General features: G+C 40.0%; 4 protein-coding genes across 9 annotated transcripts; 3 read left to right on the top strand and 1 right to left on the bottom strand.

Moving 5' to 3' along the window:
- Positions 1-5,843: 5,843 nt before the first annotated feature.
- VIRMA (vir like m6A methyltransferase associated) lies at positions 5,844-32,943 on the top strand. Of its 2 annotated transcripts, XM_059863770.1 has the most exons (25): positions 5,844-5,974; positions 8,609-8,724; positions 8,970-9,056; positions 9,445-9,493; positions 9,977-10,145; positions 11,056-11,178; positions 11,956-12,258; positions 13,141-14,293; positions 15,328-15,819; positions 16,539-16,693; positions 18,558-18,640; positions 19,085-19,178; positions 19,314-19,858; positions 20,446-20,681; positions 21,413-21,665; positions 23,152-23,369; positions 24,703-24,835; positions 25,395-25,547; positions 27,218-27,378; positions 27,626-27,722; positions 28,675-28,841; positions 28,986-29,317; positions 29,397-29,477; positions 30,200-30,343; positions 30,800-32,943. In XM_059863770.1, exons 1-25 carry the CDS (start codon positions 5,912-5,914, stop codon positions 30,955-30,957), a joined length of 5,565 nt encoding a protein of 1,854 aa, XP_059719753.1. In that variant the 5' UTR covers positions 5,844-5,911; the 3' UTR covers positions 30,958-32,943. The 2 variants fall into 2 exon arrangements, with proteins under 2 accessions (XP_059719753.1, XP_059719761.1); XM_059863778.1 differs by lacking the exon at positions 29,397-29,477.
- A 1,130-nt stretch (positions 32,944-34,073) lies between these two features.
- LOC132336402 (RING finger protein 151-like) lies at positions 34,074-52,992 on the bottom strand. Of its 5 annotated transcripts, XM_059863861.1 has the most exons (9): positions 52,858-52,974; positions 51,396-51,470; positions 48,605-48,717; positions 48,101-48,177; positions 47,426-47,649; positions 46,063-46,202; positions 44,104-44,266; positions 42,613-42,733; positions 34,074-41,649 (listed from the first exon to the last, which is right to left on the bottom strand). In XM_059863861.1, the coding sequence occupies exons 5-9, from the start codon at positions 47,629-47,631 to the stop codon at positions 41,416-41,418; spliced, it is 864 nt and encodes a 287-aa protein (XP_059719844.1). In that variant the 5' UTR covers positions 47,632-47,649; positions 48,101-48,177; positions 48,605-48,717; positions 51,396-51,470; positions 52,858-52,974; the 3' UTR covers positions 34,074-41,415. The 5 variants fall into 5 exon arrangements, with proteins under 5 accessions (XP_059719844.1, XP_059719845.1, XP_059719837.1 ...); XM_059863862.1 differs by lacking the exon at positions 51,396-51,470 and having other exon boundaries at positions 52,858-52,992; XM_059863854.1 differs by lacking the exon at positions 48,101-48,177 and having other exon boundaries at positions 52,858-52,973.
- A 51-nt stretch (positions 52,993-53,043) lies between these two features.
- On the top strand, positions 53,044-116,665 carry RAD54B (RAD54 homolog B). Its single transcript, XM_059863790.1, has 15 exons — positions 53,044-53,160; positions 56,121-56,274; positions 56,950-57,121; positions 92,542-92,742; positions 95,939-96,226; positions 98,611-98,773; positions 99,458-99,683; positions 105,678-105,885; positions 106,405-106,544; positions 107,001-107,291; positions 108,695-108,870; positions 111,006-111,267; positions 112,590-112,656; positions 112,955-113,155; positions 115,833-116,665. The coding sequence occupies exons 2-15, from the start codon at positions 56,137-56,139 to the stop codon at positions 116,057-116,059; spliced, it is 2,760 nt and encodes a 919-aa protein (XP_059719773.1). The 5' UTR covers positions 53,044-53,160; positions 56,121-56,136; the 3' UTR covers positions 116,060-116,665.
- On the top strand, positions 70,538-77,320 carry FSBP (fibrinogen silencer binding protein). Its single transcript, XM_059863844.1, has 2 exons — positions 70,538-71,514; positions 75,810-77,320. Exons 1-2 carry the CDS (start codon positions 71,144-71,146, stop codon positions 76,333-76,335), a joined length of 897 nt encoding a protein of 298 aa, XP_059719827.1. The 5' UTR covers positions 70,538-71,143; the 3' UTR covers positions 76,336-77,320.
- Positions 116,666-132,632: the final 15,967 nt, after the last annotated feature.

The following is a 132,632-nucleotide window of genomic DNA, read 5'->3' as shown; positions in this document are numbered from 1 at the left end:
GACTTTGGCCCTTTTGACAGTCGCTCTTGTTTTATGGTGGAATCTCTATTTTAAATTCTCCTTTTTAAATGCACAATTCTCCAACAGAAATTTTTTTCATGACAAATCACAGAACGCAGAGTAAACAACACTAACTTTCTGCAGAGAAATCCTGTAATATACTTAATTCTTTAGGATCTCAGTTGTTCACTTCCAACTTCATTGAGATGCTGCTTCTTGAAATTTTTACTGAGATCATAGACTCATGTAATATACTGAGTTAGAGGGTGATGCCTCTAACTGAGGGTGATGTTTGGGTTTTGCCTTTTTTTCTTTTATACATTCTCTGTGTTCTTCACATATATATTTGTAACTCTGTCACCTATGCAATTACTAGCTAGTTTTCCCAGTACTTTTCCATGGCCTTTTCCTAGGCAGAAAGACAAAACAAATTTCAGAGCTCTAAGCCCCAGGGGGTACAAGGCTCCAGCGGTTCTGGTTCTTGGTTCTTCCTGGGAACCAAGGCCGAGAACGACTCTTCGAGATACATTCTCATGGACAAAGTGCAACTAGTGCTGAAGGGGGGGGCTCCAGAGAAGGGGCTTGTCCTGGGGGGGAATTGCATCATCACTTGTCCTTCTAATTAGTGTTTTTTATCAATTTTGCTAATTTCCTAAAACCTATAGAAATGTACTCAACCCTGGAGGGGGTAGGTTTTTGTGGATGTTTTCAATAACTGCCCCTGAAGGCCTTCATTAAAGATCCTCTTTTATATTACTTCCTTACTAAAATTATCTTGAGTTTCATTTGCAGGTTGGGAAATAGGCAACAAGGGGACCCATCAGGATCATCGAGTACAACTCCTGGCCCTGTGCAGGACACCCCAAGAATCACACCATGTGCCTGAGAGCATTGTCCAAATGCTTCTTGAACTAATGAAGGCTTGGTACTGTGACCACTTCCCTGTGCCAGTGCCCAGCAACCCTCTGGGTGAAAAACCTTTTCTTGATATCTAACATAGACCTCTCCTGACTCAACTTCATGCTGTTTCCTCAAGTTCTTGTTACTGGTCACAAGAATGAAGAGATGTGTACTTGCTCCTTGTGAGGATGTTGAGGACAGTCTTGAGGTCCCGCCTCAGTCTCCTCCTTTCTTCTCAGCTGCTCCTAATAAAGTTCCCCCAAACTAGTCTGATGGCCCTCCTTTGGACACTCTCTAAGAGGTTTATAGCTTTCTTATATTGTGGTGATCAAAATGTCACACAATACTTGGGGTGAGACTGCCCCAGCTCAGAGCAGAGCAGGATAATCCCCTCCCTTGGCCTTCTGGTGATGCTGTGCCTGATGCCCCCCAGACAGGGTTGTCCCTCCTGGCTGCCAGGGCACTGCTGACTCATATTCAACTTTCCACTGATCAGGACCCCCGGGTCCCTTTCTGTGGCACTGCTCGCCAGCCTCTCATTCCCCAGGCTGTCCATACATCCAGGATTGCCCCATCCCAGGTGCAGAATCTGGCACTAACCTTTGTGAAACTTCATACAGTTGGTGATTGCCCACCTCTCTTAATTTGTCAAGATCCCTCTGCAGGGCCTCTTTGCTCTTAAAGGAGTTGACAGCTCCTCACAATTTGGTGTTGTCGGCAAATTTACTTAGTATGTCTTTGAGTCCCACATCCAAGTCTTTAATGAAGACATTGAAAATAACCGGGCCAAGGATGGAGCCTTGTGGAACCCCACTAGTGACAGGTAGCCTGCCTGATGTCACCCCATTCACTATAACTCTTTGTACCTGACTTGTGAGCCTGCTGCTCACCCATCGTGTCAGCTGGTTGTTCAGCTGTGTGCTGGACATTTCAATGAAGGTGTGCCTTGTGTGTTTCTTCATCACTATTCCTTATACTGCTGCAGGTTCACACCTTGCACCACCTTTTATTAGCACAAACACATTTGTTTGTCAGGAAGGGAGCGGATGTGTTTCACCACTGCTGGGGATCCTGTCAGCCACTGACTTGTCCCCGTAGTGCCTGGCGTCCTCTTCCTGCCCTGCTGTGGTTTGGTGCAGCCTGGTTCTCCTTGTGGGGGCTGCTACCAAATTCCAGCATGACTCATGATGGCTGGAGTGATTTTCACTCTCTCTGGTCCAAGATTTCAAAATTGACATTCACTGGTGGCAGAGACTGCAATTTAAGGGCTTAAAATGTCAAATTAATCCCTCCAGTTTTTAAAAGAGGTAGCTGAAGTTTTTCATGTGAATCCACTATCAGGAAACAACTAAGATAATTGTAGCCTATTTGTCTGATGTTTAGAGCACCTGGTTTTCTTTGTGCTTTTATCTTCTGACTTTTGATGCATGGAGCAAAACATTTGTGAAGTGAAGGTCTGGGGTGTTTGTCCTCAGTAGTGGCTGCAGGTGATCTGTACTCAGCATCTGAGGAGTGAAGTTGGTCCTCACACAGGGAGTTTGCTTTGTGATCTCTGCTTAGCCTGGAGCAGAAGGATTCAATGGCATAGGATTTCTTTGTGCAGTTTCCCTTTCAGGTCTTCATTTACTGCAACTTCTTAGAAAAACATTTATACTTTAGTACAAAAATCCAGAACATTTCTGAAATTACTTCACAGTGGAGCATACCAGACAGAGAGTTCTGGCTTGGCTGGCTGCTTGTCTTTCAGTGAAACTAAATCATCTTTCCTAGACAGTTTCTTTCTCAGTGCCAGCTTGGCTTTTGAGATGCAGCCCTTGTCTTTGTGAGAATGATTTTTGCATGGGCACCTGTTCCTTTACTAGTGATTTGGTGTGTTCTGGCTTATGCACTTTTTTTCCTTCTCTCTTCTCCCTTGTTTCACCCTATGTCTCTGTCCATCTAGGAGTATGAGACCCCAAATTATTGCTACAGCAGGCTGCATTATGTACAGCAACCCCTTTCAAAAGTGAATCTGTACCCTGAAAGTATTTTTAATTCCCATTATGTATTTTGGATTACCGGCTAACCCTTGATTCATTTATTCATTTGTTAATGAAGCTGCTTGTCACTAATTGCCACTGTAGAGCCATTACCTTTTATTTTTCTCTTTCTTGACTAATACATTCCCTAAAACACCTGTTTTCCAGTCACAATTCCCATTCTACCCTCTTTCTTGCATGCTTGCAGCATCTGGTCTAACAACATGCACCAGTTGGTCAGGTTCCTGTATTGTGTTGACTAGGCTCTTGGCATTTGTGTACTCCCATTCCAGTTGCTTGTCCCAGGCCATTCTGTTGTCCTGGGACTGGTTAAGCATAGTCTTTGCATGAAATGTCACCTTCCAGATGACATGGGCATTGTTATCTGCAGGAAGGTACTGGGGTGCTTTGAAGCAAGGCAATCTCTCAGGGCTCCTCCCAGCACACTGTTGTACTCATCACGTCTCTGGCAATCCTTTTGTTTCCTGCCTGCTGTCTGTCTGCCCAGCCCTTTTGCCAGTCTCAATGTAACCGTTTTTCTGTCATTTTTGTATTAGTTCTGGTGATTTCCCAGCACGTGTCCTTTTGTTCCACTTACTGTAACAGGACAGTTCTGAAACAAATCACACCCTTCTTCTTGCCAAGGAGCTCACACCCCCTGCCCCCAACACTGCAAGAGACTCATGTGTCCTCTTATTTATTTCCTCAATTTTTCTGAAGCTTCCTTCTTTCACCCATTGATCCCCTTCCTAACAAACAAACAACCTGTGACTTTGCACTTCTCAATATGTCCAGATTTCTTCTGCCAGTTCTGCATCTCCCACCCTGCTCTATTCCTCTACAGGAGAGTCTTCACCCCAATACCACCTGCAACTGTTATCTTTTCCTGCACAGACCTTTGGCCTCTGACAAGCATCCCACCTGTATCACTTTTTCCCAGTTTCCTTCCAGAATATCAACTTACAACTGAAATTGGAGAATCAGCTCTGTCATTCTTTTTTGAATATGTTAATGTTTGCCACCATTTTTAAAAATGTCTCTAAGATAACTGCTGTTCCTAACCAAATTCTGTTGTCTCTGCTTTCATCAGTGGAGAAAATACCCTCCCAAAATACCCAAATTGCTTGTTTGATATCATGCAACTGTGTGACATTCAAGCACTGCTGTTCTTGCAGCAAGGAAATGCCTGACCTGTAAGCCCAGCCATGAGCTGAAGTAAATGACACTGCATTCAGAGCCATCTAAACGGAATCCTGCAAAGCTGATTCTGTTCACATCCAGAGCTGCAGCTGTTCCCAGCAGCGAGGGAGTCACTGCAGATAAAAACGCAGGGCTGGAATTCCCCTGCCAGTTACCACAGACTCTCACTGGCTGACCTGGTTGCAGTACTGTTGCAGGCTATCCCAGCCCAGAAAAGTCATCTGACAGGGACTGCGCACCTCTGGCACAATGGCACACACGGTGATGCCCACGTTTGGAGTAGTTGCAAAGCTACTGCCCCACAGAAGTCTCCAAAGAGCCCCTAAACGTGATCAAAACAAGCTATGCTAAGTGTCAAAAGGCATTGTGCTACTTTAGTAAAATACATATAAAGGGGTTTTTCTTCTTTTCTGCATAAAAATATTGTATTTTACTTCAGGAGTTTAGATCTGGTAATTCATCAGGACGAGAGAGGGATCCATACTGGAGCAAAAATAACAGCAGGGAAATCTCTGCCAGCATGGTGAAGGATGCCCATTATTTTTCAAATTGTGAAATATTTCTTTAAAGGGATTTGTACTTTAACTAAGTCTGTTCGAATAGCATGAGGCACAACCATGTTTTCAGTGAACTGAGAAGAAATTCTAGCTGATAAGTATCCCTGCACTGCCACTAAACACCTCTTCAGATGTGCCAGAACAACTCATTGGGGAATTGCATGCTGTGGCCAGCTCCCCAACACGTGCTGTGGGGATGGGAACTTCTGAACTAGTTTCACCGCCACAAATGGATATATTGAACCACAGCCTTGTTTAAAGTGATGCAACATTTTTATGTGGAGTACAACCTAGAGGACTGCTGCTCGTGGTGTAAATGAAAGTTTGGAGTGCTGAGAGAGCAGCAAGCTCAGCTACTGGAACAAAAAAGGGGCTTGTGAAGTCCTGATACACACATAAACCTGTGTATTTCATAAGCAGCTGTTTCAGACACAAGAAGCAGATAGCAAGGGATAATTATCACCGTTAAGGAAAGTGCAGGTATTTGGCCGAGGCTTCTATTTAGAGATGTAACACATCTTTTTACAGTTTCCTCCAAAGGATGCAGCTTTGCTGTCAGGCGTGGAGCTCGTACAGAAAACTTGTGTAACCAGCACCGCTTGCGTAAGATTAATTCCACATCATTCTCCTGGCCACGGGCTGGCTTTGGCTTTGTGGTGTCCCCAGTGCTTGTCCAACTTGATTGCTGTTGCAGAAGAGCAATGGATGCTAAACGGGTACATCTGGCGCTGCGGAAAGGTTGAAAGGAATTGTGCCTCACGAACTTGAGAGAAGCGACAAGTTCTTCACCTGAAAAGAGTTTGCTTTAAGCATGGGAAAAGCTGCAAAGGAAATTTCTCAGGCGGGGCTGAAATTAACCAGCACCGAGCTTGTGACACCGAGCGGAGGCAAAGGCTCGGTGCGGACTGCGGAGACGCCCAGCGGGCACTGGGGTCAGTGGAGAGCGGGGGCACCGCCCCGCTGTTCTCAACCCCAACTGCGGCCCGAGTTTTAGCAGGTGAATGGTTAGACTCGACGATCTCAGAGGTTTTTTCCGGCCTAATTCATTCTATGACTCTGTAAGTGCTCAAGCAACCCGGGCTCTCTCCCCTGACTGCGCTAGGGGCGGTGGAACCCGCCCTGCCCCCGCCCTCCGCCCGCCCTGCCCCCGCCCTCCGCCCGCCCTCAGTCCCGCCCCGCGCGGCCCGGAAGCGTTCGCGCGCGCGCCGGAAGCGCGTCCCCCGCGGCCCGGCCAAGATGGCGGCGGATGCCGCCACCGAGCTGCTGTTCCTGGACACGTTCAAGCACCAGAGCGTGGAGGTAAAACGGGTTTCGAGTCCGCCTCTCTTCTCACCTCTCTTCCCCTCCTCTCTCTTCTCCTGAGCTGCTGCCGGCGTCCCCTTGCTCGCGCCGGGACCTCCCGGGAGTGCGGAACCCCCGCTGGGGCGGGCCCCGGCGGCGGTCGGGCAGGAGCAGCCCCCGGGCTGGTGCCTTTGAGGGGGGGCTGCCGCCTCCTTCCCGCCTCGGCTGACGCGAAGCCTTGCTGGAGCCGCTGTCCTGGCAGCCCGAGGTGCTGATGGCAGGGGGTGGAGGGTGGTGGGAAAGCAACGGGGATTCGGAGGTGGCGGGGAGTAGAGGCGAGCGGAGAACAAAGAAGATAAGCGTGCTTCGAGGAGGCGATATAATGGAAGAAGTTGACTTCTGAAATGGCCATTCTCTGCTGCTTGTGAGACTCCCGATGCTCTTGTGTAGCTGATGATGAGGAGGGATATTTGTGTGTTTGTGAGGTATTCCCTTAGATTTATTCACTTTACACAAAATGAGTGTGTCAGGCTCTTTTGGCAGTGGTAGATCGTGCAGATATTGCACTTTGAGGGTGTTGGGATCCTGAGCATCTTTGAAACTGCTGGTCTTGCAGCAGATTTGTCTGGGGCTGAGCTCGATGTGCTGTTCAGGGAGGAGGAATGGGACTGTTAGGGGAAAAGTGATTGTGTACTGTAACATGACAAAGACGTTTCGAATTCATGCAGTAACTGGACTGCATTTATGGATAGGCACTAGGGAAAGAAAATGGAGTATTTTGAGTTCATGCTGCAATGAAATGCAATTGAAAAGTGATTCAGGAGTCTTCTAGCTGTTCAGATTAGCTAGGCCCAAATGTGTTTTTGATTCCACTATTAAAACAATGTTAGGTGGGGAGTGCTACCCAGCGCTGTTCCCCTGGCTAGAAACAGTAGCCACTTTTACTCCTCTCCAGGACCCTGTGTTTTCTTGTTGGACAGTTTTAATATTTTAAAATAATATTCTGTCACTTCCATTCTTACCAGTGGCATTGTCCAAACCTGAACCTTAGGTATTTTATGTGTTTCTTGAAAGCCTTCTTTATGTTACACTAATTCTTCCTCTTTGTGGATTATGAGTGCTGCACTGGAACTTAGAGTTCTTGAAAAGTATTGCTGTGATTTGGAATAAAATTATTTATTTGGCTTGGCTATGCAGGTTGACTGCTGTTGAGTAGTTCAGATGTAGGGTCTTTTTTTGATGTTTTCTAGAAGTGGGTTGAATTCACTTGTTGTTTTGGTGGTGTTGATGCATAGGTGTCAAGACATAATCCAGCATCATTTAAACAGAATTTGTCTTTATTTGGGTGGTGCTCCTGGGGATGAAGCTCCCCAGAGCCGCTCTTCCTCCAGAAATCTGAGTCTGCTGCATGACTCAGATGTTTTTTAGAGGCACAGATGAGCTCCCACAGCCCTCACTCCAAACAGGCTGCACTCGGCCTGTTCCTGTTCGTTCATCTGTGCTCCCTGTCCTAGCAGGATTCCTTGGTTCCACCATCCAGCTTCTAACACATCAGCCCACAGGCCAAGCTGTTGTATTGTGTGCTAAAAAATGTCTGCGTCAATTTTTTAGAAGACAGTAACACATGCCCAAAACCATATCTAAAAACTGTTTTTAAAACTCCACTTGGTCTGTTTCACTGCTTACTAGCTTTCTAAAAATTTTAGTACTTGCTTTCTGCTGGTTTCATTTGCTGATTGTAGTGAAAGACATAAATTTTGACTGCAAATCAACTTGTTTTTTTGTTTTTCATTTTTTAGTTGTGTTAATAGACAGATCAGTGGCTTGGGGTTTTTTTTTTCCAATCAATCTGCTAATTCAGCTTGCTAACTGGAAGTGTGATTCTGAGCTTCTCTTAAGAAAATCTTTATATGTTTACAGTTGAACATGAAGTTGTATATGTGTACTGTTTTATGAGCATATATACAATAAAAAATGATGGATAAATGTAATACGATCTAATGCAGTGAATTTAGTGAGAGAAGACGTCCAGCATTAATTATTTAATAGCTGCTACTTGGAAAGTCGCTGTAAGTTTGATAACTTTCTAGTTTGCTCAAACATCTTTTTGGAGAGTGGAAGAATTCTTTATACTTGCTGTTTCTGTGTGTTAAACAGAAATGATATTTGCTAAAGGTTTTCAGGTGTTGCAAAATTGGAAAAATAAACATAATATGGAAATTTTGTACAGATTTTTGTACTTACTTTTGTAAGTCAGATTACAAAAGTAATCTGAATTACAGTATTGTTACAATATTCAGTATTATCTTTGAAATATGAAATTTGCTAATGTTTAGAATTACATCGTGCATACTTCCTGTCTGGAAAAAACAACCTGTAACTGTTTAAAAGATCCTTGCAAATAGAGGTAGTAAATTAAGTAAATAAACTAGTAACACTTTCTATGAAAAAATAGTGTCAAATATATGAAAAGTGCCAAGATTATATTAAAAACTCTATTTTTCTGTGTAACGGTGTTTATCAGTGTTTAGTATTTTACAAAATTGAATTTTATTATAAAGATTGCAACATGTTCTGTTAGTGGAGAATACAAGTACATTAATTTGTTTGTGTTTTACGTTTCCTAGACTTTGCTTCTTCTTTGTTTTGTAGCAAAGTACCAATATTGATGTGGTTCGTTTTCCATGCGTGGTTTACATAAATGAAGTCCGAGTCATTCCTCCAGGAGTGAGAGCTCACACAAGTTTGCCTGACAACAGGGCTTATGGGTAAGTGAAAGATACCAGGTAACAGATTCAGGAAAACCTCCCTCTTATTTTTTTGTTGAGCTTTCATATCTCAATAGACCTTCCTACAGAAAAATGTAAAATGTATTTATGTGTTTGCTGAACTTGTAAGTGTGTTGGGGCGTTCCTTAAACAGTATAATTTTGTGGGTTTTTTACTCCTTGGTAGTCCTGCTTACTCTGATAAGGAACTCATCTAATTTAATTTTACTTTTATTCTGTTCCTAGAGAGACATCCCCCCATTCATTTCAACTGGACTTGTTTTTCAACAATGTCAGCAAACCAAGCGCTCCTGTTTTTGATCGGCTGGGAAGGTAAGTTCCTTCAAGATTCGTGTGTGGCTTCATTATCTACCTTTTCTTCCTGAAAATTTTTATAGTGCAGAGAATGTGCAATAGAAAATCCTGTATCTCCCATGACTTTCCATGTTTGGTTTGGATTTTGCTAGTTTGTATTCTTATCCTTTTCCTCCAGTCTGTATGGAAGGACATAGTTTTATGCTTAAAGAAAGAAAAATTTCTGTCGTTTTTAAATTTACAGAGCCCATATATATTAATGCAAAGAATTCTGTAGAAAGAAGTGATTTTTCTTTCTTGTATGTATTTGTTCAGTGTTTTATTGTTGGCTTTTTTGATTAGTTTTGCTGTGTTTTACTTCTGCTTTATATTAATGAAAAATGACTTTGTATCTTTCATTTAACAGCCTTGAATATGATGAGAACACTTCAATTATTTTCAGGCCCAATGCAAAGGTAATGCAGAGTGATTTAAACCTCTTCTTTCCCTTCATATCTGTCATTTAGGTGTAAATATGGTTTCATGTGGTACGTTAGCACTGTGTAAAGTGTTTTTTGTTTCAAACCTTATCCTAAAACCTGTCTGTAGTTGAGATACTCTTTAGAGTCACCTTGTGGTTTTTCATATTGTCATTTGTTTGTTAGTTGGGTTTTTTTTCATTAATAAGCTGTAGTAGATTAGGGATCTATTTAGTCAGTGTGTGTACTGCAAGGAGTGTAATGCTTTTAGAGGAAGATTATTTGTTGCAATAATTGATATGTTTAATGTGTTCTCAGTTTTCAAAATGTGGAATAAAGAGGTATTTTAATGTTGGATTCTTCTTTTGGCTTTTTTGCTGATACAGTGATGCTAGAGTAACTGTTTTGGAGTTGCCTTTAAGTGCTTTTTACTTTTCTTTTTTTTTTAATTTTTGTAAAATTTTTTTTTTAAACCAACAGGTCAACACGGATGGATTGGTTCTTAGAGGGTGGTACAACTGTCTGACTTTGGCAATATATGGCTCAGTTGACAGGGTAATAACTCATGAGAGAGAGTCACCTCCTCCACCACCCCCTCCGCCTCCACCTCCTCAACAACAGCCTGGATTGAAAAGGAATCCAAAACATGGTGAGTCTTGGGAGAAGACAGAGTTTTTGTCCTTACAAATCAGTGTTACACTATCCCATCTGTAAAACAAATCCCCAGTTCTTCCACATTTTAGGTTACAGTGGCTTTAATTTTTCTTTATTGTGTCTTTAGTTTCGTATTTTCTTCTAGGTTTATATTGAATGGTTTTAAGTAGGGTCTCATCCAGTGCTTTTATGGGAGTGGTGTATTTGATGTGTTGCTAGTTACTTTGGATGGTAAAAATGCAGTTTAACTTGTGTGAACTCATTACAATGTAGCTGATTGGAATATTAAAAAAACTGATTAGAATAGAATTAAAGCCATAAGAAAATTTCACAGTCGTAGTTAACTTTGCTCATCTGACTTGTGTAAAGTACGTTACAGAGGAGTGCTCTGCACTGGTTTTAGAACAGCCATAAATAGAATCCGTGGCCAAGTTTTTGCTTCAATTTTGATTTTAGATTTAAAATTAGAACTATTGTTCAAAGTATGGCTGGAAGGCTGCAAAATTTGAATACTACATGCAGTAAAAGACAGTTGTTAACTGTAAAAACCAGTCGAGTAAAATGTGAACTTTTTTTTAAAGCAATTCAGATATCATTGATAGTGTTACAGTATGAGTAGTGTCAAAACCAAAATTGGCAATTACTCATTAAGTTTTAAACAAGTATTACATAAAAAATCAGTAGTGTTAATAAGTCTGTTTGTTGATGTAGTTATTGTTTACATCAAAAATTACTTCATCAAAAGTGACTTTAGAAAGTTGCCTCATGTAACGCAGAATACAGATAAAATAAAAGCTGCGCAATGGTTGTTCCCCAGTCAAAAGTAACACTGAAACCCCAAAATTTTCTGCTTTTATTCCTGTGGTTTCATTAAATGCAAGTTTTTATTTTCCCAATAAATATAGTTGATGGAGAGAAAGAAGACCAATTCAATGGCAGTCCTCCAAGACCACAGCCCAGGGGTCCAAGGACACCTCCAGGCCCTCCTCCTCCTGATGATGATGAGGATGAACCTATGCCAGTGTCAGGTAGAATGAGAAGAGACTGTGTTTTATTTGCTGCACGTCACTGCTTAGAGGAGGCAGAATTCTGTGTTTCTGCCCAGTGTGAAGTTTCTTATCTGCTGTTACTACTGCTGGACAGATTCAGTTTTAGAAAAGGGATTTGGAGAAAAGCAAGTTTTGGGTTTGTTCATTTGCATGATTTTTAAAAATACGAGATTGGGATTATTGGCTGTTAACTAATACACTGTTGAACATGTTGCACATGTTTTATGTAAGTTTTCTGTTGACTCTGGTATCCATTGTTCCTCTGCATTATTCTGCAGCATCTGCCAAGTTACCCAGTCTCTGTGTAGGTTAGAAGTGCCAAGAGCTCTGCATATTCAGAGTCTTGCTGAATTAAGTGATTGTGTTCGGTTTAATCACGAAAAGATTTTTAAAATGCTTTTTTTGCATCGCTAGTATCTTGATGCAGAAACCTAAAACATGTATACTGCCATTAAAAACAATAAAATATTTCTATAAATACCTTAGCAAAAAAAAAAAAAAAAAAAAGAGCTGAGGAGAATCTCTTTTTATTGTATGCAGGGGGATATGTGGTGACAAAGGATGTGTAAAAAGCCAAGGTAGTTAATGGGCTGGAAGACAGACACAGAGAGGTGAATGAACCCTTTATAATCAAGAAGGAATGGTCAGGCCAACTGTATGGGGCTACATGGGATCTACTCATAGGGCCAGTCCTGTTTAATATCTTTGGATTTCGGAAAAGTGCTCTTATTGCTGAAACTTTGTATCTGTTTTTAGTGGTTGGGGAAAAAGAAGATGATGTGGACCATAGGGAGGATTACTTTGAGCCGATTTCTCCTGATCGAACGTCCATTCATCAAGAAAGCCAGTATTCGGATGATGGAGAAGTAGAGGAAGATCAACCAGAAGAAGGGGAAGATGATGATGATGTGGATGTTGAGGAGGAGGAGGATGAGGATGATGATGACGATGATGATGATGATGGTCATACAGTAGAGAGTATTGCTGATGAGGAAGAAGAGGAGGAGGAGGAAGATGATGAAGATGAAGAAGAGGGCGAAGAGGAGGAAGAAGGTGATGGTAAGTTGTAGAGTTTAGAAAAAAAATAGAGGTTTATGAAATCTTGATGGCAGTACCTTCATGATGAGTATGTGCAAGGGAACTGAATTTTTTTCCCTTGGTGTCCTGGTTTAGGGCAAATTTGGGAGAAAACCTCCAAAGGGGGCCCTTCCAGAAAGCAAACCCACATGGCCCCTCCCATCAGCTGGTTTGGGAAGGATTCCTCAGAGAGAAATGGCAAGAACCTGATTATTTAACAGGCAAAGCACCCCCGCCCCCCAGCGTCACCCTAGGACACTTGGGTTTTGCAACATTGCCTTATTTGTGGTCCTGACATCTCTCAAGAGCAGTATCTTGCTGTCAAATATTTATTCCTTTATAGTAAGACTTTCTATAAATAGAGGAAAATAGATACAGTTGTATAGGTGAGAATGAATATTCAATCTTGTTTTGTTTAAAAAATGTAGGAAAGTGGTGAAAGATTATTCCTTAAATAAAAAACAAGTGAAGTTGTTTATATAACATATTTAGTTGTCATCTTCTTGTGTTATTTAAAGATCCCACCCATGTCTGTGCAAAAAATAGAAGACTAGAAGTTGTTTTAGAGGTGCAATCACAGGAAAAAAATTGGACAATATAGTTGTAGTAATGTGTATTCTAGTTAAACTTCTTGCTTTATACATTCTTTTAAATGACTCCATTATTACATAAAAAAACCCTGTCAGGTGGGTCTTTCACTCATATCTTGACAGTGAAGGCTTTTTGTATGTTAGTGTGTGGTTTTTCTCTAGCTACTAATATTTGTGTAAAATGAATCACTACTTTGTATTTGGAAGATATTCTCTGCAGTTATGAACTGGTTTATTCATAACTGATTTGGTAACTTAATCTTTCTCTTTTTAGGAGATGATGGCTATGAGCAGATTTCAAGTGATGAAGATGTAATTGCTGATCTAGAACGTGAAACATTTAAGTATCCAAGCTTTGATATTGAATATACTCCTGAGGATCTGGCATCTGTGCCTCCTGTGACATATGAACCTTTTGAAAAGGAGCTTGGACCGCTTTTATACTTCAGCTGCCCTTACAAGACTGTATTTGAAAATGAAGTTGCTAAAATAAAGGACCAAGACACAGAAAAAGAAAATTCAGGGGCAGTGGAAGGCTCAGTTAAATTAACTGAACTGTTGGAATTATATCAAGAGGAAAGGGGTGCAAAGTGGGTCACGGCATTAGAAGAAATTCCAAGTTTAATAGTTAAAGAATTGAGCTACTTGCTGGTGAAAGACACAAAGCAAGACTATATTACCCAGCTAGTAGACTGGACCCTGCAAGCTTTAAACCTTCAGGTGGCTCTCAAACAGCCCATTGCTTTGAATGTTCGACAGCTCAAAGCTGGGACAAAATTGGTGTCTTCATTAGCAGAATGTGGGACTCAAGGAATAACGGCACTCTTGCAGGCAGGAGTTATTAATGTGTTGTTTGAACTGTTGTTTGCAGATCACGTATCATCGTCCCTTAAACTTAATGCTTTTAAAGCTTTGGATAGTGTCATTAGTATGACAGAGGGAATGGAATTGTTTCTAAGAGGTGGCACAGATGTACATGAAAAAAGTGGTTATCAGAAACTCCTGGAACTCATACTGTTAGATCAGACTGTGCGAGTTGTTACAGCTGGTTCTGCAATTCTCCAGAAATGTCACTTCTACGAGATTCTGTCAGACATTAAAAAGGTGGTGGATCAGTTAGCAGAGAACACTCCTCCTCTTCCTAATCACACAGAGCCAGAACAGGACCAGGACTTGGCAGGACTTGAAAGAACCAACCAAGAATATGAAAATGATGTGGAGGCTCCTATGGATATGGATCATCTTTTGGAATCTTCTAATATAAGTGAAGGAGAGATGGAAAAACTTGTTAGTCTTCTTGAAGAGATCTTCCATTTGATGGAAACTGCTCCTCATACGATGATTCAGCCCCCTGTGAAATCTTTCCCTACCATGGCACGCATTACAGGCCCTCCAGAAAGGGATGATCCTTACCCTGTCCTGTTTAGGTACAGCAGTTGTAAATTCAATTTCTAGAGTGCGTTCCCTCTAGCTTGATAGAAATATATTTCAGAGGTGACTTTGAGATATTTCACTTAATTCTTTTATGGAAGATTTTAGATTGTGGATATGAAGTCTGAGAGAGATTGATAAATTAATGTGCCTGTTATTTTGTTGGCTTTTGATCAACCTAGAATGCACCTAGCCAGAAGTTAACATCCTTATGACTCCTTACGAAACTCCTTATTGCTGGTAATGTGCTCACCCTTCAGTTGCATTCATAGATGCTTACTGGTTATGCTAAGTGCTGTCCAGTTTGAAAGTGGTTATAAATCTAGAGTGTTTCATTTGTCATCTTGGAACACAACTATGTGTATGGGTAAAATAGGTCTGGAATTCCTCAGTCTGGATATTGAGGTGGCAAGATGCAAACTGGCCTCAGATTGATGAGGAGGTTGTGCAGTTGTGTCACTGTGCTCACTTTCACTGTACAGGCAGAGGAGCTGAGGCCTGCCTGCCTTCAGCCAGTTAAAACATCTCATGGGTTCTTACTCTGTTAGCAAGTTTCTGTCTAGAAGGTGTTTCTCTAAATGCTGACAAATTTCTTTGGTAGCAGTGGTGTAGGTCATGGCTGAATATAGGCATCTACATGCAAAGAGTCTTCAAAAATTGCCTGCTAGATATGCTGTAATGATTGATTTTCTAGCACATTTAAAACATTGAATCTGACATTGAGGATTATTCAGATGCAGCAAATTTAATAAAATGTAGTGGCCTGTTTTGTGTGTAGATATGGTTGAGGTTTTTTTATTGTTTGGGTTTTTTTATGGTGATCAGAATTTTAGGACTTATTTCTTGTAAATATTATAGCAATTACATTTTGTAAGGTTTAAATTATGTACTACTTCATAATTAGTTACTTCTTGTAGTCCACGGGGCAATAAGTACTGAAGCTAGGAGGTACATAGTTTTATATAAAGTGTTAACAAATTTTGTAGCATTGCTGATTATTTTCCTGATTTGGGTTTGGTTTTTTTTTCAGATATCTTCATAGTCACCATTTCTTGGAATGCATTACTTTGCTACTGTCTCTTCCAGTGACAGGTGCACATCCAGGTGTGCTTCAGGCTATCCGAGATATATTGCGTTTCCTGGCACAGTCACAGAAGGGTCTACTTTTCTTTATCTCTGAGCACGAAGCAACAAACTTGTTGGTTAGAGCACTTTGTCAGTTTTCTGACCCAGATCAAGAGGAAGGTCTGCAGTCAGATGGTGCCAATGAGGATACTTTTGCCCTCTGGCTCCTCCATTCAACACAGACGTTACAGTGCATTTCGGAATTGTTCTGCCACTTCCAGCGGTGCACAGCCAGTGAGGAGACTGACCACTCAGATCTGCTGGGAACACTTCACAACCTTTACTTGATCACCTTTAACCCTGTAGGAAGATCTGCTGTGGCTCATGTATTCAGTCTGGAAAAAAATCTCCAAAGTCTTATTACTTTAATGGAGTACTATTCCAAAGAAGCGTTAGGGTAATGTATGCATTTATTTATTTCCTTTAATTTTTTAATTTTAAAAGTATCTATCTTTTATGAGTAATTCCATTAATCTAAAATTTCCTTTAGATCCTGATGTTTTTATTTAAAGCCAAAACAACTTTTAAGTAGAAGCATGTAATACAAAATCAGGCCTGTCATTTTGTAATCAGGTACTTAATACCCCAAATCTGTGTAGGTCATCAACAAAGTTGTTGTGAAAACATCAGTAAGTAGGCAGTTTTTATTTAAGCATAAAATGTTGCCTGTGAAACATGTAGAAAGTTTGACTCGGTACGGAGAGTACTGCCTGGTACTCTGGGGTGGGAATCTCTCAATTCTTCAAGTTCTTGTAGATGTTAAATACAGTCATTGTTTTCTCTGGACAGGCAGTTGTACTACTTTAGGTAGCAGTGATTTTAAAATGATTTGTGAAACAGATAGAGTTACATAAAAATATTTGCATGCCAGTTGCCTGGATGTCATGGTTTGTTGATGCTGAAATGAATATGAATGTGTATAATGTGGCAGAAAGTGTTCTCTTGGCAAAAAACATAGGAGGAAATTGTTTGGGTTTCTTTCATTGATAATTATGTGGGGCAATCCTTGTTGAAGGTTAAAGTTCCGTAGATAGATTTTTAGGGGTCAAATAATGAAAATCTAACAGATATCCAGTTGTGTTAGCTGTGATCTAAAGAAAAGCCTTGTTGTTTCAGGGACTCAAAGTCTAAGAAGTCAGTGGCTTATAATTATGCCTGCATCCTTGTTTTGCTGGTGGTACAATCTTCCAGTGATGTCCAAATGCTGGAACAGCATTCAGCACCTCTGCTGAAGCTTTGTAAAGCAGATGAAAATAACACCAAGTTGCAAGGTACAGTTTATGTAATTATTAATGAATTGTTTGAATGTATAGAAGCAATCTTTTTTATGTGAATAATTGGTGCTTTACAGTTGTCTGGCTTGGATAATGAAATTACTTTTCCAGTTGCATCTGATTAGTTGAGTCACTGAGATAATGCACAATTTTTTTTCTGTTAATGGGAGTTAAATAGGAAATACTTTTTATTAGTTAAATTTTTTTCAAGTAAAATAGCTGCCATGAATTCTGGATAATTACAGGAAGTTTGAAATTATTCAAACTGTGTTGATAATAGGAGAGCAAATTTCTGTAGAAGTGGACTAACTAGCCATTGTTTACTATTGCTATAGTAAAAACCCACCCCCAGTGGGATGAGGAGGAGAATCAGGGAAAAACAAGTAAAACTCCTGAGTTGAGATAAGAAGTTAATCGGAAAAAAGTAGCATATAATAATACTAATAGTACTAATGTTAACAACGGTAATAATTGTAATAAAAAGGAGACAAGAGATAAAACCCAAAGAAACAAATAATGCACAGTGCAATTGCCCACCTGCTGACCAATGCCTAGCCCCTCCCCAAGCAGTGATCATCCCCTTCCAGGAAACTCTCCCAATTGTCATACTGAACATGACATCCCATGGTATGGAATATCCTTTTGGACAGTTGGGTCTGTTCTCCTGGCTGTGCTCCCTCCCAGCTTCTTGTGCAGCTCCTCATTCACAGAGCATGAGACACTGGAAGTCCTTTACTTAGGGTAAGCAGTGACTTAGGGTTAGCAACAACCAAAACATCAGTGTGCTATCAGTGTTATTCTCATGCTGAATCCAAAACACAGCATTGAACAGCAGCTAGGAGGAAAACAAGCTCTATGCCATCTGGAACCAGGACAGTGATGTAGTGTGACAGAATCTTTACTACTAAATAATCCTGGGACTGTTCTAAGGCTCTTAGGCCAGCTGACATGGAATAGTCCATGTTACCCTGTTACTACATCTTTTGATGTCCAAAATGTGTCTTGGTGTCTTCCTAGCTTGTGTTGACTTACAGATCAGGCCTGGGACACTCAGAAAAATCCTGCTGGAGACTATTCTGACACCTGAACATTGAGACTCTGATGTCCAAAGTTGTGCTCTGCACCGGTTAACCAACTCATGTAGACAGTAATTTCTTCCAAAACTTAAATGCACTGAATGAAATCAGAATTCCTCAAAGTTTTAGTTTAAATCTTTCCTCTGTCATGCTCTTATTTTTGCTCCTTGCCTGATCATCAGACTGCTTTATGAGAAGCAGGCTAGCTTATTAAACCAAATAATTAAATCAGTCTGAGTCATCAATTCATATACACTTGATCTTCATGTTTTTATAAATATTTTCAGGAGCAATGGTTTTTAAATCTCTTATCCAGGAACCTGGGACTTTCAGGTTATTCTAGGCTAAGAGGGAGACTGATAATCTGTATGGACTTTTAGCATGAGTGAGTGCAGGGCACAGATTGGCTCTATTTGAGCACTTAATGGAAGTTTTGTACTTAGTTTGTAATAACCTATGCTGTACATTAAGGGGAATGTGTTCTCGTTCTTTTCTTTAGCTGACAGTGCCTCTTAGTGTCTTTTGTAAAAAAATATTTGATTACAGGTAATGCAGATAATGAGATGAAAATTGCCTTCAGATTGACTTCAGATTTTGTCAGTGTGCATAATATAGATTGCCTGAAGTTCTATTTTTGTTAATCCTTTTCGGCTGGCTACAGCTGCACTGTGTGCCCCACAGATTTTGCACTTGGCTTTAGTGTCTATTGTGTAAATTAAGTACATTTTGATTGGAAAAGGTTTTATGATCATAAATTCACTGACTTAAGTATTTTTTTTCCCCAGAGCTCAGCAAGTGGCTTGAACCTTTGAAAAATCTTAGATTTGAAATAAATTGTATTCCAAATCTTATTGAATATATCAAACAGGTCAGTAAAATATAGGTAGATGCTATCTTTTATTTATGTTCTATAAGCTTAGACCTTTTGTAGTCTGATATTTTATCTTAGATATATACTAACATATTTAAAAATGCATACTGTTATCCAAAAGAGATGTTTCTATTAAAGCTTATGATCTAGGCTGGGTCTTGCATTGTTATATTTATTGAAACAAAATCTGAGGTAAATATACGATGCAAAGATCTAATTATTTAAATATTTTAGCTTCCTGTAAATCACAATGCAAATGTTGATGCTCTTTTTTTTGTTTCTGCCTTATTTATGACTGCTTACCAAAAGGTGAAATAATTAAACTTTTGTGACATACTTACAGTAACTAAATACAGAATTTGAATACTAAGCAAGCAGTACACTTGTGAAGTCCTTCCTTGTAATACAGGCTCATTCCTTTTTTTTCTTTTCTCCTGAAAGAATATTGACAGTTTGATGACTCCAGATGGGGTTGGTCTTCCCACTGCACTTCGTGTTCTGTGTCATATTGCATGTCCACCGCCTATGGTAGAAGGTATGGCTGATGTATTTGTACAGGTTAAAGCACAAATCTTAGTTTTTGAGTCTTCTACTTAAACCTGGCTGAAGTGTAACTGTGATTGCCCAGAAGAAATTAGAAATACAGAAATGTTATTTCTTTTCTGTACAGGTCAACAGAAGGACCTTAAATGGAATCTTGCAGTTATTCAGCTCTTCTCTTCCGAGGGAATGGACACCTTCATCCGGGTGTTACAGAAGCTGAACAGCATCCTTATTCAGCCTTGGCGACTCCATGTCAACATGGGCACCACGCTGCACAGAGTCACTACTATTTCCATGGCCCGCTGTACACTGACTCTGCTTAAAACAATGCTGACAGAGCTCCTGAGGGGAGGATCCTTTGAATTCAAGGACATGCGTGTTCCTGCAGCACTTGTTTCTTTACACATGCTCCTCTGCTCTATTCCTCTCTCAGGCCGCTTAGATAGCGATGAGCAAAAAATCCAGAATGACATTGTTGATGTCTTATTGACTTTTACACAAGGTGTTAATGAAAAACTTACCATTTCTGAGGAAACTTTGGCGAACAATACTTGGTCTTTAATGCTGAAGGAAGTTCTCTCATCAATTTTAAGAATTCCTGAAGGCTTTTTCTCTGGACTTATACTGCTTTCAGAGTTGTTGCCTCTTCCACTGCCCATGCAGACTACTCAGGTATAACTGAGATGTATTTATTTTTTAAAGCATTTTTAGTATTTATATATAACGCTTTGACCGTTTTTCTAGTAATTGAAGGAACAGGTATGTGAAAGGATGAATTAAAGTTGTATTAAAGCATTTGGGCTCATATAGATTCTTTGTAGATAAGTCTTTTTCAGCAGAAACAAAATTGGTATTATTTGGAGCATTTTTCTTCAGCTAGCAGTCATATGTTGTTTTTTTGTCCCTTGTGAGATTATCTAGACTCCTGTTCTGTTACTTAAGTGACTGTCTCCGAACCTTTTAATTTAACTCTGAATGCTGAACTTGGTATATTAAGGCTCTTCTTTCTTTTGTCATGGATCTTGAGTTTGTGATCTTTATTAAGTAAGCATCAAAGGTGTGTGGCAATCCATGCTCCTAATTTGAAATACCTAATTTGCTGGCTCATGCACTGTCATTTGGTGACAATGAAAATGGCATTCCATATTTTTAATGAGGACAGTAGTCGTACTTTTGTCTTTGCTTGTACTTTGTGATAGAATTAATGTTTTATCATAAAAACTGACAGGAAGAACCCTGCTGCCCTTCTGTTCCTGCAGGTAATTGAAGCCCATGATATTGCAGTGGCCCTTAACACCAGGAAGCTGTGGAGTATGCACCTCCATGTGCAGGCCAAGCTGATCCAGGAGATCGTTCGCTCTTTCTCGGGCTCGTCCTGCCAGCCCATTCAGCACATGTTGAGGCGGATTTGTGTTCAGCTGTGTGACTTGGCTTCACCTACTGCTCTTCTCATCATGAGGACAGTATTGGATCTAATAGTAGAAGACCTGCAAAGGTATTTTTGTTTTCTTTTGCAAAGATTTTGTTGATGAACTGTTAAGTTCACCTTGCTTCTGCACAGTAGATTTAGCAAGAGGAAAGTACGTTTGGAAATATGCTTCATTGTGGGCTGAACAAATTCTCATTCCAGTGCTATATGCTGTGTCCTGATAATGCTTAAGGTTGCCAGAGAACAGCTCATGCCTCTAGGTTTTGATGTAGACAGTTTCATGTTGCATGTTTATGGTAAGTATTTTAAGAAGATTTTCTTCAGGTTTGCTTTGCAAAGCCTCATCTCGCCTATAAAGTGCTTCTAAGGACCTGTGTGACGGAAATAAGAACAGTAGGCCAGTAAAGTTTGCTGTGCTGGGATTACATATGTGTATAGATGTTTGTAAACTAGTGTAAGTTGAATGATAAAGGTTCAGAGGGTTTTGAAACTGAGTGCTCTTTCTTTGAAACATAATTATCCACTTAGATACTGTTTACATAACAGCTTATTTCTCTTATACATTTAGATGCCCTACAGTGTATTAAATGCACAGTAGATTAATTAATGATGTGACCAGAAGTTCTTTAGTGAAAATTGAGCAGTTTTCAAAAAGTAAATGGAACTGTAAGTTTAAGTACGCAAACTAGGTGGGTTTTTTTTCTAAAATGCAGAATTATATGACTCCTGGGATGGTTTTTATAGTTTCTTAGATCACTTTAAACCAGCTTTTTCACAGTGCACTGATACCATTTCAGCAACACAGAAGATAAAGAGAAACACTACACTGGACAGACCACTCGACTGCTTGCTTTATTGGATGCCCTGGCTTCACACAAAGCTTGTAAATTGGCTATTTTGCATCTTATCAATGGAACTGCTAAAGGAGATGAAAAGTATGGAGAGGTTTTCCAGGAGCTCTTGGCTTTGATGCGATCAGCTGGGGACAATGTGACTCATCAACAGTGTTCTGAATATGTAACTTCCCTTTTACAGTCCCTCTGTGATCAGGTATTTGCTATATTTAATGCATAATATGTGTTGATTATTGTAGGAGACAGATTAAATGAGGTTGTTTCTAAAGTACCTTTCTTTCCAAAATGAAAAAAACAGTAACATTGTTGAAACACAAAAAGTATGTGTTGTTGGCTAATTTGGCAGATGTGCTGCCTTCTTGTTCTTGAATGTAAATATTTTCCATTTTATGGCATGTCTTTTGCTTTTTGTGCACTTTCTGGCAGCTCATTAGAGACCAGAAACTGAATGGCAGAAAGATTTCCTGTCCCATCAGCTGAGAGAGGGATACCTTTTCTCCATGTGGGCCACTGACAAAACTTGACTTGTCACTGTTCACTTCTTAGCTAGTTAAATAAATATGTATCTCTTAGTGATCTAACTGAAACCTCTTGATAATGTATTCCAAATATAAAGATATGTATGCTATGCTGGTACTGTAAAACTCCTCCATTAAAAAAAGCAGAAGTTGCTAGAACAAGGTAAGAAATGCTAGTTGAAAGTTGATTTGTAGACTGGCCCTGTAGTTTCTCGTTAATATGTGCACAGATTGGCATGCCATCATTTGTCTCACTAGTGCATGTATTTATTTGATCTAGTGCTTACTCAGTTACACAGAAGACATTTGGATGTTGTTGGTCAGTAGAGATAATCAGCCATTTGCATACAAACAAGATCTCTCTGTCTTTCTCCTTGGGAAAATCAATCTTGTTTTATTTTATGTAAAATATGGAAGTGACAGAAGGTCCAAAACTTTATAGGTGGTGTCTGCAGCCTCTTAGTTTTCACAGAACCTTAGAATCAAAGCATCTCTCAAATTGAAGGGGGCCCAAAAGGATCATCAAGTCTAACTCCCTGCTCTTCACAGGAATATCTAAAACTAAACCATGACTAAGTGTCATCCAGATGCTCTCTGAACTCTGACAGACTTGGTGCCTAATCACTTCCCTGAGGACCCTGTTCCAGTGACTGACCAACCTCTCGTGAAGAACCTTTTCCTGATGTCCAACTTGAATGTCCCTTGATGCAGCTTCACTCCATTTCCCTGTGTCCTGTCGCTGCTCACCAGAGGGAGGAGAGCACCTGCCCCTCTGCTGCTCCCCTTAAGGCATTTGTAGATTGCTGTGAGGTCACCCCTCAGCCTTCTCTTCTCCAGGCTGAACCAGCTAAGGAACTTCAGTCTCTTTGACCAGTGTTTTGAGATTGAGGGACATATTGACACCTAATTTTAACTCTGCTGCCATATTTCAGAATTGGAAGCTCTTATGTTTTAGAAATAATGGTTTGTAGCCCTTAACAGCACTGAACAAAAAAGATACTCTAGATTAGTATTTTCCTGGTCAGTAATAACTGAAATACTGGAATAAGATGATAAAGGGAGAGGGAAAGAACCCAGTGCTTCTGTCTTCATGTATGGTTTATATTTACTGCAGGCATACAGAATTCATTTTTACTAAATGTATAATAATAATAATTCTTTTAGGATATTGCACTTATTTTACCAAGTTCATCAGAAGGCTCTGTGTCTGAATTAGAGCAGCTTTCCAACTCCTTACCAAGCAAAGAGCTGATGCCCTTAATTTGTGACTCTCTGATGGAAACATTAACAAATTCTGAGAGCAGTTACAGTTGTCTGCTGACATGCATCCGAACAATGATGTTCCTTACAGAGCATGACTATGGCTTCTACCACTTGAAGAGGTATGGTATTTTATGATATCACTGACAGCTTAAAATTGTTTAAAAACTGTAGCGTAAAATAATTTTTTACATGCTTAGTAGAAAATGTTGAAGATAAGGCATTGTTTCTCTTTGGGGCTTCAGTGTTTTACTCAGTATTTTGGTCTTCCTTCACACTCTGAATAATTTCTGCAGTATGCATACAGAAGCACATAGTTTCAAGAAGGAGACAAAGCATTGGAAACAGGTTTGTACACTCTGTTTCCCCACTCCAAGGCTGGAGGATTAGAATGGGATGTAGTGCTCTTGTTCTTCCCCTTTTGAGACACTCAAAGAGCTCTCATCTGGCACACTGGAGAACTGTCTGTACTTCCTCTATTTTTAGGGGATTCAGTTTGCACTTCTCCGAGTGTTCTGACCTCCAGACAATTAAGGCTTTAGGAATGAGTTGTTTTTTTCCAAACTATTTTTGTTCACTCACTTTGAACAGAATATATACATGTATTGGGCAACATGTTGTTTTGGCTCTCGATTCTTTGTCCTATATTTGGACCTGTTTCTGTTTGCTGAAGTTGAAGTGCAGAGGCAAAAAGGTGAGATTTGCAGGGAGAAAAAGGAGCGTTGTCAATATAAGGTGGTTCAAAACATTTTATAAGTCATGGATGCCAGAAGCCATATAACCACCAATGAAAAATTAGCAAGTTACAGATGCTGTTCTTGCACCTTAGAGATGCTGGATCCCGTGTGTCCAGCTGTCAGCTTCAGTGCTCAGCCTTGCTATTTCTGTTCATGCTGCATTTACAGTTTGTTTTCTGCAGTTAGGCATCAGGGGATGGAGAGGAATTGTAGCTGCAAGCATGATCCTGCTTCATACATAAGGTCCTTGTGCAAGCACATATTTCTGTACTTCAGTCCCTTTTCTGCCAAAGATGAAATTGTAATTTCTTGAATGTTTTGGAGGTAGTATATATAGCTCTATAGTGTATGTATATATATATATATATATATATAGAGTAGTGTGTATATATATATATATACACACTACCTAATATAGGTAGTATATATAGCTATATATACTATAATATATAGCTATATACTACTATAAAATAGTAGTAGTATTTCAGAGATAGATATATATATATCTGAAATATCTGCAGACAGTACTGGTGAAAACAGGAGTCTAGTATGGAGAAAATAATGAAGCTCCAGCTTTGTAATCAAGGCTGAACTTGATAATTGTAAAATCTGCCAGGTTTATTTTGCATATATGCCATTTTCTTCTAACCAGTTTTGGTGGAATGGTCACAGTGTATGTACTAATAAAGTATTTTCTCCCTTTGTGTTTTGAAAACAGCTCTCTAAGAAAACACAGCAATGCTCTGTACACTGTATTAAAGCGAGTAATAACTAGTTTCAGCAAAGACACGGGTGAACTGGCCTCTTCATTTTTGGATTTTATGCGACAGATTCTAAACTCTGATACTCTGGTAAGCGAATATGTGTTGAATGCTTAAACTCAGCTGCATTTCTCTGAAATCTGCAGTGTGAGACATGCTCAGTAACAATTATTTCAGAAAGCAGTTGATTCTGCAGATTGCTGGGTGAGGCTTTTCCATCAGTAATGTTAGTGCCATCTTTAGTTTTTAATGAAATCTGTGAAAGCTGGGCAAGGATGTATGTTTAGTAACTAAGAGGGGTTTTCAGTAGGAAAAAAGGCGTGGTTCATGCTGATTTCCTAAGTGAGTAGTATGCTGTAGTGTCCCACTTTTAGATTCACAGCATCCTGTTAAAGAGCTGCTGTACTGAGAATTATAAAATCTGTGATAGAGACCTCATCTAGTACAGGAAAGGGTTGCATTCATCTTGATGCAGTATATAAACTTGCTTGTTGAAGTGTACTTAAAATAATTTACATCATATGTTTTTAAATCAAGAGAACTCATTTTGCTAGATTTGCTCTAATGTGTGTTTGAATTCAAAGAGGTTTGCAGTCCAGAAGTATTGAACATTTATGAATACTTACTCCCCAACTGTCAAATATTTTAGGGATGTTGTGGAGATGATGGAAGCCTTATGGAAACAGATGGATCCCATTCAGGCAGAACGCTGGGTCTTACCACTGCAGAGTTAAAACATCTACTACAGAACAAAGAAGACACCCCAGAAAGCCTCCTTCTTGATCTGGAGAAACATGTTATGGTAAAAGAATTTAAATAATGAAGTTGATGCTGCAGTTTTCTGTTAGCCCAGGCGGTTAATGGTGTCATGGAAGGCAGCACATGCCTACAAGCAAAGAGGGTGTAGGATAGTGATGAAGGAGATTGTTAAGGTAATAAACAGCAGGAACCCCAGCTTAGCTGTGGCTTGATGTAACTGGTAAGTGGAATTAATATTGGGGGCTGGATATTGTTGGATGTTTTCATCAGAGGCCTGAACAATGGATACCTTTTCAGTGAATTTGTGGATGCCAGTAGGATGTGGGGCGGTGACTAATCTGACAGACAGCAAAGCCTCAATCCAGAGAGATCTCAATAAATGCTTTAGGATTGATTTAGCAGAAAGTTTATGTGGTTCATTAGGAAAAATGCAAAGGTCTGCAGTGAAAGCAGGATAATCCCATGCCTTGTTGCAGGCTGGGCTGGCAAGGGCCAGGTGGTTATGTTGGTTGATAGGTTAAATATGGGCTGACAGCGAACAGTCACAAGGAGCAGGTGAGTGAGTGTGTTCTCAGCCATCCTGGAAGGAGCATGGTCAGCACATCCAGGGGCCTTGTCGTCTCCCACGACAGGATGCTACTGAGCTCTCATGTGAGTGTTGTGTTCACTTGTGACCACCTTTGCCCTCTCACCATTTCTAGAGAGACCTGGGGAAACTGGAGAGGGTTCTACAGAGGTGGTTAGGGACCTAGAGAACATGTGCTAGAGAGAGAGGAGGAAGAAGCTGGGCTTGTTTAGCCTGGTGAAGAGGACTCAGGAGCAATTTCAGAGTTTGCCACAGCTGTTTGGGAAGATAGTAACAAAGAGGGTGGAATCAAACTTCTCTTGGTAATTCCAGATGATTAATCAAGGGGCAATGTCCCTGGATTGTGGCTTCAGAGGTTCAAGTTGACATTAGGAAAAAAAAAAAAATTACTCACTGAGAGAGAAGTGAGAGTGAAGCACTGAACAGGTCAGTGGGGCTGTGGGCTCTCTGTCACTGGAACTTTTTTTTAGACATGACTGGATAAAGTTATGGCTGACCTGACCTGGCTTTGATGATAGTCCTGCTTCCAGCAGGGATGGTGGGGAATGGACTAGAGGACATGTAGAATTCAATGCATCCAGCCTTTCTATGATTATAATTGCAAACTTAACTCTGGTATTCAAATTTGATTCTGTGTAACTGGTGGCAGCCATGCAGTAGATGGCTAATTTAAGAGTCCATGAAACAGCTACTCCATAGCCTATTGATCACAAATGCCTTTGAAGTGCTTTATTCCCTCCTGTCCCTTCCCTGGCTGCCTGCATCTATTAGCTAAGAGATTAAAAGCCACAATTGTTCTGAATGAGGAACAGCAGACACAGGACACTGGAATGCTTTAATAGAAAGCTTCTTAAATAAAACCTGGGCAGTGTCTTCCTTGGGACTATTCTAAAGGATATTGCATCAGTTGGGAATGGAACCTGGAATGTTCATGTGGTGTCATGGTATGTTTAATACCACACCTAGGGGCTTTCTGCTGTTGTTTGTGTACTCAGGTGTCTTACTTACACTGTTTGTGGCTGGGTAGACTGTTGTATAGTACCTCCCCCTTTTTTTAATAAATAAGAAAAGCATTATTCCATCTCTGCAGAGAGGAAAAAATTTTGACTTGTTCTGTGTTGACATAGGATCGTTCTAAGGAAGATGATGGCCTTGAATCCTTACTGGACAACATTGTTGGAGTAAGGCAGATGTTGGAATCAGCAGGTGATTCTTGTCCACTGAGTGACCAAGATGTTGAGCCTACTCTTTCTGCACCAGACTCTCTTCAGAATTTGTTTAACAACAGGTAAAATGGTTGAGTGTGTCAGCAGTAATTTATTTGTGAAAATTGAGTATTTTATGCATACATAAATTAAGTATATTAAAAGCAGGGTCTAAAGAGCACTGTTGTCACTACTACCCATGAGTCCCAATGTATTGAATGTCATGTGAGTATCAAGGGTAGGGCAGCAATGTTCACCCCAGGTGCTTTGTACACTTGCAGTTGCTTGTGGTTCATAACCAAACAGGCCTTTGGCCTTGTTTTGTTGTAGGACTACATACGTGTTGGCAGATGTGATGGATGACCAGCTGAAGTCCATGTGGTTCTCACCCTTTCAGGCTGAAGAAATAGACACTGACCTGGATATGGTAAAAGGATTCATTAATGTATTTAAAATGGATTTAAAAATGAGAATTAATCTGAACTAGTAGCATCAGAAATTCATTTGGCCAAAGGGTTTGTTTTCCAGAACTCACCTTTCTAACTTGACCCAGATAGAGAGGTTGGCATTTGTTAAATGGGTTATCAAATGCCTTCAGATTGACTTGGAAGCTGCTACAAAATTGGGATCTTTTGCAGTACCCTAGGGGAGCAGTTGCTGTGTCAGTCCCAAACTGCTTTTGCGTTGCTCTTGAGGCTTTTCATCAGTTTGTATTAAAGGTAGAAAAGAATGTGATTTAGTTTCTTCTCCTTGCTTGTCTTCTGTCATTGCAGTGGTATCCACAAGAGCCTGATAGCTTCACTTTTTTTAAAATTTAAATATTTGCTCTGAGGTGACAGAAGGGGGAAACATGGCAGTAGTAAATGAAACTACCTGCACAAAAGCTTTTCACAGTTTTTGAAACTTTTGTAATCTAAACTTTAATGCTAATAATGAAAAATACAGTAGCATTCCTGGTTTTTTAGAACTAAGAAATTGGCAGTGTCTTATTTTCTTGTGTGAGAAATAATCAGTTTCTGTTGACTTCATTGCCTTAATCGTTTTTAGTTTTACTTTTTTAATTTACATGCAAAGATAGTTATGTTTTAATTTCTTTAGCAAAACCAAAACTGTATAAAAGTGACATTAATAAATTTGTAGAGCTGTATCTTAAGCAAGAGAATTGTCCAACTGTGTGTCATTTAGTGACAAGATGGGTGTTCATATTTGAGAGCTATGCCCTTCACTCCTTTCGCATTCAGATCTGTCAAGATAATTATTTTGCTGCAGCTCTGCTGCATTTTTTGTTACTGCTGCCCTTTTTTTTTTTTTTTTTTTTTTTTTTTTTTTTTTTTGGAGGTGCTAGTAATGACTGTTTTGATTAAACTCTCTTTTTGAAGGTAAAAGTTGACTTAATTGAACTGTCAGAGAAGGGTTGCAGTGACTTTGACTTGCAAGCTGAATTGGAGAGGTCATTTTTGTCAGAACCATCATCTCCTGGACGCACAAAAACCACAAAAGGGTTCAAGCTTGGCAAGCACAAGCATGAGACCTTCATAACTTCAAGGTAAGTTAACAGTGTTTTCAGCATTGATTTGTATGTTGTCAAAACGTCAGATACCTTTCAAATTGCATCTCCAGTATGGAGAATGCCTGACCATCAGTAGTACAGTGTTACATTAGCTAACTAAATCATGGTTTGTCATGACAGTGGGAAATCTGAGTACATAGAGCCTGCAAAGAGAGCTCATGTTGTGCCACCACCCAGAGGGAGAGGAAGGGGAGGATTTGGACAAGGAATTCGACCACACGATATCTTCCGTCAGAGGAAGCAGAACACAAGCAGGCCACCCTCCATGCATGTGGATGATTTTGTTGCTGCAGAGAGCAAAGAAGTGGTTGCTCCAGATGGGATACCACCAGCCAAAAGGCCACCAAAAGTCTCACAGAAAATTTCTTCGCGTGGTGGGTTCTCAGGGAACCGTGGAGGACGAGGAGCTTTTCACAGTCAGAACAGGTTCTTTACACCACCTGCTTCAAAAGGTATGCTGGTTCCTGTATCAGAACTAGAGTAGATGCATGCTAAAATTGCTTCAGTAATACTAACCCACTTTCCTAGCAGTTCATCATCCCCGGTGTGAGATCTTCCCGAAGCAGTGTTGTTACAATGAGTTGTTTAGCACCAGGAAAGATTCTCTTGAAGGTGAGAACCTCCAAAGCTGTACAATTGAAACAAGGCTGTGAATTCCTATGCTGCCTTTCTGCCTCTCTTTTACAAAAGGAGTCAGCTGTTTCAGCAACTCTTGGAGTGCTTCCCTGTCTTTTGTGACATGTAGTAACTAAAACCAAGCACCACAGTACATCTCTGGGTTTAAATGAGGCTTTGGAGTAAAAGGATGGAAGATCCTGACAAGAATATGATGCAATTTTTAGTGAATCTGGAGATTGTAACCTACAGAGTGTTAAATTTCTTTCATACATAGACAAGATTGCATTCTTTTTCCTTCCATCCCATAATTAGGGCAAGTCCTTGCAAAGTAGAAACAGAAAATACTTCTATTCATAAAGTTATAAATACTAGGATTTATTTCACCACAAAATCTGGAAGAATAAGAATCTGATCTTGATACGCTAGATAATGTGAATTCTTTTTAACTTGAGTCCTTGCCTGATGAACAGATCTGTTCCCCTGATTCTGTGCAGAATAGAGTAACTCGTAAGTAAACTTGAAGTAACTGGAAGAGTAACTTGAAGTAAACTTCAAGTTGGAATACTGCAGGTATGTTGATACAGAGTATCTTTATCTATTTGAATTGTATAAATATTATGTTACCACCCTGAGTATTGTGAAGATTGAAATGGAAAAAAAACCCAAACCCAGTGATGTTTGCTTAACAGTGTGTTGGTTTTTCTCTCCCTATCTAGGAAATTACAGTCGTCGTGAAGGTGCTCGAGGCTCAAGTTGGAGTGCACAGAGTACACCCAGGGGAACCTACAATGACAGTAGAGGTGGTCAAAGCAATTTTAACAGGGGTCCACTGCCACCACTGAGACCATTAAGTTCAGCAGGTACATGGTATTCATATGGGCATCGAACTATAGAGAATTCCTTGAATTTCATTTTTGCTTTACAAATGAAACCATGCAAGGATGCTGCAGACACCTTGAAATTCAGCAAATGTTTTAAGCATATATGAACAGTTGTCAGTGAGACCGTGTCAAATACGTGCTTTCGTACGAGCTGCCCTGTAACCCATAAAACTTGCTGAATTGAACACTTGATCGCAGAATCTTAATTTTGCACTCAGACTTTTGTCATTCAATTGTCTTCGTACCTCCGTGGTAATCATAGCGCAATTAAAGCAGCAATGCTTGCCTAAAAGAAAAGTGAAAATTAAAAGGAGGAAACAGACGCTGTTTGTATCTCATCCTGGTTTTGTTTCTTACGCTTTCGCAGCAGCTACTCCGCCTAGGGCTTTTTTTTTTTTTTTTTTTCCAACTGAGTATACTTTTCTTTGCTTTAAGGCTACCGACCGAGTCCTCGCGATCGTGCTTCCAGAGGCCGTGGAGGAATTGGACCGTCTTGGACAAGTGCTAATAGTAGTAGCAGTGGTGGCTCAAGAGGGAAATTTGTTAGTGGAGGCAGTGGAAGAGGTCGTCATGTACGTTCCTTCACACGATAAAATAAGACCCAATGGTGGAACAGCTCAACCTTGTGGACTTCTGTGAAGATGACAAAGAAAGCAGCGTCACTAACGGACCAATTCAGAGCTTCTGGTATCTGGAGGACACCAAGAGAATATTTTTGTCTGAAGAAAAAGCTTTTGTTTGATACAAGAATTGAAATTTCAATAAAATTCAAGACTTTTTGTGTACAATTGTAAATTTTTTGTTCCTTTTGAAAGAATGTTTCAATTTTTTTTGTGGATTTCAGTAGACAATACTCAGTAAAGCACCTCCTTGAGTTAAGACTTGAAGGACTTCTTAAATATTCATTGTGCCAAAAGAAAGGTGCAAGTGTTTTGTGTGTGACTTATTACTGCAAGAAAATTAAAAAATATGTATGTAATGAAATTTTGGGGTTTTTTTTCTCTCAGGTTTAGAGCCATTAGCCCTCTTTTCTTTTGTTATTTTGTTAGCCAGTCTGAGTTATTAATGAATGAGGTGTGTCTGCCAGCAGGTGAAGTAGCCAATGATAGAAGAATAACTGAAAATAATCTGTTAAAGTCTACAAATGTAAATGTAATTTATGTAGGTTTTGTTGTACATCTTGGGAAATGAGATTAGAAACTTTTAAGTCCCACACCAGGTAAAATTTGAATAAAATCTGTTACTTACTTCAGGGAGAGTAAGTCAACATTGCATCACTTACTTTACAACTCCAGCTTATGCATTAGGAGCACAGGAGTTATTTCATTGGAAAGCAGTATATACTTTCAGTTAAAAAGCAAATACTCATACCCTTAGAGTACCTGGAGTTAATTTGTTCCCTCTCTCTCCTCTGCCTAACATAGTGGAGGAGAGGCCAGAGACACAGGTGTATAACCTGAGCCAACATGTAGTCAGGTAGTGATATTAAACCTGGTTTATAAAGAACTGGAGTTTTGTTCCTGTGATTAGACTGAGATACAGTGCAAAGAGAAAAAGGAGGAGTAGGAATTCATAAAGAAATACCACTACTTTATTAAATTCTGAATTTATTTTCATATTGAAATCAGTGAAGTCAGGTTTTATGTGTTTGCATTCCTTTGGGCTCCATGGGTTTCACAGAATTAACAGATTTTCAGTAGCCATTGCATTTTTGGACAGGGTGGCCTAAAGGCCACATGCAATATTTGTAAATGAGCTCCACTGTAAGACTTAGTTTGATTTTCACTTATACTTACTTGCTCTGTTGACATTACAGAAGTGCTATAGAGGGGTCTTACTCTGTTTAAATACTGCCCACACCATAATTGAAGTGTTTCTAAAGTATGGTAATATGTTAAACTGAAATTTTTTTACCTTTGTATTACCTGACTAAATGAAGTAAGTTTTTCATTTGATACACAGAAGGCCCCTATTAGCTGTATTTTTCCTGTGTGGAGACTCTGAGACTGTTCCACTGCCTGGGAGGTGATTGAAAAACCAATGAAAGTGGGAAACGCCCATGAATTGACTGGGTGCACCTATGGGGAACAGTATCCGTTCTTGAAGGGTTTAACCTTATTTAAAATAACATGAACAGATTTGGACTGGAAGCCAAACAATTTTCTGAATGGTAAAATAAGAAGGAGATGTAATTTTACTTATAATGACTAAAATGGGTGGAGCTTTCACAGGCATTACTGTTATTAATGCTATTTTTTTAAGGAGCACTGCATAAATATTTTTAAAGCTGACTCACTCCTTTATACCATGTGTTTAAGGTGGTTTTATTTTTTTAGAAATTTTACTGTTTTCAAAACTACAAGGGATATAAATAATTTGGTTTCTGTCAGGGAAATTTGAAATGAAAAGTCTCAAGCATGGAATAAATATGTAAATATCCAGTACTGGTTCTTCAGAGTTTAAAATATACAGCATGTCACATTAGTAATTTTCAAACTAGGAGGAAATAAAGGGTTGGTTACATTGGTGTATGAAAGCTGTGTAAATTTAAACTTGAAAAATGAAGTGTGTGTACATAATGGTTTTGTTGTTTTTTTTTTTTTTTTTACTAATGAATTAAGTTCTGTGACCCTTCAATACAAAGTGATTCCTTTCATGGATAAATTCAGCATGAAATAATGCTGTTTAAAACTCAGGTGTTACTTGGTTTACTTTTTAAAATGGGATTGCTACCATGAGTAAATAACACTTCAAAGAAGTGTTCAATTTTGCTTTTGATACTCTGGCTAAAAAAAGACATTTTCAAGTTCTGTTTCCTGACTGGAACACCAGGAAGTGGATAAATTCAGAGACTCCTGTGCTGACTTGATGAGCAGAACAGTGGGAGGAGGGTGAGTGAGGCAGAAGAGATCTCCAATGCAGCACGGACAGACGAAGGCACAGTTTGTGTGTGGCATAAGGGTGAGACAAGTTGTGTGCATTTGTTTTTGCTTCTGAAATCTTTAGCTGCTGTGCACTCTGTAATGTGGCTGAGGGCCAGGTGCGCATGGAGAGGTGTAGGGGATAAACAGGTTATCAGCTCAGATCCTGGCCTGGCCTCTGGTTGTGCCATGTTGGCTTTCAGCTTTTTCTTCTGCTAACTCCTCCAGCAAGTAGGAGAATGTGTCTGGTTGGTGAAGGCAGAGGGCTGCATGCTGCAAATTCCTGCTTGAGTGCCCCATGTCCAGATTGCTCATGTTTAAGCAATTACAACAGTTCTGTTGTTTTGCTCTTCCATGTCGCCACCAGGGTATTTGTAGTGGCCATAAAAAAAAATTGCATTAGGGGTAAGATTCCTGCAGTTGATTGGCAGAGAATTTTTCCCTTCTTGCCCCTTCATTGTCCTGTTGTCTGTGCAGGACTGGAGCGTTGTACTCCAGGAATTCTCTAATTTTTGCCAGTACTTTGCCTTCCATGCTCATCCCATTCAGAAACTCCCATCTGCAAGGTGGGAGGGAAATCTGGAGAAGGGACAGCTTGAACACCTGCTTTGTTTATTGCTTCCTGTAGGAGGGAAAATGCAGCCTTGCCCACTCCAGGGCACCAAACCTGTGAGTGCATTGCCTTTATGACTTCTGTGCTCTGCAGGCCAGTGTACTTAAATGTTGCTATTCCATCTAATAAAGAGGATACTCAAACTTCTGTACAGAATGAAGTGAACCAAAGTGTGTTAATTATAGTGTAGACCCTTTATTAGTTCAACTTTTATACAAAGTGTACTTCAAAGTGATACAAAGTGTTACCATTTCTTGTACACACTAGAGATTAGGATCTGTTAAGGGCTGGTTTATCCTTGTGCATATAAAGGTAGAAAATAGACTGGCAGCGACCCATAATGCTGGAAGACAGTTCAGTGTTTACTCAGTTAATAGAAAGTTGCATAGAATTGTAGGTCTTTATAAAGGCATCTTCTGCGTGGTAAAATCTCCCTGACCTACCGTACTCCGTCTGACAACAGTACGGGAGAAAGGCAAGGCTAGTACTGCTCCTGTCAATACTACCCAGCTTCTAAGGAAAGTGGCTGTAGAGAAGCACCATGCCAGAAACATCCAAGAGGACAGCACATGGAAAATTTCATTTGCAAGGCTACCAATTTCTATAAATTGTAGGAACTGTTTGTAACCAGGGACTATTAAAACGTTACTTCATACAAACACCTAAGAACAGTTCAGATAAAACCACTTTTGGCCAGTCAAAATACATCACTATAGCAGGTATTTTGCTTGACTGTGCAATTCCCTTCCCTTCTATGCTACCCAGAAACTCCTGTATATGCAAGTTCTACATACCTTACTTAACCACTTGCTCTGAGTTTTGTTTCTGAATCTCCCAGGCTTGGTACTGTGACACTGTGTATCCACCTAACTGTGGATAAAGACTTAATCTCCATTTAATTCTAATGCCATGTTAACTCCCTGCCACACACTGGCAGCTCACAGTGGTGAGCTGGCCGGTGGCACAAGCTGGTGAGGCCACATCTCTGCTTTTGGGCTGAAGAACAGTCACACCACACTTGTTCTCTCTCTTGGCTCTCCCTTTTCCAGCTGCAAAGAGAAAGAAGCAGCAATTCAAAATACAACAATTTGCACAGTTACTGGTACACTTGGAGCAGCAGTTCCACTTGTGAGGAAATGGAACTGATTGAAGTGTGATTTAATATGAGAATAGTAATACCAGTAATTCCATGCTGGAATCCTCCTGTAATGCAGTTTCAGCAGTGTCTCATATAATGCTAAAGTATGATCTTGACTAGGGAAGTATCCTTTTCAAGTTAATGTCTTTAACTTAAGTATAGTACAATATTTGGAATCTTAGTTTTTGTGAACAGGATTAATAGACTATTGGAAAGACAGAAAAAAAAAAATCCCTTGCTGCTGCCAACTGCTAAGAGCTGCATAATACATGAGACTGGAAAAGCAAGAAGTAGATGAAGCATTAACATAACGGGCTATTTAATGTCAGTCTAGTCAATTGTAAAACAGGTCAAATGATGATGATACTTCAGCAATGCCACCCTGTGAAGGGTTCATTAGCAGAGGAAAATCTGAAGTGCAGAACAGTTACCAAGCCAGAGGAACGGCATTAAAGCTTGAAGTCACCAGAGGGACCTGATGCCATTAGCTACCGTGCGTGTATTTAAAACATCTCTGAAAGTGCTTCTTTGCTGCTAAAGGAAACCCAAACTGACAGCCCATGCCAGCAGCTGCTGGACCCAACACACTGCCACATTTCCACACTGGAAGTTGAGACTGTCAGAGCTTGTCGGTGAAGCAGAAAGTCCTTCCTTGCCACCTAGGACATGTTTTCTCACAGTTTCATGTCCATCACTTAGGAAAATGACAACAGGCCAAATGCTAGGTAAACATTAAATAAACCCTATTTCCCATACTAGGAGGAATTTAGTCAGAAATGTGTGGGTGAAGTTTCTAAAGCAAACAAATGCAGAGATCCCATTATGGGGAATGCACAGAGCAAATAGCTTGCTTTCTTCTGTGGTCAGAACAGAAAAGATTGGGTTACTGCCCTCTGACTCAGGAAAGATGATCCAGCTCATCAAGTTCTAATGGATTCTGAAGTAATTTTTGTCTTTACATTAGGCAAAGTAGATAAAGTCACATCACAACCACACAGTTACAGTACACAAAAAAGCACTAACTGAATCTAATAGCACAAAATCTGGTGCTGCTAAAAAGCTTGAAAATTAGCGTGAATGCTGCAATAATGTCACGCAGAGCACAGACACTCACTGCTTGCTTGCTCAGAACACGAGAATAACAGCATTCTTACTTTCTACCTATTGCTTTAATACAAAAATTGATGTAAGTGAATTGACCCCTGAATGTTTAGTGTGAATGAAGGTCTTCCCAAATTACAGCTACTGGTTTACTGCTTTAGATTATTAAATATGGCTGCTTAAGAGATGTGCTATGGCATGAATTGGTGAGATTGCTAGTGCCCCAAATACTCTCAATTACTTTACAGAAGAGCTAATTGTGTCAGTTTTTAAATACACAAGACCAGTTTTTAAAGACGTAAGACCTGAATACGTGCACACCTGCCTCAGTGGTACTAACGAAAGAGCAAGTTAGAAGGATTTATTAATGCCCAAAATTCACAAGCTCTGACCACAAATCTTCATAATGTAGACTATGTGCTAAAGAAGATTGCTGCCTCTCTCTTTGGTTATGCTATTAGCTATAAAAGCATTGCTCTGAGCACAGGAAGGCATGCACAGTAATGCAGTTGCTTTCTAAATGATAAAATTAACATATTTGGGTTGTTGAACCTGCACATATTATCCTGACCCTCCAAAACTGATTTAATACATTCAGTAAACAGAAGGCCAGGTATCTCTATAGTTAGTCCACTGGTGAGCTGAGAATATGGCTTAGTTATACCACTGAAAGCAACATGAACAGGCTGCGTAAAAAGTTTGGAGAAAGTCTGAACAGATTTCTCATGCAGTGCTTATAGATAAATGCATCCTTGATTTGTGGGTCTGTTAAAAAATCCTACTGCAAACTTTGAATCATAGAATCATCAAGGGTGGAAGAGACCAAGTTCAACTGCCAACCCAGAACTAGTCCCGAAACCCTAAACCACTAAACCATTGCTCAGCCCCAGATCCTGACAACTCTTCAACACCTCCAGGGATGGTGACTCCACCAGCTCCCTGAGCATCCTATTCCAACACTTGACCACCCTAACAGTGAATTTTTTTTTCTAACATCTCATCTGAATCTCCCCTCTCTGAGCTTAAGGCCATTTCCTCTTATCCTCTCACTGCAGACACAGTAGTAGAGACCAGCCCCCACCTGGCTACACCCTCCTTTCAGGGAGTTGTAGAGAGTGAAGAGGTCCCCCCTGAGCCTCCTCTTCTCTAGACTAACAAACCCACCTCTTTCAGCTGGTCCTCACAAGACAAGCTTTCTAGACCTTACATGAGCTTTGTTGCCCTTTGCTGGACATGCTTCAGCATTTCAATTCCCTTTTTAAAGTGAAGGGCCAAAACTGGACACAGCACTTGAGGTGTGGCCTCACCAGTGCCAAATGCACAGGGACAATCACTGCCACACTACTTCTGATACAGGCCAGGTTGCCATTGGCCTTCTTAGCCAACTGGGCACATGTTGGCTCATATTAAGCTGGCTGTCAACCAGCACACCCAATTCCCTTTCTGCTGAGCAGTTCTCGAGCCACTCTGCCCTCAGCCTGTAGCACTGCATGGGGTTGCTGCAACCCAAGAGCAGGACCCAGCACTTTGTCTTACTGAACCTCATGCACTCGTCCTTGGCACATTGATCGAGTTTGTCCAGGTCCGTCTGCAGAGCCTTCCTACCCTTAGGCAGATCAACACTCCCATCTGACCTAGTGGTGTCTGCACCCATCTCCACATCCAAATCATTAATAATAGTGTTAAAACAGGACTGGCCCAAATACTGAGCCCTAGGGAACACCACTAGTGACCAGCTGCCAACTAGACTTCGCTCTATTCCCCACCACTCTCTGGGCCTGACAACCAGCCAACTTTTTAGCCATTGGAGAGTCCACCCATCCAAGTCTGAAGCAGCCAGTTTTTCTAGGAGGATGCTGTGGAAGATGGTGTGAAACGCTTTACTGAAGTCTAGATAAACAACATCCACAGCCTTTCCCTCATCTTCTCAGCAGGCCACTTAGTCATACAAGATCAGATCAGTCAAGCAGGACCTGCCTTTCTTCAATCTTTGTTTTCTGGGCTTGATCCCTTGGTTGTCCCGCATGTGCCATGTAATGTCACTCAGGATGATCTCTTCCAGAACCTTGCTCAGAGCTGAGGTCAGGCTGACAGGCCAGTAGTTCCCCAGATTATCCCTCCAACCATTCTTTTAGATGGGTGTTGTATCTGCTGATCTCCAGTCACCTGGAATTTCTCCAGTTAAGCAGGACTGCTGACAGATGATTGAAAGTGTTTTGGCAAACTCACATAATCACTAGGTTGGAAGAGACCTTCAAGATCATCAAGTCCAAATCATGCCCTAACTCCTCAACTAAACCATGGCACCGAGTGCCACATCCAGTCTTTTCTTAAACACATCCAGGGATGGTGACTCCACCACCTCCCAGAGCCAGCCATTCCACTACTTTATCAGTCTTTCCATGAAAAATTTCTTCCTAATATCCAAGCTATATTTCTCTTGATGCAGCTTGAGACTGTGTCTTCTGGTTCTGTCAGTTGCTGCCTGGTGAAAGAGACCAACCTGCACCTGACTACAGCCACCTTTCAGGAAGTTGTAGAGAGTGATAAGGTCATCTCTGAGTCTCCTTTTCTCCAGGCTGAACAACCCCAGCTCCCTCAGTTGTTCCTCAGAGCCCCCACCCGCAACCTTGCTGCTTCCTCTGGATGCACTCAAGCATCTCAACATCTTTCCCAGACTGAGGGGCCAGAATGGGACACAGCACTGACCTCACCGGGGCCACTGAGTACTTTTGCCAGTTCCCTCATTGCTCTGGGGTGGATCCATCAGGGCCCATTGCCCTATGAGTGTCTAACTGGCACAGCAGGTCATTAACCATCTCGTCCTGGACTACGGGGGCTTCACTCATCTGTCCATCAATAACTTCCATCTCATGGAGCTGGGTTTCCTGAGGACAAGTGATCTCAATATTGAAGACTGAGGCAAAGAAGGCATTAAGTACCTCTTCCTTTTCCTCAACCCCTGTCACTACACCACCCTCTGGATTCAACTAATGGTGGAGACACTCCTTGACCCTCCTTTTGCTGTCAACATACTTAAACAGTTTTTTTATTGTCTTTAACTGTAGTGGCCAAAGCAAATTCTAGCTGGGCTTTGTCCCTTTTAATCTTCTTCCTACATGACCTTGTGACATCCTTACAGTCCTCCCAAATTACCTGACCCTCCTTCCAGAGATGATATATTCTCTTTCCCCATTATGTTCCAGCTTAAGTTCTCTGTTTAACCACACTGGTCTTTTTCCTGTACAACTTGTCTTTCCACACATAGGGACAGTCTGTTCCCAAATATTCAACAATTCCTTTTTAAAGCTCATCCTGCCTTCCTGGACTCCTTTGCCCTTTAGAACTGACTTCCAAGGGACTTGGTCAATCAATGTCCTAAACAGATCAAGGTCTGCTCACCAAAGTCCAAGGTGAGCAGACCTCGTGGTGCCCCTCCTTACTTCACCCAGTATAGAAAAGCCTGACAGTTTGGGGTCACTCTGCCCAAGATGGCCACTGACCATCTCAGCACCCACCAGTTTTTCTTTGCTCACAAGCAACACGACCCCCCCCCCTCCTCTGTTAGTCTCATTTACCAGTTGTGTTAGTTAGAAAGCTGTCTTCCACACATTCCAGGAACCCCCTAGGCTGCTTCCTCTCTGCTGTATTTCCAGCAGACATCTGGCAAGTTGAAGTCATCCATGAGCATAAAGGCTGGTGGCTGTGACGCCTTGCCAGCTGCTTGAAGAACACCTCATCAGCCTGTTCCTGGCTTGGTGGTTTCTAAGGGACTCCCACCATGACATCTGCCCTGCTGAGCTTCCCTGTGATCCTTACCCAGAGGCACTCAACCATGTCATCTTCATCATCAATTTCAATACAATCAAAACACTCCCTATTGTACACTGCTACCCAACCACCTCTCCTGCTTTGTCTGTCTCTTCTAAAGAGCTTATATCCAGCCATTGCAGCACTCCCATGATGACAGTCATCCCACCACATTTCTGTGATGGTGACAACATCAAAACCTTCCTGCTGAACAATGGCTTCCAGCTCCTCCTGCTTGCTGCCCCCACTGTGTGTTGGTGTAGATGCACTTTAGCAGGGCCAATGGTTTTGCCACCCTAGGTTCATCTCCAGTGATCCTCCACTTTCTGAGGTGCACTTGACTGGTACATTTGCCTCGGGGAGGCAGAGAATGGCTCTATCAATCAATCTCTTCCTCAGATGCTCTAACGTCCCTTAACCCTTCCACCACCGCTTTGAGCTGTACTGCTAAGCAGAGCAGATCACTGAGCTACTCACACTCATGTTCTGTTACCCTCTGATGACAGTGCCAGGCTCTGGCACTCCCTGAAGCCTGCCTGAGCACTAACACAGATGTCTGAAGCCCAAGTGACTGTGCAAATATTCATCTCTTGTGCATATCAAGTAGCCTTTAACTTGCCACAAGAAATTTAAGGATACTCTAGGTTTTTATATATACTTCAAAGACATTGAGTACCAAATGACTGGTCTTATGCTTAAAGAACCTGTAGAAATACCTGATAGTTTCACATATAAAAGCTTCAAATTTTTAAGTAAGAAGTAGATCCATTCCCACAAACTCAAAGTTATTCACACATCTGTTTAAAGGGTTTTAGATTATTCTACTACCTTGGGCTTTAGTATTAGTCTCTTAAGTGTGTTATCAGCCTTGGAAATGAGAAGAAGCTCTAAAGCAACAGTCAACCTCACCCAAAGCTGTTACATAGCAGAAGAATTACAGTTTAAAGTGCTTGCTTTCCACCTCTGAAATAAGACCTTCTATTGACTACAAACAAAATCTTATTAATTTCTATTACTGACTTACTAATTCTACTATTCACTTTTCCCCAAATTAAGTACATCCCAAATGGTCACATTTGCTTTTTTGTTTCAAACAGAGATACTGAAATGTTTTTTTCTTCCTGGTCCATAATAGTCTGTAACTTTGACTTTAAAAGGCTGTAGCTTTCAGTCTTGAAAGATTCCTGTAAGTGATGCTGTAAAGAGAGAACAAATCAAGTCTCCTTTCCCTTTTTATAAAAACATTAGCTAAAAACATGTCTTCCAATTACTGGTTTTAATGACCTGAATTCCCTCAGGAAAAAAAATTTCTCTTTGTTTTTATGGCCCCAAAGGAAATAGAGCTGTAATTTAGACTTCAAAAAAACCCAAGTAAATCAGAAATGATATAAAGTTTACCAATGATTCAAGGAAAGTAGTTTGCCAGAAGCCAGTATTTGAAAAAAATGCTTTTTGAGCAGAGTACTCTTTAGATAACTGTAACTTCCCTAGGTTTTCTTTTTACACTCTCTATTCGTGTCAAAGGACGGAAATTTGACTTCCTGCTTCCCTCTGTAGTAGTTAATCTACAGTCCTTCTGCAGCCCCTTCAGCAGCTCTATTAACTCCCGTTTTTCCAGCTCTGCCTGCTCCAGCTCTTGGCGGTGCTGCCTCTCCGCAGCCATCAGAGACCGTACATCTGACATCATTCGTGACATCTGACTCTGAAATGCAAACACAAATTTACTGCAAGAAACAAACCCTCTTCTAATGATGGTGCAATGAAGTCAAACTGGCCACGCAAGTAGGGTGATGGAGTCTTCGGAATAAAACCCACCAAAAAAATTTTTTGATAGTGCAACAAATGTAAACAGTTTGAGACACAATCCAGCATTCATCTTGTGGGATGGTCTTGTTCTAAAGATTCTAATATGTTTTTCAAAAACATTTTGTTTTCATATTTTGTTTCTTACGAAGTATGATAAGAAACAGCCAATTTATCCACGTGCTGCTTTTATTTTCTATTTCAAAAATCCAAACAAAATACGGTTGTAGTTATGTTCAGATACATTCTTCAAGGATTTAACATCAAATCCAGTAAAAATAAAAATGTAAGCTATAAATTTTTAAAGACTTTATAAAGCTTTAAAAATCTATTGCTTTAAAAATAATTTTTCTGTGATATAATAAAAAGAGGATGAATAAAAGGCTAAGACAGCTTTGCTTGTTACTTGACGACGTATACTGTGAACCTTTCCAACCTTCTGATCACAGTGCAAATACCACTCTTGGCAGTAGGGCTCTGTGTCAGCTCAGGACTAAGCCACTTTGCATAGCAATTAAAAATGGAGCTGGATGCTTAGTTACATCCAGTTTGTGATGTATACTGTACATTTAGACACAGAAATCAGTTTCAGATTGATCTGTTGACAATGTTACACATGCACAGAACACGGGTGGAGTACCCAGGTGAGCTCCAGTGAACCTGAAGCAGATAACCACAGGAATACAGCATCCAGCCTGTTTCTCCACAGAGCTAACCTGGAAAAGCTTTCACAGTTTTGCTTCTCATACTTAATGTCATTTTCCTCTGTATGAGACTTTATTTATAAAATAAGAAACTGCTATTGGGAAAAGCAAAAACCTCGACTGTTAAAAGAGGGAAAAAAAAAAAGGACTGTATTTACCTTCAGTTCTTCAATTTCATTTTGCAGAATACTCTCTTTTTGGACCATATGCCTTCTCTGTGAATCTAACCTTGACTCCATCTCATGTTTTGCCTCCTCCACTCTGCAGATCATTTCTGACCTGAAAAGTTTATTTCTCCTTGTTAAGTCTTGTAAGCAGAGAAAAGAATGATCTTCAAAATCCAGAAAGCCTTCTTGCAGCCAAGAAGACACTGAACTGATTCCCATCAAGCTCTACAGGATGCCTCTGTAGAGGCATTATTTACTAATTTAAAAAGAAAAACAGCATAAAGAAGTGCATTGGGCCCAGGGGCATTAAAGTGCCCATGAGGAGCCTATAGAGGGGACAATCATATCATATTCCTCTAATAAAATATTCCAAGAGCTCAAGAAGGTGTATTTATGACTTTAAGTGATTTTCTGCTGTTTGCCTACACTATGTGCTTGCTGAGTGTTATGAAATAAGAGGCAGCCAAGATAAAAAGTCTGAATCCTATAGTAGTGCTAAACATGTAATGAAGTGAGACAGCCCGAATGTCTGGACATGGTGGGCACTTACAGACAAAGTTTAGTGGTGGGCCTGGCAGTGCTGGATTAACTGCTGGACTCAATGATCTTAAAGCTCTTTTTCAATCTAAATGATTCCATGGTTCTGTGTAATCTCGTTCACTCTTATGGTGGACACTAAATGACAGTATGCAGTAAACTGTTACAGCCTAGTCACTCACACAGCTCCACAGCCAAAACCAGATGGCACTGTATTAACCTTTTGAGTTCAGAAACCAGGGAGCAGAATCACTTGTGTCTCAATGCATTTAAGCCATATTTGAGCCTGACTTTACAGCAGTGTTCAAAAGCACAACACCTAGGAACTGAAAGATACAAATGGGAAGGAGCATGAGTGGGGGAAAAAACAAAGTACAACTGGAATATAATGAAAAGGGAAAGCTACAGAAACCTACGTAAGAGGAAAACAATGATGCTGGTAAGAAGATTAATATTCACCGATTGTTTATCTACCAGAACTTTAAAAAAATCAAAATTAGACCTTCAGTGGTTGAATCTACCTGTACCTGCCAAAATACCTACAGATTTTTATCTTCTCAATCTGTAAAAACATAAACTAAATACAATTATTAAATAATGTGGCTTCATCTGTATAACAGGCCAACGGAAAAATCAAATTGCCAGCTTCCATTTTCTTAGGTTTTTTGTCATTTTAAATAGTAAGCTTGCAATTCTGTTGAACTGCAAGCAATGGTATTTTAAGATTTATGGTAACTTGGAAAAAACTGCCCAACAACAAAAGAATCAAACTAGCAAGAATTTAAAGTCTGTCCTGACACATGATAAAATTCTGGCCCGTTAGCATCAAGTAATTAATGGTCCATTTAACATATATCAGAATCCAGAGCTAGTATTTCAAAGTGCTTCATGCAGTGACTTTCAACCCAGCCCAACCCAGACGCAAGAGAAAGAGAAGCTTTGTACCGAAGCAGCTCCAGCTCTGTCCTCAGCTCTGCCACACAGTTGTGCTGAGTGTCCTCGGCGCTGAGGATGGTGTAGCCACAGCCGTTGGGGCACTCCCGGCTCCGGTACTCGCACACCGCCAGGTGCCCGTCCAGGTTACGCCGCTCGATCTGCACGGTACAACCTGAGCAGGGGGAGCAAGGCAAGACAGCCATCCACAACAAAAGCATTTTGAGTCATTCCAAACAAAAACACTCAAGAAAGGAAGCTGAGAGAAGTGATTTCTTTAGGATATGAAATATGACAGTTACACGTACGTAGCTACTCATACAACTCTGTAAAGAGGTCTTACTAAGATACTTGTCCATTAACTGAAAATACTGAAAGGTTGGAAGGAGGTATTTTCTGTATTTTCCGTAAAGTCTTCTACTGCTGGTCTGGCATTAAATCAACTTCAGTAATGACAATCCTGATGCCACGCTAAGACTCTAGCAGCTTTCCTGTGCTACCATCATAGATTTCAAGGACTGGAATTTATAAAGAATACACATGTGTAAAAAAATATTATGCTATCAAACTTAGAGAAAAAGTCCAAAGATGTAGTAAAGAGTGATGTGGGTGAGATGGAAGGTAAACTTGTTTTCCAGACAATATGTTTGTCTTGTCCATAATGTACTAGACCATAATAATAAGTCAGAACATTTATTTATGAACATTTAATAACTCATACAAAGATAGAAATATTTCCACAGAAATTCTAGAATACAAACTTTGCAGATCTGTAGTGATTAAAAGCAAAATGTAAAGAATCAAAAATAAGTACTATATAAATTATTGCTATATTTAACACTCTAAACTTGAAGTTTGTAGTCTCAACTTATGAAGCCAAAGTTGGGAAGGTTGTAGTTTAATTGTTTAGACTCGCTTTGTTGAAGTACACACTTTCATTTAATTTGAATAGAATATCAATTTAAGGAAACTGAAACAATGGAGTATTGAAAGTTCCCAATAAACCAAACCAGAAAATGGCAAATGAGTTCTCTAGAAGAGCTTTACTAATAAGTGCAAAGATTTGTAATTGAGGTACTCAAAATACACTCCATGTATTTTTGGGAAAGAGTTGAAGCAATGTAAGAGCCTTCACACCCCAAACACCAGACACCCAATGGAGTGTAAAAACATCAATCTGTAAAACACTACTGTTTCTGTAGGAAGTAGAACAGGTGAATCAATCATCTGCAGAAGTCACTTCTGAGAAAAATTATAACTTCTAGCAGAGCAATTCTAGTACCTTAATAATCTCATAATTAACTACAATGGTAGACTCCCAACTATGCCCTTAGCATCATTAATTAGATTTTAACTTTATCGAGGAACAGACAACATTTCAAACGAATTCAACTGGGAAATTTTAACACTATGTTCCTTTTTAGAGGTATGTTTCTTTCTCAGGAGGTGTAGCCTTGCTTTAAATAAAAATGTCAACATGAACAATTCTAACTAGAATTTAGCTTAGAGTAATTCTTATTTCCAAGATACGTTCCTGTTAAAGCTATGTCACAGAGCTGACAGCTGCACATGCATCAGGCAACCAGGTGTTTTATAAATAAATTATGATCCCTAAATCTTTTGCAGGGGCTACTGCATTCATTCTAACATCAAAACAGGCAGTCAGAACTGTAAAAAAACCTCATAACTTGACAGAAAGCAAAACTAATGCACTACTACATTTTCATACATATGAAGTTCATCATATCCATTTTGGTTAGTTTTTGGATAAGAAACAGTTGCTAATCATCATGACAGCCATAAACTGGTACTATATTTTGTTCAAAAACACCACTGTAAAGAGCAGATCATTCCAAAGCTTTGAATTTCTCTTAGAAAATAATGGCCATTATTGCAGTTCTTTTATTGATGGGAAGATAACAAACTTGTTTGTTTAATATAAAGGATAAAACTTCTTTGAATGTTACTCACCAGCATTGGAGCAAGGTATCTGACTGTACTCACACTCCCTTTCATGCCTGTCTATAGACTCCAGAGAACAAACCATTTCACAGCCATACTCTCTGTTTCTGCAATGTAGCTGAAGACGGTTTAAATCATTTTTCATATATCTACATGCAAAGAAAAGAATTTGTCCTTAAATCTCGGAACACTATTGAAAAATTTTTACTTTCAACTTCTGGGAAAAGAAAGCAAGATTCAGGAAAAATTGTGAGTAACTAGCTGAATTTATTTATTTTTTAAAAAATTCAAGTGACCCTATCAGGAAAAAACAGTTTGAAAGAAACAATGTTAACGAAAAATTCAGTCTCCAAATTTAAATGTGCAAATAAAATCTTTATTTTTGAATAGTTTTTAATTGTGACCTTTCACTGGCTCAGCAGATATTATCAATAACAAACACCAGGGCTACTCATCTGCCATTTAAATTCTGTATTTCTAAATATGCCAGACTAAAGGACTAAAGTGAGTATAGACAAAACAATCTAAAAATTAAACTCTAGTGCTCTGTCTACACTACAGCTGACTTCTAGACAATAAAATCTCATGAATGAAAAATTACATTATGAGTACTAACAAAGTTAAATTTACTGTGGCTGGAGACTTTAAATACATAACTGTTAATCTGAGCAAGATTAGACAATGCAGCTGTTAAACAGTAAGCAGCATCTACTGTTGAAACTGTTTTGTTCTGACACTAGCAGGAATTACAGTTTAAAATAAAACAGTTTGTTTGGGAAAGACCAACAACAATCATGTGGTCCAACTGCCTGATCAGTTATAGAAGGCACTAGTGAGAACAGCCCGCTTTACACGACAAGGTGGTTCACAACAGATACTCCTATGTCTAAAGATCTTTTTTAAAAAGGATTTGAAGGTCAGAAATTTGGTTAATATCTCCAGGAATTTTTAATTACAAACTCCACTACAGCATCTAACTAAGACTGAAAAGAGATACAGAGTGTGTAGTGACTGTCATCAAGAGCTGCTTTGCTTGCTTTCTCTAAACTCAAGTATGGAAAAGTTTTGATGCTGTAAAGGACATTAAGAATAATATCCAGACAGGCATCTGGAATCAACATTCAAGATATAAAAAGGTGGAGAATAAACTAAGTGTCCTCTCAATTTTGAAATCCTAACACCATAACAGTTAGTTATAATAAATAGAAAATGCTAATGCTTTCATGTAAGTAAGTAGTTGCTGCTGTCTGCCACAGGCATACTGGATAAAGACAGCTTGAGCGACAGTATCGACAAGAGATGAAGCTGTGCAAGCAAAACTGAGAAATCCTAAATTCACGTAATTTCAACACACAGCAAGATTACTGGATACCTATAGAGAGGTCGTAGCAAAGACACATCAATCACTTGTCTGTCTTCAGGGCAGTTACTGTGATGAACAAGCCACCCATGGATACAGGCAGTGCAGAAAGCGTGTTCGCAAGGAGCCTGCAGTGGATCTTCCAACACGTCTCGGCAGATGGAGCACAACAGCCCTTCATTAACATAGCCCACGAAGCGCTCAATATCATAACCCATGCTCTCCACACCTTCAACCTGTTCAAAAACCCCAAGCACACAGAAATAAAGCAATCTTTGTGCTGAATCTGTATGGGTAGATCCACAAAGAAGCCTGAAAGCAATTCTACAAACATGGAGACCATAAAATGAATAAAGAAGTAAATGTGTGAGTGCAAACAAACATTTACACACTTCAGAGACTTTCAGATTTAAGTGGGAAATTGAGACTTGTACTCTGGATGTCAGAATCACAGTTTTCTATCAAGAAATTCTGAACTCTGAAAGCAAAGACTTTGGCACAGTGGAGCTGCACTTCTGAACACTGTTATTAAACATAATTGTAGCAGCCACTGTGAAACACACAGTTTCTATTTATGTGAATTTTACCTGAAGCAGAAACATCACACAAGTTCAAATGCAAATGTTTGCTTTCCATTTTAATACTTTGCATACAATGCCTAACAAACTTACAAAATGGTGTTCTTACCAACAATAGCTGTGGCACTTTCAGCTAGCAAATCCTGGATTGATGAACTGCACATCACTTAAGACGTTGCTTTCATACTGAAAAAAAATTCTCTAGTCACTGTAGACCTCCATTTCATGTGAACACATGGAATTTCCACACACTTAAAGACATACTTAATATTCAGGAAGTAAAAGAAGCCAAAACTGCAGCTAACCCTGAAATCATGAAGAGCTACTGTCTTTTCCTACATGATCTATTTTATAAAACTGAGAAGCTTTTGAATGGATTTGAAAGCTTTGTGAAGAAGAACTAATGGGCAATCTGCCTTCATCTAAATCCTGTCATGAAAAACCTTATGGAATTTGGCAAGACTCCACAGAACTTGCTTAAAAGAATAAGTTTTAGGCTCCACATTGCTCCTTGACATACAAAGTTACTTTTGTAAACCCACTGAGACTTGTAAAAGAGGTTTTCATTAGTTGTGAGGTTTTCTAAATAAAATAGAAAAGGAGGATATCTTACCTTTGTAGATTTTACTACATATATATGTAGTTTGCCCAAATACTTCAAAACAGTTTTCTGATCAGTAAGGCATGTAATGCTACCTTCAGTTTCTCTTCACTGCTTTATTATGCCTACGAGAAAAATTAGAAAGAGTAAGGCTCAGTAGTGTTTCCTAAGTTACTGATTCCTATGTCTAACAAGCCCGCCACTGAATAGATGCTGTCCTAACAGCCCATTAAAACCAAGTTTTACAAAGCAAGCCGCTGAAAACCTACAATTCAACACAGGAGAACTGACTAGATTAGGGTGAAAATAATCACCAGTCTCTGTTTCAATTACTACTGATGCAGATATTTATCACAAAACTGAACACCCTGCTGATGATCAATTTTGAAGCCAGTTTTTCTTGTAAGACTGAAGACAACAGAATTAGTATTACTGAAAAACAGCAACTGAAATCTGGTAAAATTATATTCCTCAAAAAGATGGAAGTTCCTTATTGACCTGTTCTAATCTAGTCATGGCAGGCAGTTCATTTTTAAAATAAAACTATTACAGTCAATTTGTTGTATTGGCAAATATCATTGCTGCATAGCATAACTAGAGTTGCTCACTTACAACATCATGAAAGATATCATTATCAAACCCCTTAAGTTATGCTAGAGGACTTAAACTGCATATATAGATTAGATAATATGAACTGTAAGCCTAACACTTTGATTTGATTTAGTGGATCCAAGAGGATTCTGCTTTTAGAAAACTTTCAAGGAGAGATAAGAGAGCAAAATTACTTTTACTGTCCTAGAGTTTCTGTTCTACTGGAATTGTGGATGCTGTGAGCTACATTTTACACAAATGCTGCTAGTCCCTGAGGACAAGTCTTCAAGACACTCTTCAGCATATTTTAGCAAGTTTGAAGACTAACAGAATGCAGGAAAGAGTATTTTTATCAAATGGGGAGCAAAAACTTTATTTGTGTTTTACAGAGAAATGAAGTGCAACAGCCACAACAATATATATATTATATACATATGCCTCTGTATATAAATATATTTGGATGTATAAAGCCCCAGCCAAACTGAAATTCAAATGAAGAGTGGATGGGAACTTTGAGGCAAAAAATGCAATCAAGTGGGATTCTTCAGGACATTTTGAAGACTTATGTTGGAGCAGCAAAACACAGTGCTGGAACCCTTGTGGCCATGGATCTGGGACCTATGACAACAGCTGTTACTGAAGTCACAGACTTCTTCCAGTAGAAGTTTCCTGACCTGAAGAATCAGAGATGTTTTACTTTCTTACCAACTTCAAGAGATGCACCTTAGTCAAGAGTTAAGCAGAGGGAGAGCATCTGATCAATGTCATGCACTTTAGCAGTACAGATCACTTTACCCAGTATCTTTAACACAAAATGAGAGAATTTTCAGCTTCTGCTTATCCCTAGAAACATCTCTCTTCTCCATTTGGCCTCAAAACGTATTTCCCCAATTTCACTAGAATTCACCAATTGTCACACTACTTTTTTTGATTGCACCTAGAAATTACATTATTTTGTTGAGAGATGTCAGTTGCTGAAGCAAATAACTTTTAAATAGAATAAGCCACATAGAATTATAATACTGTGTGATTTAGAATGCTGTTTACTTATATCTACTTGCTTAGCATGTGTAGCTTGAGTTGCTGGAAGTCTTAGGCTGAAAGCTGTAGACTTTTGCCTAGACATGCTTTTGGCTGGAACTGAGTTTATTTCCTTAGCAATTTTCCCAGTAGCTGCTACAGAGCTGTGCTTTGCCTTTAGAATGAGAAGAATGTTGCCAACACACCAATGTTTTAATTGTTGCTAAGTAATGTTTATCCTAAGTCTAGGACTTTATTTTAGTTTCCCATGCTCTACCAGGGAGCAGGTGCAAAAGTAGCACAAACCAGAAGATAAGAAGCTCATGGTCATCAGCAGAAGCTACAATTCAAGATAAGAACAGTTAATAGCTTGCCTGCATGGACATGGAGAAATAATCCAGTAAGCTGTTAGAAGACCCCAGACCAAAAATCACCACTGGACAACAAGGGCCACGTGAAGAGCATGTAGGGGAAGGTGCATAAATTGTAAGGGTATCATTGTGCAGAGAATTCTTTGTTTGGGAGAGAAAGTGCACAAACTATGACATGCTATTTGCTTCTTATTGTTTCATGTTTTATTTTTCCCTGCAGTTCTGCACAAGCAAGAATCTCCTCCAGACTTCAGAGGTATCAAGCAATTTTTCAACAGCTGTCATCCCACGATGTTTGCCAGGCAGATGCACATCCAAAACCAGCCTTGAGCTGTGGACATCACTGTTCTCAAAGAAAGACTTGGTGTGGATATGGTAACAGGGAGAATACAGGTGGGATGTAGTTCCCAACAACATCATCACATAGCTTGCTAAATGCCTGGCACTAATCAAAGTTATTCCATTGTGAGTCAGGACACTGAAAAGAAATTAGTGACCTTCATTTTTGCATCTGCAGTAGCTTCTGATTTTTAAAAAATGCTTCTTTTTCATGTGACAAAACAAAGCATAACTGTTTGAAAGTCTGGAGTGAACCATGACAGAACTACAGATGTGCATGGCTAAGATAGCATTTTCAGAAATGCTGCAGGAACAGAGTCTATGCAGGGCCCAGGGAGGAGGTGACACTGAGACATGACATTTCTTCAGCCTTTATTTTCACAAATTCTGCTATAAAGAAGCAATAATTTAGTGTGTTTTTTGCCACTCTGACACTGTAAGCCACTTCAAGCCACCATCAGTGCCCAAAGGGGCAGACTCACCCCTTCAACTGTGACTGTACAAGTGGTTTCTAAGGCACTTGATGCATCACTCTCAGTAACTGACCTGTTTTAAGACTGAATTGGGGAAAAAAAAATTAACTTTAGCAGTTTTCTTACGGTAGCCCAAGCCTATCTATCCACAAATTAATGTGCTCCCCAACTGCCTCCACCCCCTCCTTTGAATCGGTGAGAACATTAAATTTGTCCCTTTCCTGAACTGGTTCATGCAACTCACCATACATACCCTGATATGATTTGTTAGGCTAGAATTTCTTGTAGATGGTTCAGCAAAAGCTCTAGGGAGCATGTAAGCAGGGCGTGACCAGGGATAAGAAACTGCAGCCAGGCCAGAAAGGGAAGAAAGACAGACAGCAGCAGTCAAGGATGCTGAGGGGTGCTACTCCCTCAGCTCAGCTCCCCAGACTGGTACATCGGGGAGTTGGATGAACATTCATGTAAGAAAAAAGGAACAGAGGAGGGTAAGAGTACATGAACAGCAACACCACCTTACACTGATGCAAACAACTATTTTTTTTTCAAAAAAAAGCTTATATAAAAATTACAAGCCGATTTAAGGCCTCTACCAGGAACTACATAACTACTATAGCGATTCTGACAAAGAACATTTTTGTACAACATTTGCTGTCCTGCAAAACCTGCTCAGAACAGTGCCGTCCATGACCTGCCTGGCACAGACCAGAGTCCAGAGAAGGGCAATGGAGGATCTGGAGCACAAGTCCTATGAGGAGCAGCTGATGGATTTGGGGCTGTTTGGCCTGGAGAAAAAGAGGCTCAGAGGGGACCTTATCGGTCCACCTGAAAGGAGACTGTAGCCAGGTGAGGGCTGGTCTCTTCTCCCAGGCAGCCAGCGACAGTATGAGAGGCCACCGCCTCAGGCTGCGCCAGGGGTTGGGTTTCAGTTGGACAGGAGGAAGAATTTCTTCACAGAAAGGGTGATTAGCCATTGGAATGGGCTTTATGATCCCAGAGGTCTTTTCCAACCTAATTAATTCTGTGACCACTTTCGAGGCGGTGCAGGGCCGGGCTCTGCCAGCCCGAGCCAAGCCCAGGATCAGAGGAGCTCTCTCCCCTCGGAGCTGTGGGAGGGGGAATTTTGTACAGCTAACAGGGGAAAGGCCTCCGGATTCGGCCTGGGAAGGCGCTTCAAGGATGGACAAAGGTCCTGGTCACAGAGCTGGCCTGGAAACATCTAAAGAAGCGACCCGACACCAAGAAACAGCACCTGCGCTGCCTCGGGCAGCGACAAACACCCTTACAGCTGCAAACACCCTTCCCGCTCCCTTCCCCACACGCCGGCGATGCCGCCGCCTGCCCGGCGCAGGGCCCTGACAACAGCTGAGCACAAACACCGCGCAGCACCTCCCGCCCTGGGCCCAGCCCCGCCCGGGCCCCGCTCGCCCCCGGCCCGCTCGGGGCCGGGGCCGCAGCCCCGTTCACTCACCCCGCCCGCCGCCGCTCGCTGCCGCGCAGCCCAGGTTCCCTTTACGGCCGCTCTCGCTTGACGGCGGCGCGGCGGGCGGCCGCTCCGCCATGCTGTGTGTGGCACAGACCCCGCAGGCCGGCACTGCGCATGCGCAAGGCAGCGCCTTTCCAGGGTCCCGTCCCGCGGCACGGCCCCGGCGCACGCGCGCCTGGCGGGAAGGGAAGGCTGCGCAGGGCGCACGCGCGGTGCGGCCGGTGAGGCTGCCGGGAGAGCGCGGCGGGACAATTGAGCGCAGAGGCGGGACCGGTGCCGGGAGCGCAGGTACGGGAGCCACGGGCGGGGGGTCCGGTGGAAGCGACCCTGGGAAAGACCCTACAAATGATCTAGGTCCAGCCCCCCTGCCGTGGGCAGGAACATCTTTCACTGGATCAGGTTGCTCAGAGCTTCATTCAACCTGGCCTTTAGCGATGGGGCATCCACAGGTTCTCTGGGCAGCCTGTTCCAGCGCCTCACCATCCTCAGAGTGAAGAATTTTTACCTTACATGTGATGTAAACCCGCTCCCTCAGTTTGAAGCCATTCCCCCTTGTCCTTTCACTACATGCTCTTGTAAAAATTCCTTGCAGCTACTTCTGATCTGAAGCGATTTTTCAGTAATGTTGATGTTCAAGGCGAAGCACTTGATTGCTTGCAATTTAACTGAGTAAAAGCTGGTGCTGTGTCACGTCTCTGCAGTTGTCCACAGCCCTGTTCTGCCTCTGTATCAGTGCCGGCAGTGCCTCTTCAAACACTCCGGGAGCAGCTGTTCATTTTGGGCCGACATGGGCATTGTGGCTGCTTTCAGCAGAGCTCCGTGCACACCGTGTTGAGCTGGATGTGTAAAATCTTGAAACATTCTTTGTATGTATATTTAATTTTCAGTGCAGCTACTAATGTACTCTTAAGGACCAAAGTACTGAACCGAATTCAATGCCTGACAAGGCAGACGCAGCCATGAGACGGTTTGGCTGCGGTTTCGTGCTGCGCTGGGTTTGCTCAGGCATGGTTGCCAATAACAGCGAGGAGCAGTGCTTTTTGCATTGCTTGCAGCTATTTCCCTGCAGGCCAGACCTAACAGTAAGGCAGGTGCAAGGTGCTCTGGTGTATCGGTGCTGTCTCTGAGGAAAGGGCATATTTGCATATTCTTTCATTTAGTTGTAGTCTGGAGCTGTTCCTTGCCTTTCTACACTCACTCTGATCTTTTCTGAAAGGCCTGGCATCAGTGGTTTGCTGTACATCCCTGATGTTCTATTCCTATTGGGTAGTAGTATAAAGGGACAAAATGTAAACATTTTGGTTATTATTTTTTAATATATTTTTACAATATTTTATGAAAGCTTGTATTTTAAAATACAAAGATGTATTTCTGGATGCAATGTTTAATTTTAAAACCCACAAATCCATAAGGGTCTTTGTAGTTGCAAGTAGGTAATATGGTAACAGTGAAGGTACTGAGTTATCAAGGATGGTGTCTTCAAATGTCTTAGTAATTTTCAGATCTCCTAATGAGTTTGTTTTTATGGTTTTAGACCAAATGACAGTGCAGTGGCCAAGTAGATTTAGGAAGCAGAACAATTTAATCATGGATATGTGCAATTCATGAATTGTGCAGCTTCTCTGTCCCACGGAACCTCAAGTGCAGTGGGCAGGTTAGAGTAGCACTGCAGCCATGCCATGCACAGTCCTCATGCAGAGCCCTGGGGTGTCCTGTGTTGTCTTCCCTACACTGTGCAGTGTAGGGTTGGCTAGAGAGCTTGTTCAGATTCCCATGGCACCTGAAGCTGGTACTTGCAGTCTGCTCCCCCTGAAGGTTCTTGACCTTTGCAGTGTTCACAGTGGCTTTTCACGCTACAGATACTCCTGTTATAATAACCAAGCTGCTCCCTTATTACATTGGGTTAACTAAAACTAATTTGCTATCACTGTTGTCAGGCAAGCCAAACTTAAGTGAACTGCTGTAGACACAGGTTTCTTTCCTTGTATTTTTAATAACAGCCGCAGTGGAAGTGACAACAGTTGAGGCCCTTTTGCCCCTGAGATTTATGTCTAGTAACAGCATCATATATATGCTAATTGTGCAGATATGGGAAGAGAGCACTACTCCTGTTTCCAGTCTCTGCACATGTGCAAAGTGTTTTGGCAGTGCTCTGTCACTACTTCAGTGCAAACCTTGGGAAGAATGGTGGTTGTGCCCCAGGAAGCCACTGGAGTGCAGAGTAGCACCAAAAAAGGTCCAGAACCACAAAGCCTGTTGCAGCAGGATGCAAACATGCTTTTGAGATAGTGCAGAAGTTTGATTCTGCAATCTGTATTATGGTTTATTTTTAACCCAGTAGTTGGGGGAATAATTTAAAATAAATGTGTGTAAATGGGGAATTAAACCTGTAACTGTAGTGTAAGTTGTGCTTGACTTCGTCATTTCGGCTGCTGTGTCATTCTGTTGGAGTTTTCTTCTTTTGTTTCATTTCTGTCTACTGCTTTGAAGCATTAAGATTATAACTAGTTTTTCTATTGGTTGCAAAGTAAACTTTGTCATGTTAACATTGGCATATGTTTGGTTTTGCCTAAGGCTGCTGAGGGGAATAATGGTCTTTTATTTTGAGGGGAAAATCTATAATACATTCCTTCCACTGTTCAAGTGGACATAACATGGAGCAATAATATCCACTGTAATTCAGTGGTAATTTTCTGCTGAATGTTAATCTTATTATGGTGAACCTGAATAACCAATGTAATTGACTGTTTAATGCAAAATGCTGGTCCCAGGTATGAGACATACATTCAAGATTCATTGTGACTAATTCATTGTTCGTTGTGCACTAATAATGGGCTTTTGAAAATGATGTTTCCAGTGTACAGAATAGTAAGTTTTGCTTAAAATTGTCTTTCTTTTTATAAACAGGTGTAAGTTTGCTAAGTGACCCTATACTATGCATCTCCAGAGCATTTACTGCTATTGGGAAATGCATTAGTGGCTTTTTAAATGAAAATTTAAAGGTGTTCGGCTGCAGAATTTGCTGTAGTTGATCTTTCTTGGTACTTAAACAAAGCATTGCAGTGATACTACTTTTTATTAAATGTTATTATGCTTGTGAATTAATATTGTTATTTAAAGATCTTGTATGATCCTTTCTATTTTGAAATAGTTCTTTTGTTGTCATCTCTGGATGTATTTTTATATTTAAAGCCTATCCTGACTACAGTTGTCTTTATCTGCTTCCTTCCTTCCTGTCCACCCTGCAGAGCAGTACAGCTGAATATGAGGCGATCTGCAGCTCCAAGTCAAGTCCTAGGAAATGCTGGCAAAAAGCCAAGGTTTATACCACCAGGAAAATGTACTGCTGTTTGTCTCAAGAATGAAGCTAAAGAGATGGACGAAGAAATTAAGTTAAAGGAGGTAAACTGAACAGTGTACTAAAAGTATTTTGTACAGTATTGTGATTAAAAGATAACATCTGAGCTCACCACAAACAGTCTCTGCTTTAAAAATCTATTCAGAACAAATTTTGACAGTTTTGCTGTCAGTACCTTTCACCTTGCTTCTCAGGTTAGGCTTCTCTGACTGTGGAGTGGTTGCAGGATATATTTTTCAAATAAATAAAATTAATCAGTATTGAGTCCAAATGCAATTCTCAAGTGTAAATGAGGTGGGGATTGCATCTTGGCATGGGCTTTATTGGATTTTTTTTTTTTTTGTAAAAGCAGTCAAAAAGCCAGGATACTTGTTGTAAAGTCTCAGTATGCTGAGTTGCAGTTCTGCTGCAAAGGGATTCTCTCTGAAACCTTTAATATTGACACAGAAAAGCAGCACAAATTTTATTTATTTATCTACAGAAGATTTGTAATAAACTAGTGTTTATTACACTATTAGTTTGTATTTACACAAGTGTTTGCTATTGTGTGCACACATGTGTTGTTGTGATGCATATAGTTTTGCAGAGATGGACATATTTATATAACAATTTGATAATGGCAGTTAATATGTCTTTAAATCCCTTCTTGTTGCTCTTTTCTCTATTTCTCTTCACCTGCATGCAGGAAATGCTATTGTGAACTTATTTCTCTTTTGCAGATAGATGAGAAAGAGGGAGCTGCTTCATTGCTATCTAAAATAAATATCCAGAATCAAAATGAAAATTGTACACAGTCTGTGGAGTCAACTGGAAAAATAAAGACAAAAGCATCTTTCAGCATTGACAAGTGTAGCAAGGCAGAAAAGAAAACACTAAATGTGCCCAAAGCTGGTAGGATGCTCTTTCTTTTTTACTACTATTTTTTAGAATTTTAAAGCTTATGAATGATAGACTGCATATACTAAACTTTTGTGAAGTACTATTATAAGCATTGTGCAGTGGTGGCATTATTTGGTGTTATACTGGATAGAGTGAAAGAAACAAGTGTTAAACAAATTTTTTAATAAAACAGGAAGGAACCAAGGTGTTTTGGAAGCTAGTTGGTAGTGTTGCTATTCAGGTCTGTGTCTTCCAGAAAAGCCTTATAGTCAACTCATTCTAATCTACAGTTGGTGCAATACAAGAATTGTAATACCTTAAATAGTGGGGAAGTGTTGTAATTTGGAGACCTTGCTGACCTCCTGCAGAGAAAGCTAACCATTCTGAATGGATTCAGGTCTTTTTCAGAATTAATGAGGTTTTCTTTTCTTCAGTGTCTCCAGTGGGCACTTAAGGTTTAAGCCAACTTTAGCCACAGAGCACGCTTTGCTCATTTGTGGGTGTGCACTTCATCAGCTGTGCCCTGGTAATGAATGCCTCTGACAAACCAGGGTAGTAAGCACTGCAAAGACATTGAAGTGTCTGAGCTATAGCAAATGAAATTGGATGGACCTGAACAACATTGTGGGGTTGAATGTCTTCATTTCCCAGTCTTGGTGTGCCCTGACCACAGGGGCAGCACAGTTCTGTGTTGTGTGAATGCAAGTGTATGACCTCAGAAGCCAAGTACATCTTGAAAGCCTGGCACTTGAACTGGATTGCTAACAGTGATGGATGAAAATTGTTCCTTTTGGAGCCAGCTCAGGCATTTTAAACACCTGTCTTATAGTTATTTCACTGTTGTATCTTTGTAATTAATTACACTGATAATAATGGTTTAAGGTTCATTTAATTAATAATACTTAGTGTAGTGAGTGAAGTTTTAAAAGAGCATTTCAGGGCCCCTTATCACCTTGAATTACTGGAAGGCTTTAACAGTTTCATTTAAATCAAATTTGTTTATTATAAGTCCTCTTAAATCTTGAAGCCTCTTTGAAGCAAAAGTGACATAGCTGTGTGTCCCAAGGTCCAGCCAATAGTGAGGCTAATTCCCAGAAGGCAATTATTCCCAATAGGCACACATATGTCCTATATACACATACACATGACTGGTCACATAGGCCACCACAGATATGGAGCACAGCACTCAGGCAAGCATAAGCAATGCCCATGCACACATCCCTTCCCATTTCTGACGGCTAGGGGTGAAAGCCTGTTTGTGGAAAAACAAATGAATACACATGTATTTATATGTAAATACACATGCACACAGAGAATTTAGGTCGCTGTAGTAACTGACCTTATGCACTCAGTCTGTTCAGTATCTGGCTCCTTGATTTGTTGGACACTCCAGCTGTGGCACATCAGCCACAGAGGCCCACAGCTCCCAGTCCAGCTCCTGGTACCCGGACCTGCACTCCCACAGGTACAAGAACACTGTGGGGCTCCCACCAGTAACTTGTCTTAGCCACCTGGTCTACTTAGTGGTGAGCTCCTGGATTCAATGATCTCCCAGGTGCCTTGTGCCCAAGACATGCACATGTGAAAACATTTCTGGCTGGTAGCTGAACTTACCAGGAGCCAACCCTCAGGATGTCCTGGTTTCTTGAGTAACTTGCATGGACTTTTTGGTCCCTTCAATAGTCAAGTCTCAGACCCTCTGGTATCTCCAATATCTGGCCCAGACTCATGGCTGCTCCATTATTTGGCTTCCAAGCTTCTTATCCTACTTGCCAGCTAACAAATACCAACAGTCCATGTTGGTGTTGGTTAGCAATCTCACACAGTATATCCAGGCAGTGTACTTGGTCTCTGGACTCTCTACTAGCTGACATATCAGGTACCTGAGCTCTGTAACCTGTCCCAACTCCAGCTTTCACCTGGGAAAATATTTAGAAATGTAGTTTAGTAGGAAGATTGGACTTGGTCTGGCAATAGGATGTAGTGCATTGCTGAGGAAGCTTACTGACCTTCAGCTGTTTAAAAGTGGCTGCATTTTTCCTTTTATTGCTACATGCTTGTTCCTGCCTGAACCATCTTTGTCTGTCCCTTTCACATGTCTTTGTAGTTTTTGATTCTCTTTTTCTCCATCAAAACCCTTTCTAGCATCTGGAGATTGCACAAATTCCAGGCCCTGGTAGGCAGCAACCCCCTCCAATCTGTACTGTGCTTTGGAGAGCCTTTCCCATTGACTCTTCTTTTCTGGATTTCAGTCCCAGAAAATAGGAATGTGATGCCCTTGATAGGATGCTGCCACTGGCATGGTTTGTGACCCAGAGTGCATGCACTCTGTTTGGCAGAGCTAATGCGGGGAAATTCAGCTTCCTTGTATGTCTTTGTCTTATGGCTTTTGTGTTTATCTGCTGCATGCTGAAACTTCATTGATGCCTAGACTTCAAGAAAATTTTCAGTGTCTATGGGACATGTTGCTTCCCTATAGGTACATTTGCAAAAATTTATATCTGCTAGTTCTGCTTAGCAGTGCACTTAAAAGATAAATAATGGATTTAATTCCAAAATAATCTGGGAAATCAGCAGTCATTCCAGCAAAAAATGTTATGAAGTTGAAAAGATACTAAATGTCTTTTCTGTATCATGAATTCTGGGTGCAGGGGTCCTCTGTGATGACTTGAGAAAAATAACCAAAAAGTTGTGGAGTGAAACTGGGTGAGCTGCTTCTGTTGATGTGCTGTTGCCTTTCTGAACAAGGCATTTTGTGCCAAAATCCCTTCTATGCATGCAGAATGAGGCTAGCCCGGCAAGCCTTTGAAAAACTGTCATGAAATGTGCTATAAAACAAGGAAGTCTAATGTCAATGTTAGTTATTGCCTTCAGGTTCACTGGTGAGGAGAGCACTGTAGTGAGAAAACAAACCTGTATTGAGTCTTCCTTAAATCTTAAGTAATTTTTTAAAAACTTATATTTTCCAAGACAGTTTCTGCCCTTTATGTCACTTTAGTCTGCTATTCATTACAGCTAATGTAGTGATTACATTGATTATGTAAATCATAACCTTCTTTGTAGTGTGAAGTTAAATTGTTTTGTCAAAGCTGGCTTTGGTATGAGATTCAGAAGTAATGGAAACCAGTTGTAAAAGCTAGAGTCAGTTGGGGGTTTTTATTATTATCAATATTGTAATGGAATTATATTTGACTGTCAGTCTCTGGAGCCTCATACTTCTCTGTTAAAGGGGCATTAAAATAATTTTAAGATTGAAAAAGTCTGTGTGTATGCATTATTTTGGTCTCCATATCATTTAATGCAGATGACAAATAATTTGATAGTTATACATCACACCGAAAGCTGCTGTGTTTGGGTTTCCAGTGCAGCAGTGGAATGTGTAAATAAATACCCTAGGTTCCATTGAAATTCTTTTGAAACACCTGTGAACCATTGGACAACTGCACTGTTCATAGACCTAATCTTTCTGAAACCCAGCCCTGAAAATGCTGTGCATTCTTTCAAAAAAAAAAAACCAAAAAATCCCCCCCCCAAAAAAAAACACCCCAAAAAAAAAACCCAACAAAATTCAGTTATCTGACACATGGTGTCCGTTTTTTGGAGCAGACAAGTAAGGATTTTAGTAGATGGAATCAATCTTAAAATTATAGCATATCTGGCTTAAAAAATATTTGTTTTTCTAAGCATCTTTTAAAAAAAACCCTTTTCACTAAAATGTCATTAATGAAAGTGAAGTGCAAGGAACTCTGAAATTCTGTGAGATGAGGTATTTCCAGAGACATTTAGTAAGTTTGTAGCAACAGTTGAATGAAACCTATGTATGTGTTGTAATTTTAGGAGTGTTTGAACTGTTGGGCAGTTAATGACTTGTGATTATACGTTCTGAGTACTGGAAAATAATGTTACATGTTCCTTTGTAGGAAAATGAACTTTACTACTCCTTTAAGAATTGGTATTTGCTTCTTTTTAAGAGAAATGAACATGGCAATCTCTTTGGTATCTTTGTTTTGTATTCAGAATATAATACTTGTTCACACAATGGATCTTTGGGATTTATTTGACATTGTCATTAATACTTTTTTTCACATGCCTCCAAAAAATTCAGCTAAGTGTGTATGCTCTTTGAAAATGAAAATTACTTAAACATTCCTAAACTATTTACCAGTAACTGAAAACAAAACCATTAATGTGTTTGGAAGGATATTATTGTACCTCTCGAGTGCTTGGTTTCTACTTGTCCTCATGACATTCTGAGGTTCTATTAGCAATAACAAGAAAATACTAGTAATTTGCATTTGAAGAAACAATGGACAGGCAGATCCCTAAACTATGCTTAGTATCTCCTCAGTATTGCTAGTAAGCAGGATTGGCAAGAACTGAGCTTTTTACCCACGTTTGCCTTCCTTCAATTTAAGGATTTAACATATATTTATTTGTGTAAAGCAAACATAATTTAATTTATGTTCATTATCTGAGTTTACAGCTTACTTTCTGTTGGTACTTTTAACCTAGGAGAATGTTGCTGTGTTTTGCCCTTTGGGCTTACTATTTTGTGTGTGGAAATGAACATCTCTTTCACCTGAACACTAAGACACAGCATTCCAGTGGGACTGAGATTTCATTGTTTGAACCGGATGTAGGTGAACAGAAAGAATGGATAAAGAGTTTTGTTCTGTTACAGCTCACCACCTGTTTGGTTGGTTTTTGGTTAAAGAGTACCTTGTTTTTCATCCATCACTAACATCTGCTAATGCATCTTCCAAGAGGAACTTTGCCAGAAGTCATGGTCAGATACTATCTTTGAGCTAACAATGAGAACAAATCATAACTGTATTTCATAACAGGGTTAATGTGCTCACCCTATGTCTCTAAATAGATGTTTCTGAATGTCTTTTATGATAATATCAACTGTACTTATTATTTGCATACAGTTTTGAATATATTTTCTCTATCATCTCTAGAATGTTAATGTTTACTGACTACATTCATCTGTAAGGTTTGGATGCTTTGCATACTTAAGCTTCATTTTTCATAATGTGGTTCCTTCAGCTTTCTAGAACAGAGTTACAGGTCTGTCTGATATCTCTTATCACTTGATATCAATGAAGTCTTTTTAACCAATAAATGTGAATATTAAGAAAAAATCCACTATTCATTTATGACAGTAGCAATCAATTACCTGTCACTTTTAGTCAGAGGATTAAAAAATTTTATTTTCAGGACTTTCATATTGTCCCGTTTCAGTCTAACTGCCTACTTATTGTTTCTAGTAACAGAGCTAAAAACATGCACGCTGGCATCTCATAATGAAGCAGATTATTTCTAGAATTACTTTGATATCTGCAAAAGTGCAAGTATTACTTTAATTTCTGTTGATGCACTTCACAGATTAACTATAAAAGATATTTCAGTCAGTCTGCTTTAGTGGTGGAGCTGCATGTGTAGCTGCAGTTCTCTGTGTCCTTTAAATGTTTAATAAACAGCTGGTAAAGTAGTTAAATCTTTGGGTAAAAGATACTCCATAATTATCTGTAGCTCTTAATAATTACCAAGCGCATCTTAGAACAGCTAAGATGTGACTGGATGCCTGAATGTAAGTAATTTATCAGTGCATTGTTCACAAGTAATATTTTACAAGTCTATACATTTTGTTGTAATTTCTTATTCAAAATAGTATCAAGTTACTCTGATCTTTATGATTTAAAATGTTCTCCTTCTCCCTGCAATGTTCTAGAAGAAAAGTTTATAATAGTGAACAGACAAATTTATAGAAAAGTTTATTCTCAATTCAGGATAGTTTCTTTACTGTTTAGGTGCCATCTGTACCTGTTTGATCAGTCCATCTCAAGAGATGGAGACTGGTTAATAAAACTGGACGGGACGATGTAAATACATTGATAAATTGTCCATATCTGATTGGATGCTGGTTCCAGAAGTGTTCATTTATAGATCAGTCACAGTGGATCTTGTGTTTTGTGCTCTGTAGCTTTGGGATTCTTTGACATCTCCTCAAGAAAACACCTTTTACTTGGTGCTCTTCCTTGGGATGTGAAATGATGTCTTCTACTCTGCTGCTGTCTTAAGGCCTTCCCGAGTGTTTCCCCAGCTGATTGTGCACACTTGGTGTTCCCTGGGCTGTTGTCACATTCCTAACTGTGTTTATTCATCTTGAATTTGGGATTCCCCCCAGCTGAGTGCTGAGCTACACAGTGCTAGTAGAATTAGCCTCCAAGAGTGAGATGGAAAGAAGGAACTTTACAGCAGCTTCACCACCAAAGGCAACATCTCATATAACGTTCAGCAACTGCAAAACTGCTTTCTTGGATGGGGCAGCCGCCTGCAATGCTGCTGTAAAACAAATTCAGACTTGCATAATTCTAGTGGGATATTTCCACAGTTAATTTATAATTTGGTATGATCATATCTTGCTGTTATATGAATAACTAGGCTTTATGTAATTATAGATGATATAACCAGGATATTCACACATTGGAGAAAAGAGCAGTGAATTGGCAGAGAAATGTACTTTTAATTTGCCCCAGTTAAATGTGCTTTGCATTTGAGCTAATGAAGATAATGAAGGAGAGGGGAAGGAAACCAGAAATCAGAAAGGTATTACATGATCAGAAAATAAAGAAAACGAATTATATTGGATGTAAGATATTCAGTATTTTCCAAGGAAATTGGAGGGATTAAAATGAAAGATTCACAGTAGTAACTTGTCTCTTAAATGGAACTGTGGCTGCTTCTTTACAATCAGAAATATAAGTTTTCAGGTTCTTTTTGTTCTTGAAGAAAGCTGTGCTCCATGTAAAGATAATAGTCTTTCATGCATTTTTAAAAAAAGGTATTAAGTTATTGAAAGTAAAAATTTATAAACAAACAAGCAGAAAGACTTAAATACTCTTGCAGAAAGAGAGGTTTGCTTGGAAACTGCAGATCTAAAGCAAACATCACTTTCCAAGGGCTGGGAGGGGATATGTTGGGAAATGGACTTACTATCCCAATATATTTATTACAGTTTAGCTCCCTAGAGTTGTATGCAGGCACACAGCATACAGTCTGCAATATACAGAAAAAGAAATTATCCAATACTGTAACTTTAAAAATGAGGCACTTGAAAAATACCCTACATAGAGATTATCTTAAAGAATTCAGGTTTATCAGTAATAATTCTTTCTATTCCCTCATCCATTCTGAGGGGAGCTGTACACATCGTTTCTTCTTACTTTTTTGATTTTCAAAATATGCTACCAGGCTATACGAATGTAAGATGGGCGAAAAAGAGAAATGCATGGCTATTCACATTTTCTCACGTCTTTATTTTCCTTTCTCTCACCCTTTGTAAAGTTCTAGCTTGGAGTGTGGGGAGTTGGTGAGTGTGCATATTCCCAGCTCTCCTGTCTCCAATAGATACAAAGGGGGACTTAAGAGAAGATGAAGGAACACAGCTATCAGGTGGGGGGACAAGAAATGCCTTACTGAAGGGAACTGGGAGGGGTTTTTTTGAGCTGTCATGAGTATTATGACAGACTAGGCCTGAATGCCTTCAAAGCTGGTTGTCAAATCTTTCTGTGGCTGTGCTCATTGTTTGGATCCCCTTTGTTGCCGTGTCAGCCTAACTAGAGTTCAGTCCCAGCTTTTGGCTTTGGGCCTTAAGTTTTCCTTCAAACAGAAGCTTTGTCACAATATCCCTTTTCTTGAGCCAACAAGATAATGATAAGATGGTTATCTCACTGTCTTCAAAACATCCACTGAGCAAGATTAGAAGAATGGAGAAAGCTGTTTCTCTGTCAAGTGCAGGGAATAGTGCACAGGATTTTCAGGATAGTATGTAAAAGCATAATCTCAAAAATTTTAATCTCTCTCTGAACAAAACAGGAAACTTGCAGAAACTTGGCTTCTCTTACACTATTTCTGTTCCTAGGGGCTATCTTGCTAGTGAAGAAGAATTTAGGGAAAATATTCTGGGAAAATCATACTTTCAAACCTTTCTATATTTCTCAGCTGCTTTCAATTAGTCATCAAAAAGCTTGTTGTAAGAGAGGATCAGAGAAGGTATAAGCCTGTATTAGGAATGGATGCATTTCTTAATTTGTAAGTAATGGGGCTCTTAGCTTTTCTGTTTTTAAGGACACAACTTATAAAGTGAAGAGCTAATTAATGGAGCTGTACAGTCACATATTATTATAGAGTCCTGTAGCTTTAAGCCAAACTTAGTTTGAAGGATGGTTACTGGTCTGAATGTGTGGGTTTTGGAATGGCACACTCAGATGAAGATAAATTCTTTAAAATTTGGCATGGAGGGCATTTTAATTGTCTAATTCATATATTCCCCATTTTAGTGGGCTAAATGTTGAGAGAATGCCCTTATATCAGCAGAGGGGACAGAATTGTATTTATTTTTTATGCTTGGAATTTTAGCTGATAAGAGCTCTGAAGGAGGCTAGAACCCTTGTTCTTGCAGCAGTTTCAAGAACTGTTAGAGGTTGGAAGTTAATACATGCTAGATGCTGATCACAAAAATAGATGCAGGACAAAGAAAAGAGGTAAAGCTTTGCCTTATTTGTCTCACATCCTACACCGGACAGAAGTTTAGAAATAATTGTTCAGGAGAAAGGAAAGGAGTGGTCTGAGAGGTCCAGGTACATCAAAGATAAGAACAATAAAGTATAAAACTGATGGTGAAAGTGCTGATGAAGATGAGGAGAAAAAATCAAGTGACATGAGAAAGCCATTTGAAACACAAATGACCTAAAATTATTATTTCTAAAGGGTCTAGTGTGAATGTATTTAAGCACTGTAACTTCTAGGTAAAGTTATATTACAACTTTTGGTTCACAAATCTTTGTCATCTTCAACCCTCTCCTTTGTGATTAATGCCTGCAACCCTTACACTGCTCATGAAACAACACTGCTCATGAAACAACTGCCCCTGCGAGAAACCTTCTGAGTTTAAAGTTTTCTTATCCACCCTTTGCTCAGCAGGCTGTTAAAGACAAGCAGATCGAATGACTTGGCACTGTCTTGCTGTTGTGTCAGTAGAGAGGACTATATGATGACCTAATGGAAGTTTTGCAGCCCTTACTACCTATAGACACTCATCTTATGCAGCTGCCAAATTCATTTGCAAGGGTAAGCAACTGCCTTGATACTTGCCAAATGTTTCCACTTCCATAATAGCCTAGTATATTCAGTGATCTGTAACATACCCTATCCTAGCTGCTGAATCTTTCTACATTTTTTTTTGTAAGCACAGGGTTGCCAGGGTTCCATTTTAGCTTTGATTCAAATCTTGCTATCATCCTCTTCTTCTCGAGGATTTTCAGGCTCCTAGGTGATTGCACATGCTAACCCCAGGTTTCTGCAGAGCTGGTTTGCTTGCGTATTACTAAATAGGCACAGGAGTCCTTCAGACTTATCCTGGGGCTACCACTTTGTGGGCAGAACACATTCACAGGGCTTAACAATCTGGTGATTTGATATTTTTTGCACTAGAAGGTCCCAGCCTGAATCACTTAAACGGGTGTAATTCCTTTCAACATTCATGTTTGTTCTCTGTTCCAAATGGCATCTTTCAATACACATTATTTCTTAGGGCATCCTCAGTTTTCTCAAATGTCTTTTTCCATTTGTCTCATGTACCTTTGAGTGATTCCTTTTTTTAAGTCTGTCATGGAGAGATTCTTCCTCACTTCTGTGTGACAAAAGATCCTCCCTCTCCCTCCAAAATGCTCCCCTGATTTAAGACATTCTCCTTTTCAGGGTGCTCTGTCTTATAAAGTGTCTAAATTTGCATGGGCCACTTGATGGAGTTAGTGGCTGTGATACAAACCTATCACTTGTAAAATTTGTGGCCATTGAGCTCTTTCAGCAATCCATAGTGATTTGGCTACTTTAATTCCTGACTGTATTATAGCTGTTATTCATTCTTCTCTATAGTTCTGCAGGATGCTGTTTGTATCATTTTCTGGTATTAATTCTAGACTTTTTCACAGCAAAATCAGGAGGTATAGAAGGCAGTGAAGTGATGCAAGGGGTGCATATATGTTTATTTTCTTCAATGGTGAGCAGAATTTCTCTCCTGGTACCTGTGGTTTGCTGTTTCCTCAGTTGTGGTAATACACGTCTTTAGGAATATGGTTTGCAATTCACCCCACAATGATCCAAATAGAGTCTGAAGAAGCTTTTTCAATATATTTATTTCTGTGAGCTATTTGTCCTGTGGCATACTGGATTAGAGAACTGCTGGTGATTAAAACTAACCCAGCTCAGAAAAAAATTATTAATATGAATTGTCCAGGTTTGTGAGTGCTCATATCAGCACAGTTAAGGGGCAGGAACATGACACGGTTGGGGGGAGGCAGAAATGACTGTTTTGACAATGTACCACATCTATGCTGACTTAAACCAATTATTAAAATCACATTAAATTCTAATGCTTGCAAAATAAATAGATTATTCTGTAGCTAGATCATCTTGCTGAACTGGCTGTGCACTGTGTTGCATAAGTCCAAGTGTTGGTGGAAGGTGTAGGATGAAGGATGGATTGTGGCAACATCTTTGGTTTTTTTAATTGTCTTGGAGCTACACCTGCTGTTTTAGCTTGAAGATGTCTATATGTATCATTAATATCCAGGCTTTTCACATTCTGTGATTTCTCATCCAAGCACTGATATAACCTTAGGCGGATGAGCAGAACTATTTTAAAAAGGGAAAAAAAATAGGAAGGAAAAAAATCTTGGTTGGCAGCCAGCTTCATTTTTTACAAGGGTTATTTTACACTCATGCAGAACAATATGTAATTCAGGCATTTCATCGGGCTTTTGCTCAAAAGAAAACTTTATAGCAGTATTTTGCTATAATTACATTAGTGTGGAAACTTAGTTTCTCTAGCAACATTAAGCACTAAGGTAATAAAGTAATACAAGTTTAGATAAGTCTAATATTGGGAGTTGCTGTATCTGGTAGCCCATTATAGAGGAGACTGCTGCAGCTCCTCATGGCCAGGACCACAAGGATGTATCTTTAAGAGGCACATGTGCACACTATATGTGTATATACAGACAGAATCAAAACCTTCAGCACTCACGCACATACAAGCAGCTTCAATGGCCTCATCCTTTCCATTCGCAGGCTGACTGTGAGGAAAGCTTATTTGTGGCAAATGCTTATGTCTACAATATGGATCCTCCAGCAGGAGGCCTTAAATTCTTACTGTGGTCAGTTACTGGTGCCTGGATCCCCTGGTCTCCCAGCTGACAGACAAACACTCATTGGGTCTCTGGTAGCTGGTCTGACCTGGCCTCAGGTGTCCTGGTGTCCCTCCAGTAGCCAAATCTCAGACCTTCTGGTCTCTGCAGCATCTGGCCCAGACTCATGGTTGCTCGGCTCCCAAGCCTTCTGCATGGCTGGTCTGGCTTGGAGTTTGCCCGAGGTCACACACCGGCACAGGTATCCAGGCCGTGTGCCTGGGCTCCGGCCTCTGCCTTCTGGTGCCTCAGGCACCCTGGGTCCCTGCCACCCGTGGTGGTACAGCTCCAGCTGCTGGCATCTGTGTTTCTGTACATGGTCACACCCAATGGAAAACAGTTACAAATGTAGTTAGCAAGCCGACAGGACAATCTGCAGTGCTCAGGCCCAGGGCATGGCTGAACAACCATACTGGGCAGCCACCTGCTTACATACACCTGGCCCCTCCTCCCAGCATCCTTCTATGCTTGTTCTTTCCCAAACCACTTTCATGGTTCACTATCCCTTGTGTTGCCTTCAGTTCTTCCTCTAAACATCCTGTACTGCCTTCTGCAATCCCAAAATACTCTTTCTGGCATCTCACAATGGGTCCCATACCCAGTGGGGTAACCCATACCCACAGTGAGTCCCATACCCAGTAACCCCCTCCTTGTGTCTGTGAGGTGCTCTAGAGAGAGCCTCTCCTGTGGACTCTGGGTCTCTCTTGTCCCTGGGGCCTGGAAGCAGCTGGACTGAGGGCTTGGTTTCTTTAATTTGGTTTGTTAAGGTTCCTCTGCCCCACACTGTTCATCTGTGCTCTTTGTGTCTGTGGGGAGGAGCCTTTAATCACTGACTTATTTTTGTCTCTAAAAAGTCAAGAGTCTGGGTGGGCACTGCACAACTGCTCCAGCAGTGGAGGGTGCAGCGTAGGCTCACCTGTGACTCCTCAATGCTGATACTGCCAGACTCTGAACTACGTGAAGCACATCCAATTTTTGTTCAGTTACTGAAGAACAACTAAGAACATAAATTTAAAAAACCCAAAACTCTAATCACCAGCTTTATATTCTTAATATTAGTAAAGTGCAAAGTGAGGGGAAATAGGAAAGGATTAGGTGTTTATAAGTTATGGTTTCCATACAGTGCTTCTAACCGCAACAGTATTTTGTTTCTCAAATTTAAGTGTAATAGGCTTCAGACTATAAAATGCTTTATTTAATCTTGGCTTGAAAGCAATGCCAGTGAAGTGGACTGGTCACAATTTTGTTAGGTGGTACTGACAAGCCAAGTCTTAGAAATGGTTCCAAAAGTGCTTATTATTCTAAATGCTAATTGATTTTTAGCAGTTAAAAGTCTTCCTTTGTTTAGTGCAAATTTCTTGTTTTGAATGCGGCTTGTGTCTGCTTTGGGATTTTTCCCCTTAGAGCAAACAAGTTTATACCTAGATCTTTATAGCCTTAGGATATTTCAAGCTATAATTATTTCTCTTTCCTTCCCCCTGCTTCTAGGCTCCCTTGTTTTCAAGGCTGGACATGTTAAGCTTAGGAAGCTGTTGCCACTATCTCAAGTGGTGTTTGTTTCCACCCTCCGGACGCTTTCAGTGGAGTATGTCATTTTTCAAACTTAGTTTTTGCTTTTTGTACTTGAGAACACCTTTCCTTCTGTCTACTGGGTTTTCTCTTTCTCCAATTTGTTGCTTTAGTTTAGAACACAGAAATTTAAAGCCTTGCATGCGTTTTTATGTGAAGGCTTGCTTTAAGGTGATACGTTGTTGAGCAAACATTAGGAATGGAGGCATATCTTGTTAATAAAAATCAGGGGTTTTTTTTATCCTGAAAAAACGCCTGGATAAATATAATAAAAGTCAGTTGTTTGCTGGTGGATATTATGAAAACCCCAGTATCCACACGCTGTAACGCACTCGGTAATCTGTCACGACCGCGGGCAGGGCCAGCCCTTGCGGTGCCGGCTCGCAGCCCCGGCCGAGGGGCGAAGCCGTGGCTCGCCCGGGAGCCGCCTCAGGGCCGGCGCGGCGGCGCTCGGGGCCCGCTCGCACCGAGGCGTTCGTGCCGCTCCTCCGGCGCCGGAGCTCGGCCGGGGAGCGCAGCGGGCTCTTTAAGAAGCCCCCGTGCCGGTGGCTGTCGCCGGCTGCCAAGTCCGGGAGAAGCCGAGCTTTGCGGCGAAGCCTGAGCGTAACCAGCCGGCTGGGGGAGATGCCGCCCCGCAGTGACTGACAGCAGGACCAGCTCTATGCAAATGGCGCCGGGGGCTCTGCCGGGGCTCTCTCCACACGCGCCGCCGCCTCTCGCCTCCCGCTCCCCGTAACGCGCCCTGCCTCGCACAAAGCAATTGTTGCTTTTTTGGGGGGGACGTCGTTACACCTAAAATCATCTCCAGCACGGTTTCAGTTTGAGATTGTGTGAGGGAGCTGGGAGATGTGTCAGAGCTTGTTACTCCAGCTAAATTAGGTAATTTTTAGCTGGGTAACGTGCTAATCTTTAAACCTTTATGTTTTTAAATCCTGCATATGTCTGGTCTCTTCATACAAAAGTGTATTTTGCTTGTTTCTTCTCGCCTTCTTCAGTCTGAAGCCTTATGTAGGTCAGGCTTGGCTTAAGCAGATTTCCTGAACCTGCGTCAGCTTAAGCTGAAGGAATTTTAATAAACCCTCCCTTGTAGGCGTGGGCCTAAATGAGACTAGCCTAGTTAAGCCTGATCTTTTTCTGTTTGTGAAAAAGAGCTGAGCAGAGCTAGGGACTGCATGGTGGCTCCAGGAACGGCTTCCTTAATTCAAAGATAACAATGGTTGGGAAGGCCAGATCTTCTAATTTTACCTTATCTGAAAAGCTCGATTTGCTAAAACTCGTGAAGCCGTATGTTAAAATTCTCGAGGAACATACCAATAAGCATTCTGTAATAGTGGAAAAAAACAAATGCTGGGATATTATAGCTGATAACTACAATGCCATCGGAGTAGATCGCCCTCCTCGTACTGCACAGGGCCTGCGCACGCTGTACAAGAGGCTCAAAGAATATGCCAAACAGGAGCTATTGCAGCAAAAGGAGACTCACTCAGATTGTAAAAGCAGCATTTCCGAGCCAACCAAGAAAGTTGTGGAAATGATTCCACAGATTTCCAATGTGTGTTTAAGAGACAGGAGCGGTGTTCAAAGGTGAGACAATTCTTTTTATTTTGTTACTGAATGAAAATTATGGCGCCTCCTATCTACTTTGTAATGCTTTTGCTTGTGCTCAGGCACCTAAAGGAAGTGTTTATCAGAGAAAATTCCCAAATGGGGAGCAATGACAAAAATAATACTGCTGTTGTTTTATGAGAAGCTTTATGTTGACTTAGCATTGCATTCATTTTTTTTCAGCTCTTTCAAAGCTTGTTTCAGAGTCTTTGTCATACTCTGGAAAGTGAGGGTTAAGAGAGAATCAAAGAGAAATAGTAGCTCCAACCTCTACCCCTCCCCTACCTTTTAATAGGCAGATTATTCAAACACTGGCAAAGTGATGGCTATTCTCCTCCATTTAAGGTAATACTGCAGTCATTTTGCAACATATGGAACTGTTACCAGTTTATATAGGATTTTTAATAAAGTTAGTTCACAGAGCTAAGAAACCTTATTCACCTTTTTTCTCTCATTTACTTTGGTGTTTGCATGTTATGTTTTAGCTAATCCCAACCCTTTAAAGGAAAAAAAAAAATTGATTCTCCACACTGCAGTGCCTTTGTGAGTGCAAATGTTTTTTTAAATTATACTTTTCTTGTACTGACGATGGTTCCCTGAAGCTGGAGCAAAGCTAATTGCAGTCTAAACTCCGAGCAGTTCTGTGTCGTATGTGAGATAGTTTAAATACAGAGAGAAACTGAGAGGTACAGCAGTAGAAGTTTTCTTTTTTTTTTTTTTGCAAGGTTTCTTTTTTTTACTGCTCAGTAAAGTGAGACACACTGTCTAGATTTGAGCCAGACATAATACAGGCAGGCACTGTGCAGGCTTTCTCCCACAGCTGGCTAATGCCCCTCATATCTGACTTGCAACACTCTGCTGGTTCTGTATTGGTCCTTGAGGGATCAAAAAATGCCTGGGTCGGATTTTGGTTCCTCCAGATACAAAAACTAAGCTAGGGAGTGGGGGAGGGAAGTCAAATAACTCCCCAGCAACCCAGAGAAAGCTCTGATTTTTCTTATTTTCCCAAGCAGATTAATGGGAAGCGAACTTTCCGTATTTTAATCAGATATACTGATAGTGAGTGCAGCAGCGTAACACTCTAAGAAAAGCTGGCATGCGCACACTCGCTGAATTGGATTCATGGTGCCACTGGTTGAACTGAATGGTAACAATTGTCTAAATCCCAACATGCCAGATGCTCTAAAAATATTCTGTTGTGGGTCCTTTGCGTAAAGAAGTCTAAAGCAACTGGACTGTGCTGCTGCTCCTGATGAATGCCCCTGGAGGAACCATTCCAAAGAATTCTCTGGAACAAAATGAGGCTTTTAATTGCGCTAATAAAGGTTGCAGTGTCTTGGCTACCAACTTTTGTAAGGAGGGGGAAAAAACCATAGTGTGAGAACTTTAGTTTGTAGATCAGCTTATAAAAAGCACTGACGCTTTTAGTGAATGATTAAGAGCTAATGATCTCCATAGTTTGTCTCCTGTAAACAATTTTTGCAGTTTTTTATGGGTCTGGGAACACTGACTTGATTACTGCTTACCCAAAATGGTTGTTCCTGGGAACAGCCACTACACTGTGGGCTGAAGGAAAAGAACATAATTTACAAGATTATTTTTTTCCCTGCCCAAATACGTAATTATTTGATAGTTCTCTGAGTTGCATTTTATTCTAATTTTATAAACCCAGTGCTGGGTTTTAATTCACCAGGATATGACTTAGGTTTTGGAGGAGGGAAATATGACTTATAACGAGCCCAAATTCTTAATCGCACCTTTAAGGAATTTCTAGCTCTCTCTGATTAAATGAAACCTGGTGAATCATGGGTGCCTGCAGGGTTATAAACACCATGCCCCAATTGTGGTAACTGTTGTTTGTCTTTCTTTCAGTCAAGTTGTCAGAAACAACATTAGTAATCACCATACAGGCAGCTCTTTTGTTTCTCAATTCCTTCTTTCTCTCTTGCTGTCTAATTGTTTTCCACTTAAGAGGCTGACTAAGGGGAAAAAAAACCAAAAAAAAAAAAAAAAACAAAAAAAAAAACCCCACAAAAAAAACAAGCCTCATCAGAGTTACCTGAAGATCTGGTAATTTTTTTAGTTCTGTGTGGATTACACTATTAAGAGCTGGATTTTTTTCCACTGTTTAGAGGCTTTAGTCTATGCTACACAAAATCTCACCTTTCTTTCCTCTGTTGAACCTCTCTTACTTTCTCTTTCTTCTCTCTCTCCATTTCCTTTTGTCAGAATGACCTGCTTCTCCTGCTGGTTGTTTCCACTTTTCTCAGGCTAGAAGCTGGCCAGGAGCCAGCAAATAAGAAGGAGAGAAGCTTTATTAGAAGCTGTGGTTGTGAATAGGGGGAAAACTCAGAATTGCACTCAGCACAGGGGAAAACAAGTGAAAATTTGTGTGCAGGATAATGCTTCCGATGCTGAGAGGACTAAAACAATGTGAGAAAGAAGCATGTAGGAAAAAGTGAAACTTTGTGGCGTGAGGTAGAAGGGAGTAAGGTGATATAATTGATACTCTGTAGGCAGCTCAGGTAACAGTCAATAGAATTAAGATTATCTTGTTTTTTTCTGCAGGGGATTAATGAAAGGTCAGTTTTCAATACCTGCTTCAGATGGACAGTAGTTTTTAAAGAATTTTAAGTTTAAATAGTTTGTGTGGTTGACAGGCTTTATTTTTGGAAAATATATTGCTCTGACCCTGATGGGTCTTTTTGCAACTGAGTATTGAGAAACTTTCATGCTTTTATTATAGAAAATGCATTTTCATGTTAATGGATGGCAGGCTAGGTCAGGATCCTTCAGAAACTGCAGCTATGATTGCTTATTTCTTTTAAACCCAGAGTTTTGAAGACCATGGGAGAACCAGAGGTTAGGATCATGCTACCTTTTCATTAAATAGGTAGTTCATTTGTGTGAGAACAGGATGTATAAATTACGTTTCTTCTTTGCTTCTGGGAATTTGAACCCACATCTCTTACTAACCAGGATGGTGTTTTAACAATCAGATAGTTTCTCAGTGTGTGGCTTGTAGGGCTCTGAAGGCATTTTAAGGTGTAGAAAAACTCCATTGCTCACCCCCAGATTTAAGAAGGTGACTCAAGTCCTCCAGGACTGAGGAGCATCTATGAACATTACGTTAACCGTGGATCCACTTGCTGCCTTTGACTGCTAGCAGCAGTTTTTGAAGGGTTCAAAAATGTTTTGAGTCTGCAACCACCAGTTATAGCCTCTGTTTTAGAACGTCCTGGCCATGAGAGTGTGCTGACTTGGCTGTCAATCCCAAGTTAATATATTCGTGTTCCCATGTAACTCTATACTGCCATCCCAGTCATGCTGCAAGTATTCTTTGTAGATCTGTACAGTAATAGATCAAGAAGCTGATCTGGCTTAAAAAAGCATTACCTGAATAAAGGAGTGATGTACAGAAGTGTAGGGTTTCAAACACAGCTGATGGTAGACAAGTGTCAGGAACAGCTTGAACCATTATCATCAAAGCCAATGCAATGCCAAATCATGATTTGAGATGCTGCTGACTCAGGGATTTACACAAAGACAGATGAGTCAAGTGGGTGTTGTTCTTTAAAAAAGAAATGCACAGAACTATAGGCTGTTCTTAATGGAAACATTTCTGTGTCTTGAAGCTTCAGAAGAAATATTAAGATAGATGATTCAAAGAAAAGGAGCAAGGATTGGTTCCCAAATCTACTGGCAAGGGTTGTCTTTTAGGTCTTTTAGGCTCTGGTTTCTTCTCCCAAGGCTCTTTGTGTAATTTTATTTAGTGATTATTTTATGTTGAAAAAAACTCCCAAGTACTAGGTGCATGAATCAGAAACAGGGAGCACATTAAAGTAGGGGGAGACAAATAAGTTTGGGAGATAGAAATGTTTCTGCCATAGTCCACTCCATCTAAATTAATGTCCTTTTAAAGTACCTTTCATATTATATAAACTTTTTCCTCTGTTACTTGCATGACTTGGTGCTGCTTTTTTTTTTTTTTTATTATGTTTTCATTTGTTGTTGATACCCCTTTTTGCTTCTTCAGTGTCATAGGGGCCTACCAGACAAGGTCTCTATTTTCTGTATTGCCTTTAGAGCAATAAAATCTGAGTAAGACAGGGCTGTGTCAGTGTGGTAGAAAGAGGGGTACAAGTAGTATTCAGGTAATAAAGTCCCAGGCATAGATAGCAGAGTAGTATTCAAATGAAGCTTTGGTTACTTACAGCTATGCCTTTAAAATTAGTTTTTAATGGATTATTTAAATATGATTTTGTGTGTTCTAGTGCTAGTATCGATAAAGAAACAATTGCTGGTACCAGTTCACCACAGGCAATGTTGGATCACCATCCTGCGGCAGTCATGATGGACTTGCAGTCGGAAGAGGATGTCAAACCTCCTCCTTCTCTGATTATAGACTCACAGCAAAATGAGAACTTAGAGCAAGAGGAAGAACACCAGCTGGTGCACATTATGGAAAGGTCTCCTTCAACATCAGTGTCTTCAGTTGATATGAGAGTGATGATGTCTCCTTCCCCTGTACCAAGAAGAGATGAGTTTTTTAGGCTTGAGGTTGGAGAACGCTTTAGACCGATGTGTGGATATGACCCACAGATGTTACAAATGCTGAAAGAGGAGCATCAAATTATATTAGAAAACCAAAGAAAAATTGGTCTTTATGTCCAAGAAAAAAGGGATGGTTTGAAAAGAAAGCAGCAACTGGAAGAAGAACTGTTGCGAACAAAAATCAAAGTAGAGAAGCTGAAGGCAATACGACTACGTCGTGATCTGCCAGAATACAGCAATATCTAAATGTTTTATTACTTCTGTCATATTTTTTGAAATACTTAATCATAAATGCAAAATTGTTTCTTATGTAAATATGTATGGATCAAAATCTGGGCTTGAGACATGAAAGCATACGTTGTTTAAGTACCTTAGAAAAATACCTCGTATGGTTTTGAATGCACCAACTTTTCTGGTCTAAAGTATAGTCAAATCCAAGTTTAAGTGTTTAGATTGATAAAAATCCAAACTTTAAAAATATTTCCACTTATCTCTAGAGTTGTGATGAGCTAATGGAAATTTAATTCAGTTCTTGTTAAAAATTTTGGTCATTATTTTTCAGTTCTTGGTTAAAAATTATGGTCATTATTTTTCAAATAATCACCTTTAATATCTTAATGAAGTTGCAGGTAAATAAATGCATATAAGAAGGTGAAATAAGAGGCCATGTTTAAATGTTTTATTCTTTTAAAGTTGGTAAATCTTATGACAGTAGTGACATTTTGCTGATATATCAGCTTGGAAAACAAAATTACTGGATTGTTATATTTTTTTAATGTTCAGTAGACAGTTGAATAAATGTGCATCTTTTTAAAAGTTAATACTTTTTAACTGTTTCCAGTGGAGAAGTGTTTCCATAGGATGTTATCAAAATAGAGACAATGAATGCAACACTTGGTTTTTAAAGCTGCATGCATGTGTAATTTGTGTGTACAGTTACCATGATTGTGTATTCAGTTATAGTAATTATACTGGTGATCAACCACATAAATATCTACTTTGCTCATTTGCATGCATAATTACTGCAGTGCATGTGCAACCAAGACAGTTGCAGGTGCCTTTGATCAATATCATTCTGACTATAAGCTACTGAAATAAAATAGTTTCTGTATGTAAGTAACATGTGACTTGAAATCAACAGAAGATTGTATTATTCTGGGTCCCTTTTATAGATCCTGTTGTTCCAATCTTTCGATTAGTTTCAAATAAAAAGCCCCAAATGAAAACAAAATTGATTCTTCTGTCTGTCCTGGTAGCAGCTGTTTCCTCTGTAGTTATGATCAATTTTAATAACTGGAAGAAAAATACATGAAAAATATCAGTCCCAGATGATTAAATTCTTCATAATTCTTAGTCTCCTGCCTCTTGTGAATAGATCCACAGCTGCCTTAGACCTCTGGCTCCTTATTCCCTGTAACAATGCTTTCCCCTTCCTCTAACCTTTACAGCAAGAAAAGGAAATGAAGGACAGCATCAAGGAAAAATACAGAACAAAGGAAATGTAATTCCTCTGGTGCCTCCTATTTCAGAGGGCCCCAACAACAGAATGAACAAAAGCAATAGGAAAGAGGCTATTTCTTCCTCACTCCTGTCATCACTGTTTTCCCAAATTTGTCTCTTTCTCCACTTCCACAAACCTCTGCATGCAAGCATGAGGCAGTGGTCTGCATCAGCAGACTCTCAATGAGGTAAGCCTCACACCTTGTTGGTCTTCTGAGTAAATCAGATACCACAGGGGTAGGTACCTAGTGAAAACTGAAGACTGGAAGCACGTGAGTGTACTTGAGGAGCTAATGGAGCTTAAAGAATTGTAGTTAAATTTTGTGATATAATAATCTTTACTGTCACTGCCCAGGATAACTTTAACAAGTTTAAAGTAGGAAAAGTAAAAGGAAGAAAGTCTTTTATTTACAAACTGAGGAAAGCTATAGAACAGTGAAAACAGGTCTTGACAATCTGGAGTTCCTCAAAACTTTTTCAGTTGTTTTCTTGAGAAGAGAGTACTGTAAGTGTTCTGGGAATTTTTGTGTATACTGAAAATGATGATGCCTGGATAAGTGGCCTTTGTTCCAGTACAGTCCTTGGCTTTCTGCTGTGTTTCTTAGTTCAGGGACATTGATCTGTTTTTGTGTAGCTGGAAATGCTTCAAGGAGATACTCACTTCTCTGAGTTTACAAGAATCAAAATGCTGACTTTTATAAATAAATATAGATGTTATTTGTTCTGCTTCTCAGAAATGGAAACAGCACTAAATTATCTGCCCTTGTCTTGTAATTTGGAAATGTATGATCTTATCCTTTCAGTTGAAAATCAGAATTCTGGTTTCTAGTAGTAAGGAATTAATTTCTAGTTTCTTTTCTTATATCTTATGCAAATGAGCAAGTTTTTAACAGTTCATAAAATAATTCCCATATGGCTCATTGTCTTGCAGTGGTTTTGAATTATAGGTACTCTTAACACTGGCCATCAAAATGCTCTGGAGACTTTAGGATGTTTTCTTCTGATGCTATATGAAGAGGTGACTTCCATATGAAGAGGGTTTCTACTAGCATGGTATTTTTATTTCAATGCTTAGAACTAGAGAAGTTTTCAGTCTTGGAAAGCTTATAGTCTTTTCTCAACTGGCAGGCAAATTTGTTGCAAAAATAGGACCCTGCATAGAGCAAAGTCTCCCTTGTGTTCTTGATGTTGGAAAGGGAAGGATGCAAATGAGTGAAGAAATAAAATGCACTTATAGTCGGTGTTCTTCCATGTTTCATTGTTCTGATTTTGTGTCACTTGTTAGTGGAAGACTTTGGTTCTTATCTGCAAGCAGCACCTCTAGTTCAGAGATCTCATGCTTCTCATTTGCTGTGTTCTCAGTTTTGTCTCTTTTGACTTTTGGCGAGCTTGGGAAATGGGGAGACATCTCTTGAGTGCCCATGGAGCTCTCTCCTTCCTTTGCTAGTGAGATGATTATTTCTTTTCACTAGAGAAGTGTTTCCTCCTTCAGTGCCATTATATTGCCCTCTCAGTTCAGTGTGGTGCTGACTATATCTTATACCTCTCTATGTTGGTGGATTTGCATTTCTTTCCCACTCCACATCTGCTTTGCAGTATCAGGTTATCTTTCTGAGTCAGAGTTCTCACTTCTCTGTGCCTGTTCCTGGTTTTTTTCCATGTATTCCTAATGTTGGGTACATGCACCACAGCTGTGGCTGGTCCTTCTGGACCATGAGGTGCTATGAATTTTTACTATTCCAGCAAATGATACTGTGCTAGCATGTGTGAAAGGGATGGTAGGAAGCCCTTCCCTCCTTCACCCTCATTCTTATCCTCTTACTCCCTTTGCTACATCTGGCAGTGCCATTCCCTGTCTGCATGTTTATAATGTACAGAGTACAAGCAAAGTAATTTTAGGCAAGGACAAATTTCTACCATATGTTCATGTCCTTCTACTAAGATAACTGCAATAAACAGGCTGTAGGAGTAACTTAATTCCAAACATCTAATGGATTTATGTGTAGGATTAGAATAAAAAAATTGTACCTATGATAACTTTGTGATAATTGTGATAGCATCTTGTGTAATTTCATTTATCCAAATAACTGGTTAGCAATCAGTCTATAATTTCATTGCTGCTACCTAATTATCTTGCTTTTTTGGTTCCTACTTCCCCTGTAAGCTTTTGATTCCTGTGGAATGCTTGCCTTAGATGAGAATTCTTAGCAGGTAAAAATGGTAAGAGAGAACACTCCAAGACTGGGAGAGATTGCTTGTAGCTAATTGTACTTGTCAGACCCCTGTTTTCTAATATTTTCCATTTAACTAGGTTAAATTTATTTCTTTCATTTATACTTCTGCACATTTTCTGACTTGGGATTTTCCCCCCCTGCAATTCAAATGGATAAACTTGAGCTTGCATACTGTCTTCTTTGGGCAAACTTGTGCTCACTGGATTTCCAATGGTCAAAGCCATTAAGTTCCTTACAATTAAATGACAGTCGTTTCTGAGTGGGAGGAAGAAACAAGAAATTGTGCTACCCAGACTGCCTGGCTAAGCTGTCTTTTAAAATTTCCTACATCTTTTTTTAAAGTGCTTTAGGATGCTCCCATGTCAGTTTTAACTTCACTAAAACAATAAAACTGTTACTAAAGAAGATCATAAAGTATTGTTTTCCTAAGATGTTGATTACTTTTCTATTTTGCTTATGAAAATAAAAAGAAGCCTTTAAAAAGAACACTTCTAGCATTAAATTGCATTAAATTCAGCTTCTCAGTGTGTATTCCTAACAAGTAAGGCCGTTATTCTGTTTTCAATATCCAGGTCTTAAATAATTTGAGAAATCTTACTGCCTGTGTCTTAAAGTAAAAAAAAAAAAAAAAGAAAAAAAAGAAAAAAAAAGTGCTGTTTACAGTAGTTAAAATAATGTCTGTTAGCTGTCTGTGTAATACATGACTAAATTTCAATAATTCTGTGACCTCTGTTTCTGTGTTTTATCTCTTGCTAAAACCAAAAGTATTTGCCTTGGTGTCAACTTGTGTGTAGTGATGCTTGCTCTTGAATAGCATTCAATTTGTCTGGGTAAAGTTTCTCTCCAGCTAAAGATGCAGTTTCCTGAAGTTCCATTGAATGCTAACTAACAAAATGAAGTTCCATTAAATGCTAAAGATGCAGTTTCCTGAAGTTCCATTGAATACTAACTAACTAACTAACTTGTAAAACCTACAATTGCCCAGTGGTAAAATAGTTGAAAACCTTGCTTTTGATTCATGTATGTGGGGGGGTGGATGAGGATCAGACAGCCCAAGGAAAGCTGAGCCGTCTGTAGGCATTGGCATTCCCCACTGCCCCACCTTTCTTCCATGCTATGGGATTCTCACTCTGTTTTATCCCAGTGATTACACAGAATGCTTTGTTGATGCATCCAAATATCTCTGCAGTATAACACCTTGTTTGACTCTGTGTTACTCACACAAGAAGAATATAATATAATTTTAATTGAATACTTAATCAGCAGCTACTCTTCATAATTTATGATTTCTATTTGCTCTTTAACAAAACTGCAGACTTGGAAAATGCTACTGGGTTTTTTTTTGTATTCTACACATGCAATTATATATTTTTTGAAAAGGAGTCATTGTTTCCTGGTCATTCCCTTTTGGCACTTGGGTTTAGTTTATAGTTAGGCACAATAATTAGCATAATTTCATATAACTATAATGAAAAAACAATTCCACTGACTTACATTGCCTCTCCAGATTTGGTTTACTTCAGGGCCCAGTTTGGTTTGGGCTGTCATTTTTTTTACAGTATTCTGTGTTGCCATTTGCTTGCTTTGTGTGTTGTTGAAAGTCTTATCTGTATTGCTAATACTTTCTCAAAATATGTACATTTTCAAAGTTTGGAACTTTCTACATGCTTGAAATAAGTAAACCAGCTTATAAATGACTGATTTTTAAACTTTTTTTAGCTTTCATTTAGCAGAAGCAATTGGACAAAGTGTTTACCTAGTTTGGGGATGGGGAGAAGGGATGTTGGGCTGCCTGTGGTTAGTTGCTACAATATTGTTTGTCCTTCATTGTATCGCATAGCAAATTTTAGTAGTGTTGAGTTGTATTTGTTGTTAATCACTGAATATGTCGTGTGGAAGAAGTAATTTATCATAACTCAGTATCAGTTTGCTGATACATTTTCCATTGGCCACTTGATACTATAAAGAACACCATTTTGTAAAGTCAAAGCTTTTACTTGTGGTACCTAACAGAGATACAGGATTAAAACCAGCATGTTATATTGCTATTGCCGTGTTCTCCATTGCAATATGGCATTTGTTTCAGGCTGCACTGTTAGTCACCCCAAACAAAACTGACTTGTAAGCTCTGCAGGTTTCACCCGAGTAATGTCTGCATTCCTTTGCACTGTGAGGAGGCTTTGGCAGTAGGTTGTACATGACAAGATGACCTTAGTAGCATTAACTGTCAGTTTGGCCAAGCTACTTGATGCTGTTACCTCCTCTCAGGCTAGAGTGTATGTGTTCTATATATGTGTTTGTTGATGACTCATCTTTTTCCTGTGCAGCAAATTGCAGGGAAAATACTCTCTTTTGCATGTATTGAATTTTTATCATCTTTTCTTTGCAGTGTTCCAGTTTCCCTGTGCTTATGAAAAAGTACTTGAAACTTGGCATCAAACTGGTCTTTGGCCATTCCTATAAAACATCACTCAAATTTGTCTTAATTTGTAAGTCATTAACACAGAAGGTGGTCATTTTCAGAATAAGTTTTTGGATGTAGTCCATAACAACTGATTCTTAGGAATCAGGCCCATCTAGCCTGAGCATGTTGCATCAGGGAGTTCTCAGCTCTGAACACCTTGAGTGAAAGCAAGAAAATGTGTCTGCAGTTCTACCAATAGTGGGACAGACAGCCTCAGTGAGGAAGCCACTTAGTTTAGATCCAGAGGGTTGCAGATGACAACAAGGATCTCAAGCACACGTCAAGTGTTCTTCTTTTGGGGCAGTAAAGATTTCAGAGCTGTTGGGCTGTCCAGCTGGATGGGTAATGGCCCAGCTCTTTTCAAAAAGACCAGCAACAGCCTGGAAAATACGGGTTGTAGCTCTGTGATTCAGAGTGCTGCATAGTGTGTGTGCAGAAAAGGACTGGACTAAGTTAGTTTAGGGAATTTAGCCTTTGCTGTTTGTTATAATTATTTCTGCTAGATAAAATCTATTCCTTTCAGAATAGTTTTTGTTATGTAACTGTATGTGCTAATTTGCTGTACTTGAGTTTTGAAAATACCCAATTCCTAAGTGAACTTCTGAGATGGCACTAAAGATGTTTTTCAGCAGTGCAGAACTTAAATCTACTCAGAAAGTTTCAGATACTTTAGGTCTGAAGATCTAGTGGGCATCTCTAAAGCTTGTTTTCAAAGGAAATAGATAAATTTAATCTTTTTCTAAATCTCATCCTTCTCTCATGAGCGTGCCCATGCACTTATGTTCATAGGCACTCATATACCCAATGAGATACATGTAGGGGCAGTTGGTAAGAAGAGCTGCACGTGCTGCAGAGGCTTTCCAGTGACACCAAGGGTCAAAGCAGTCCTTTGGGAATAGCAAGTAGGGCTGGGCTGCTGATGGAAAGCTGCCACATCTCCATGTCTTCTAGCGTTTCCTTATATAAGTGGTCAGCTCAGGACCAAAAATAGGCAGGGTTGGCATAAAGTAGGGTCTGTTAAAGGCATCACAAATTAAGGCTTCCTGTGTGGAATCATCTTATTAATTTGCATTGGAATTTCAATGCAATTTAAGTTCTATTCAGTTTTCTTATATCCAGAGCCAACAAGGGCAGCATAGTAAACACCTCATATCTCCACAGTGATGAATTTCTTCTGTTCCCTCCTTCATTTTCCTGGTTCTATTTTGCTTTCCTAGTAAGAATTGCAACTAAAGCTCTAGATTTTTGTGTTTGGGCCATAAATATTACTTTTCTGCTTGGACTACTGAATGGATTACATTTATGTAAATCAAAGTTATGTAACTTGATTTGGAAAGATTACTTTTCCCCTTTCCAAATATTTCGTCAGCTACTCTGCAAGTAATCATTGCTGCATAACACATGAAAATTCTAAAAAATATGACTCATCCTTTGTGTGCCTCTTCCCAGGGTAATGTCATAAATTTTAAACAGTCCTGTTTAAATAATTTAGGTCAGGAATATGTTGTGTTTCATGCTTGTGACAGTGGGCATAAGTTTTGTTGATTACTTGTATTTTAAGGACTCTTTACTACAATTCAGGAAAATCAAAGATGGCCATTAACAAACACAAACAGGACATTAAAAGTGTTTTTACTTCCAGTATGTGCTAAAACAGATGTTAATATGCAGGATATGTAATCTTAATAAATCCCTTTCTGCCTGCTTGCTTTTTGTTACAGATCTAAGTCTTTGCATTTCAGAAACAGAGATTTTGTACGGCACAGAAATAGTTCTCGAATAGTTTTCTAAAAAAATGACAGAAGTAATAAGAAATGCTTAAGAGAATGCCAAACCACGTATTTTAAAAGTACCACATATGGGTTTAGCTGAGTACCTTCCATTTACATTCAAACACAAAAGGATGAACACTTACATCTCTGCAAACTGCTTCCAAAAATGACTGCTTTTTGAGAAGGCTACAATTAGCCTGTGATTGTGTAATAGTCTATTAACTATTTTTTAATAATGTGGGGTTTTTGGTAATCTAAATGTTTGGAATATTTTCATATCACATTTACACTCTAATTTATTGCAATAACATTCAATATTTACAGAACCCAAGAATAAATTTTCCTTTTGTGTCTCACTTCTGCATTTATTTTTTGAAGTAAAACCCCCTTTACTTGACAAATTAATCAAAACAACTTTCAGTGTGGATGGCAACATTAAGAAGGATAGTAAACAGTCGATTTGGATGGCATTTGACTGGTTCCAATGTTTTACTGAGCTGATCTGGCTCACTGCACCGAATGATGCCTGCAGCCTTTCAGAATTCTCAATGATGCTGCTTTTTCCTTTGATAATAGGACTTGCACATCTATTTCTGTAGACCTGACAGAAGCTTTCAGCTTAGTTCATTAAATTTTTACAGTGAAAGCTGGAGTCAGTTGGATTTTTAGACAGCTGAGAGGTTTAGGAAGAATAGTTTTCTGCATGGAGCTGTAATTTTGAAAGTATGTGCTCTCCATCCTCTCTCCTCTACAGCTGGTACCCTTAAGAGGTAAATATTTTATTAAATAGCAATGAGAGGATTTTTTCTATAGGTTTGAATTAAGTACATCTACCAGCTCTGTTATAGTATATAAAAGGCTCCTATTTGAAAATAAAGGTTACTGCTCAAGTGTTCAAAAACTCGCAAATAACACAACCTGAACCCAGTTTTCACATTCTGTTAGGTATCATCATTAGGTATATGATTAAGGATTGTATTTCTGTGGGCTTCCTTGCCAGTTCACAGAATGGACTGTGTCAACTCACTGAGTCACTATTCAGTATTTTCTTTCCACCTCTTTGTTCAGTTATAGAGCTACGCCTTGTTCTCAGCACATTTTTCAAACTATTTTGAATTAATTAGCTAAATTTTTTTCCTCTGGTGCTCATTGTGATAGTATCTGAGTGCCTACAAGATGTAATTGCGTTTCACAACATCCTTGTGAGACGTAAAGTTGACGCAACCTCCACTTTCTAGGAGACAGAGCACGAGTTGAGGCAGAGAGAATTACACCAAAAGGCCCTACTTTTATGGATGGTGCAGACTGAATCATGGAGGACTGCATTGTCTCACTGCTTTAGGATACTGTACAGTTAATCTTTCCCAACCACAACTTCCAGTTACACCCATGAGTGTTCACTATTAATACAAATGAGACTGAATCACAAGTCAGGTGCTCAAACAAATATTTATTGCTGAAAGTTGGGGTTAAATGACTTTCTTTACATCACAGAGAAACTCCAGACAAACATGCAAGTAAAGTCCAGTTCTTTAAGGCATTATTCAGCTTATCTAACCACAAGATTTGACTATCTGTCCTTGCAGCCTTGTCCATCCCACACCTTTTGCAATTTACAATAGAGCAGTGCAAGGATGGCAGAGGCAACACCAGCCCTTTTCCCTACCACTGTTCCTGCCTTTCCAGCAGTTCAGTTCTCTGCACTGAATGAACAAGAGGTCCCATGGCAGTGTAGTACAGCATGCTTTCTCTGAAGACTTTATCATGGATGTAGGTGCACAGTGGGGCAGATCAGGTCACTGGAACACCTTATTTTTGACGTCTTCAAACTTTCTTTGACTTCACAACCTTAGAACTATTCACATGATGATGATGGGTCATAGGAGTGGTGGGCAGGTGGGTAGTAGCATAGTTTCTTACCACAAGGTTGTTAATCTTTTGGGTTTTGGAGCAAATTAACATTTCTAAACAGATTATTCCATATAAGTTGATATTTTCATCTATGTAAGACAGGGTTGAAAACCTTATCTTTCCCCTTTAAAGTAATAAATCAAATTACTGCAGTAAGACGTCGCTGAATTCAGTGTACACTATTAATATCAAGGCATGCAGTGGTTTGCCCAGTGAGTTTTGCCCAAGTTTGATGACAGCAAAGAAATTGAAAGTCCAAAAACTTTTTGTGTTGATGAGCAGAAGATACTGAGGGGACTTCAGGGAAAGCGATACGATGATTCAATCTCTAGCTCCTGCTTTGCCTAGTGGACTTGTCCACTAGAAGATATTTGTCTGATTCTGGGTCTTCTGCTGGTCCTAAACTCAGAATTTATTTGGGTTTGTCTTGCAGGGAATGATCTATGTAATGGATCCAGTTGAGGAGCTTAATTACCTCCATCTCTTACATTGCATCTAAACTTTCCATTGCAGCCCTATTCCTATTCCTATTCCTATTCCTATTCCTATTCCTATTCCTATTCCTATTCCTATTCCTATTCCTATTCCTATTCCCAAAGCAGCAGCTACCAAGCCTGAGTCTGCCCTGTTTACCAGGACATTGTGTTTATGTGAGTGCCCTTCATGTCTTTGTGCAGTCAGTGCCTTTCTGTGCTCAACTGCTTGCCAATTTTTATGTGACAATACCATGTTGTCTTTAGTTGGTTTCTTCAGTTGTCATTTTCCACTTCTATTTTCCCTGTCACTGCCTAATCAGCTCCTGTTTCCTTTTTTCCCTCTCAAGTTGCCCTGTGATTTCCCTCAATGTTTTCCAGCTGTACATTTTCATAGTGAATCTTGTGCATTCTGAGGGTTAGAAATGAGACACAGTAAGTTTTTTGGGGTTTTTTTTGCACCACCTCCTATGCAGAAAATTCCAACTTTCTGTCTGATCCTTGACTCTTATACTGGACCTCAATTCCATTCTGCCTGAGTGGTTCTCCCTAACCATCTTCCTAACATATCCTGTTGTCTTCTTACTCCTTTACTCCCTGTCTGGTTTCTAGCCTTTCCCTGCATGCTCTACTTCCAGCTCAGACTTTCAGTCTTTTACCCAGTTGCCAATTTTCCACTGGTTCAACCTCAGCCTTTCTTTCCTGCAATAGTCTTTTTTGTTTTCAAGCTTCATCTCTGAAATTGCTTTTCCTTGTAGCTGGTTCACATCCCTTCTGCCATCCTTACCTGTTTGGTGCCAGGAGGGGGAAAGATGTTCTGAAGGAGAGGGCTGTGGAAAAGCTCCCTGCTGGAATTGAGGAAGAAACTCAACTTTGGTCTTAGCAGTGAAAGCTGTGACTACAGAGAAACCTGTTCTCGGCCTCAGTTAGAACATGTCTAGTGTGTAATCCTCAAGAAATTAAGCTGTAGATACTGTACAAACTGCATTTATTTCTAAGAGCTTTTAGCTTTCAGGAATGGAAAAAGTTTTAGCTTAGCAAAAAAAAAAAAAAAAAAAAAAAAAAAAAAAAAAAAACCACAAAAAACGTGTTATCTCCTCCGCAGATTTTTGGATTCTTTGCCAGAGCATTGAGTTAGTAGAGCTTCTACAAGAAATAACAGTTCATTGTGGCTAAGACTGATTAATCTGTGTTTTTTTTTCTTATAAGCAGTGATTTTTCTTTCACTGCCAGTTTTTATGAACATTGTGCATATGTCTGACTGACTATGTGTGCTTAAACTGAGACAGCTAGCATGGAAGATGTAGTATGGACTCATGGAGGCCTGGCAAAGTTATTAGCTATGAAGGCCTGGCGAAGTTATTAGCTATGTAAAATAAAATCTACTAAAGGAAATCCCCATAGTATTGCATGATCTGGAATCTGGAGGTTAGTTTGATTGGCATTTCAGATTATTAAGAGACTTTGAAACAGAAGTTTAAAAATATTAAAAATTTTTTATAATTTGCATTTTTCTTTGAAAATAATTTTGGATTTAGAACAATGATGTGTTTTCCAAAGAAAATATTCCTGCTTGAAATATCAGTCTTTAGGTGAGTTTGTTATCCATGCTCATACATGAGAAATGAATTACAAATACATTCTGTCTTGGAAAGAGAGGTACAAAGCACTGGGTTGTAATCAAATTACTCTGACATGTAATCCCAACTGTCATTGATTCCTGTCGGTTTAGGGCAAGCCAGCTTGACTCTCACTGTTTGCACTCCTCCTGAGGTCTCACAGAAGTGCCATGGGAAGAGTTATTACATTTTTTTTTTCCATCTTGGAGGCACACTGATATACATTTACATACTAGCATAGTATTAAGTTTATTATTAGACTGAAATAGCTTTGCAAGTGAAAGATAATGCTGTCTGACTCATATTTCTTTAAATATGCCTGGGATATCTTTGGAGTGTGTGACATATAGATCTTCCATAGGCAACTAGACATTTAACTGCTATGTAAATGTCTGTTCTCAAAATGTTACAAATTAATTAAGGAACTTTTCGATTACTTCCTCTGCTCAGAAGAAGGAGATGGTGCAGGCTCCATGGAGCAGACTGATGGCATCTGAGCAGAGTCACTGCAGAGGCTACAGCAGAGCGCTAGCATTGAGTTTGGGCTGTGATTCATTCAAAGCCTCAATCTCCTTTTACTGCAGCTCAGATTTTTTTATTTGCCTCCCTCTACTACTTAATTATGCCTTAGTGCTACAGAGTGCAACTTGAATCAAAATTGTCCTCTCTAAGCTGTAATTTTTGTGTTGTGACAGTTCTTTTGATTGAGAAGATTCAGAGCAGTTGAGGGAAAACTCACCTGTCGTTTCATACATGCTTATGTCGTGGAAGTTCAGGTGTGAAGGTGATGGGTAACACAGGACCCATGGTTTGAAAATCACCCCAATCTAACAGTAGCTGCTAAAAAAAAGATGAGCAGCCTCGCAGTCTCCTTGGTCCAAACTGCACATCCCCCTTCCCTGTATTGGCTGTAGTTGGTGATGGGATTCATAGGGCTGGCTTTCCTGCAGCTGGTGGATGAGAAGCAGAGTGGGAGAGGGAAGGAGAGGTGAGCTCAGGGGCTTTGGCAGCAGCCTGCATTTGGATGAGGTTAAGCCATCCATTAAACCATACCCAGGCCAAGGTGCCAGTGCCCAGCTCACTGGAGCGTGCCCCTTGCTCTTCACAGCACGCTTACGGTGCTGCAGCCACAGTGCCCTAGAAATGAACACTGGGGTTACCTTGGGGAGTCTTTCATAGTGCAGCTGCTTTCTTGCTGCATTGGGAGTAACCTAAAGCACTTAATCGATGCATTTTCTCTAAATCCTGCTCATCAGAAACTGGTTAAACTGGTTTGCCATTGGAATGCTCCCGTCCCCTCTCCTGGATCCCGTCCCAATTTCTGTAAATCATCACCTTCCTGAGGCTGCTGAAACTTTTCCTCATATCAGTGAGGCTATGGTTTATATCTTGAAACCTAAGCCCTTGTTTTCTCAACCACAGAGAGAAAGCTTTATTTGTGGAAGCTTTTCAAAGCTTTGTTAGCCATGTCTTTAAAGTTTCCAAGCCCTTCCTTTGGGAGGAAAGCCATGCCTCTTGCTACTGTTTCTTCATGGTTAAGCAAACCTCACTGCCAGGCTGGGCTTTTGGCTGCTTGGGAGAGAAATGAACGGGCATGATTTCCTGATGTTTCTCATACCACAGGGTATGCATGGTTGCTGTTACTTATTAGTTTCACTCTGAACTGATTAACAGCAGAGCCCAGAAGGTACAATTGCAGTTTGTCTTCCAGGGTCTCAGCAAATCCAGCTCTGTTTCAGATCCTGTCTGTGGTCTCAGAGCAGTAAGGGGTTTCTGTTGAATCCACTGCTCACTGTACCCTTATATCAAACACTGAACTTAGTTCCTGTGCATAAAATACCATTCTCATTTCAGTTCCTGAAAAGCTCATGACACTGTATTTATTGAATTTGAATATTCTGCTATTGCACTGGAATAATCTTTAAAGTTAAATAGGTGTGAAGCTGAATACAAACAAAACTGATAAGATAAAAAGAAGGTTGAATGCAAGTACTTAATCAGCATTGTTGGTGAACAGGTTTAGGTTTTCTATGCAAGGATATTATGTGAAAGATAATTTTGAGAGGTTGTAATTATTTTTACATAAAAAAGTTTAATAAAAAACCTAACCTTACGCTTTTATCTGAAAATATACTGTAGTTATTGGTAAAAGGAAGATTATTTATGTAGCATAAAGACATATCGTATTGAATATTTCTGTAAGCAGAAGTTATAGTAATTCAGAAGACAAATTGAGGGAAGAAATCTGAACATTGCAGAAGCTATAATTTTTCATTTTCACCATAGGAACATGGTAGTATTGCATGGAATATTGGTGCCCAGTTTGCTTCTTACTGGGGACAGGATGCTTTGGAAATCTTCTCCAGCAAAAGTCACTCTAACAAAAGGCTGTCAATTTCCGGCTTTGTTTCTAAATTATTTGTTTTCTAATTATTTTAAATGAAGCAGGGATAAGAAAAGTTTGAACACTTGTTATTGACTTAAAAGTTAAGCTACTGGTGATTCAGGTAATACCATCCAGGATGCCCTGAGTAAAAGAGCAATGACCATAACACAGATCTCAGGGGTCACCAAACTCATGCAGGAGGTCAGTGAAGGAGACAAAGAGGTGGTCATTTGTTTATGGATGGCCATCCTTCAAGAGAGAAGAAGAAAATCCTGCAGTGAAATCTCCAATTCTTGCAGTAATAGTTTAAAATCTTAATATAAGGAAAGTAGCTGTTGATTAAACTAAGAGAACCAGTTTGAAAAACAAAAAGAAAACCATCTTGCATTTACGTGTTGAATCAATTTACAATTAGAAGCTCAATATAGAATAAAATTAATCTTTTGCAAGGTACAGGTTTCCTCTCTTCCCCCCTCTCTCTTTCACTTCTCTAAATCTTACCACTTGTGATTACTGAAGATCCAATAGAACATTTTAACTCTTTTACAGAGCTGCAAGGATTTTTTTGTTACTGTCTGGTTCATTTACCGAGATTCATCTACAAAGAATTCCCTACATTTCAAAAAGGGTTACTGTGTTCCATATTCTTATTCTTCTGTGAAAGCCAGTGTTCAGTAGCTGCTCTGTTATTCCTTGGAGATGGGGACACATCTGTTGCATGAAACTGCAGATGTTGGCTAATGCACTGAAGAAGCATCTACGTATGGAAAATCCTGTCTGCTTTGGGCACTGTGTCAGCATAGAGTTCTGTACAGACAATACAACTTTTGGGGTGTTTTGGAAAGAAAATTCATCTAGATGAATACAGCATTTTTCATTTAGATAATACCTTTTTAGTAAACACCAATCTGAACAATTGAACTCATTTTAGGCGTGTAATGTAGGAGTATTTTGCAGTTTTAGGAATATTGATGTAGAAGTGTTAAAGCTGCTTCTTTGTCGGACTGTTATTGTGAGCAAGAATTTCTTCTTGCTGCTTCTCCTTTAAATACCAGCACACTTGCAAATTTTGGAAAAGTTAGTCTGTGGCATAAGTGCTTTTTTGTAACAGATTTGTATAGTGTTGAATCCCAGATGGAATCAAAGGAGCAAACCTATTTAAGCTTTTAACCAGCATGCAAGGATATTTTAATGAAAATTAGTCTGATTCTCCTTTTGAAGCTGTGCATGTGCTGAAAAGGAATGCTACAGATATTCCTTTAGGTAATGCTGGTGACTTCTCTACGATTACTTGTCTCAGATTGCTAACTCTTGAAAGCATGTGTTTATTCTTAATCGATGTTATAATCAACTGCTGTCTGTTCTGTTATCATTTCTTAACCTTATTTACCTAAATATTGCCTATTAATGTTTACATCCATGACACTTATAGCTGCTGACAAATCTGAATCAATCTAAGCCTAGTAACCGTGTTTGAGTTGGTGCATACTCAAGAAGTGGTCTGCTTCAAGCTTTGTACAATTAGTTATTTTTGAAGGATGCAAGCAAAGAAGTTGAAATTATATTTTGTATTAGAGTTATGGTTATTCTGCTACTTTGTGCAGATGACTTCAGCTCCAGATCTGGTTCCTGGACTCCTTTGTTCCCTTTTCTGAGTTCTGTGTTCCTGTGCTTGCTTTCAGAACATTGCCCAGCACCATCTCCCAAGGACCCTGTTTTCATTTTCTCCTGTAGTCATTTCCCTTTTGCTTTTTTTTTTCAGCCTTTCCTTTTATTCTTTTTCCATTCTTAACGTTTTGTATATGTGTCAAATTAGGAGGTCACTTACTAATGCAATAAGTAATGTGATTTCCCTGGAAGTACATACTTTCTGAAACAATGTAATGTTGTTTTGTTGTTTTGGTTTTTTTTCAGGATTAGTCCTTGTGTGGTGTTCTGTCTCAATCCAAATTTACCATAAGGACAGGAAATATACCCCTTTGTTTATATAAGATGAAATTTATAGATTGGTCTTGATTTTTTTGAAATGCAAAAGACTGTACACTTTATCAGGAGAACCTGAGATATTCTTTGTTATTTTATTTCCCTTTTAGATGCACTGTATTTGCCAACATCAGGGACTGCAAAGGAAGAAGCAGCTCAGGAAGCACCTGACTGCCTTGTGAAATATTTCAGTGTCGTGTGGTGTAAGGCATCAAAGAAAAAGCACAAGAAGTGGGAAGGCGATGCTATTCTTATTACAAAAGGAAAGTCAGTAATATTGAAAGATATGGAAGGCAAAGACATTGGCAGAGGTACTGTAGAATTGCATACTTGCTCAAAGGAACACCTGGCAGAAAATCACTGTGCTTTGAATTAACAGAGACCCAGCTCTTTAGATATTTTAGCTCTTAAATGTTGACCACAGGATGAAAAAACTGGAGATTTTGAATTTGCTTTTGGCTTTTTTTTTTCTTGGGGTGGGGGGAAGACTGCAAGACAGCTTTATATTTATTACATTTAAGGCAGATGCATGGGGGAGGCTGAATAACATAATTCACAGAAACACCAAATGCTAGTCCAAAGAGAGAATCTGGAAACCAACTAATGCTGTACTAATTCAGCAGAAATGCTAAATGAGAGGTGAGTAGTTGATTTTGGTTGCTCACATAATACAGAAGTGAAGGAGTTAAAATTTAGGGAAAAGATACAGGTAATTTTCTTGTAGATATCCTGGTCAGCAGTAGGGCAGTCAGGAATTTCAGAAGTTGGATCTTTACTTTTCAGCCTGTCAAACAGCTAAAAATATTATGTTTGTTGGAAAGACAGGCAAACAGCAAAATTTTCCTGCCCAGCCAAAGTCAACTGCATAGCAATTTTTAGTCTTGTAGTTTTAGCAGCAGCTGCTGCTGTAAGACATAGTTTGGGTTGATATCAGAGTTAAAAATAAGACTTGCAAACCATAGGCTGCCATCAACTTGGAGCAGTAATTTTTTACTGAAAGCAAAGCAAGAATTAACTATTCTAATGGAGCCAAAGATATTCTGTAAGGGAGTAGGATTGGACAATGTTTTTGCAAAATATAATTTAATTTATTTTAGGTCAGAGATGGCTTCTTTGCTCTTTTGTTACAATCATGACATTGTGATCTCATGACATTGTGAGCCTTGTTAGGACCAGGCAGTTTTGATTTGCAAATCAGTCTGTGACTTAGAAGTTAATTTGAATTTATTTATAGCAAAGCAATATATGTACAGACTTGCTTGCTCTTGAAAAAGACAGAGTGAAAGAGAGTAATGCCTGGAATGCATCAGCCACCACCCTGTTGTTCTTGTGTTTTTTCAAGTCCTGTCTTCTTGAATTAGCAGCAAACACAATAGAAAAATGAACATTGTGATTTTCTCTTAAAACTTAACTTAAAAAAAAACTTAGAAGTTTTTTTACCATGTTTAATGGTGTCAGAGAGCACAATACCAATGTCATTAGTGCTAACTTGCCTATTCAGAGCTGCTTTCAGTTCATATTGATTCTAAGAAGATAATAAATTGACCAATTTAAGCAGTGTGAGTCTTAAATTTCTACAATTATTTAACTCACTGAGTGAGAAGGAAAGGTCCAGCAGTGGTGCTTGCCTCCAAAATTGTATGTAATACTGGGAAATTTATAGTGAATGTGTATGAGCCCTTGGGATTATTATTTTTAAATGGGAAGAAAGAGGCAAAAGAAGAATTTTTCTTTTTTTCCTTAGGCTTGCCAGGGCAGGATCAAGGATCGCACAAGGGAACCTAAAATCAGCACAGCTTATAGCTAATTTTTGAGGCAGCAGAACATCTTACTGTTCTCCTCTGCAATGTCCTAATTCCTTAATAATGCATTGCAAAGAATTTAGGACGTGCTCTCTTGTAAATTGCTGTATGTTACAGAAACGGTTATTTCTGGCAGCTGCATAAACAGTTGAGCTTTGTAGTTTTGCTTTTTGCCTTCTCAGTTTCCATCTACCCTTAAAGCCCATCCAGTATTAGAATTAGACTCTTCTGACCAGAATCTGCACAGGGATACACCTGTATTCAGTGTGTTCAGCCTGAAGCTATGGAGAGGTAATAACAGAAAACAAAAATGCAGAGCAAAGGGGATCATAAATGCTCTCCCTAAGCATCCTATTTAGGAAGACACATGTATTCTTTTGTGTTCAGGCATCTTCAGCTCTTTCCTGAAAGCAAGTGTTCCTTCAAGAGCCAAACAATTTTCACCGTGTGCCTTCTGAATACCTCCAGAGGAGAGGAAGAAAAGTGTCTCCCTTTCCCTTTTGGCCAGACTGTTTTTAGCACTTGCTTAGACTCTTAGACTGTGAAACACCTCGGTAATTTTTTCCTCTTAAAGGAATTCAGATGCAGAGCTTCACCTGCCAATCTTTCACAATCGTAGAAGCAGCAGACCCGAGCTTTGCAAACAGTTTCCAGGAGTCTTTATACTTTATATATGGTGTTTGTTGGATAACATGTGCCTTGGGAGGCCTTGCTTCTTTCTTCACAGCTGAGTGATTTAACTGCTGGTCTACATAGCCATGCTTTTTTTTTTTTTGTCTATGGGGTTTTTTTTGAGTTTTTGGTTTTGGTTTTTTTTTTGGCCTCACTAAGCATCCAAGCCTGTTTATCCAAATTTACACAAATTCAATAACTGAGGTAAAGAATTCTGAAACAGAGATGTGGTTTTGACCTCTCTGAGTTAAGAAAATAAATTATATGTCCTCTGTTTCTTATGTGAGAGCTTCAACCAGTAGAATGCTATTTAAAAGAAGGAACCCCCACTCTTTCTTACACTGTTGTCTTAAAAGGAAGTGGCAGCTGTAGCTGTATTTTGTAATGAGACCAGCTGTAGCTGTATTTTGTAATTGTATTTGTAGCTGCAGTGAGAATGCCCACCTGACCAAGCCCAACAACTATTGAATTTATTCATAAATCTTGGCAATAATCAGAGCATGTCCCAGAGCATATGTAGAAGTGAAGATTTCAGAGGCATCTGAATCTTTAAGTGTAAGAAAATTAATGTAGAATTATTTAATGAGTATAAACAGTCTGTAAGTATAAAAGTCTGAACATAAAGTATGAAAGTCTAAACAGTGACTGCTTAGATCAATAGCAAGAGGGGTTAGGAGACTTCTTTTGGGGGCATGAAAGAAAGGGAGAAGGATTTAGGATGGTTATTAAGGCAAACAGCTAGATTTTGCCATATGGAGCTACTTTTTAAAAGCTGCCTTGAACAGTTATTTGACATTCAGTAGACTTGTTTGGTGATGAGGATGACTGAGTCTTTGCTCATATACTCTGCTAATTCTGATTATTAGCACTCACATATCACTCTGTTAAGGAGGGAAAGGCTTTATGTGTAAAAGTTAAATGTTTCAGAACGAGTTACTTTTTCACAGTTTTTCCTTCCTGCAGATGAGTACTGGTGTTAAGGAAGTAGTAGTTGCTGTGTTGTCCTAATTATTTCATTTTTATGTTCTTTTAGGTACTGGATATAAAGCTAAAGAGCTAGACAGCCTTGATGAAGGTCAAACACTGATGGTTGGCGGAAAAGAAATTGAAGTGATGGGTGTAATTTCAGCAGATGATTTCAGCAGTGGCAGGTGTTTTCAGGCTGGAATAGGGACTCATGACACAGATACAACTGCATTATCTCAAGCTAATACAAAACCATTCTGTAAACCGTTCAAAAATGTCTGTCAACCCAGTACTAAAGAGAATATGCTCAGGGATTCTCAGAGCTGCAAACCTCGCCATGATCCAAATGCTACAAGTAAGATTGAAATTTTAAAGTTTCTTTAAAAATCCTCTGACTCTCAAAAAATATTGAATGTGTAACCAAAATTTTCACGTTCCTCAATGTATTACTGAAGTATTTCTGACACACAGTACTAGTATCTAACCAAGCTAGGATTTTGTCATGTGTGTTTCTAAACAAGTAAAATACTCTGCATTGAATAAAGTTTTTCATAGTTGTTACAGATGGCTGTGGAAACACATTAGAGTAATTTCTAAGAGTTTTGCCAAGGATAATGAGTTTACTGATCATTGAAACAATCTGACACATACTAGAAGTTCTAGATGAGTTCCAGCTTTCCACTGGGGTCAGTGAAATACAGCCATACTGTGGCAGCACAGTAATTGCAGTGGAGGATCAGTAATAGAAAAGTTGTGTCACTTTGAGAGAATTGCTTCTGTCAATGCCTGATCCTTCACAGCCAGTGAGTGTAACTAAAACTCAACCAGATATGTTTTGGAATAAATGTTTAGTTTTATAGTGCTAGAAGTACTGTGTGCTGAAGAGACATGAGAGTTCACATATTGTATAGGAGCAGCCTGGTTAAGCAGTTGTGTAAGTGGTGTTGATTATCTAAGCAGAACTATGTTTTGTCTACAAACCAAATAGGAGCTATATTCTGCTGGTAGCTCTTTCAGATGGAAGATAAAAATGAGCATAAAAAATTGCTGCTAAGCAGAACAGGGCTTGTTTTAAAAAAATACAACTTTTTTTCTGCATTCTTACTATGATACCTCCATCAGAGTTTTTACATCATTTCCTGATACTATGAGGCTTTTTGAAGCTGTTACCTGGCTGCTATGTAAATAAACAATTAAATCTTACTCAAGTGGTAATTATAATAGAGCATCCTTATTAACACCAACTTCTGGTCTTAATTTAACTTGATTGCATTTTACCTAAGGATGTTCCTTCCTGAGATTGCAAGATGATGCTGCATTAGCATTCTACCTGAAAATCTGACCAAAAAAGGCCAATATATTCAGCACGTAAATTAACAACTTTGCTGTTTCTGCACTAGTTTGTTAAAGAGTTTCTGTTTATTCTAGTTGTCTTCTGCGACTTCTGGTGAATTTGAATACCTTGTATGATATTTTGTGAGCTCTCAACACATCAGTAGGTTGGACTTTCTCAGTCTTTAGGTTTGCTTACACAGGAGAATCACGTTATTTAATGCCTGATTGCATAACCCCTTGCAGAAGTTACTGAGATACTTTACAAAACCAGGACCTTGATATTGAAACAGTGGTTTTCACTTCATCATGAAGTCTATGATTATAGTTGATTAAAATGCAGCTTCTACAGAATGGAAAGCCAGCAGAACAGAGCACAGTGACAAAGATGTAAAGCTATGTCTTCCACATACAATTTCTAAGCTTTTAGTGCAGTGTTTATCCAAGCCTTGTTTCTTCCTCATTTTCATCCAAATTTTTGTCAGAAAAGTTATCTTTTTTCACCACTGGCTTTTAAACATATGCACATATATGATTTAATCCATCAGAACTCAACCCTTTGTCAGTAAGAGACAAACTCTCCCTGACTGATATAAGCCTTCAACCAACCTATTCCCATGAATAAATTATCAGTATAGATTTACTCTAGTGACATAAAAATACCAGAAGCCATAAATTCCTTTCTCTGACAATACAGTTTTTCAGTGAAGGTGTGTAGCAGCAGCTGAAGCAACCCAAGTATGGACATTGTCTAGCAAAATCATAATGTTTGTAAACAGATTATGTCAAGCAAAACTGTTATTCAGATGTTGCTCAATACTTCATTCTCTCTTTGCCTCTGCATGTCTTCAAAACAGTCAACTTCTTTTATTCATGCATTGTGGTAGTCTTTGTCAGCTCATACTCAATCCTCCTTTATTTTTCTTTAACAAATCAGTGGCTTTTATCTCTGATTCTTGGGCAGAGAAGTCTTTCTGGGCTACTGCAAGAATATCCCCTTGAAATGTACTATTTAGAGTATTTAGATTTTATGTAGATCATTGTTTATGGTTTTTTCCTTAGATTTTCAATTCAGAAGTATTTTGGAACTTCTTCTAATTTAACTCTATGAATTTAACTCTATGAATTCAAAGTCATCAAGGAACTTTTATTAGGTAGGCAGTTTCAACTCATCAAAAAAAAAAAACCGTCATATTTCTCAGTTTACCTTTGAGAAAAAAAATATTTGGAAAACCTCTTTAGAAGAATGTTTTTTGGTAGAAGTCAATCTAGGTACTTACAAATGCATTTTCAGTTTGAGAATGGTCAATATAATTAACAGTATTTTTAACAGTAATTAGATCATTGACTTTAATAGGTTTTGCTAACAGACTAAAAGTAATGCTTGATTATGCTTTGACATTGAAGATTCTCTGGTTATGCCACGACCAAATGCAAGTCATCAGTGGATGTTCAATAAAGCTGGTTTACCTGTGGTGGATGTAGTTGTAGATCCTTACATTGCAAGTAATCTACGCCCACATCAGAAAGAAGGAATTATATTTCTATATGAATGTGTAATGGGAATGAGGTAAGGTAATAATTATCCTTTTAGCTTTTAATACCTATAATATTTTCCTGCCCATGTTTGAAATGTGACATCTTGGGAAGTGTTGAGCAATCGTTCAGTTAATTAATATTAGTAATTTTCTCCTAAAAGCAGCTGTGCAAGTTTTTTCTGACCTAAATGTAGCATCACACTTGCCATGATTTTGCCAGATGTCATGAGAAGCTAGTGCATCAAAAGGCCTGTCATTTCTAAATACCAAATTTTGTAAACACAGATATAATCAAAGCCATGCTGAAAAACACTGTTTTCTGGGATTTATATTTCATATAATTCCAAATTATTAATGTAGTTTATAATTCTGGATTTAGAATAAAAAAGATGCTATTTCAACCTGTTAAAAAAATACAGCATTGTTTTCAAAAGTGTTTTCCCAAGTCATAGATTCCTTAAGGTATTGGATAATTCTAGTTCTAAAGGCAGATTTAAACTTTAGTTTTAGAGGACTAATGAGTTACTGTAGAAAATGAGAATTTTCATTCTAAGTTCTTCTAGTACAACTGAATAAACAACTACAGGAGACATAATAAGTATAAATAGGTTCTTTAGACTTCAGACAGCAAGCACAGAAGCAAATCCCTAAAGCAGTTGTGGATAGGTATAGATATGTCCTTTAAAATGATGCCAGTGCCTCATTGCCTCTTGCAGAGTGAGTGGCAGGTCTGGAGCTATTCTGGCTGATGAGATGGGCTTAGGAAAAACCCTGCAGTGCATTGCCCTTGTCTGGACTCTGCTGCGCCAGGGGCCCTATGGATGCAGACCTGTACTGAAGCGAGCACTGGTAGTCACCCCTGGGAGTCTGGTGAAAAACTGGAAAAAAGAATTTCAGAAATGGTTGGGAAGTGAAAGGATCAAAGTCTTTACAGTTGATCAGGTAAGATTTATTTCCAAAAGGTGATTAGGTCATTATTGGCTCAGAATATAGGAATTATGGGGTTTTTTCTACTTCCTTTCTTTTTCTTTTTTTTTTAACTAGAGACCAAGCCTACTAATTCTCTGTTCATATTTATTTGTATTGCTTTATTTCTTCTTCACATAATTGTCCATATGAGTATTTTGCTGTCAGTCACCAGGTTATAACGTCATAACCCAAGCTCACATGTAGCATATGTCTGTCTCACCTTTCTTCTGGTTTCACCTTTGAAGTTGTAAAAGGTGACATGCTCCTCCCTGTGCCTCTTCAGTTTAAGGAGTTTTTTTGTTTTGTATCAAAGTGCACACCTTCCCTGTTTACATGCCAAAGCATCTAGCTTGTACTCAGTTTCTGTGGTAGTTGTTTTTGTTCTGTACTGAAAACTTCTAATTTGTTTTGGCTGCCTGTTCTGAGGTGCTTCAGGAGGTTGTTCCCTTTGCTGTTACAGTCGAGCGTTAGATCTCTGTTGGGGTGATTTAAACTCTCAAGAGTTATCGAGCCTAGAGTCCCAGTGTTAGGTAACCAGACTATCTCTTGTCTCTAGAAGAATGCAGACAAGTACAAATCTTATTAAGAAGCAGGATGATGCTGATCCCTGTCCCCTCCTGTAGTAAAGCTGTTCCTGCTGGTATTAAAATTCACAATTCCAGGGAAGTAGAGAGCTTGTAGTACCTCCATTCATGCTTGCAACAAAGATGAAGATACTTATCTTCCAAAATTATTTTTTAATCTAATAATTTCATACAGGTAGACTGATAAAACAAATAGTCCTTCATTTTAAAGGTTATCTAATTCTTACACCAAGAAGATTTTTAGTTTCTTGTATTATCCTTAATGGAAGAATGAATATTTCAGGTGAAACAGAAGTTTTCAATGGAAGTTTACTTCTTGGTAGACTGTACAAAATTTTGTAACAATAATTATTTCTTTAAGTTGGACTCATTATTGCCAAACTCTTGAAACTGCTGATCTTCCACTGAAGACAAGGCATGTATAATAGGTGCATTGTGCACCATTTGCTTTTCTTAGTAACTTGTTTCAGGTTGTGGAAATGAAGCAAACTGACTTGTCAGGAACTGTAATATTATATATGTTGGGATTGGAGATAGGAAATTTCCTAAAAGAAATGGATACAAGGCAAAATATAATATGGCAACATTTTAACCTAAAAGGCTAGTTAGAGATAATTAAACGTTTTCTTGCAGTTTTTATGAATAATGTTGGGAGGAGAAAGCCTGAATTTGATGGTAGTTACTATGCCCCAAAATGACAGTAGCTTTCACTTTCTTTAAATGAAAATAACTTTAAAACTGTTACTCATCTTATTGGACCTATTTGATTGGGGACACTCAGCAGCTTTTACAGCTGTGTTCCCAAATACCACAGAATACACTGTCATGCAAAAGGAAGACACAGTATGACTTGCCTGGAGTATAATGAGGTATTTCACAATAATTTACTGTCTATTTTCTCTGGAAAAACAGCAATTACCATACTGTTATTTCTCCAGTATAACTTAAAAGAAAGAGCTTGTCTGCAGCATTTTCTTCTGTTCTTGTCGATAAGAATGCATTCAAAGAACTGCTAGACTTTTTAAAATGTTTTCCTCACTTTCACACTGAAACACCACAAACTGATCCTAACCCTTCAGTAAACAGACTTTTTAAAACACCAGGATATTATCTGCTTTTAAAATGTGATTACAGTTTAATTATGTTAGTATGCAAATGCCATGTAGAGAACATTGCTTTTAAAATGAAGGCATCTCCACAAAGGTTGCTTTTAGGTCTTGTTGATTCCTATTTTAAGCATTTGCAATGTGTTTGAGAGAATAATTCCTTTATCTGTCTGCAGAGTATCACTTCCTACTGGAGCTGTTTTGATTTGGTTTTGATGCTTTATGATTCAGCATTTTTGAATTTACACTTTACTAGCTACATTGGATTTGAACTAGTGCAAAGAAAGGCCTGTTCAAAGAGGAAGTCTGGGACATTATGGACCTCTAATACTGATTGATAATTGCTCCATATGTGGCTCCAGGCAACTCACTTAAATCTGTCAAGTCACTTTGGATAATTGTTATAATGGAGGCTATAATAGAGACATATCTTGCAGCCAGTTAAGAGTATGAATTAATTACTTGAAATTAGCTTGTAAATTTATTTTAATTTTTCATCTTTCAACCACTGCTGTTGTTACATACAGTAGGAAATACATTATATTTGACTGCAGGAGGTTTGTAAGGGATTCTCCTGCATTTTTTTTTTTTAAGGAGTTCAAACTCTCCTGCATACTTGATATTTTTCCAGGAGAGGGATGTTAGTGGCTGTTACCCAGTGCCTCAGCACTTTCCCCATCTCAGCTCACAGCTTGAAAGTGTACAAAAAAGAAAATGGTTTCTGGACCCTGGGCATCTTCTGTTGCTTGACCATGCCAGGAGAAGTTCAGAGAGGCATTGCCTCTGTCTTCAAGGCTGCAATGTGGAGCCTGTATACTGGGCTGGGACAATGTTGGGTCTTCCCTACAGGGCTCCTCTGTGTCTCTGTTCCTGTGTTGGGAGATTTTCTGCTCCTGTTTTGAAAATGGCAGTAAAAATACAACAAGAAAACAGGCAGTTAACTACAGTCCTGGAAACAACAGAAAAGCTCAAGACCAGTCCCAAACACCTGGAAAAATGCGTGCACGTCCTTGTTACCTGGTCCTTACTACTCCTTGCTTCCTCTGATGTGCTGGGCCTCATTGTGAGCAGCATGTGGGGGACTCAGCTGCTGCATGGTACTTTGTGAGATTAATGTGCTGGATTCATCCCATGGATTCATCTGAATCACCTGCTAGGAGGCTCTAAAGGTTGTGATAATTAAGTTGTGCTGCTTTTACAATGTATTACACCATCTGGCTCCAGACTTAGTTGTCTGGGTTTGGTAACTGATCTTGTTTGGAAATAAAAATACCTTCTAAGGCTCTAGACTGATTTGCTTTCACAAATAAAGAGGTTGCAGCTTGTCAGCTGCACCCATAGCCTGCTTAGTTAGTGAACACTGTTAGGACATAGGGAGAAACATTCAGGAAGTTGGCATCTGGAGCCAAGTGGAAAGGTAAGGGACATGCCCACAGGAGATTTTTCCAGTTTTATGCATAATTGCAAGACAGGTAGACAACCCTAGTACATTTACAAGTCTGCACAGAAATATAGCTGTTTCTTTTTTGGAGGAAGCTCTCTGTCCCATTACAGTGAGTATTTAGTGTGTGCATTTCCTTCAATAGACAGGAAAATTCTTGGTGTCTTTTGAATGAAAATGGCTTGAGGGGTATATAAGAGAGGAGATGGTTGCAGTCATTTTCTGATCAGTAATACAGGGATTAGAAATCTATTAGGAGACAGACATGTTTTCTGGGGCTGGTTATGGACTCTGTTTTCTGAATCTCAGGGTGACCTTACCTGTTGGCCAGCCCGTCAATGTTAAGGGCTAGTAATAAAGTTAATCATAGAATAATCATGAAATATCCTGTTGAAAGGGACCTCAAGGATCATTCAGTCCAACCTTTCTTGGTAAAAACACTGTCTGGACAAGATGGCCCAGCATCCTGTCCAGACAAATCTCCACCACTCCCCTGGAGAGATTATTCCAATGGCTGGTGATTCTCATTGTGAAACATTTTCCTCATGTGCAATTGGAACTTCCTCAGGAGTAATATCATCCCTTGTCTTTTCCATGTGACTTCTTGTAAAAAGGGAGCCTCCACCTTCACTTTAAATAGTGGAACATGGTAATAAGATCTCCCCTAAGCCCTCTTTTCTCAAGGCTGAACAAATCCAGTTCTCTCAGCCTTTTCCCCTCTGACAGGCTTTCCAGTCTGTGGCTCTTCTCTGTACCCTCTCCAGCCTGTCCACATCTTTTCTGCACAGCAGGGACCAAAACTGAGCACAGTATTCCAGTGTGGCCTGATGAGCACTGAGCAGGGTGGGACAATGACTTCTGGATCTCTGCTGGTGATGACCTTGTGGCTGCAGCCCAGCGCCCTGTTGGCCTTTCTGTGCCAGCGCAGCTCTGTTTGCTCATGCTGATCTGATTGTCCACCTGGATCCCAGATCCCTTTCCACAGAGATGCTCCCCAGCTGGGTAGATGCCAGCCCGTGCTGCACACCTGGGTTATGTTTTCCCAGGTGCAAGACCTGACGGTTGCCCTTGCTGGACTTCATCAGATTCTTGTTAGCCACTCTTCAGCCTATCCAAATCTTCCTGCAGGGTGGCTCTCTCTTCAAAGTGGCCACTTTCCCACTCAGTTTGGTATCACTGGGAAACTTCATCCCCTCTTCCCGATCACTTTCTGAGGATATTAAACAGAGCTGGGCCTGACAGCAATCCCAGGGGACCCCACTTGTGCCACGCTGCCCATTTGAGGAGGAGACATTGACCAGCTTACATTTACCTCTGGGTGCTGCCTCTCAGCCAGTTCCCACCACCACATGGAGCACTCATCCATACCACAGCCCATCTGTGTGGGAAACCATACTGAAAGCCTTGGAGAAATCCAGGAGGCACTGTCCACCCACCCCATACCAACAAGGCAGCTTACTTTGTCACAGAGGGTGACCAGGTTTGTCAAGCTCAGTTTGTCCTTGGTGAGTTTGTGTTGGCTTTTCCCAATCCCTTGCTTCATCTGATGTGTGATAGCTCCCATGAAGATTCATTCCATAACTTAGACGTTCCTCCTTTAAACCCTACTTGTAGATGGGGGTATTATCCTTCCAGTCCTCTGGGACATCCCCTGCTCTCCTTTGACTTCTCCAGAAGTAATGCAGAGTGGCCCTGCAATGATGTCAGTCAGCTCTCTTAATACCCCTGGGCAATGCCAGGGCCCATTAATCCATAGGGGTCGAGCTCCTGTAAGAGCTCAGCCCCACCCTTCCTTCACTGACCCTGGTGGGTCTGTAACTAGCCTGGATTTTTGTTCCCAGGGCTGGGGACCCAGCAGTGCTGGTGAAGACAGAGGTAAAGAAGGTGCTGTGACTAATTCACCTCTCCTGTTTATTGGTGGGCCAATATTTTCTTTCTGTTTCTGCTTCTTTTTTACATACCTGGAGAACTGTTTCTTGCAGTTTTTAACATCTCTGGCTAAATTAATTTCTAGCTAAGCTTCTGCTTTTCTGTCTGCATCTCTGCAGGCCGTGGCAATGCCCTTGTAGATCTCAACAGGTATTTATCCACATTTCCATTGCTGGTGCACTTTGCTTTTGATTTTGACTTAGAAGTTCTCAGTTAAGCCAAAGGTGTCTTGCTCCACCTGTTTCCCTTATCTTTAAAGGGGATGAACTATTTTCATGCTCCCAGCACCTGGGAGTTCCTTGGGCCTCCATGAAAGCTCCCTGCAAAATCCCTCCCACCAGAGCTCCAATCAAGCTGAACTTTGCTCTTCTGCAACCGGAGACCTAGAACCAATTCAATAGGTTAAATAATACCAGAATGATATAATATTCAATAATATAAAATAAAATTAAAATCTCCAAAGGGAATTCTGGTAGATTGTCGTAACTTCCTACTGGACATTACCAGGCTGAGATCCAAAGTGAATGTACAAGGAACTACCTGTGGCCCTTCATTATCTTGGTTTCAATTATTCATTTGACGCTTACCCAAATGCCTGCAGTGGAAAGCTATTACAGGAGCTCTGTGCTTTTCACCTTCATGGTAATGTGTCTCAGAGGATTTGAAGGCTTAAAAGAATAATAAATTTTCTTTTAATGAGGTGGTAAAATTCGAAATTGCTGTATCAGATCTCTTTCACAACTTAGGAAAGAATCAATAATCCGAAGTCATGAAGGAGATAGTAAATATCTTGTGTCATGTGAGAAGAAATTTCTGTAGTCACTGGATTTTTAAGGAATGTGATGATTTTTAAGGAAGTGATCTCCAATGAAATAGTTGTATGATGTATTTTCCTTTATGCCTGCAGGACCACAGAGTAGAAGAATTCATTGGTTCTCCACTTTATTCTGTTATGATAATCAGTTACGAGATGCTGTTGCGATCTTTGGATCAAATTCAGGCTGCAGAATTTAACCTCCTCATCTGTGATGAAGGACATCGGCTGAAAAATAGCACTATTAAGACAACTACAGCCCTTACTAGTCTGTCTTGTGAGAGGAGAATTATCCTTACTGGTTAGTATCTATAGTTACTATTAGTATTTTTTTTTATGTTGATAGTGCTAGGTTGGGGTAAAAGAAAAGCTTGAGATCAGTTGGAATTTTGGCAATGGGTATTAAATGAAGAAATCTCAGGTGTTGTAAAAACAGGTTATTTCCATTTTTTCTTACATAAAGGCAAAATATGTCAGTCTTCAGGGGCAAGCAAAGAGCCTTAGATCTTCTGTAAGGGAATCAGGACTCTGCATACACTCAATGTTTTCCTTTGTAGTTATTTAATAAAATTTATTTAGAATTAGACTTTCTAAATTCCTTTGTCTGAACAATTACATCTGCAGTCTGTTTAGTTAGGAGTACAGTATCTTGTTATTCATGGTAAAGTTTTAGATCATTTCAGGACTCTGAGTAATTCACATTGAAATAAAACATCTGTTTTCAAGATATATTGTCAATATTGACCCCTACATTCGATGTACTTCCATCAGTTTAAAGAAAAAATAACCAATTGCAGAATTATTTTTTTTCTCACTCAAGGTACTCCGATCCAAAATGACTTGCAAGAATTTTATGCATTAATAGAGTTTGTGAATCCAGGAATACTTGGTTCTTTATCCACTTATAGAAAGATATATGAGGAACCAATTGTCAGATCTAGAGAACCTTCAGCAACAGAGGTATTTGGTTAAAAAATACAGTTATAGAAGAAAATTCATAGTAAAATGAAATTTGCATTCTATGGAGCAAAGTGAAACTTGGGGCTACTAATGCTTCCAACACCTTCATTCCCCAATAAGCCATATGCATTGCCATGTGACAGTACTTTATCCATTCTTAGATTCTCCACAGCACTGCAACGTCTGTGTGCTTTCACTGCATCTCGAGAAATTCTAGAATATAATTCAAGCCCTGGATGTCATCTGGGATATTATTTTCCTTTGTTTAAGACTTTAGAAACCAGACATAGAACTAATGCAGTGGTACTAATTGGAGAAGAATTGGTCATTACAGTCCCATGTCAGAAAGTGGTATCATACTTTTAAAAGGGTTTTTAAATACCTAATTAAAATCATGCAGAACATTGTTCTGATGAAATGCAAGATTATAATTAATTTTGTGCTTTATTCTTTTAGGAGGAAAAGGAATTAGGAGAAAAAAGAGCAGCAGAACTCACACGCCTCACTGGACTCTTTATTCTAAGAAGAACACAGGAAGTTATAAACAAATTTCTGCCCCCCAAAAAGGAGAGCATAATCTTCTGCCGACCAACAGCGCTGCAACTTGAACTGTATCGAAAACTGCTTAGTTCTCGTGTTATTACATCGTGTCTGCAAGGCAGGCTGGAAAATAGTCCCCACCTAATATGTATAGGAGCTCTGAAAAAGCTTTGCAATCATCCATGTCTTCTGTTTAAAGCTATAAAGGTTGTAGCTTTATCTATTTATCTATTTAGGTATCTATTTGCACGGGGTAGTGTGCTTGCAATTAGTCATTTCAGCAGACACAGGGCATTAAAACTGGGTTATCAGTGTGCATGTTGCTTAAGGTCATTTCCATACTCTTACATACAGCTTGCTCTAGGAAGTCTGCTTTCAAAAGCACAAGTGTTAGGAAATCTGAATGTGCTCAGGAAGAGTATCTCACCAGTTTCCTATTGCCTTATGCTGTCTTCTCTTTTTTAATGTATTTTCCATCTTGACCTTGTCTCTGAATATTTGTAAAAATATATATAAATGTGAATTTTACAAAGAGCACTGTTAACTAGGAATTACTAGTCTAGATTACTAGTATTACTAGTATGCCTGCTGGTTTCTCTGCAACCTCCCTGTCCACATGATATTTTCACTTTTTCAAGTTTAATGACACTGGGAGCTGCAGGCTCAAAATGTCAGTGGTACTAGATGTCTCCATTACCACTTTTCCTGGGATTGTATATAAAAAAATGTTTTTATTCCTATAGGAAAATAGTATGATAATAAGAACTTGGTAATAGTAACTTCTATGGCCACTAGCAGAAGCCCAAGTAAGGTGGGTGGGAATAGAAATCTTTTTAAAAGATGTGCTCTATGACTTTGGTGGAATATGCACAGTGCAGTATCCCTTTCAACGCTGCCAAGTAAAGTTCATTGCCTTTACTTCATAATATAAGCATTAGAAACCTTTCATATGCAAAACCACAAGCCTTTATTAAATATAGGAATGGAGAGGACTGTATGTGCAAATCATTTATTGCCATTGTGGTTTTGGCATTTGAGTGGTCTGGCTTTTTCCTCCCTGTGAAACATTGATTTTCCAAGTACAGCAAAACATTACCTGTGTTTCTATTATTTTATTGGTTTTGCTTGCCAGCTTTTCTTCATTTCTAGTAGTATAACTGAATCTTAATGACAGTATTTTCCTAAACAGAGCGAATGATTGGGAAATTTCATAATAAGATATTATGTGATTTAGAAAGAGTACACAATATATTGATTTCCTCCTCACTCCCAAGGTTTAGATATGTCTTTACTGTTAAAATACATTTGTGTGATTGTTTAAGTAGAGAAGTTGTACACATTTTTCAGTTTTAAGTATTTCAGTTTAAGTATTTCAACTTTCTACTTAGCTTCAAACAATGTCTTAGATTAGAAAATGTAAACTAAAATAAACTATAATTATTTTAAAACTTTGCTTTCAATCTTGTATTGGAAGGTTTTCATGCTCACATAATACATTGCTTTATGGCAGCTTTTTATGCCTCCTTTTGTCTTTGTGATAAAAATATAGCAATCTTAAAAAAAAATATGTTAGAGGGGATATGGAATTTTAATCCTTTAATTTTCAACAGGAAAAAAGCTGTGATCCTATGTCTGAGGAATATGATGAGTCCAGCCTCTATGAAGGTGTAATAGATGTCTTCCCACAAGATTATACTTCAGACACTTTCTGTGAAACTGATTCAGGAAAATTGCAGGTGCTGGTGAAGTTGTTGGCAGCAATCCATGCGCTCAACTCTTCTGAAAGGCAAGTGTGAAAGAAAGGTAGAAGGGAGGTAATGGGAGCGACCTTCTGGATATTGATTTGCTTTTCAAATGCATGGGAGTATAACATTCAAAATAAAGCTATTGCAGCTGTTTGCAGGGGTGCCAAATTAATTTAAACATTGTACTCCTGGCTTTCTTGTGAAATTGTGAAATTAGAACTTGCAGCTGACATAATTTTTAAAGAAGCTCTTCATATTTTTTCCAGGTAATGATACTTGGTTTTTTTTACACTGTAAAGCAAGTAAGATTGTTTGCTACAGCCCTTGAGCTGCATCCTGTACTTGCAGAGGCTTTCCAATTCTTTGTATCTTCATGAGAAGATGTGTTAATCTATGAAATTGCACTGAAGTATTTTCATTATTAGATTATAAGTTATTTCCTCTTTAATCATGCTTAACTGCTCACTGCTTGCTGCCTTTTCTAAAGTTCAGGGTGACCATTCTCAACAGATGAACTTGCCAAGCAACCACTTATTTCCCCTGTGGTAGGTGCCACTGACTTGTAGGAAAACTTCTGGTTATCATGTGGTAATAGGATGCACATGATTAATTTTTGTGCAATTGCTGGTTTGTGGGAATCTCACACGACCTGGTGTCCCAGGATAATTTTTTATGGACTTGTGCCTTAAAGCCCAACTGTTCCAAATGTATTTAACTTTTAACTTCTATTTCAAGTGATGTTTGAATAGGACACACTGTAATTCAGTAGTGGGAAGTAACAGCAAATCTCTTGACACTGATCTAATGGAATCTGAAGATACTTTCTTTTCACAAATCAGAAAATTGAGCCTGTGGCTGGAGTTTATATACTTAGCACCCATTGAAACCAGTAACAGCTGAATATCTAAATGTACTGGCCTTAGTTTGTGTAGGTCAGCGAACCAGGAGTGTCAGTAAAACCTTTATCTCTTTGTAGCAGTACTTTAGGGGCTGCTGAGTTGAGGCATTACTTTATGCCTTTAAGTTTTGTTGTATTATTTCAGTGCAGCTCATGTTTATTTTGATTTGGTTTCTCTGCTTTCATTGGTACTGAATAGTTTTTGAAATATACAAACTCAATTCCAGTCCTAATCTGAAGTTTATATTCTATTTTTGAGTGCAGACAAAGCTGTGAATGTTGTGTTGATTGACAAAAAAAAAAAGTCTTGCAAAGTCTTTACAAACAGGTCATGGATGTAGTTCAGCTGTAAAGTGTAATATTAAAAGTATTCTAAAACACTTCTAAAATATTAATATTTTCATTTCCCCCTGAAATTATTTGTCTAGTTCTTCAAGACTTGTTTTAATCAAAATCATTTAAAAAAATAATGAAATGTATCATTACTTTTTTAAAAAATGAAATATACTTCATTTCAAAGACCTGCAAATGAGATCTGGCAGAAAATGTCCTGTTCTTTTACTTGTGGCTTAAATTCAAAAGATATTTGTCTACTTAGTAGAATCACCTTCAATATTTGGGAGGATATAGGAATGCTAGATTTTCAAACCTTTCAAACCTAATTAGACAAAATTGCAGAGAAAATATACCAACATAGCTTGGACGATTACTGTAAGGGATCAGACTGATTTTGCTTTCTAAAAAAATTCAGTGTCTATCTTTCACTAATCTTCATACCTGTTCTTTTCAGCCATAAAATGTAGGAAAGTATCTCTGCTGTCCTACTTGACTTTCATTATGATTTTTGTTAGAATTTGCTGAGGTTTTCTGTAGAATTTCATAGTAGTTTTTTCAGTAAGTAGACTTTTATATATATGTATTATTTATTAGCTCCTGCAACATCCTCTGCAAATGCTGTCTTAACAACAGTTATTTTGTATGAACAGATTTAAAAAAAAAAAATCTATCTTTGTGACTGGTTCTTATGCAAATTCTGTTGCAAAAGGAGTCATTAATTATTTAACACTTGATTGCTTGAAAGGAAGTATAAAGCATCCAGATCTGGTATGTGCTTCTAATTAATTGGAAATGTTTTATATTGTGGAAAGTAAAAGTAACCCAAAGTTGATGTGTTATATTTCACCTTAATTTTATTTTCTTAGATGTCTTCAGTGATTTGTTATTGGACTTTAATTTTACCAAGGACTAGGTTGATGACTTTGTTTTACTGTTTGACAGAGTCGTGTTGGTATCAAATTACACTCAGACATTAAATATATTACAAGATGTATGCAAACATTATGGATACTCCTATGCTAGACTTGATGGCCATACTCCTGTCTCCCAGAGACAACACATTGTGGATACTTTCAATAGCAAATTCAGCCCAGCTTTCATCTTTTTGCTGAGTTCAAAGGCTGGTGGAGTGGGACTGAATCTGGTTGGAGCATCTCATTTGATCCTGTATGATATTGACTGGAACCCAGCTACAGATATTCAGGTCTGGTAACAACTGTGTACATGTGGGCTGGGATGGGAATCAAATGAATTCTTGACTGATTTTGAATTGCCTGACTTTACATGTCTTACTGCTACCAATTATCACATTGTGTCTGGACAAGTACAACAATGAGGGGAAACTCTTCCTGAGAAGAAAAGAAGAAATATTTCTCTGTCATATTATATATATTGAGATCAGTAGAAGCCCTCTTGCAGTAAAAAATAGAAAGATTAAATTCTAGTTTCTTTGGAGGAGTGAGTCATGTATCCTCTTTGTCTCTTGATGTCTTTTTATCTGCAGAGCTGCTGTGTTCCAAAAAAAAAAAAAAAAAAAAAAGAAAATAAGAAAATGGGATGAGATTCCGTAGCAAATGTTGCTGTTGATTTGCAGTCCCTGAGAAAAAGGGAGAGACTCTGATCAGAATTGCAAGATTGAGAAAATCACATGGCAGTGATGCCAAAAGAAAGAAAAGAAAGCCAATGCTGTGCTATTCTTGTAAAGGCACTGTTGGCCTCAAGGGATTATTTAGTTGGCATAAGAGTCTTCAGTTAAAATAGTCCTTAAAAATAACAATTAAAAAAATCTTTTTATGAACTCAGTAAGAACCTTTTTATTGTAAAGTAATGCTGTGTCCTTAATACCTGAAACAAGCCCTTGCTCCTCTTCCCAGGGTGAATTAGTACCCTCATGTGGTCACTTGCCTTGTTGCTTGGAAAAGTCTGGTAAATCAGACAAAATTGCTACAGGTTGCCAGAGACTGCAAGCCTGTTGTGTGTGTTTGTACTGAGGATGTAGGTGTAACCTATGCATTTCCAAAAAAAAAAGATCATATAGCAGCACTCAGTTTCCCATTTTGTTTGTTTAAGAAATAAAAGAGGTGCAAACAATCATTTTTAGAATTTCAATAGAAATGTAAAAGTAACTTATAAAGACATATTGTGGAAAAAAAGCAATTTTGGAGATGGGGGAGAATTATCAGTGTTCCTGAAATATTAAATAGTTGTTAATGCTTGGAAAACAAATATGAAGAGGGAATTTCTTTCAGGAAATAATTGAAACACCTACTTTCCTACTTTAGTGTACAGAAAGGAAGAGAAGCATAAATGGCAAAAAGTAAATTATAGTTTCAAAACTGTTTACAATTAATACCAGAAAACTTATAGAAACAATCACAGAGAGTCTTTGGGGAATGCATTATCCAGACAACATCTCTTTGAAGAAGTGGGCAGAACTGGTAATTTGGTCAGTGAAGGCTACAAGCTTTAGTGAAGTATCCTTGTATAACAGGCTGTTAATGCTTTTCATCTTCTTGCTTTCCTCAGGCAATGGCTAGAGTGTGGAGGGATGGTCAGAAACATGCTGTCCATATCTACAGGCTGCTAACCACAGGTCAGAGATGGTGCTCTGCTTACCCAGAGTGAGACAGGTGTTGACATTTTGTCCATAAAAGAAAGAGAGGGAATGGTTTTGGAAATAATTTGGTCTTTAAAAATATATATTTGTTCTGAGTTCAGTTAAGATGAAGACATCACATTGATTCACTTGCCTTTGCTTTGCTTTTTCTTAAATAACTGAAAATAGTGATTTAGCATTTCCTATGTATATTGTTATCAAGAAATGGATTTGACTTCTTTGTAAATACTGGTCAAAAATTATCCCAATTTATCTGTTTTTCTTTTCAATACAGGTTCAATAGAAGAAAAAATTTATCAAAGACAGATCAGCAAACAAGACCTTTCTGGGGCAGTTGTAGACCTTTCCAAGACATCTGAGCACACACATTTTTCTATTGAGGAGCTTAAAAATCTCTTTACTCTACATGAAGATTCCAGCTGTGTTACTCATGACTTGCTTGAGTGTGACTGTATGGGAAAGGTTGACCATCAAAGTGAGTTTGTTTTTCATTATCTCTGGCCACTGCTGTGGAATCCATTCTTTATATATAGTCTGTCTCTGGAGAAAACTTTGATTCTCTGTAAAAGAGGATTGAAATAATGAGGTTCATTATGGAATCTTCCACCCACTGGCTGACTTATCTAATCCATAGGAGTCCTTCATGAAAGGAGAAGATTAATTCCTTGCAGTAACAACCACTTCATTTATCATGCAAGTAGCAAATATTCACATCTATCCTTTCTGTAGGGACCTGTCTCCTGTTCTTCTGGCATATCACAGTTGTTTTCATACCTTGCTGTGTACAGGTATATAGGTTTAAGATCAAAACTGGATTAAAAAAAAAAAAAAGATCATAGGTTATGTTTGCATCTTATCTATTTTAGTTTTTATAGCTCATCTTGTTTCTTAAAGGAAAGAGTGTCTATTGCCTTGGTTTGTTTCTCTTTTGGGGCATGAAATCCATGCACACTATTTACAGGAGTGATAGTGTGGTACCAATGCTGATGTCTCCTAAATGCACACAGAAACCTCAAGAGAAAGAGCTCAAGAAATGGGTACAAGAGTGTATATTCTCAATAGACAGGGGCAAGAAAAGAAGTAATGCAAACCCAATACTTTTTTGCTTGATGGTTTGCACATTTCCAGGTAATAAGTTAGACTTGTACTTCTTTCTCATCTCATTCTACCCAAAATGAGGAAGACTTGGCTAGTGATAGCACAGGGCTTCTGTAGACATAAGATTTTAAGAATCTCCTTTATTTTTGCTCCATATGCTGATTAAATCATCATTGAATCTTTCTTTAATGATTGAAAAATTAGACCTTCTGTTTCTTCATAAGTGATTTTCTAAATTTACCATCCTCCATTTAGGTACTATTACAGCATCTGTGTAGGAAAGGCACCTTCTGAGTTACATGTTGGCCACATTTTCCCAGTGGTATGCAGTGAGGCATGTGTGGCTCCTGGACTGCAGAAATCCAGAGAAATTTTGTGTTGCTACAGTGATGAACACTGGTGCTTGCAATTTTATTTAGCAGCTTGCAGTTGTCTTAACATCTTGAATTCTTACTTTATGCTTTGAACATACTTTGGTTTCATCAATTCAATCACAACATTGGCCTCTTGGGTTCTGTGACTTTTTCAAGGATAGTTCCTGTTCCCAGTGAACAAAACCTTTTGGCAGTAGATCAAGGAAAAGCCTGAAGGCCATTATTAGACTTAAGTGGTGGTAATGATAGAGTGAGGGGAAGGTTTGACTTCCTAAAGAGCAGAGGACAAGCTGGCTCACTGTCTCCCTAGTCAAATTGTTCTGAGTCATGGGCTTCAGTTTGATCACCCCAGAATGCAGCTACCACTAGCTGGTCTCTTTGCCTTTCCCAAAACCAGAAAACTGTTAAATTATTGCATCAAGGAGCCACATTCCAGGTTACTGGGGACAGATTCTGCTATACAGAAAAGCCAAGAACTTCTAATGGTTTGTCTCCTCCATTTCTAGCAAGTATGATTCAAAAGATAAACTAAAGAGGAGCCAAACAATGTAATACAGGTCTCACAGCCATCGTCTCCTGTGGTCCATTCACACTAGAGTGATCTTTAGAAAACTACAGGGGTCTTGAGAGGAGGATATTTCCTGTGCATGGATCATGCAGATGGGTTGCTTGCAATTCTGCTGCCCTTCACATCAATTACAAAGCTACAAACCTGTTGTTTTACCTGATCATAATGTACTTTAGAAGTTAGGATAGCAGAATCTGTAAATGTATCTGTTCTAAATTTTCTTCTGGCCAGTAAAAAAATGAATTTCAAGTCTACTTCAAACATCATATGTCAGTCAAAAGGAAAGTTTAGTGTTTATGAATCTTTATAGGCTCTCAGAAACTTAAAAATACCATGAATAGTCTGAGTCATGCTGCTCATATCACTGGTCTTTCCTAACAAGCACATAATACTGCTATGAAAATATTTGATGACAAGTTTTAAACCAGTAACACTACTGATGCAGTTTTTTTCATACAAAATTATTTCTTCATTTATCCCATGCATCAGGTGAATCGTAAAGCCATCAATGTGTGATGTGTACTGCAATGACCTGATACTGTTTGGGGCTTTAGGATCCTCTCTTAAAAGTGAATTAATCTCAGAGGAATAGTCTTCTCCTTACTGTGATATACAGTATTGTGTATATTGCACAACTTGGCACAATCTGGATGTACAGACTGTACAGCTCTAGTGTGCTGAGTCAATGAAACAGCTACTCAAATTATTCTTAGCTGGCTGGAATGATTCCTCTGGGAAGAAATTGAAGCTAGCATGCATTTTCCTGCAACATACATCTAGATTCAGATTTGCTCAAAGAATGAGAGCAGGCCAAATGTCACAGAATTAGGAAGACAGAGGAAAGGAAGTTGGCAAATAAGATATTTCCTTTCCCATCCATGTGTAAAAGGATTTGTCTTTATGCTAGCATGTGGTAATTTTGATAACATCAATCACTGAGCAAGAAGCAGCCTTCCCTCTCTTACTGTGGATATGTGTTTGGATTTTGTAGGAACAGAATGATTATATGTGCTGTTTTATTTTCTCTTGTTTGTTATCACCAGCTGTCTTATTGATTCAGACTAAAATTTTCTTAGTTTTCTCTGATTAGTCTACTGCATCATTTTTTTCAGATACTTCCTCAGAAAAGCCTCCCATATCTAGAAGCTGCCAGCTTGAACAAAACCATGGGAAGCCTAATTCAAAGAAGCCACTTTCCATGTCACAGTTGATGCAATGGAAGCATTTCTCTGGGCAACATCAGACTCTTGCTGATCCTTTCCTTGAAAGGATAAAAGAAAATGTTTCTTTCATTTTCCAGAATGTAACCAATCCTACTTCCCCACCTAATAAAACTTGAGTGTCTTTTTCTGCATCCTCCTTGTCATAGGCCTTGTAAACAACTGATGTGCAGTTACCTATTGTTCTTTTTGCCCAGTTCTGGTTTGTGTGTTTCTCGTGAAGTTTCTGGGTAAGTGTGACTCCTGGTGTTTATACAAAGTTACAGTTATTACTAAGTTAATCATACCTGCTGTAATTATAATACAGATTTTTAAAACAGACTTTGTTTTCCAGTATTTTGTTCCTTTGATATCATATATGCACATTAATTTTTATGGGCATTACTACTATAAGTCTACTTTGATTTATAGTTTTCATTTGATCATAATAATTTATTGCTTGTAAAGCTGGCAACTCGTCAGCCAAATTTTATAAATTAGGCAATGCTATATACATGTATATACCAAGACTCTGGTTGGATTTTGTTGTAACAATATTATGTGTCTGTATAAATGCAGCTTTATAACAAGGTAGATGGTTTTTTCTGTTAAATTTACACTTTAATGAAATTCAGAGCAATAGTCACTAATCTCCAAAATTCTGAGGGCACGGCTTCATACCATTTCAAAATATTCTAAAATTCTCCTATTGCTTTTACTTGGGAAAATAAACTTTATTTCTCAGACATACCTAGTAAAGGATTATCTTCATTTTGTTAACTCTTTTTAAGAATGTGTTTTGCCAGACTGAAGTACTGAGCATTTTTTGGTATGTTTCTTAATGATTGTATTACCCTTCTTTGAAGACATAAACATTCAAAATCAGTTTGTAGCTTTTAGGTGAAGTACTTTGAAATGCCCTCAAGATCAGAAATACTGCAAACTTACAGAATTCCAAAGACCTTGAGAAAGAAGAGGGCTCCATTGTCATAATATCCTGCTATGATGATATATGGTATATGTGGCAACAGAGCCTAATTGCCCAACCAAATTTCAGAAGCATTTAAAATTATTCTCTGTGTTATTGTTAGTACTGCCTCTTTCCCCAGACTGGCATTGAATTCACAGCCCATCCTAACCCATCATCTGACATCCTCCTTGCCTTTTGATGCAGTTTTGGAACTTGAAAGCCATGTGCACTGACCTCTGTTTGCCATCCATATTTATTTCAGAGGGGTTTTTGAGTTTCCTTCTACTCTAATGTGAGATGACACCTGGAAGTAATGAAGACCAAAGTGAGACAATGATTGAGAAAGTTGTAAATTCTGAACATCTTTCTGGCATGGATATTGTGTTCTTGGTAATAATTAGAATTATGCTAATAGGGAGAGTTTAAATAACATTTTAGGCTGGCAGCTAAAGAGCTCGTTCTACACCCTGTGAGTGGTGGTGTGGTGGCCACGCTTATCCAGCTGCTGTGGTGCCCATTTGCTGTCAGAAGAAGTTCCCATAGCTTATTTCACTTAGTAAAGACAAGGTTTGCAGCTCTGTATCTCAAGGTGGAGATTCCAGGCACCCTGTATAAGGATGGTTATTGTAATTAATAATTATCTGAGACTGATGATCTGTGCTGCCCATAAATCTCTGTAAGTTCTCTCCTGTCCTTGTCTGCTCTAGCACATGCTGGTCTTCTCTGCTGATGCTGTCACAGTAGGTAATGCTGCTTCAAGGTCAAGAAGGCCAAAGCAGCCCATACCAACACACACAATGCCAGTCACAGCTTCAGTACAATTCCCTGCCTGTGCCCAGCTTTGCCAAGCTGCCCCAGACCTCTGGCAGTGGCAGCTGCAAGGTGATGCTCAGGACAGCTCCTCCTGCATCCACCCTCTGTGTCACTGCCAGCCAAGTGTGCCTCCCCCTTCACCTGTCACGACTGCAGGGCGTGGTGAAAGAATGCATGTGCTTCTTGGTTGTGTGGGTAAGACAAAACTATCCCAGGAACAGGTTGCACATGGCATTACACATGATGCAGATTGAAAATCTGATTCAGAAATTTTATTTATCCTGAAAAATTATGTTTCTCACTGGAAGAATGCATTGTGGAAAAGATAGGAAGCATGAATACAGACTCTAATTTGCTGTGCCATCTGTGATTCTCTCACAGTAGTCTGCAACAGCATTCATAGTGGGACCAGCCCATCCTGCTCATGTTTTATCATAGTATAATAATCAGCATTTCCATACAGACTGCAGCAAGTGGACATGTGAATTCCTTCACCCTTAGGAGAGAAGTGCCTCCTAGGAAAAGTCCCTGTGGTGAATTTACCCTAATCTAACTGTTGACTGGCAAGGTGTATTGGGGATTTTGAGTCTCCAGCTGTGCCATGTTGCCCCTTCTCTTAACAAGTGTGAAACCGTAGAGAATGGGGAAGGTGGCTGGTTCTGAAAGACAAGTATCAGGAGGATCTGGTACTTGGTCTAGCAGATGGTCTCAAATGCAGCTTCTGGATTCCTTGCCAGTGCTGCCAGCTCTAGAACCCTATGTAATTTATGTTGCATGGTCTCACAAATCAGTGTCTTAGATCAAAGTCTTGTTCTGCAGAAAGGGGAGGCAGAGGATGTTGAAGCAATGGCTGTGTTCTAGTGCAATGCTTGAAAAACCAGGTGTTAATTAATGTACTTGATTGCCTTTTCCAGTTTTTGAAGGAGGCAAGCATTAATCCACCTGATGCTAGATCTTATGGACAGATGCCAAGGAGCCAGGCAAATCTGCCTAACAACAGCTCTCAAATTGCCTCTTCATTGCAGCTTGAAGAGCAGCAGATACTACAGGTGTAAGCACAGTGGCAAGCAGCATATTCTTTCAACAACAGCTGAGCATAGATTGTCAATATTTGACATTTATTAGTGCTATGGGACCAGTATAGAGGTATGCCTGGGGCAGCAGGTGGTGAGTTCAGTGCCAGCTAAACACCCCAGTGCCTTTATAGGTGTAAGATGTTGAGGGTTATCAAGTCAGGGTGTGCTCCATCTGAGCTGAGGCTGGTTTAGGGCACTCCCTGCAATAACACTGATTTGAGCTGGTTTTCACCAGTGGCCCAGTGAGGAGTGCTTACCTGTCAGAAGAGAGATCAGGAAGACACACTCTTTAGGGAATGGACTGCTAATCTTAGAATAGCTGCTGCAGGTCTCTGAATCACACTGGGCAGGGAGGCCTGTCAGCCAGCCCTCAGATACAGCAATCGATATTGTGTTTGTTCCTTGCCAGGTCTTAGATGGGAGGAGGGAATTTTGGAGAATTTCAATTACTTCTGGTACAGGGCATGCTGCCAGAGAGACAAGTGTACTGCGTGTTCCTGCCTGAGACCAACCCTCATTTTAAAAAGCAGAAGGAGTGGTGTTTTATTTATTTCTGTATGCTGCAGCAGAGATTTTTTTTAATGGGTTTCATGTGACTGTTTTTGTTGATTCAGCTTTTAACCATCTTGGCATGAGTTTTCTTGTCACTGAGATGGTGACCCTTAATCATTATTCTCTTAAAGAATAGCAAGCTGAATTATAACTCCATTCACTTTGGTGTCATTCAGGTTTGTATGGCAACTGCCATAGATATGTCTTGCACTCTGACAGGAGGTTGACATCAAGTCCAGTTAAGGGTCTGTCTTTTTCAAAGAGGTCACAAAGTTCTTTCACTTGTCATCTGGTACAGAGAGGTGCCAAATGGTGACTGAATGATTCTGTAATGGAAAAAAACTCATGGGAAGTTCTTAAAATACCAAATATGGAACAAGCTTTGAAAACTCCTTGGGTTTACCACCAGGAATTTGGAAAGACATGTTCCAGCCCTTGCAGGCAAGCAACACACAGAAGGAAAGTAGTTCTTTCATGTGCTTTCCATTGAATGAAAAGTTGACGTAAATCACGGTTGTTTATGTGTGGCTTAAATAAATTATGTGTTTGTGGCCAGAAGATCTGGGAAGGCTATAAAGAACAATGAGAAAAAGCACTTTGGGCTGTATGGAGTAACTGAAGAATAAGCTGAATTGAGAATGATTTTTAACATGGCCTTGTGTGCTTTTCCTTGGTACAAAAGCAAGACTGCTATTGTAGGCACAGGTACTCACAGGGCTTAGGCTGTGTGATGCAGTGTTCCACTCCTGCAGGGTGGTACATGTTTGCACAAGCAGCACCAGTCAGGACCAGGTAAGTAATCCTGAACACTGCAACCAGCTTGTGAGTATTGTGCTAGAAATTTCCCTTCTCAGGTGCATTGTTGCTGCTACCTTTCTCTCAGCTTTTCATCAACATGGGGAAATATAAACAGATTTGGAGAAAATGTGCCCATCTCTGTGGCGGTTGCTGCTTCCAGCCTTTTCTTCTCTCTCAGCCTTGATGTCAGTCTGAGTTCTCCCTGTATTCCTTTGTTTGCTTAGTTTGATTTACACCCACTTGACAACATATGCTCTTCATTCTCCTCTAATTAATTTCCTTCCAAGTAGGCAAAATGTCAGTCAGTGTGACAAAAGCCTGGGCCCCTGTGAGCTAGCTTTTTGAGTGTTTTCTGTCAGTTAGTCATAGATCTTTTCCCTCTGTTCACTTATCCCTACCTTGGCCCAGGTTTTATTTTTCTAGAGTGTGAGTTATGACATGTAATAGTGAGTTCTCTCTTGACCCTTGACTTTTCAAGGTTCCTTTTGGGGGATAGATTTGCCCAACAATAGAAGTGCAGTCTGAAATTTCCTCCTTCCACCTGGAACATGTTGCCTTTGATGGGGTTTTCATCCTGTAGGTGGCTTGGGCAGCCAGGTCTCCACAGCCTCGTTGAGTCAGAGTTCTGTGCAGGAATCAAGGCTTAGCCAAAACTTTGCAGACCCAAGATCTAAATTCAATTCCCAAAGCAATGAGTTGATGATTAATGAGTTAAGATGATTAAGTTGTGTGTTCATGCTAATGTCACATTTGATGTGTGTACTGCTAATGTAGAAGGGGTTAACAGTACTTCTTAATGCTAAAGCTGGCCAACACTTCCTGCTATACACCACTTTCCTCTTTCCTTTGCTATTATGAAACTTTTCCCCCCCATGATTTTTTTTTTTTGCTGCCAGGCTGATTTATGTTTGTGTTGCATCAAAACCTTCAGCAAAAATATCTGCTCTGTTCCTGAGACAGGGTAGGAGAAAACACTTTGTTTTGTCCTTATTCCAGAACTGGAAACCGTTCTGCTGAAATGCCTTCTTGCCTTCATATTTTGGATAAGGACTTAAAATAGAGGTGGGAAAAAAGAGGAGGAAAAGGCATGGCTTCTGCACTAACATGTTTTTCACTGTTCCCCTTAGTTTCTGCACCAGTTTATAAATATTTGCAAAAAGGCAGTGGGAATATTCTTTCTTTTGAGCAGCTAAAATGTCCCCTGATTTCTTCTACACTAGGCTTTTATGAGACTCAGGGCTGCAAAGTGTTATCAGTTTGAGCAAGCTGCATTTCCTCAGAGATTTTACCAGTGATCAGGCCCTGAATGCCCCACATCCCACAGACTGACTAAATGCAGTCTGACCAGAGTTGTTTCAAGAGATTCTTTCTGCAATTCTTGATTCCAGTTGCTCTCTGCTGGGCAGGGCACGGTGCCGCAGTTGACAGCAAGGAACAGTCTCATCCATGTCCTAAATCAGCCATCCCATGCACCTCCAGGAGGAAAAAAGAACATGCCACTAACTGCAGTAACACTATCACCAAGGTGGTTTGGGGTAAGGAAACTGGAGAGATCAGGGTTGTCATGGAGAGAGAAAAGGAAGTGGAGGGGACTCAGGAAAGCAAGGAGATGATGGGAGAGAGGACAAAGACTGGAAAAACAAAGGCTTAAATGGTGACCTGCTGACTGAGCAGGATGTGTGGGGACAAAAGGTAAAAAAAAAATATAAAGATCAAGATTGGAACCAGATACCACTAGTAAACAGAAAGAAGGATTGAGTTTGGTGAAAGGAGTGAGAGTGCTTTCCTCCAGGTCCTGTAATTGCTCCTTGATTCCTGGTCTCACATTCTGCCTTCAGTAAATGCTCATTGTTGTTGGTTAACCTTGACTAGAGACCAGCCCACCAAAGCTGCTCTATCACTCTTCTCCTCAGCTGGACAGCGGTGTGAAAACATGACAAAAGGCACACAGGTTGAGATGAGGACAGGGAAAAATCACTCGCTGATTGCCATCATGGGCAAAACAGATTTGACTTGGGGAAATAAATTTTACTTATTGCAAACCAAATTACAAGTAGGATAATGAGAAATAAATCTTAAAATAACTTCCCACACCCTCACTTCTTCTGGGCTCAACTTCATGCCCAGTTTCCTCTCCCCAGCAGTGCAGGGGGACAGGGAATGGGGCTTGCAGTCAGTTCATCACAGGTTGTTTATGCCTCTCCTTCCTCTTCAGAGGCAGAACTGCTCACACTCGACTCCTTTTTCAGCATGGGGTCTTTCCCACGGGAGACAGTCCTCCACAGACTGCTCCAATGTGGGTCCTTGCCATAGGCTGCAGAGTGGGTCCCTTCCCTGGGGTCTAGTCCTTCAGGAACAGGCTATTCCAGGGTTGTTCACCTGCAGGGTCACAGTCCTGCCAGCAAACATGCTCCCCATGGGCTGCTCTCACCATGGGGCCACAGGTCCTTCCAGGGGCCTGCTCCAATGGGGGCCTCCCATGCAGCCACAGTCTCCTTCAGTTTCTCACCTGCTCTGGCCTCCAGGGTGTGGAGGCTTCAGTTTCCCACCTGCTCTGGCCTCCAGGGTGCTCCAGAGGCTTCAGGTGGATCTCTGCTCCACTCTGGTCCTCCATGCTCTGCACCATGGGCTCCAGAGGAGCCTCAGCTTTGACACCTGGAACACCTTCTCATCCTCTGCCAGTGTTTCTCTCACATGTTCTCGCTCCTCTCCTCCAGCTGCTGGTCCACATTTCCAGACCCTTCCTTTCTGTCTCCCTCTAAAACGCATTGTCCTAGAGGTATCACCACCATTCCTCATTGACTCAGCCTTGGCCAGCTATGGCTCTGTCTTGGAGCTGGCTGACATTGGCTCTATCAGACACGGAGGAAGCTTTAAGCAGCTTCTCACAGAAGCCACACCTGCAGCCCCCTGCTGCCAAAATCTTCTATTCAACCCCAATACATCCACGGAGTCACAATTGGCAAAGCAATTGGCAAAGCAATTGGCAAAGCAATTGGCAAAGCAATTGTTTCCTCTCAGCTCATGTCTGTAAGCCTCTAGAGTCATTGACTTCTTTGCTATTGATTTGTGCATCACTGGAATTTGAAAGTATAATCCAGATGAAAAAGTTTGCAACCTTCATTGCAGCATGAGCTCTTAAAGGACACAGATACTGTTTCGCAAGCTGTGGACATTCAGTATTAGTGTTTCCTTGTGGACATTTAATAACCTTGTACATGTGCATCACAGTGAAGTCTTGTGTGAACACATACTCTATTTCTTTGCTTCATCCAGCTAAGAGGATGGACAGCAGCCTGGGAATAAATTGTGTTGCAGCTGATGTGAATGGAATTGGTGTTTTCTACATATACAGCAATCCAGTATCATTTGATAACAGTCATTCCAAATCAGCCAATGTCTTGGTCACAACAATATATGAAAGATATTAAAGTATTAGAGAGCATCCAAAGGAGGGCAACAAAGATGGTGAATTGCATTGAGGGGAAGCTGTATGAGGAGCAGCTGAGGTCACTTGGTCTGGAGAAGAGGAGGCTGAGGGGAGACCTCATTGCAGTCTGCAACTTCCTCGTGAGAGGAAGAGGAGGGGCAGGCACTGATCTCTTCTCTCTGGTGACCAGTGACAGGACCCAAGGGAATGGCCTGAAGTTGTTCAGGGGAGGTTTAGCTGGATGTCAGGAAGGGGTTCATTACCCAAAGGTTGGTTGGGCACTGGAACAGGCTCCTTAGGGAAGTAGTCACAGCACCAAACCTGACAGAGTTCAAAAAGTGTTCAAAAAGTGAAAACACTCTCAGGCACAAGGTGTGACTCTTGGGGATGGTCCTGTGCAGAACCAGGAGTTGGACTCACTGATCTTGATGCTCACTTCCAACTCAGTTTATTCTGTGATTCTGTGACTTTTAATTGCTGTTTCTAGTATCTATGCTCCACCTCATAAGTGCAGTTAGGAACTCTTGATCAGATAGCAGTGATGTGAAGATAAATTAGTCAAATTCTGCGCAACACTTGTCCGTCTATGAGGTTTAGAGAGGAGGCGGATCTGAACTCTTATCAAAGGTGCACAAAAAAAAGAGTAAGAGGAGACAGTTATTGACTGTAGAATGAGAAAACCTGAAATCTGACTGGAAATAATAACAATAACAATAATAAATAACAACAGCACAAGAGATTAATATTGAAAGAGGCCTCTCAGAAGTCTGTGGAAGCTCTATCCTTAGCAGTTTTTGAAACCAGACTGAAACAAAATCCCAAGTAACCTGATCTAACATTGAAGTTGGTGCTTTTCTCAGTAGAAGGTTAAACTAGAGGACCTCCTAAGGCTTCTTCCAATGTAAGTGATCTCCTGGCCTGTATTAGGAATATGGTACAGATCTGTAAGGCATGTGACTGACTAATGTTCACAAACTATTGTCAAGGGCTCCTTGGGGTCTAAAACCTGTGAGAGATGTAGAACAAAAGAATCTGCTCGGGAGCAGTGAGGTTTTAAGACCTGATATGATGAAAGAGTTCAGAAATCCTGCTTTGTGGAGAATATGACCAGGATGAAATCAGCAGGCTGAAAAGAGTTGTGAGGTCTTTTACTGTGTGTTGGCAGCTTCCAGAAGCCAGAGTTAACCAAGGAGCCTGCAGCGTTCAGATGAACAGTGGAAAATTGCTTAAACCCAAAAGCCACTTGAAATTGTAGCACCAGCTTTCATCAAGATGCTTTTAGCAATGACTCTACTCTTTGTCTAGCCATTGACAAACTATGTTGTTTTGCATAGCTGTACAATAAAGAAAAGCTTAACTAAAAAGCAATAGTAATCCGTGTATCTCCTCCCAAAGATGTTGCAAGGTTTAATGGTCTGAGAAGCTGTTGAAGAAACTGCTGAAGTGTTGCAAAAAAAAAAAATCTCACCTTTGATTTGAAAGTTAAACACAGCCCAGAAATTACCTTGATGGTCTCAGAAACCAAGAGACACTGTATTAGAAGGGAAGAACATGCTGAAGGAGAAAATTTTGCTGAACTTTACATTCCTATGAACAAGACTTGTTTGGAAAATAATTTGTGTTTTCCTCCTATTTTGGCATGCAAGCAACTTCTGGAAAGAAGCTTCCAAGAAAAACCTTACTCACCAGCATTCACCTTGAGCATACATCATCAAGAGGATGTGAAATTTCCCCCAGGACATGGCTTATTTAGTTCTGCACTGAGATGTGCCTGCGAAAATTATCCTCAGACAATTTCTTTTCCTCTCCATAGGAGAATTGCAGAGGTATCACAGTGCTGAAAAGACCACAGGTATAGCAGGAGAGCAATAAGAGCAAAGATTTGGCTTCAAGTTGTTTTTTGCTTAACTGGCTAAGCAGCAAAAGCCAAGCCCTGGCTGCAAAGGACTGCCATAAGCCAAGTTCTCTCCACCAAGCTCATCCCTCCTCCTGCAGTGCAGCAGCTCTGCAGGTGGGAAGGTGCATTGCTTGCCTTTGGAGCGATACCCTGCCTCACAGCACTGGAAGTTCTCTCTCCTGTTACTCTCTCATCTCACCTTTGCCTATGCCCCTCAGCTGGTACAAGCTGATGTAGATAGTGCCTGGTGGCACAAATGCAAGCAAAACACTTGCTAAAAAGCAATTAGGATTGCTTGATGCTGTGCTTTTGTCCAGCTTTGGCTGCAGAAGTGGTTCTAGCTACGAAGAGAAGTGTAAGGGTGTGAGTGTCTAATTTCAGCTGGGCATTTATCTGGGATGTTGGTAGTGGGGAATTAAGGTGATTTGGGACCTCCTTCTTCAGCCCTGGATTCCAGTTTCCCTCCTGTAGTTCCAGTCCTTGCAGATATCATACTCCTGGGGCAGGCACAGCTTGTTTTGAGCTATGTGTTCCTGCAGGCTGGATGCAGTTGCCTGTCTGGCTGCCCAGGAGGGCTGGGCTGGTTTTTGGAGAGCTGAGACATCATGCAGAGAGGGACTGTGTGCTGCTCCCTGCCTGCAGGTCTGAACTGCAGCCCCATTCCTGGACCTGAAACTCAATTGTGAGGATACTCAAGCACTGGAACAATCTGCCTGGGAAAGGGATGGAGTGGCACTTGGGGACATGATTATTGCTGTACTTGGCAGTGACAGATTAATTATTGGAATTTATGATCTTGGAGGTCTTTCCAACCTAAACAATTCCATGATTCTGTGACTGTGGCCCTGCTGGTCCTCCTGCTCCACCCTTTTATGTCAGAGATTCCCCTGCTCCTGCTCTTGCATGGAACACGTTCGATGAAACCTGTTGGCACATCTGCAGGAAGCAATGCCGGCACGCCAGCAAGGTGTGAGAGCCCTACCAGCAGCAGCCCGGCTGCGTTCGCTTTCCATTTCCTTTTTTTTAGAGAGCCTTCAGCGCAGGCAGCGAGCGAGGTTTGCTCGGAGGGTGACCTGAGGGTGGCAGCAGCTGCTCACGGTCCGTCGGTCCCAGCGCTGCGGAGCCTCGGCCGGTCACGGAGAGCTGGCCCGGGCACTCGCAGAGGTGACAAAAGGTCACTCATGCATCGGGAGCGCCTGCTGCCAGGGAGGTGACTTTGTGTGAATCTGATCGCTCCCCCCGGGCAGCAATAAAGCACAGTCTCTCTGTTTCTGCATTGAAATCAGTGGTATCTGATCCGGTGACTGCCTCTGTCCTGAGTTATGATGTGATCACACCTCCCGGCGAGGAATGACCCAGTCGTGCAGGTTGGTAACTCACGGGAATGACCAGAGCCTGTAAATCAAAGCCGCAGCCGACACCTGACAGCTTCAGGAAACAAGTGCAGACACTGTGGGTTACAGAGGCAAAGGGATTTGGGTACCCAAGTACTGCCCTCGTCCTGCTATAGGCACTGAAATACTGAGTCCTGGAACCACTTTGCAGTGCAGGCTGAGCTGTGAGACATCTGAACACACTAAACACCTCCCCCAACCAATAAACTCCCTGAGGATAATCTCAGGTCGGTGTTTAGTTGTCAAAGACTTGGCACCATGATTAAAATGCCCTTGTGTCTTTCCTTTCTCCTCATGCTGTGGGCATTTGTGGACCCCAGGTGAGGTACTCGGCTCTCCCCAGGCATTGCAGAGTTTGCTTGTGCACTCAGCTTGGGGCTGTGATTTCTGAACATGGGGAGAAAAGCTTGATGCCATAATACTGACTTTCAGAGCATCTGTGTCTCTGCACATCTGGCTGATGCTGGCACCCTTCTCCAAGGTTTGGTTACAAGCCAAGAGGAAAAAGTAGAAATGACTGCACAGAAATGCTCTTTTTTTTTAAATGTTCCTTTTATTTCCAGGGCCAGCAGAAGTCAGCAGGATCTTGTAAGTGATTTAAGCCTGAGCACTTCTATAAAATATAATGCCTTGTAATAGTTTGAAGAGGTTGTTCCATCACAACATTATAACCTTCAAACCTTCCCTCGGTGGTGGTTAAAACCATGGAAGATCCCAACTCTATCCATTACCAAATTTGGCCACTTTGCATCATTCTATCAGGATCCAGGATCTTGGAGTTTCATTTGGGAGGGTCAGAGTCCCATGGGACGTAATTAATTCTTACTGCATTACAGTTAGGCAATAAAATCTTGAGACCACACACAAAATTTCTTTCAGGCATCACTTCTCCTGAAATCCTTGGGTAAGAACTGAGCTGAAGAGGATCAATTCTTCAAGTTTGGCCTTTTGTTCTTAAGCTGAATCATGAGTGTGCCCAGTTCAAGCAAGCCTGGCATTCTCCAGCTGTTTTTTCCTGTTACCTGTGAGCCATTGCACCTCAGGAGTGCTCAGTGCAAATAGAACAGATTGCTGATCTGCTGTAGAAGGTATCTGAAACTACTGTGTCTTGCTTGTTTAGTTTCTTCAGATATGACCAATTAACTCTATTTCCAGGTGCTTACCATGTGGTCAGTACACATCCCACCAAGACACATCTTCTACAGCATCCAAACCAAAACTGACTGGGTTGATTCCAATGTGATGACATCTGAAGTGCATTTGTAAGAACTGTGGGAGTACCACCTGAGAAAGGTCATGGGGAAAAGTCTGGTAAAATGTGGGGAAACATTCTCTTGCATCACTGATAACTGCCTGTCAAAATGGGTGCAGTTTCCTCTTCCTTTGGCAGTATGCTGGGCAGATAACTTCTGCTGACCAGAAATCCCTCGCAGAAGTTGCTCATTATTAGCCAAAGCTGTGTGCTGCTCTGCTTTGCCCAGACCCCTGAGAACCTGCTGAGTTGCCTGGAGCTGGGACTGATGAGAGCTTGTGTTTGAATGAGTACAGCTTTTAGACAGTCTCTGCCAATAGGGCTGAGGCACAGACTAGTTTAATGGAAAGTTAAAAATTCATTACCCAATGTCCAGCCCCTGGCTGCTACCAGCAGCTGTCAACAGCAGGTCCTGTTTTGGTGTGGCTGAGGGTGGTTGTGCTGCCAGAGAGGCAGGAGCTGTGTCTAGACCCACTACAGGCTTCTGCTGAGCCCTGCAGAACGTCTGCAATAGGAACCCTTTCACTTTCCTTTGTTCTTTCTTACAGGAAAAAAGCTCAGGCAGGGAAAAAGTCAGGAGCTGGGAAGGAGGATGAGAAGTTTCAGTGAGAAAGTGTTCCTCTTAGACTGGAAATTATGCACTCTCAGCTCCTTTGACACTCTCCAGTTCCCTCCCTGGCTGTAGGAGCACCCCTCCTGCTTTGTGGCCATGGCTGATACCTCGGGTTTTAGCTTTTTATTTTTTCTTTTTTTCAATTTTGTGCTGCTTTGGTGTGTGGGTCTGGGTATCATATAAGAGGATAGTAAGGTGAGGGTCTTAGTTTCATATTAGGGGATAGTAAGCTCTCTTCACAGAGCAGATGGACAAAACAATTCCTTCTCTAGCTGGGGACCCAAGGACAGCCAATCCAGATCTCAGGCCCAAGAGCATAAACAATGTGGACTGACGAGAGAAAAAACAAGAAGGATGGGACTTCATGGGCTGGGGCTGTAATTGGACAATTAGCTCCAATATGCTAATGGACCAAAACTCATAAAAATGTGAGATCTTGTGACCAAGCCCTCTTTTGCTTCCATCTTGGAGCCATCTGGGCAGAGCCATCACTTTGGCTCTGCTACTGCCAGGGTGTGGCCTTTGAGGGCTCTTCAATAAATATCCTTTTTACTCCCCTTAACTCTGTCTAGCCTCTGTTCCAGCTGCTTAAGGCATCATGGCCAACAAGGAGCTGCACCCAGGTCAGGGTAGGGAGACCCAGTCCAGCCCTGGGCATGGCAGAGTAAGGTGGGGTAGGAAGGGTCATGGCTTCCTTTCAGTCAGAGAATATTCAAAGTAATTTCTCCCCCCACCTCCAGCTTCCCATACGATTTGTCAGGCCAGAAATATATGGATCTTTGTCCTTAGGGAGTCTGATGGAAAGAATTCAGAATGTGATTTCCAAGGAACAGCAGTCGTGCTGGTGAGCTGTGCTGATAAGGAGCTCTGATCTTGCACTGCCTTGGAGCGAGGGCAGCAGTCCCTTGTCCCCCAGCCCAGCTCCTGAGGATGTCCCAGAGCACCTGTGGCTGTGGAAGTGGACTAGGGGCACCGTGGGGATGCTGCTGGGGCAGCCCCAGCTCAGCTGCAGTGGCTGCTGCTTTCTGACACCCCGCTGTGAAAACCCACCCCAGTATCTTCCCACTCCCACCTCGAGTTTTCCACCTAATGCTGCTTTGAGGGCTTGGACTTGGGAAAGAACAACTTTCCTCAGTCTTTTGGCTGGCTCTCCTCAATAAAGGGTGTCTCTGCCTTTTTTTAGGAGGGGAGACACACATTTGTGTTGCTGAAAATGTGTGTGAGAGAGACCTGCAGAGAAGATGACACTACAGCTATGGTGTGATGCGCTGCTCAGGGAAGACAGGTCTGATGAGGAGCCATGTCAATCTCCTAAGTGGGCAGTGCAGTGCAGCCTGGAGGAAGGAGTGCCAGCCCTTCCCAGATCACTTTGACATGCCTCTCATTACCAGAGAAGAGTTCAGTGACAATAAAATGCATTTTATTATGTTTAAATGAAAAACTTAAAAAACCAGATTTCTAGAATTCAAAAATGATTTCCAAGTGTTAAAAAAGGAACATCAATTTATAACCAGGGGTTTTATGGGTGAGGACTCCTGATACACCCTTTTATGCACTCTGGGCTCACAGAATTAATCTGCAGCTGTTACAGTTGTCCCAGTCTACCAGGTGCAATTTCATGTTTCAGTATGTGATGCCAGGCAGGAGCCTTAATCTTGAATATTCTCTGTGAATATTTTTATTTCCTGGAGATCCACTGGTTTTAAACATTCGTTGGGCTTTCTGGTAATGTAACATGCTGAAGTTTAACTAATTACTATTTAAAGTTCTGCTCCTTGTGTTAAATAATTCCAGCAGAGAACATGTAAACTGACCCCCCACATCTGGGGCAGCACTGCAGGTGGATGTGCATGCCAACATAAAGCAGTTACTGGAGGTAAAGCAACAGCATTGGTGGCAGAGTCTCCTGGCTTGTCTCAAGTGTAAATGCTGGAGACAGAAACTTTTTTACTCAGACTTCAGTGGATGGCTGAGGTGCCTCTCTCTGCTAACTTTGCTTAACCAGTATTTTCTAGTAAAAGTTGTATTTTAAAAACACAGGGTTACAGACATTCTGAAGTAGTGCCTTAAAAACCTGTTGATGCCAAGTCAGGCAGAGAGATGTAATGTAATATTGCAGGATGTGGTGGGATGTGACATTGCCCTCACTAGTACATCTGAGAAGATTCAGTGGTGGAAGCTCCAGTGGCATTGGAATATGGAGCCTGAGGACTACTCTCAACAGGTGGTGTATGTCAGAGTGACAAAAATCCATGGAAGTGGTGAATTGCCCTGCATCCTGGACGAGCACTTCTCCAGTTGTTTATCAACACTTAACACTATCAAACTCACTGACACAAGTTCAGTTGTTTAAGTGCCTTCCAAAAAAACCAATCATCTCTGGAATTCCTTGTCATTTGCTGTAGTGGACACAGAACTAAAGCCTGAGTGGGTGGTTTCATCAGCCTTTTAGGAGAATGGAAGAGTTGCTAATTAACTACAGATTTTATTATCAGACCTTCTCTTCCTGCCTGCTGTGACTGTCTGGTGGTCATGCTGTGTGTCCAGACACTGATGGCATCTCAGAGAAAGCGTTGAGGTAGGTAAGGTTTCCTTTAAAGCCCTCTGAGCTCATGAGAGTGAGATAGTGCATTCCCATGTGGTTAAGTTATACACTTACAAGCTCTGGCTAGAAGTGTTAGCATAACAGCCTGGGGTTGCTAGGTGGTGCTGTGTGTGGATTAATTAATCAGGATGGTTGTGCCTTCTGTTTGCCATCATTGCTGGTACAGAAGAGAGGATTTCAAATCCAAAGGCTGTGATGGACTCTTGTCAGGCTGACAGATTTGCCTATAGAAACACACATTAAGGCAGTTGTGGCAAAAGTTAGTCATTGCAAAATACTGCACAGGGAAAAAGCTGAACTGGGAGGCCCACAAGAGACTCTGTCTGCTCTAGGCTGCTCCTCTGTCCACATTGTCACGGGCAGCAGCAACACTGAAACAACTGAGACTGCCGAACCAAAAGACTTCCCTGTTGCACTAAATGGGTTAAAAAGGCTGAGATTTGGCTCACAGATTTTTGGTCTGGTTTTGAAGCAACATCCTAAACTTTCTTAGGGCACACGTAAGAGAATTGGCTTGTTCCTTGCAAGAGCAGGGGATGCTACCTCAGGTTGCATCTCCTTTACTGTAGCTGGTTGAGCTGCCCAGAGGGTCAGTTTCTGATGTAGTTCCACCCGTGTGGTTTAAGGCAACAGATGGGAAGGAGATGGGATAACAGTAAGTCAGCAGACAAAACAGAAAATCCATGAAGAAAGTGATAAAACCTAATGGAGCTTGGAGCAGTCTCTTCAACTGGACATCAATGAGTGCCCAAAGCTTCAAACTGCAGTGGACACAAGACAGTCTTGGTCACATGCACACAGAGGACTGAATCCACACAGCTTTTAAATGATTTTAAGACACTAAATTCATTGGACAAGAAAGCTTGCTGCTAGTTGTCTCCAAGCATCCACTCCCTGGGAGGTACTATCCAAACAAAAATATTTAGTTTTCCCTCAGTTGAAGTCAGGTGTTTGCTCAGCTCCTTGAGAAGAATGCAAAAGGAAGGCAGGCACAGTGTTCAGACTCCAAAAGCCCTTTGCAGGTGACCCTGCATGAGGAACTTCAAGACAACTGGCCCCAAGGGTCCTGTATTCAATGTGCCCCTAACCAGGGATGAGTGCTCTAACTCTCTAATGCTTCTCAGAACTGCTGCCTGTTATGTGCTGTGTGAGACTGGGGCTCAGAGTCCCCCACCAGTATTGTCCTGACTGAAGACGAGGTCAGTGCGATCACAGCAGCACGTCCAGCACTTCTGGGGGTGTCAGAAAGGGAGAAGGCTGGATCCCAAAATGAACAGGAAGTGAACTCTTCTGCTGCACTGTAGGGGAAGCAC

Source organism: Haemorhous mexicanus, chromosome 1 (genome assembly GCF_027477595.1).
Source record: "Haemorhous mexicanus isolate bHaeMex1 chromosome 1, bHaeMex1.pri, whole genome shotgun sequence".
NCBI lineage: Eukaryota > Metazoa > Chordata > Aves > Passeriformes > Fringillidae > Haemorhous > Haemorhous mexicanus.
This window is presented reverse-complemented; position numbering and strand designations above follow the sequence as displayed.

What these genes read in the sequence shown, in the direction of transcription:
- VIRMA (XM_059863770.1), top strand. Translation starts at nt 5,912, where the DNA reads ATGGCGGCGGATGCCGCCACCGAGCTGCTGTTCCTGGACACGTTCAAG. An exon ending in TCAAGCACCAGAGCGTGGAG is followed by an intron (nt 5,975 to 8,608) that starts GTAAAACGGGTT and finishes TTTGTTTTGTAG; the next exon opens with CAAAGTACCAATATTGATGT. An exon ending in TATTCCAAAGAAGCGTTAGG is followed by an intron (nt 15,820 to 16,538) that starts GTAATGTATGCA and finishes TTGTTGTTTCAG; the next exon opens with GGACTCAAAGTCTAAGAAGT.
- LOC132336402 (XM_059863862.1), bottom strand. Translation starts at nt 47,631, where the DNA reads ATGGGTTATGATATTGAGCGCTTCGTGGGCTATGTTAATGAAGGGCTG. An exon ending in TTGCTACGACCTCTCTATAG is followed by an intron (nt 46,203 to 47,425) that starts GTATCCAGTAAT and finishes CTTTGCATGTAG; the next exon opens with ATATATGAAAAATGATTTAA. An exon ending in GATACCTTGCTCCAATGCTG is followed by an intron (nt 44,267 to 46,062) that starts GTGAGTAACATT and finishes CCCCCTGCTCAG; the next exon opens with GTTGTACCGTGCAGATCGAG.
- RAD54B (XM_059863790.1), top strand. Translation starts at nt 56,137, where the DNA reads ATGAGGCGATCTGCAGCTCCAAGTCAAGTCCTAGGAAATGCTGGCAAA. An exon ending in AAGTCTTTACAGTTGATCAG is followed by an intron (nt 99,684 to 105,677) that starts GTAAGATTTATT and finishes TTATGCCTGCAG; the next exon opens with GACCACAGAGTAGAAGAATT. An exon ending in GCGCTCAACTCTTCTGAAAG is followed by an intron (nt 108,871 to 111,005) that starts GCAAGTGTGAAA and finishes ACTGTTTGACAG; the next exon opens with AGTCGTGTTGGTATCAAATT.
- FSBP (XM_059863844.1), top strand. Translation starts at nt 71,144, where the DNA reads ATGGTTGGGAAGGCCAGATCTTCTAATTTTACCTTATCTGAAAAGCTC. An exon ending in GACAGGAGCGGTGTTCAAAG is followed by an intron (nt 71,515 to 75,809) that starts GTGAGACAATTC and finishes TGTGTGTTCTAG; the next exon opens with TGCTAGTATCGATAAAGAAA.